Raw genomic sequence first — 144,179 nt, forward strand, 5'->3', positions numbered from 1 at the left:
TTCACATTGCTCCGGGGTATCAGCTGCCAACAAAATATCATCAACATATTGTATGAGAGCCACACCTTCAGGTAAAACAAAAGAATCAAGGTGTCCAAAGTCATAGTACAAGAACTAATTGCTCCCTCAACTTCCTCATAAAAGGCGGCTGGATTTTTCCGCGGGTCAGGTAATGCTGTTTTAAGTGCCATTACATCTGCCCTATTCCAAGGAGTATACACCCAATTATAAATAAAATAACCCTTAGCATCAACAGAAGTTTTATCATCACTTGTACCCAATCCTTTAGGAGGAACATACAAAGGCGCGGCCTCCCGGATTGGTTTCGCGTGAACTATCATAGTCTTATCTGTTTCAAAGATGGAAGCTTGCGCCCCTTCGGTCTGAGATGCTCGTGCAACTGCGTCCGCAGCCCTTTTCTCTTCTTGCAAACGGACTGCCACAACACATAATTTCATTAAACGCCTGATTGCATCAGCCACCTGGGAGAAAACAAAAAGACCATCACGCATTTGCTTATGATCAGCTGCTACATCATCGGGCTCTAACTCATCAGAAAATTTCCGATATAGTTCAATAACTTCTGAGCCAAATGCCTCAGTAAAATATAGCTGCTCCTTTTCCGTCCACCCTTTCATGTTGTCTAAAAGTTCAGAAGCAGAAACAACGCTACGAATTGTTTTATGAGCAATCGATCTAAGCTCAGACGCACGGTCAGCAGGCAGCATAGAGCGACTGTCCCGCATCTTCTGTTGCTCCGAACTGGAGACCTCAGCTAACTCATGAGAGGCAGAAGGAACGACATACAGAGGTGGAGGGCGATCTAGTAACAATAAATCATCATGTGGTTTATTAAGGATAGGATAGAGAGGTTGCCTAACAGTGTATTGGCCAGTTACCTGTAGCTTACGTTCTTTCTCTTCTAGGTCCTTTAAGTCATTTATTTCTTTCTTTCTCATTTCCAATGCTTTCACATATACATTCTTCCGCTGCTCTTTCTCAAGCAAGGCTTGCTCACGCTTCACTCGTCCACGTACTTCTTTCTCCCACATTCGTACACAGTCAAACATATCTTGCCTAGACCTTCACTTACACATACATTGTTCCACATACTCAATCTTTCGCAAATCAAATGACCCATGCATAGGCCAACGTAACTCAGGATCCGCGCGGGTGTATTTATTCCATAATGTGCTGTCCATTATAGAAGAAAGACCATGTTTAACATACATATCTCTATTTGGCGTCCCCTCTGGGGGTGCCGGTTGCGATTCTTCCAGTCTCAAATTGGTACCATTACAAAAGCAACACATCCTACGAAGTGCGCTAAAAACAGGCATGCCAAAAATAGTGCAGAATATGCAATATTATAATCAAAGTAGCACTTAAGGTGCCGTTCAAAACAAAATTAAATTGGAGAAAATTCTCCTCATTACCTACCTATATAAATTGCAATTTATATATCAATCCAAAGAATACAAATTGACTAGTCACCCAAATCACGAGGGCCACAGTAAGTAGTGCTAAACTACATTACCAAACACAGGCATCAAAACCCACAGCAAGTGCCGTAAAACGGCTCTTACCAATCACAGGGTGTCCAGGTTCCAACTGCCAAGTTCTAAAATCGACCAAATGGTCACTGCATGACGAATGAACAAAAAGGATCTCAGTCGAGGACCGGCCCACCTGGATGGTCAAATCAGAAAGAAGGGAAAAACGCTGTGGTTGCCAAGACTCGGGTCTCCTCAGGCATTGATCGTCCGCAGCGAGATCCCAATCCTTCGTCGCGACCAATCCGTTGGACATCCGAGTCGCCGATGAGTCCCTGTTCGGGCGCCAATTTGTTGAAGTAAGCCTTAGCAAGGCCTACTAGTGCAAGGGTTTCACCTTTCTCTGCACAAAGTCCTCAGACCATGTAGGAAGAAGTTGGCACAGAAACTGGAGTAAAAGACAAAAGTTTATTAACCTCATGAGGTGGTACTACAGTTCAAACAGCACCCTAGGGTAATGTCTGAAGTAGCACACTGAACTGAGAGAGCATGGTCCTTTTATACCCACGCAGGGGCTAAAAGGAGGTGGTAAAATTATGGACACAAGACTTGTATACATGTAAGGTCATGTGGAAAATGCACAGTCGACAGGTAGGAGGAGCTAACAGTTTCCAAGGACTAACAGCCGCAGACCTTACTGAGCATGAGCGAAAGTAAGAGATGCTCAATATAACTTGTCACTAGGCAGATTTCAAGAGCAGTTAACAGAAAGGTAGAACAGAGCACATGGTGAGCACATGGCAGCATGTAGCAGAGAAAATGGCTGCCATGAATACAAAATGGATTCCGCAAAATGTTCACAATAGTTACTAAATACAAGATGTCTTCTGCTAATGCTTAATCTAATCACTGCTAAATTACAACAGGGGGGCTAATGTTTAGAGTGAGTTGTTAAATGTATTAGGTAAATTTAGCATACAGTAGTTAGGGTCAGTTGTTGGTTATGTGTAGTTAAGATTGGTTAGGTTAGGATAGGTGTTCTTCACTTTTTTAGTTTAGTTTAATTCTTATTAAAAATATTTAGGTACTCCCTTACTTCATGTGTCATATGCTTGGGTCTCAGGGTCTTCCCATGAGTGTACAGTGAAAATTGTATGTTGGCCTAGGGATTCCGCCCTGCCTCCAGATCCCTCTCTTGACATTTTCATCACCTTCTTACAACTAAGCTGTCACATTGGCAGCTACAACACATCTACTTGTCCATGCACCGGCCATCCAGTGTACCCACCACTCAAGTTGACTATGTAAACCATGTATTGGACAGGCAGGTGTGGTAATTCAGCTGTCATTGTTTGGGTCCTTTGTCAGAATGTTGGGCACTGTGGGACATCTGACAACTGCCTACATTTAATTTCTGTACTGCTAAACTAACCAGTACCAATTACAGATGAGGTTAAGTACCTTTGTTTCACACCAATGTGTTCTACTGGTACTCCCAGCTGACAATATTGCCCGAGAACTGTTTCACAGCCATTCCTGCCATATGTAGTGGGTTCAACATTTTTGACATACTCAGTGAATTGCTTGTAGAGGATGAGACCAGCATCGACGTTCATCATGTAGGTACCTTGTGCATAGATATGTGCCCCCATTTTCCTGCACTCTTGTACTGACATTCTGGCCCTGATTTATACTTTTTTGTGGTGCATTTGTGTTATTTTTGGATGCAAAAGCAGCTTAAACTTCCAAAATACAATTGCATTTTGTAAGTTTACACCGCTTTTGCATCAAAAAGCGCAATTGTATTTTGTAAGTTTATGCCGCTTTTGTGTAAAACAATGACGCAATTGCAGCACAAAATAAGTATAAATTAGTGCCTCTTTAACTAAAGACATGTTACATACATCACAATTCCTCAGCATAGTAGAGGTGTCACATTACACAAAGACATGCTGGATGTGTAGCTGGTGTTTATTTACAAGGATCGTAGTGCAATATTTACAATGTCCAGGTCTGTGACCCAATTAGAGAAATCCATACAATTGTGAAACAACACAAGTCCAGGGTTGAGGGAAATGTCATGGGACATGCTTGGGTAAAGTGTCTTTCATTGCAGGCGAAAATGAATTGCCGAATGAAAAGTGAGAGACAATTGCAGTCCATAGCAGAAAGGTCAACAGTGTGTTGGTTAAGAGTGAATGTCTCCAACTGTGCTAACACTGGCGTGATGTTAAGCACAGGACAAAGGAAAACACTGCCCCTGTGGCATGGGCTGGTGCTACCGGGAACTCCTATGGGTGAAGATGATCTATTCTACATCTTCATCCTCCGATGTGTGTGGTGTCTCCTCTGCCCTTGGTAGTGGGGAGATAGAGAGGGCCACACACACTCCAGAGTTTGAAGTGTGGACTCCCAATTCCCGGCAGCAGCCATCTGTGGAACTACATATGTCATCAGTGCAGCAAGGAGGAACTGCTGATTTTTTAGTATAGCATCAACATTCCTGTGGTAGGCAGCCATGTCTGCCCTGAGGGAGACCATTTCCTGGTGCACGGAGTCCATCTTGTTCTCAAGCACGCTGATGACAGTTTGGGAGAGCAGTTGTTGTGGCCTCTCCCTAATGGCAGCAGCTATATCCCTCAGACACTGTTGGACCCCATGCATTGGGGAGTGTGTGTCTCGGTTGGCTGAAGTCTGTTCAGTAGCCGTAACCATGCATGTGCGCATACCCTCTAGGCTGGCTGCCATAGTTTGCATCCCCACCCACACCTCCTTGACCAACTCCCGCTGGACTCCTACCATTGTTCTCTCAAAGCTGGACCCTGGGTCCTCGGAGTCGTCAGCTGTGTCAGTGCAGGAAGGTCGTACTATTGGTGTGTTAAGTGGAGCTTGTGAGATGCTGCTACATCAATACTCCTCCTTGCGACTGGAGATGGTGTCTGGAGGTTTACAAGGACTTCTTGGAGGGTCTCTTGGCTGGTGGTTGCCAGCTGGTCATTCAGGTCATCGGGGTACTCCAGGACAGGCATCTGCAATGAGATGGTGTAAAATCAGTCTATCTTTGTTGTGGCAGTTGATATGTCACATCACTGACTTGCTATTTGAGGCTCATTGCAATCTTAGTTCCAAAACATTGTTCCTGTACATCATGGCTGGAGTCTACAGCCCTATGCCCCACCTGCGTGTCACATGAAGGGTAGCCTAGTTGGCGCAATTGGCTGCATCTTATCTCCTAGGTGAGATGTCTATCCTTTTTATGGCTTGACACCATCTTGTCATTGTCAACCCTCCCTATGCATCCATTTGCATGGTGAGGCCTTGCAATGGGTGTTGCTGTGCTCATGCCACAGCACCACACAGGGCAATATTAACCTGTCAAAGTCTTGCATGTTTCACATACACCCATGTGGTGCTGAGACCTTGCACCACCCCAGGGATGGCATTGCCAGGACACTGTGCTCTTGTTACTATTGATGGCTCCTCATGTTGATGTTTGTGTATGTGTCCTACATTGCATGGCACTCATGGACCTAGCAGAGTTCAATTTCATCTTCTGTCTGTACAGGTGTGTTTGCCTTCCCACAAACCTATGTCCCCCCCAATGCAGGCAGGTTTCCAGCAGCTTACGGACTAGCAATGCCAGCTGTCCTGGACACCAGACCAGTGTTACGTTCAACATTACCCTCCAGGTCTGATTCCACATTTCCACCAGCCTTTGCATGGCGGTAAAACACCCATAAAAAGGTTGTTGGTGATGTAGTGTGGCCCTAGGTGCCCCTGTACAGCCCATGCACTTGGCATGGGCAGTGCAGGGGGTCCCATGCACTGGCCCTTTGCCCTTTCCACTGCCTGATTTGCAGGGCTAATTGCAGTGTGTTCTGTCACACCCAATGCACCCCAAAACTGCCACTGAATCTAGTTGATCCATTAAGAATGTTGTACAAAGTGACCCACAGAGCTACCATGAGCAGACAGATTTCCAGCCGCCATCCCAATGTGTGACTCATACTGCCAAGTGCAAAGGGTACACTGCACTGGCAGTCTTACCTAGACAGGACTTGCCCATGCACCATCTCCGGCCCCTCGATCTGGAATTATACACCATTATTTTCACAGTTATACCCCATGTGTTGTATGTCTGTGTTTTTTTCCCCATTCACATGTGTCTTACATGGTTGTGTCAGAGTAGTTGTGGGCTCAGCCTGTGACTGTTATAACCTACTGTTTGCTTTCTGTGGTACATATTTTCTGTAGTGGCACATTTCAGTTCAGCATCAAGATGTGTGGTTCAGCACTACTGCAATTTAGATGGTCTGGGCAGTGACATGTTACCAATGATACAGGACCAGCCTGCTATTCTCCCAGTGCCTGTTCATTTCATTGTTCCCTGCACCCTGGAGGCACCCTCACTACATGATAGAGTGGTGGCTGCCTCATGTGGATGTGTTGTCAATGTGTGGTGTGATGGTGCTACATGCACATGTCTGGGTACTGTTGGGACAGTTACAATGACGTACATGCTGTAAGATGCAGCACACATGCATTTGGGCAATGAGGCAAGGCAGTTGCAAGGTGTTACTGCAAGAGACACCAGCATGATGTTACCCCAGGAATGGTATCGACTGACTACCTAGTCTCAGCGGTCTTGGTCGTGTTGGTAATGTTGATATGACTATATGCAAAGGATGTTGTGAGACCCAACCAGTGGCACAGTGATTAGCCATACCATCGATCCCATGTGCTGCATAAGTACATGTAGGTATTTAGGACTAGTGTTCAACATATATCCAGGTTGTGTATGTGTTATGGTGCATGGCACCACCAAGGCGTAGGTACATGTGTAGCTTACGTCAGCATGGTGCAACTTGCTTAGTGTGCATTGTGTCCCTCTGCGCTCCTTTGACATGCATTGTGCTCCTTTGACATGCATTGTGTGAGTCCTTTGTGCCTCCCACTTCTTGCACTTGACATTTTAGCATAAATTTCCCTCCTGCAACTTACCCTGCATTTGTGCTGTTTCCTGGTAGTCTGCGCTGTCCTGTGATTCCTGTGACAATTTCCTCCGGGATGACCGCTGCAACCATCTCCTCCATCTCGTCCAAGTCCTCTTGTGGTGCTTGACTCCCCCCTCCAGCTTGAAGTGCTGCCTTCTTGGTCCTTGCCATTTTTTCCTTTGGCCTTCTCTTGCAGTCATGCCAGCATTTCTTGCACTCAGTTACAGTTCTCCTGACCTCTGCCACACTGTTAATCTTATCCACTATCTGCTGCCAAATAGCCTCTCCCCTTCCAATTGGCAATTTTGAGGTGATGAAGAGTTGATTTTGATGCTCAGTCCCCTCTCCCACCAGTATTCCGTGCTCCTCTGTGCTGAAACAACACTTTCTCATTTTCCTCTCCCTCCGCTGTGTCTTGTCTGTGTCCTCCTGGCTCGTTCCTGGTTGAACGGGGTCTCCCTGGGGTCTCTCCCAGCTTCCTGGGTCCATTTTGCCTCTCCTTTGCACTGTTTTCTCACTGTAGTTGATGCTATTGTGTGAAAAAATGGTGCATTTCCATTTTGTGATGTATTTACGTCGTAAAACGGATTAGAGTCATTTTTCCTCAGGTAACGTTATTTTGCCTAACGACAAGGTGCAATGGTTGATGTCGGGAAAAATTACTCTAACCTATTTTTAGCGCCACCCAGCGTCATAGTATAAATATGATGCCCGGGTAGTGTTAAAAAATGGCACTAGTCAGAGATCAACTTTTTGGCGCAGACTGCGTCAGGGCCTAAATCCTTTGAGATTCTAACATAGTAATGGTTCGAAGGCAGGAGAAAATGACCCGATAAAAACACTGAGTCAAATATACCTAATTTGATTTAAATATACTGGCAGTAAAGCCATTAGGCTCAAATCCAGTGTGCCTGAGGGACAAGGTCCCTCAAAGGCTTTATTAGTCTTTATGTTTGCAGAATAACAGCATAATTGGACACAAATTCAAGAGGGTGTCCAGGATGATTGTTTATGATAAATGTTGAACTATCCTATATTTGCTTTCTCATTTCTTGGGGACCAACAGTGAAGATGGCACAATAACACTCACTCTGGGCACGTTTTACTCTGCTTCAGCCACCTCCTGTTTTACTTCCATGCCACTACCTCTGCTTACTTTCTAAGACAAATTTAATTACTGGTTTAATTCCTTGCACGGAAATCTTCATATCTAACCCAAATTCATCTTCAAAACCCTCCCCCACATTGCTTGTCTGTTCCAAGCAAGTGCATGCCATTCTAGCATTGTCTCAACCAAGTGACAGCTGGTAATTAGAGCACAGAGCGGGGAGGACACCACACACACATGTGCACATTCACTCACACCCATGCATTCACACACACACACACTCATTCACATCACACATTCACATATGTACATATATTTATACACACACACACACACATGCATGCCCCAAATGTTAAATAAAAACATAACATTTAACTGCTGCGTCATCTCTAGAGGAAAGCCTTGAAGGTTCCAGGGGGGTTGGAATTGCCGCCTTATCTCATTGGCTGACCTTAGGTCAACCACTGAAACGAGGCAGTAGTCCCTCACTTGTCACTGAGTGGGGCATGGTCATACAGACTGCTGATCCCACTCCACTCTGTGATGATGTGTCAGTGATAGAACCTTAGGCCCTGGACACTTCAGGGCTTAATACTAAAGCACCCAGGTCCAAGGCTATCAGTGACGCCCTCATCACAATAGGGAAGGCCTTGAGGTGCTTTGCCAGGCTGAAGAGATAACGCTGACAGAAGCTTTGATATCTTCATTCCTTCAAAGGTCCAGCTCAAGCAGCCAGGCATCTGCGCATTTAATGCTCGTCTAGCTCCTGTCACCTTCACCCTCAAAGATGGGCCACTGCTACCTCCATCTTAATTTTTAACGATAGAGAGGACAGGCACGAATTTGCAGCTGCACTGTAACAGCAGATTTACTGCTGTCTACTGTAGTCGGTGCACTGTCTTGGTCTGCAGTCAGGTAGGGTGCACCCAGTTAAGGTTTCTCTATAGAACATGTAGGGTCAGTGCACCCTATTTGCAGTGTCCACACTGGAATCCTTTCTTTTACCTTACTCTCTCTGCTCTCCTTTAATTGAGTTTACTGGTACGCCACTATTCTTTCAGTTCTTTCTTTTAATCTATCTGTCCCTTGTCCACATGATCTTTCCCCCTTTTTCCTTGCTCGCTCAATGCCTAATTTCCTCTCTGTTCTCGCTCCTTCTCGTTCCTTCTTCTTTCACCCATCTTTCCTTCTCTTTCTGCCCCCTCTCTATCTTTCTCCCCCTTTCCTTCCTTTCTCTTCCTCTCAGTTTCTCACTACTACTGCATTTTACCATATATCGTTTGTTAGTGCAAGAGTTAAAACAAATCAGAGTAGACATGACAGTTCCTCAGTCAGGTGGCAGGCACTGACTGCCTAAACACAAAGCTGACAACATTCCTCCTTGAAAGTGGCTAATTCCAGTCTGGTTCCAAGCGAACCCACTCCATCTGGCCTGTATCTAAGCAGCTAGTCTGTGCTAAGTGGCACTGTGTAATGGTCAGAAAAATGGTCAGAAAATAAGGTGACACAGCACTAAAAACCACATTACATATGGCCCCTTTGCATGCTCTGTTTCATCTATATGATATCACCTGTAAGGAAATCTCAGATTGTATGATGATATGCAAGCAACGTGCCCTGCAAACTGAGTTCTAACCAGGTGTTTGCAGCTTAGCGGTTTTAAGTCAGTGTTGGGTATGGGTAGCATGTGTTTAAACACCTTTTACTATACTATAAGAATGAATGCTTTTGTGATGAATATGCTGGAGATCCAGAATGTTTAGAGATGAAGGAAGGAGGGTGACATAATTCCCTTATTAAGACCTTTTTCAAAGGTAGGGCTTGTTTTAAAGCCCCCTACCTGGCTCTTCTCATGAGCAACATGCAAGAGTTCTCAGCCTACTGATGTCTTCACCTTATCCCGCTGAGCCTTGCTTTGGGGTGGTGAATCACTATTGCAGAGTGGTGGAACTCATCAGTCTAGGCTATTGGGTGGGCTGCCAAGATCCTGATAGGTGCCGGTGTCTCAGTATTCTCTCTTGCTGACTGGTGGCAGGTATAACCAATGAGTAGAGAATGATGGTTGAATGATGTCTCAGTGCACCCAAAGGAATCCAAGGTGTCCATGTTTCATAACTGGGTAAGACAGAAGTGACCTATGCTCTAAAAGAGCACACCATTGGGAAGAAGGTGTCTTCCAAAAATAGTGAGTTGTGTTTCAGGTGAACGTCATTCTAATTGAAAGAGTTCCTTTTTCTCCCTGTAGGGAATTGATGTCTCATGAAGAGAAGGGACAAGGATGAATCTGAGGCAACAAGCTCATACATGGTGTTAAAGTGCAAACATTATTAATAAAAATATGTCATTAAAACATAATGTGAAATAACATGTATTAAAAGGCCTAACTGAAACCATGTGCTAGAAAATAAAAACGTGGTGGACACCATAAACAATGTGTATTAACGTAAAAATATAGGCCCGTATTTATACTTTTTGACGCTAAACTGCGCTAACGCAGTTTAGCATCAAAAAGTTTAGCGCCGGCTAACGCCATTCTGAAGCGCCATGCGGGCGCCGTATTTATTGAATGGCGTTAGCCGGCGCTAGCAGACCGGCGCTGCCTGGTGTGCGTGGAAAAATACCACGTACACCAGGCAGCGCCGGCGTTGGGGAAAATGGCGTTAGGGCATCTTAAAAATGGTGCAAGTCAGGTTGACGCTAAAAAATCGCCTCCACCCGATTTGCGCCATTTTTAACGACGCCCAGACGCCATTTACATGACTCCTGTCTTAGTAAAGACAGGAGTCATGCCCCCTTGCCCAATGGCCATGCCCAGGGGACTTATGTCCCCTGGGCATGGTCATTGGGCATTGAGGCATGTAGGGGGGCACAAATCAGGCCCCCCTATGCCAAAAAAATATATAAAAAAAATAAAAATGTATACTTACCTGAACTTACCTGAATGTCCCTGGGATGGGTCCCTCCATCCTTGGGTGTCCTCCTGGGGTGGGCAAGGGTGGCAGGGGGGGTACCTGGGGGCATGGGAGGGCAGCTGTGGGCTCATTTTGAGCCCACAGGTCCCTTAACGCCTGCCCTGACCCAGGCGTTAAAAAGAGGCGCAAATGCGGGGTTTTTTGCCCCGCCTACTCCCGGGCGTGATTTTTGCCCGGGAGTATAAATACGACGCATTTGTGTCGCAGTCATTTTTTTGGACGGGAACGCCTACCTTGCATCTCATTAACGCAAGGAAGGCGTTCACGCAAAAAAATGACGCTCTTTCCTCATACTTTGGCGCTAGACGCGTCTAACGCCAAAGTATAAATATGACGTTGGTTTTGCGCCGAATTTGTGTCGAAAAAAACGACGCTAATTCGGCGCAAACGGAGTATAAATATGCCCCATAATGTCTAATAAAATGTATTTATTTTTAAATCAAAATTAAATGTACTGAAAAAGATAATTATTAATGTGTACTGAAAGGATTAATGGTTTAAACTTAAATGAAATGTTTTATTCTTCATGTTTTAGCATTAGTATAAAAGGCCTCACGTTTTAGTAATCCTCCAAAGGCACGCTGTTTAAAGAGTATTAGCTTTGCAAAATATTGTTTTCCAAATATCCAGAGTGACTTGCATACTGTGGAAAAGATCTGTTCTTTGCTTGTCGCACTTGTCCTTTCTGAGATGAGATAAACTAAACAAAAGACTTCAGTGCTCAATGTGGTGTTTTCATGTTGCAATATTTTTGTTCCTGCTCACGTTTTAGTTTTTGTCAGGAAGCTCATGTTATGTTTTTTTCACACTGGTTAAATGTAATTTTTGGTAGGAAACTGGTGACCAGGAGCGAGAAAAGATGAGCCAATAGTGTATGCAGAAAATGAAGAGAAAGATACTTCTGAAACATGGATTAAAGTGTACTGGCTGCAACTAAAACACCCCATAGTCTGAATAGAAATTCTGCTATTTAGGATTTGAATATAGCAACATTTAGGTGATGCAAGCTCAGATTCTTTCTTTCCAAACTAGTGAAATGATGTGTTATGTCTCTTAGCTTTTTGCCTATGATTTAGTCAGTTCAGACACATTAAGCCCAAGCTTTACTGAACTGTTTTCCCCATTCATAACACTGATGCTGTGCAATGAAGAGCATATGTTCAACTGATGACAGACATTCCTGCTTGCTGATCCATTAACCCCTTCGCTGCCAGGCCTTTTCCCCCTCCTGTGCCAGGCCTTTTTTTGCCTATTTGGGGCAGTTCGCGCTTAGGCCCTCATAACCTTTTGTCCACATGAGCTAACCAAGCCAAATTTGCGTCCTTTTTTCCCAACATCCTAGGGATTCTAGAGGTACCCAGACTTTGTGGGTTCCCCTGAAGGAGGCCAAGAAATTAGACAAAATACAGTGAAAATTTTGTTTTTTTCAAACAAATTTGTAAAATGTGGCTGCAGAAGAAGGCTTGTGGTTTTTCCCCTGACAATGGCAGCAACAAAGGGTTTGCGGTGCTAAATTCAGCAGCTTCCCAGCTTTCAGGAACAGGCAGACTTGAATCAGAAAACCCATTTTTTCAACACAATTTTGGCATTTTACTGGGACATACCCCATTTTTGCAATTTTTTGTGCTTTCAGCCTCCTTCCAGTCAGTGACAGAAATGGGCATGAAACCAATGCTGGATCCCAGAAACCTAAACATTTCTGAAAGGTAGCCAAAATTCTGAATTCAGCAAGGGGTCATTTGTGTAGATCCTACAAGGGTTTCCTACAGAATATAACAACTGAAAAAGAAAAATATTGAAATTGAGGTGAAAAAAACATAAATTTTTCTCTACGTTTGACTCTGTAACTTTTTCCTGCAATGTCAGATTATTGAAAGCAATATACTGTTACATCTGCTGGAATCCTCTGGTTGCGGGATATATAGGGCTTGTAGGTTCATCAAGAACCCTAGGTACCCAGAGCCAATAAATGAGCTGCACCCTGCAGTGCGTTTTCATTCTATACCGGGTATACAGCAATTCATTTGCTGAAATATAAAGAGTAAAAAATAGCTATCAAGAAAACCTTTGTATTTCCAAAAAGGGCAGAAGATAAGGTGTTGAGGAGCAGTGGTTATTTGCACATCTCTGAATTCCAGGGTGACCATACTAGCATGTGAATTACAGGGCATTTCTCAAATAGATGTCTTTTTTACACACTCTCCTATATTTAGAAGGAAAAAATGTAGAGAAAGACAAGGGTGAATAACACTTGTTTTGCTAATCTATGTTCCCCCAAGTCTCCCGATAAAAATGATACCTCACTTGTGTGGGTAGGCCTAGCGCCCACGACAGGAAGCGCCCCAAAACGCAACGTGGACACATCCCATTTTTTTTAAAGAAAACAAAGGTGTTTTTTGCAAAGTGCCTACCTGTAGATTTTGGCCTCTAGCTCAGCCGGCACCTTGGGAAACCTACCAAACCTGTGCATTTTTTTAAACTAGAGACCTAGTGGAATCCAAGATGGGGTGACTTGTGGGGCTCTGACCAGGTTCTGTTACCCAGAATCCTTTGCAAACCTCAAAATTGGGCTAAAAAAACACATGTTCCTCACATTTCTGTGGCATAAAGTTCTGGAATCTGAGAGGAGGCACAAATTTTCTTCCACCCAGCATTCCCCCAAGTCTCCCGATAAAAATGATACCTCACTTGTGTGGGTAGGCCTAGCGCCTGCGACAGGAAATGCCCCAAAGCACAACGTGGACACATCCCATTTTTTGACAGAAAACAGAGCTGTATTTTGCAAAGTGCCTACCTGTAGAGTTTGGCCTCTAGCTCAGCTGGCACCTAGGGAAACCTACCAAACCTGTGCATTTCTGAAAACTAGAGACGTAGGGGAACCCAAGATGGGGTTAGTTGTGGGGCTCTGACCAGGTTCTGTTACCCAGAATCCTTTGCAAACCTCTAAATGTGACTAAAAAAACACATTTTCCTCACATTTCGGTGACAGAAAGTTCTGGAATCAGAGAGGAGCCACAAATTTCCTTCCACCCAGCGTTCCCCCAAGTCTCCTGATAAAAATGGTACCTCACTTGTGTGGGTAGGCCTAGCGCCCGCGACAGGAAATGCCCCAAAACGCAACGTGGATACATCCCATTTTTTGAAAGAAAACAGAGGTGTTTTTTGCAAAGTGCCTACCTGAAGATTTTGGCCTCTAGCTCAGCCGGCAACCAGGGAAATCTACCAAACCTGTGCATTTTTGAAAGCTAGAGACCTAGGGGAATCCAAGATGGGGTGACTTGTGGGGCTCTGACCAGGTTCTGTTACCCAGAATCCTTTGCAAACCTCAAAATTTGGCTAAAAAAACACATGATCCTCACATTTCTGTGGCAGAAAGTTCTGGAATCTGAGAGGAAGTACAAATTTCCTTCCACCCAGCGTTCCCCCAAGTCTCCCGATAAAAATTATACCTCACTTGTGTGGGTAGGCCTAGCGCCCGCGACAGGAAATGCCCCAAAGCACAACGTGGACACATCCCATTTTTAGACAGAAATCAGAGCTGTATTTTGCAAAGTGCCTACCTGTAGATTTTGGCCTCTAGCTCAGCCGGCACCTAGGGAAACCTACCAAACCTGTGCATTTCTGAAAACTAGAGACCTATGGGAATTCAAGATGGGGTGACTTGTGGGGCTCTGACCAGGTTCTGTACCCCGAATCCTTTGCAAACCTCAAAATGTGGCTAAAAAAACACATGTTCCTCACATTTCTGTGGCAGAAAGTTCTGGAATCTGAGAGGAGGCACAAATTTCCTTCCACCCAGCGTTCCCCCAAGTCTCCCGATAGAAATGATACCTCACTTGTGTGGGTAGGCTAGCGCCTGGGACAGGAAATGCCCCAAAGCACAACGTGGACACATCCCATTTTTTGACAGAAAACAGAGCTGTTTTTTGCAAAGTGCCTACCTGTAGATTTTGGCCTTCAGCTCAGCCGGCACCTAGGGAAACCTACCAAACCTGTGCATTTCTGAATACTAGAGACCTAGGGGAATCCAAGATGGGGTGACTTGTGAGGCTCTGACCAGGTTCTGTTACCCAGAGTCCTTTGCAAACCTCAAAATTTGGGTAAAAAAACACATGTTGCTCACATTTCTGTGGCAGAAAGTTCTGGAATCTGAGAGGAGGCACAAATTTCCTTCCACCCAGCGTTCCCCCAAGTCTCCCGATAAACATGATACCTCAGTTGTGTGGGTAGGCCTAGCGCCCACGAAAGGAAATGGCCCAAAACACAACGTGGACACATCACATTTTTTCATAGAAAACAGTGCCTACCTGTGGATTTTGGCCTGTAGCTCAGCCGACACCTGGGGAAACCTAGCAAACAAGTGCATTTTTGAAAACTAGAAATCCAGGGGAATCCAAGATGGGGTGACTTGTGGGGCTCTGACCAGGTTTTGTTACCAAGATCCTTTGCAAACCTCAACATTTGGCTAAAAAAAACACATTTTCCTCACATTTTGGAGACAGAAAGTACTGGAATCTGAGAGGAGCCACAAATTTCCTTCCACCCAGCGTTCCCCTAAGTCTCTCGATAAAAATGGTACCTCACTTCTGTGGGAGCGACCCTTGACTACGGGGTTGCTCCCCCTGCGTGACATTGGCGCCAAAAAACAAATCCCCGGTGCCTAGTGGTTTCTGCCCCCTTGGGGGAAGATTGACCTAAAATCGCCCAGTCTGCCCCCAAGGGGGGCAGAAATGGTCTAAATACAATTTGCCCCCCAGGGGAGCGACCCTTGCCTTATGGTTCGCTCCCCACCTCTAAAAAAACAAAAACAAAAAAACACACAAAACAAATTGCCCTGCCGCCTTGAGGTTTCTGCCCCCAGCCGGGAGCAAAAATGGCCTAAAATAATATCCCTCCCAAACCCCCACCCCCCCCCGGAGCGACCCTTGCCTACAGGGTCACTCCCCCTGCGTGACATTGGCGCCAAAAAACAAATCCCCGGTGCCTAGTGGTTTCTGCCCCCTTGGGGGCAGATTGACCTAAAATCTGCCAATCTGCCCCCAAGGTGGGCAGAAATGGTCTAAATACAATTTACCCCCCAGGGCAGCGACCCTTGCCTGATGGGTCGCTCCCCATATCTAAAAAAACAAACAAACCCCAAAAAAAAAAAACACACAAAAAAAAAATTGCCTTAGCGCCTAGAGGTTTCTGCCCCCCCGGGGGCAGATCGGCCTAATAATAGGCCGATCTGCCCCCGGGGGGGGAAGAAATGGCCTAAAATAAATTCCCCCCCCCCCCGGAGCGACCCTTGCCTACAGGGTCGCTCCCCCTGCGTGACCTTGGCGCCAAAAAACAAATCCCCGGTGCCTAGTGGTTTCTGCCCCCTTGGGGGCAGATTGACCTAAAATCGGCCAATCTGCCCCTAAGGGGGGCAGAAATGGTCTAAATACAATTTGCCCCCCAGGGGAGCGACCCTTGCCTAATGGGTCGCTCCCCACCTCTAAAAAAACAAACAAACAAAAAATTGCCCTGCCGCCTTGAGGTTTCTGCCCCCCCTGGGGGCAGATCGGCCTAATAATAGGCCGATCTGCCCCCGGGGGGGGCAAAAATGGCCTAAAATAATTTCCCTCCCCAACCCCCACCCCCCCCCCCGGGAGCGACCCTTGCCTACGGGGTCACTCCCCCTGCGTGACATTGGCGCCAAAAAACAAATCCCCGGTGCCTAGTGGTTTCTGCCCCCTTGGGGGCAGATTGACCTAAAATCGGCCAATCTGCCCCCAAGGGGGGCAGAAATGGTCTAAATACAATTTGCCCCCCAGGGCAGCGACCCTTGCCTGATGGGTCGCTCCCCATCTCTAAAAAAAAACAAAAAAAAAAACACACAAAAAAAAACTTGCCTTGGCGCCTGGAGGTTTCTGCCCCCCCGGGGGCAGATCGGCCTAATAATAGGCAGAAAAGGCCTTCCCGAAAAATGCCCCCCCCCCAGGAGCGACCCTTGCCCAAGGGGTCGCTCCCTTATGTCAATTTCTGGAAGAAAAAAAAAAATCCCTGGTGTCTAGTGGGGTTTCAAAAGCCGGATTGCAAGCAATCCGGCTTTTGAAACCCTGGGAGAGACTTCAAAGGGAAGGAAATACATTTCCTTCCCTTTGAAGCCCCTCCGGGCCTCCCCCAGTAATTGAAAGAGAAATGCTGAGCATTTCTCTTTCAATCGCGCTGTAAGCAGAGCTTCCAGCGCAATGGGGGAGGCCCCTGTGACAAATCAGCGCGCGCTCGCACGCTGACGTCACAGGGGGGTGGGGGAGGGTCGGGGTGGAAGGGGAAGGTCTTCCCCTTCCATCCCCGCCTTGGGGGGGAGGGGGGAGCACAGGGGGGGCGCGCTAGTGCTCCCCCAAGTTCCCGTGTGCCTTGGATGAGGTGACCTCGTCCATGGCACACGGGAACTGTAGCCTTGGACGAGGTCACCTCGTCCAAGGCACAGAACGGGTTAAGGAGAGGTATAACCAAATGTGCATTTGTTTTTCTTGCAGGTTTTTATGTTTTTTCTCTTCAGAAAATCCAACCGCTATTTTGGATAGCCCCATAGTCAGATGTTTTCCAAATTAATTTTTGCCTTTTTATTTTTGAATGAAGCCCAAACGTGCTTATCAGAGTAATAGCTAGGGATGCCAAATTTTTAATTAAACTGTTATATATAATTTAATAGTAAACAATTCATCTGTGACTACTAATGTATTCTATTTCCATCTTTCATCTGTTGTTGTTGTCATTCTGCAGAGTGATTCTCGAACGTTTAATGATCAATGTTTTTACTTGTTTGAGATTTTTCAGGCGCTTTGGACAGCCTGTGTTGTTTCTGTACTTATATCATTTGTTTTGCGCTTGATTTACATGATCTTAGCATTGTTAATCTAAAGGACAACAAATGTTTGAATTTTACCAAAATAGTGTGGTGATTCATAGCCACATATGTCATGGTGTGTATACATTTTTGACTTCAAAATTTGAACATTGATGTTTATTGATTTGGTTATGTTTAATGTTGACTGTTAAGACGTTCTCACACTCCTGTCTGAGTCAAAAGATTCAGGTCGACCTCTAAGGGTAATAGATGATTACCCTAGATGATTACCCTTATTATAAATAATAATAAAAATAAATATATGGCTGGACACGCCCACAATGGTACAGTGTTAGGTGAATACGTGGTAGAGTAAAAGACTTCCTACTGTAGGGACTAACGGAAATACAAAACAGATATCTCAATGAAAAACTGTACATCGTGGACAGTTTTCCCTTTGCAAATGGGATACCTCGACCTTTGAAGCAGGGGTAAATTCAATAGCTTGTGACTGCAACTGAGTTACAAACCATTGATATATCTCATCGTGAGTAGCAACTAGAACAGAATCCACCCTTGGTGCTCTTTCATAATTGCAATTTAGAATGAGTCGGTGAACGATTTTGTGATTCAGAAAGGCATTTCTGAATTACAAAATATCAGAAAGCCATTTTGCGGTAGCAAATCCTGTCATTTTGAGCATCATATGATTTTTAGCCAGAAAAGTACTCTGCACATCAGGCCCTTTGTATGGAATAAAACAAGAAAAGTGAAGAAGGTATTTTTGTTAGAGTTAAATAAACCAAAATGAAGTAGTGTGCTCCATTGAGAGAGTAACAGCATGGCTGGGAAATTGTTTAATCTGAATGACTTTGCCCATTCCTGCTGCCTGTGTACACATTGCCAAAGACGAGACATTTACATATAAACTGACCTAATCATATGCATAAGTAGGTGTAACCATGGTGCTCGGTGAGCTGTTATGTGAGCAAGGATGCACGTTGCAGATCCTCACCAAGGATGACAAAGTGAGATGTACTATTTCAGCTACTCAGAAGCACTTGTGGCCTCTTAGAAAGTTTGGCAGAAAGGGTATACCACTGCAAAGGTAGCTGAATATCTAGTCCAACAAACTGACAGTCCAACGTCTCAATTTAGAGTCAAATGGAGTATCATGTTTCTGCAGGCGGTCTCTCCACCGGTTCAAACCTTAAACCAATAGCTTGACGAAACTGGAGGCGTCAGTGTAAGTGCATAAAGTGGGAACAGGGTCAAGACTGATTTGCAAAAGGCTGGGTCCAAACTGGGGTGGCATGGTGAGCAAACGAACGATGGATCAAACCCAGATCTGTGACTGGAGGTGAGTGTTTGAAAAGTTTCCTTTTGCGTTGTGTTGTGTTGCTAAAGTTGCCCTAAGTGGGAAGGTTATGCCCAGACGTGGGTCCCTTGCTCACTGTGCCACTGTATTCAAGCTAGCCTAGCTGATGAAGGGTGATGCCCTAAAACCGCTCCTAGGATGCTTGTTTCTGGTCCAGGGAGGACCTGGCTTGGCAGTTTGGCTGGACTGTTCCCATGGGGAACAGGGTCAAGACTGATTTGCATATGGCTGGGTCCAAACTGGGGTGGCATGGTGAGCAAAAGAACAAAGGATTAAACCCAGATCTGTGACTGGGGGTGAGTGTTTAAAAAGTTTCAACACTCCGTCCATCATCCTTTTGTGTTGTTAAAGTTGCCCTAAGTGGGAAGGGTATGCCCAGACGTGGGTCCCTTGCTCACTGTGCCACTGGATTCAAGCTAGCCTAGCTGATGATCTGTGACTGGGGGTGAGTGTTTGAAAAATTGTAAACCTCCGTCCATCATCCTTTTGTGTTGCTTAAGTGCATCAAGTTATCCTACCTATTTACAGATGAAAAGCCTGGTGGTCCTGAGCAGAAAAGCAAAAAATATTCCACACACCTAGAGAGTAGTTCCCCAAGTGGCAGACTCATTTGTATTTTGTTTTACAAAGACAAATTCCTGCTTTGGGAGTTTGTGTTTGTAGATCAGTTTTCTAAGTGATCACATGAAATATGGCAGCCGTTAAGTACACTTTTAGTGCCGTTGGAGGAGTTGCCTTAGAAGGCACTCAGAACTCCACCAGGCCGAGGGGATGTCTAAATATGGCGCGCTGCAGGACTTCTAAGTAGCAGAGTTAAAGACCTCAGATTTCCTGGTGTAGAGCAGACCACCTGTCAAATCCTGAATGAGACCCGCAGTGCAAGGAAACAAAGGGGGCGGGTGGCGCTTTCATAGTTCAGAGCACAGACAACTGCATACAGTTGCGTCAGATGAATATTGAAGATTGACTAACTGAAATATTGCACGTTCTCTATGTGCTATGACAATAAACAATCAGTCTAAGCTTAAATCCTCTAAACGTCAGATGACCTGACATCAATCTTATTTGTAAAGTTCAACGAAAATCTTTTGTATTAGACCATATAAGGTCCGAAGTGTACATGCACCTGCCGTGTATATATCATGTTACATCAGCAAATGTAGGGCTTGCTATTTAGGGCGTGTGCCTGTTTCGTTATATTAATAGGGGTGGAACAGATCATTATTGCCAGGATTCTGATTACACGTGTGCTGTGGTCTCAGTGAAATTTTAGCTCACTCTTATCAATTGAGATTCTTGGACAACTGCACCATCGGTTTCTGTCACTTTTGAACTGTGAAACTACACCTGGATTCATCAGCTGATTTGCTTGGAACTCATTTTTACAACATATTGGTGAAGAGGGTGGGATTTTGTGACATGTATACTATTCATTTATGTTTGTTGATAACATGATTGACATCATACGATGCTGGTTGCACATGTGCTGGTGCCGCTGTGAAATCTCAGCTGAGTCAGCTGTAAAAACCTCTGTTAATTCCAGTATGCCTGAGAAAGACTCATTGATCACAGGGCTCTGTTATTTATATACCACTGCCATGTCTGAGAACTCAACTCCTGTAATATTGGGGGAAGCTTGAATTCCAGTTCCCGGAGACACAGATACATCGACTCCCCTAGGAGGATTGCAGAGAGAAAACTAGCTCATTCGCAGCGTCCCAGGGCAAACCTTTGTTCAGCCTTCAAAACAGCACCAGTTATGATGGTATTCGGTGGCAATTAAATGGCCCTATTACTGCGTTCCTAACGGTTGCTCAACAAAGTTACAGCAGTCATGCTGAGGCGTTTCATATATGCATACTCCTATCATAAAACATACATGTCATATAAACAACCCCATTTTCAAGTACAAGGACATGATATAAGCTGCAGAAATCTCTCCAGGCTTTAGGAAACAGTATTTATTCAAATACCCCCTGCCCAAATCCAGTCTCTAATAATCACCCACCCCCTATTTTAGAATTTAAAGCCTCAAAAAGCCCATCCTGGCATGCGCAACGGGATGTTTCAGACATTCTATGCAGCTTATTCTGAAACTGACGTCCGTGACTAGAGTTGATCAAGCATGTTGTTGGTAAACAGGGAGATAAAAAGTGACGTGCCTATGGATGCTTGGCGGTGTGGTAACTTTTCTAATCTCCTGCTTGAAAACCAGAAAGTTAGGAGGATCCTGAGACCCAGCTTTCACGGTCTGTATTCTTACTGAAAACTGAGATTAAACAAACTTTTGCCTTTCTCCTTCGTGGGAGGGATCTGTCCTCCTTGAACGAGCTCACCTTCAGGGAACCATTCTACACACAAGCAGGCCTCACTGTCAACTTGGTAGATTTTGTAGTTGTTGTATTTTAGTTCCAGCAAGAATGGAAGTCCTGTGACATCAGATTGGCGCTTTCTGTTTGTATTCTATGTGCACATTGATGGTATGCAAATCTGTTTTGGATAGCAGCTACTCTCTCTTGTAGATCTAGATGCACTATATTTAAGCACATCACCTTTTAATTTTTATTGCCTCGTCCATAATACCTTTCACACTTAAGCTTCCTCCTTCTTTTCCAAACTGATGACACCTGTGGGAACTGGTGAGACCTTCCTGCTTGGAGCAAAAAATGAGTTTGACTAGGATTGAATGGCTGTGGCACATTGTGATATCGACTGTGAAATAAAAATGCATGTGACACATTAAGGTAAACAGGGAATCATTCTACACACTGGTAGGACTGACCTTTGTTGCAAATGTAGATGGGTTCTTGGCATAAATTGGCATTGATCAATATGTTGACCCTTAATTGAGCACTACCATGGCACTGAATTCAATATTGTATTGTACTGTAATATCATTCATATAGTGCTTACTGCCCCAAAAGAGGCATTGAAGCACTTCACCTCGGGCAACACCCTGCGAGTATACCAGGGCACATTGTGTAATTGGCTGACATATAGAGGGCTTACTTGGACACATTATCACAAGTAATGTGCCATAGTATCATGCCTGTAAAGCTGGCACCCTTGCTCCATGGTACAAGGGTGCCTGTGTTGGCGCTAGGCTGCAGATTGTGCACCAGCACATACAGACGACAGAAATGTGACATATATTGGTAAGTTTGGTGCATTCTTCCTCTTTCACTTTCCTGCAGCTGCAACAAGTTGTCATGCTGAGTTGCTTGAATTCTTTTTTGAATTGGCCCTCAGTGTATTCTTAGAAAGTGACAAATTGATGTTTATTCGAGGTATAAAGAGAACGGTGAACATAACAAGCACAAGGTCAGTGAATTTACACAACATTTAAATCGCCCTTTGCAGTGACAGTTCTTGGGGCTCTTTTTGTTTATTTTATGGTATAATTTATTTTCTTACAGTGGGCACTATGCAGCGGTGAAGTTTATTTCATGGCTCTTATTCACGTATTTTATGGTCTAGACTCATAGTTTTATGATCATATGGTCACTGTTTAAATCTGTAAGATTAGTGTCACTTAACACCACTGTCTAAAGCTGAAAGATCTATTTCAACCCAGGAATTTCTACTTAGGAGGAACTATGGGAAAATGAAAGTAAATGTACGGGAAAAGTACATGGGTGCACATTTAGAAAGGTTTTCCTCTTCAAAATTTGCAAGTTTGTAAATTGAGGGTAAAATTGATTGGAACCCATATGGGTTTTGAGAAGACATGTCTGTACCACTGCCCTCGCCCCATTAGCCTAATTAAATTTCCACTTTTGAGTAGGAGGAATTCTTTTCCAAAAATGCTTTTGCAAGAGCATTTTTCTAAAAGTTATTTTGCAGTAGTTTTGACCCACAGGCAAGATACCACGCAGCTGTCAGAAGTTTGAAACTTGATAAGCTTACAATGTTTGCTGCCTGTTACAGGTCTCTTGTGAAAATATAATTTTTAACCCCCTTTAGCAGAAATGCAGAAACATGTTTTATGTGCTTCATTTAAAATGGCAGGAGGAAATATCAAATTGCACAAAGGATTGTTTGAACTTGTTTGTAAAGCTGAACCTCGTTCTGCAGACTATAATGTACTGTAATATTTTATAAATGCCCATCTCATTCTATGGAATTTCGGCAAGTATTAAAGGTGCTGGGGCTAGATAAGTCACATCCTCTGCAAGCCCTGCCAAACACCACCAAGCAAGTCCTGACCTAGACCCTTCAAGGGAAAAGGAAAAGAGGAAAGCCAAGAATCACCTGGCACGAGGTCTCAGATTTCTCTGCAAGGAGATGGGTTATGCTTGAAATCATATTGAGAGAAAAGCCAAAGTCAGAGCTGGCTGGACAGTCCTGGTTGATGGTCCATATCCCAGGAGGGGTAGTAGGCATAAGTAAGTAGGTATTTAGATTAAATCTATTTGGAAGTACAGCAACCACTGAACTGCAGATTAGCTAAGAAACTGTGTTTCACTCATCATTCGTGAAAGTCTACTGTGAAATATAGTCACTGTATGGAGATCACAGCGAGGGAGATACCAGCTAGGTTCCCCTCCTCGCTGACATTTAATAGTGGAGGATGTGCTTTATGCCAGGACCTGACAAGATTAAAAAATTAACCCACTCATGTATGCGTGGGCTTTGTATCATTTATTTTCTATGACACATTTAGACCTGGAGGAAATTTAAATTACGCCAGCATAATTCACATTTTTTAGGCATTTCGTGTTACACTTGTTATACAAATTCCCTGAATCATGCCATTGTGCTATTTCACATAGTGATGTACCACTTGCAGTAAACCACAAACATATAATTTGTAGTAAATTATAGCAAATGCAGAGGAACAACAGAACCTGGGCATTTTGGTTCACAGTGCTTTTTGCACTAGCTTTATTTTTGGAGTGAAACGCGTCCTAACATCATAAATTGATGTCAGGGTGCATTTTGCACTAAAATGTAGCACGAATCTACACTTTTGCATTTTGGCTAATTATGGATAATTTCGCTTAACTTTACTGAAATTTCACATATATGTGCAACAGCAAATTACACAGACTATGAACACACCTTCTTTTAACTTAGTAACCCAATCAGACAGAGGTGGTCCTGAGGAAATCCCCGGACACCTATTTAGGATGCATAGAATAACAGAAACAAGCTACCCCACAATACGGGTAGACAATTTGCTTCATTTTAACTTGACTCACTGGAAACACCAATAAAAATAGTTTAGTCAGCCAGAAGGTAGTTTTAAGTTGTTTCCCCTCTCCAATTCACAAAACATTTATCACCACACCAGACGACTCAGGCCCCTCTAAACTACTAGTTTTTGTTTGGCATTTCCAACTCAAAACTTCCCCTATTCTTCAGGTTTGTAGTCCACATTGGTAGAGTTTTACCACCAATGTTAGGAGGGGCATGATGATGATGATGCATGCCACACCTTGGGTGGATGAGGGCTTGATAAAGTGTCCCAATCTAGATAATTTATTCACTCTGGGACTCGTTTTAGGCCGATGAATCTTTTGACCCTGATTGAAGACACCTTAGTGCGAGATTGCTAATCAACATGTCAATCAATAAGTCAATAACCTCATCAATATTCACAATAGCAAATCCATCAAATTAATCAATGACATCAATAAGACTCGGAAACCACCATGACCTTTCAGTCATGAATAACCAGGCCAGATTTAGCAAGTTTATGATGTTGATTCCCTATTGATTACACTCTACTAGCAAGTTTATTAGTCTCAATACCATGAAGCACATCAACACTGTAAGAATATGGCAACTCGAATAAGATTTCATCAAAGCAAAGATCATAAACATTAGAACATAGCACAATGTCAACATGGGTTAACCTTTAGCAGAGTATCATTAGCGCATTATTCAACAAAGCATAGATTCAGTAATTTGTCTATTTGCGTCCGTTCAGTGAATTCCTTAACTACCCTCGAATCAGCATTGGCATGTTGGGCTTCATGCAAAACAATTGAGCAACAGAAATTTTGAAAACATCTAACTACGGTCTCTATCAAAGGAAGCAGTTGGTACCTAGAAAGGAAAGGCAAACAGACAATTACAATTTAATCATCATAAGGCCTAGTGAATTAATTAGCAAATCCTTAACACATAACTCTTAACACTAGTACAAAATCACACATTAGTACATTAATATGTCATTCTTAGTCCATTTCATTAATCATCGTATACATTGGTGGCCACTCCCTGTGGGCACATTTCAAACACACGTTTGGTAAAACACATTTTCCATGCGGCATTATTATGCATTAGTTCGTAAACATTTCATGTTAATTTTGATTATAAAATCTACACTCCAACAAGCCCTCCTCTGATGACACAAACCCACTTTTCACTTTTCTTTTCACTTTCTTAGGTCGTTCATTTCAATTTCTTCCCCCATTTTTGTCTTGTCGTATTTTGCTTTGAATATTTTCTCCCTTTTCTTTTCTTCCCTCCTCATATTGCGATTTGCCCATTTTTCTCTAATTCTTTTACTCATTTTACATGATAACCATAGTCCAAATAAACAAGGTAAAACAATCAATATCACCTGTATTATTTTTGCAAGTATACCATGCCAAATACTACTAAACAACTTCCCACTTTAGCAAGTCCCTTTCCAACCTTTTCCCAAACTCCAGGTTCTTTCACCTCCTTCAAATCTGTACTATCTCTTGTTAGGTTAGTAAACATACTTCTCATCTTATTACTGTTATCCGGAATATACGCACAACAGTGGCGCTCATTAAGCATCCTACAGACTCTGCCACTTTTCGCTAAAAGAATGTCTAAAGCAAGCCGGTTTTGAAGAGTCATAGCCCTCTCCGCAGCAAGTTCAGTATCCATCAAGAGTATAGCCCCTGTGAAGTTTTTCAGCATGTTATCCACAATAGTAGACAACTTTCGAATCTTTATGGAGTTTAAGATAACTCCCACTGAAGGAATTATTGCTCCAGATATATCACCCACGACAGCAGCAGCTGTTTCTCTTTTCTGTCTAGTATGATGTAATTCAGACACTTTAGGAAACTTCCTTTAGTCATCAAATTGGTAAATCTTTGGAAAAACGATTCACAAATAACATGTCCCGTACCATCCCTTCGGAATACGGTAATAAGCATTAAGTCCACATATGTAATAGATCCCTGGGATCGCTGGATCCTGTCCATTTAACATGAACGTCCACTTACTCTGAAACAAAAACACATGTCTGCACTCACTCGTTCCCACAAATAAAGTGTCATGATCAGATTTTGGCCCATATATATACACAAAGATTTCCTACGTGTAATGCATCTATAGCTAATTTGCCTTGTATCTTTATTGCACTATAAGCATAATCATTTGCGAACGTTAGTTTCTCCAATCCCTTTTCTAGCTTTTCCTTTAACACTTTTCTTCTATTATCCGTGTGATCTAAAAAGCTCTTTTCTACAGGCGTTAGTAAGCAGGTTAGATTATTGCGATGCGCATAAGCTGTACCAAATGTCAGTGTGGGCTCAAAGAAACCCCTAACTATTTTTATACTATGATCTCTAGCTATCTTACTCAAATATTCATTTATAGGCACAAAAGAAAACACTACATCTAGATTGGAATAGAAGTACTGAGTATACTTTTGATCATAAAACCTTGTTAATAAAAAACTACAACTTATCCGGTAAGTTAGCTGCAAACTATGATAAGTAACCCCTTCTTGTACTGACGAAGGAATTTTCATGCACACATAACAATTCTTTGCATCCATTGTTTCAACATACTCATTCAACAAACGATAGAAAGCATTAGTAGATAGTTCCCCTTTTGTGTTAGTTCCCTCATGCAAATATTTCGTATCCTGCTCAAATTTCTCCCATGGTGTTAGTGTAGCAGTCTCAGGAATTGAAGCATTGTTAGTCCCACTCTTATCCACCAATGGCATTCCCACAATCACAGCTATGATTACTATTGCACACACAACACCCAAAATAATACTCAGCCATCTACAAATCCTACTCCTATTATTGTCATCTCTAGTGTCAATCATGATCTGTAAAGAATCAGAAAGCAGAACAATATAAAGGCAAACAATCAACTGAGGAAGGTCTAAAAGCTCTTTTGTTTTTTCTTGAGCAAAGTCTTTCTTCAGCAAGTATTTACAGCGTTTCACTCACTCCCAGGATCCTTGTCAAATCAGGTTAGCAGCTTGTCAAAATTGGGTTTTCAAAAGTCAATTCAGGTTAACAGTGTCACATCCGGTAACTTATCAGTCTCTTTTTCTCAGGTTTCCCTTTATTTAAATCTCAGCTTAACACAGGGGGTCATTACGACCCTGGCGGATTTCCTCCGCCAGGGCCGTGGGACGCGGTGGCACCGCCGACAGGCCGGCGGTGCCCCGCGGGGCATTCTGACCGCGGCGGCTTAGCCGCGGTCAGTAAAGGGAAACCGGCGGTCTCCCGCCGGTTTCCCGCTGCCCCCAGGAATCCTCCAAGCCGGCGCAGCTTGCTGCGCCGGCTTGGGGATTCCGACTCCCCCTCCCGCCATCCAGTTCCTGGCGGTTCTCCCGCCGGGAACCGGATGGCGGGAGGGGGAGTCGCGGGGCCCCTGGGGGCCCCTGCATTGCCCATGCCAATGGCATGGGCACTGCAGGGGCCCCCGTAAGAGGGCCCCTACAAGTATTTCACTGTCTGCTTGGCAGACAGTGAAATACGCGACGGGTGCAAATGCACCCGTCGCACCTTCCCACTCTGCCGGCTCGATTACGAGCCGGCATCCTCGTGGGAAGGTCGTTTTCCCCTGGGCTGGCGGGCGGCCTTTTGGCGGCCGCCCGCCAGCCCAGGGGAAAACTTGAAATACCCGCTGCGGTCTTTTGACCGCGGCGCGGTATTTTGGAGGGCGGAATTCTGGCGGGCGGCCTCCGCCGCCCGCCAGAATCAGAATCAGGCCCACAGTCTCTTATTTGTGGGCAACTTCAAGTACCATAATATTGACCTGGAATCTCTCGATCAAATCAGAATGCCAAGAATTCTTGATGCCACTCAGCTGATGTTGCATACGCCCATTCAGGACCTGCGTACCTTCTGTTTGCAACTCTCTTTATTTCAGTCTGCGATCACCCTGCAACTCTCCTTCACTCAGGTCCTCCCTCATTGTGGTATCAACTTCTTCCTCGATTGTTTCGTCTATTACCACTTTCTCCTTTGCAGCTTGTGGCTCTGGCCTTTTTATTTCCTTTCAGTGACCTTTTGCTTTTTGGCCTCTCAGGTTGCTGTTCAGTGCCCTCCTCTTGTGCTATGGTGTTTTCCCTTGATGGCTCTGCAAGTGGCTCAGGAGGAGTCGGAACACTTTGACTTTCCTCTGTTTCACCTCCTTCCCCTTCCGGGTCTGTCAGGGGCTCAACTTCAAACCTGCATCCGTCTGCTTCTGGGAGAACCTCTCTTCGTGTCGGTTCCCCTGGCGCCTCAGTTGAGATAGGCTCACCGTCACCCCTCTGAATCTGGTTTGGAGTTTGAGTGACCAGGCTGTCCTCAATGGGCTCTCCTTAAGTCTCAGTTCCCCTTTGATTATTCTCCAACCCTGAGACTTCCTTTTCTGTAGCTGTTATTCTTGACAACTCAAGTTCCTCATCAGTTGGACACGTCACCTTCTTTGTCTGACTGGCATGTATCCAGTTTGGAACTCCCGCACATTTCACAGCAGTAGTAGTTGTCAGTATCACTTGATACAGCCCCTTCTAACGTGGCTCCAAACACGACTTCCTCACGTGTTTCTTGACAACAACCCAGTCACCGACTTTCAGAGTGTGACCTGGATCATTTATCGGTGGCAGTGTGGTTGCTTCCACCTGGTGAGAGAAAGAGCGGACCACGTCAGCCAGACCCTTGCAGTAGTCCAACACCATATCATCCATGATATTCACAAGAGCATTTGCAGGCACTGCGGGCAATCTCATAGCTCGGCCCATGAGAATTTCATGCGGAGGCAGTCCTGTTTTCTTGTTGGGTGTATTTCTAATTGACATTAGCACTAAGGGCAATGCATCTGGCCATTTCAAATTCGTAGCTGCACACATTTTTGCCATTCTTGACTTCAAGGTACCATTCATCCGTACCACTAGTCCTGATGCTTCAGGACCGTAACTGCAATGCAACTTCTGTTCAATGTTCAGTGCAGCACACAAGAGCTTAACCACCTTGTTGTTGAAGTGACTTCCCCTATCTGATTCTAAAGAGATTGGAAACCCGAAACGTGGTATCAATTCCCTAAGCAGCAACTTCGCTACTGTGAGACTGTCATTCCTACGTGTAGGGTAAGCTTCAATCCAGTGACTGAAAATGCACACAATCACCAACACGTACCTCAGACCTCCACACACAGGCATCTCAATAAAATCCATCTGCATCCTGCTAAATGGACCTCCTGCTCTCCCAATGTGGCTCAAATTTACCACGGTCCCTTTCCCCGCATTCACCTGCTGACAGATGATGCACCGGTGTCAAATCACTTCTGCTGCTTGTCTGAATTTTGGATTGAACCAGTCAATTTTAAACAACCTAATCATGGCGTCCCTCCCAATATGTGCTTGTCCATGGTAAAACCTCGCAAACTGTGACAAGAGACTGTTTGGCAAAACCATTTTCCCCTCATCTGAAACCACATTGCAATTTGAGCCAAGAACATTTCTCTTCTTTGCTGGCACGTCCCTGCAACAATTTTAACTCTTCCATTGTGTCAACCACCATTAATGCATAACCTGTGCACGTCTCATTTTCAGTTTCCGACAACAATTTCCACTGATCCTTGAACGATATACAGTTCAATGCACAAAACCTTGCGACTTGATCTGCATATCTATTTCCCATTGACACAAAGGGCCTGATTACAACTTTGGAGGACGGTGTTAAACCGTCCCAAAAGTGGCGGATATACCACCTACCGTATTACGAGTCCATTATATCCTATGGAACTCGTAATACGGTAGGTGGTATATCCGTCACTTTTGGGACGGTTTAACACCGTCCTCCAAAGTTGTAATCAGGCCCAAAGTCTTGCAATTTAACATGAGCATTGCATTTCACCACGGCAATTTCAAGAGGTAACTGAATTGCGTACAACAATTCCTTAATTCTTTCACCATTTTTCACCAGAGAACCAGAAACCCCTCTGGGACCATAATTGGCCGAAATCATGAACAATTCCAAATCCGTATCTGCTATCAGTATAGATAGTGACTTTCAAATTTTCAGCAGCATGGCACGCTCTAGTAAGAGCAATCAATTCAGCCACTTGAGCAGAGTACACTAGTTCGAGCCAAGATGCTTCCAGGATACCGGTGATTGTACACACAGAGTATCCAGCTCACAGTACACCTACTGAGACGCTCAGACTTGATCCATAAACAAAGCTAATGTAATCATTTTCTTCTAATTGAGTATCTTTAATGTCAGGTCTCGGTTTGGTGCACAGTTCTGTTACCTCAAGACAATCATGTTCTACTTCCTCAGCATCATCAGTATTTGTATTCTCATTAGGAAGCAAAGTTGCCAGGTTCAACACAGTACATCGTTTCAGTGAGACATTAGGTGATCCCAGTATAATGGTTACATATTTGGTCAGGCGGGCATTTGTCATATGCTGGTTCTTAGTACGAGTCAGTAGTATCTCAACTGAGTGTGGGACCATTACTGTTAAGGGAAGTCCCATCACTATGCCTTCACACTGAGTAAGGCTTTGACCAACTGCTACAACTGCACGCAGACAACCTGGTAGGGCGGCTGCAACTGGGTCCAAAGTAGCTGAAAAATATGCTACTGGGCGGTTTGCACCTCCATGGACCTGTGTCAGGACAGACAAAGAACAAGCATCACGTTCATGACAAAACAGTACAAAAGGCTTTGTGTAGTCAGGCATACCTAAAGCTGGAGCCCTCCACATGCTCTCCCTCAGTTCAATGAATGCCTTCATTTCTTTCTCGGACATAGTCAGGGTACCCGGGCCATCCATAATCTCCTTGACCGTCAACCTCACCAAAGGCTTAGAGATAATCGAGAAGTTGGGAATCCACTGACGACAGTAACGCACCATTCCCAAAAATATCCTCACGTTTCTCTTGGATGACGGGGGATTCATCTGCAATATAGCTGTCACTCTTTCTTTAGATATTTTCCTCGACCCTTTCTCAATTAGATGGCCTAAGTACTTCACCTCTTTCTGACAGTACTGTAGCTTCTTTGGGGACACTTTATGTCCGTTCTTTCCCAAATGATTCAGACAGACAATTGTATCATACCTGCAGTCATCTTTCATTTTGGATGCAATCAACAAGTCATCAATGTGTTGCACTAGAGTCGAATTAAAAGGCAGTTCTAATGATTCCAAATCCTTCTTCAATATCTGATTGAAGATGGAAGGCGATTCTGAAAATCATTGAGGAATTCGACACCAACTGTAAACCTTGTCCAAGAATTTAAAACTGAAGAGAAATTGTCTGTCCTCATGAAGAGGCACCGAAAAGAATGCTTGAGACAAGTCCACGACTGTGAACTGCTCTGCATCACATGGGACCTGAAACATGATCACAGCTGGATTTGGCACTATGGGGCAACATTTTACCACTATCTCGTTAATTTTTCTCATGTCTTGGACAATTTGAACCTTCCCACAAGGTTTTCTCAGTCCCATTATTGGCGAATTACACGGGCTGCTCATTACTTCTTTTAAGACCCCTTGCTTCACAAAGTCTGCAATTATCTGCTTCACTTGTATGAGGACATCTTGTGCCATGTGGTACTGCGGTACCTGGGGAAACACGGCATTTGGCTTCACATCTACTTTGACTGGTTCTACTCCTTTGATCAGTCCCACTTCCTTTCCTGTCAAATCCCACACCTTCTCTGTCACTGTTCCCTGCAATTCGGTTGGCAAATAGGTCATTGTGACCATCGGGAAGAAGCTTATCAAAGGGTACTCCTTATCTGCGATCTACGGCTCTGAGATCTGACCATCGTCCCCTTCATCATCACTGTTTGTCGGCACCTCAATCCCTTCATTGGAACAGGTGATCGAACACCTCATTTTACACAGTAAGGGCGTTATTACAACTTTGGAGGAGGTGTTAATCCGTTCCAAAAGTGACGGTAAAGTGACGGATATGCCACCAGCCGTATTACGAGTCCATTATATCCTATGGAACTCGTAATACGGCTGGTGGTATATCCGTCACATTTGGGACGGATTAACACCTCCTCCAAAGTTGTAATAACCCCCTAAGTCTCTTCCCAGTAGGGATACGGGACTTGAGTCACAGACTACAAACCTATGTAATCCCTGAAAGGTACAAATCTCAACTTGGACCGGATCTGCAATCGGATTTGTCAAGAGCTGATTTGCTACTCCTACCACCTTTATGGTATGCCCCGAAAGCAGCAACTTCGGAACCTCTGCACTTCTGACTGTAGAGCGTGTAGCTCCTGTATCAACTAGGAACGAAACCTTGTGACCCATCACCTTCCCTTGCACATAAGGTCCCCTCTGATCTACTTCTAGGGACGCTGCAAGCCTGCACTCCTCACTATCTGAACAATCATCCGACCACTCATTGTTTCCATCCTCACCACGCAATGGGAACTGTTGTACTGTTTTATTTTGACTCATTGTTTGACCTGTGACCTATTGAGGAAGCATCACCTGTTGCTGTCCCATCGGAGCTAAAGGTAACTGCATTTGCTGTCTAGGTACCATGGGAATCTGCTGTTGCACATGCTGCATCTGTGCTGGTTGCATACGTGGCCTTTCCATTTATTGCATAGGCTGGAGACCCTGCATCTGAACCATATTGCTCTGGAAGTTCGGATTTGGACCCCTCATTCTTGGACCCCTCACATTTTGAAACGTACCAACATCATTGCTTTGTTGAACAACACCATCCTGCGCCAAACATTGGGCACTCCCGCTTCCGGTGTCTCACGCCCCGCACGCATGGCATGGTAACACCTTTTTCATCCCTTGCACATCATTTTGAACCACAACGGTATTCAAATCAGGACCACGGTTCACAAAACCTCCCCGGCCTCTACCTCTTGGTTGCACCTGAAACATTCTGTTTCCTTGAGGTTGCTGTTGTACCATCTGCTGTACTCCATTTCCCTGCATCCCTGCCTGAGCTGCCTTAATTTGCATCACCATCACCTTCTCTTTCAGCTTTCTCTGCTTCAATTCAATCTCATCGCTACAGTATTTCGCATACTGTAACACCTCATCAATCGGTTTCGCTTACCAACAGATCAAATGATTCTTAATCATCTGGCTAATCTCCAGCCTCAGTCCTTCAACAAATCTGAACACAAGATGATTCATGGCTTTCGATTCTATGACCTCCGTGCCACTATAGTGTTTAAATGCCTTCAACCACCTCTCACAGTAAGCATGTATCGACACTTTGCCTTCTTGTGCAGTTCGATCAATTTTCTGCCAATCAATATTCTGCGGTGACACCTTCTGCTTCAAGTACTCAATCACCTTATGGTAATACCTCATCACGTCAGGAGACTGTGCTCCAGTAATCTTATCCCTTGCCGGTTCCTCTGTCGGCCAATCCACACCCCTCTTGCATTCAGGCCACAAATCAGCTGGGACTATAATTTCAAACAATGTGTTCAAGTCTTCCCAAAGACATTGCGCAAGCTTCACAAACCTGTCCGTCTGCTGATACCACTCTATTGGCTTCTCCCTCAACCTGGGATAATCATTTGTGAATGACAAAATGTCACCTCTAGACCATGGTACATGGACTAGAACCCCTCCAGCTGTCTCTCTCATCAGTAACATCTTTATTGTTTCCTGGTCTGGCGCTGCCTTCATCTGCTGCGGTTCCAGGCAGTGACTTTTCCCTTTATCTCTCTTCTTGGCCCATCTGCCTTCCCACTTCTCTAATGCTCCCCAAACCTGCGCACTCTGTAGTATCTCTTTGAGGTGTGCCTTCCTTCGAGTGGATCTCATATGATCAAAATCTTTAGGGTCGAAGTCTAACCTGTAACTCCTCTTCAGATGCTTAGTATTGTCTAAGTCTATACAGTATTTGTCTGCCATGTTCGCTAACCTCTGGTGCACCTTACTGACTTCTTTGGTTATTTTCGGGCACAGAAACCACAATTCCGCTTCAGTGTATGATTCTAATCTGTTCACTCCCATCAACTAGCTTCTCTGCTTCCACACCCAACCTTATAAAATTCAGGTATTCCTCTCTCTCTGACCGCTCTGTTTTCACGGGAGTAGTCTGTGGAGTGTTAAGCTTGTCTAACCACTCAGACAACTGTTGCGCTGTTAAGCCTTGCAACAAGATATTTCCATCCTGCATCGTTGGTGTCTGTGACATATTTGCACTCGCTACCTGTGGAGTCAGCATACCCAAACCTGCTTGTCTCATTGTTTCTAAAGGAACCCCAATCGGACTGAAGTCCAACAAGGATCTAGATCCTTCAACTGTCTGTTCTCCCTGTGTCATCCCTTGGGAACTTCCTGAGAACCCTCCTCTTATCACATCTTGAGTCATTACTCCTTGATCGCATACAGTAGGTTTTGCCTGCGCATATAGCGGTAATGGCGGACCAAAAATAATCAGTAATGATATAGCGGCTGGTGCCTGTCCGTTTCCCAATCACGGTGGAGCATTAACTCCCATAGCTTGATTCATTACAGGTGCTGTAACTGACTGCGATCCTGCGACCGGAGCAAAATTCAGGACCACCTGTCGCTGCGGCTGGGGCAGCAATTGTGGAGTTGGCTCAATCTGCACTAACTTTGATCTTGTGTATACTGGATCAGGCGGCACCATCAAACTCATAGTTGTCTCTAATACTGGGACATCGGGATAGAGCCTCTGAATTGGTGGTGGCTGCAACTGTATCTGTGTGTCTGGTGCAGTGGATACACTAGCACCATTCTGTATCGGAGCTGATGTGGTAACAATATTTGCCTGTGCTACGCTTGTGGTTCCCTGATTTTATGTCAGATTAACAGGACCTGCACTAGTACTCGGTCTATTGTCATTTATGGCATATGGTGGCGGTCGATCATGTAACAACTGATTTAGAAACTCATCGTCATCTGAATCATCTGCATCTGCCCAAGACTTTTGAGTCTCCTTTTGCTTACTAGAGCCCTTGTCTGTTTTACAAGTTGCCTTTCTCCCCTGTGTTTCACCTTCTTGAGTTATTGCCGGAAACATCCTAACTCCGTCTATTATTTCCCTTCTCCACATCCTGGTCTCAGTATTCCATCTAGCCTCCGCTAGAGTCTTCTCTGCTTTCCTCATTCTCCTCTCAAATTTCTGCTGCTGTTTCTGAATTGCCGCCAGCTCCCAAATTGCTAACGCCTCAAACTGAGCTGGTCTCGGAGGTGGCTTCTGCTCATTTAACACCCTCTGCAAATTTTCCAAAATTCTTATATTGAACGTTCCATGCTCCGGAAACGCCAAACATCCTTCCTTTTCTGTCATTTTGCACCATTGCTTTAGCCAAAGACACGGTGCTACTCCCTTCTCCTCCATGACGGCATAAGCCGGAGTATCCTCTGGTGGTGTAGGCTCCCCCACACTCGCTGTAATGTATGTATCTCCCCTCAAAGCACACTTTAGAGCCTTGAAAAACTTCATTTTTGCGTGCCACGGAGGATCGGATTTACTAAACTTTCATGCAATGTAACAGGGGAACTTGCTGCACTACAATACACGAAAGGGAGGGAGAAATGTGCCATATTTACAAAAACAGGGCACACTTCTCTGTGGTGCACTGGCACACTTGTGGCAGCCTAACGCCACTTCAGACACTCTTACGACATGATGCAAGGGTGCCTGTGTTGTGGTCAGAAAGTTTTTTGTACAGTAAGGAGGACCATCCTGCATCAAAACTACTCTTAGAGTTACATTTCTTTTCACATGTGTGCTGCAGAATACAGCAAAATTGCAAAGAGGAAGTAACATATTGAGGAGAAATAAAGTTATTTCTCCTAATTATGCAAGCCTCGGCTTAGCACACTATTTTGATACAAACCTAAGTTTATAGACTTTAGTAAATCTGGGTTTGCATCAAAATCCATGGGTGAGTGCATGGGAACACCCATGCTCCACCGATTAAACACCTCCCTGAAACAAGGTAATGCATCGCAGTGATATGCACTGCCTTGCATTACTTTTTTATTTTTAACTAATCCGCACATAGAAACACACATTGGGCTTTGTGTGTCTTAGCAAACACAAAAATATATTTTGCATCAGGCTGTGTTAAAAACAAGTTAGGCAAAATGTTAATACATCTGGGTGGCTGCAAGGCTCACTAAGGGGCAGATTTATGAGGGTTTTACGCAACGTGGTACATGCATTGCACAAACCACTAAGTCATATTTTTGAAGCCAGCAAAACCACTTGGTATGACTTTGAATGGCTTCAAAAATATGCAGTAAGGCAAGGCAGCCCAAATTGCTGCATTGCCTTACTCTCAGCTAGGAAAGCGTTCCATGGGCATTGTGGCCATTGTGAGTGATGCAGGCATTGTATGGTTGTTCCCACGCACATCCCATGGTTTTTAATGCATTCCCAGGTTTACCAACACTGGTAAACTGGGAATGTGCCAAATTCCTACACCTTCTCAGGTGAGGCATAAGGAGGAGAAATATCTTTAGTTCTCCTAATGTTTCCTCTTTCTATCTGCCATGCATTCTGCAGCACACATAGAAAAAATAAAAAGCCTTTCATGATTGCTTTTCTGCAGGAAGATGTCCCTTCCTCCACAAAAAAAATCCTGCATGCAAAGCAGGCACCCTTGCACCATGGTGCAAGTGTGTCTGCGTTGGTGCTAGGCTGCCAAAAGGGCGCCTACACACGAGGTAAGGACAGGAATGTGCTTTATTGGTTAAAACCGTATTTATTTATTGGTTAACTATGGTGCATTGCTGTCCTTTCCCTGTGATGCAGAGCAGTGCTGCAAGTGACTTCCTATGCTGCCCTGAGCCACAATACCTATAAATCTGGCCTTAGTCTGTATATCAAGTTTATATTATCTGGTTTTGTAGGGGCATGCCTTGATGTCACATGAACACGTCTTTGGAACAACCTGTCACAATCACTTTTCTGGCCAAAAAACCGAGGGCTTCATTTACAAGGCCCTAGCAGCACACTGCAGCACCAGATCATAATTTTTTTATCCTCTGATAGTGCAGTGTGCAGGCCCACATTTACAAGGCCACACAAAGCCACCTTGAAAGGCTTTTCATGGCCTTGTAAATATCGACCCCTTTCACGAAAAACACTGCCTAAAAGGGTCGTTCCATGGGTATTGCTGTGGGTGTTCCCACGCAACACCCTGGGAATCCAATGGAATCTGGTGCATTCCCAGATTTACAAGTCTGGGAAAGCGTCAGAATTCTACGCATTCTGCAGCACACATAGAAAAAGGAAAACGCCATTAATGATTGTTTATGTGCAGGAAGGGGTTTCTTCCTGCACATAAACAGTCATCCCCGCCACACACGCACCCTTTCACCATAGTGCAAGGGTGCCTGCATTGGTGCTAGACAGCAATTTGTGTGCCAGCGCAGGGGACAAGGACAGAGTGCCACGTATCTTATAGATATGGCGCATTCTTGCCCTTTTGTTTTGATGCAGGGCGGCACAGCAAAAAGGTTAGCAGTGCTGCCCTCCGCCAAAACTTACTTTTTTTTCACAGTAACCAAAAGCTATATTGTTTCACTCTTCCTTACAATCATCTAAAAGGAGCAATTTTCTCTGCACACCTGTGCGATTTTTTATTTTATTCATTCCACTTTCCTTCCACTGCTGTCAAAGCGCATTGAAGCATCCAATAAGGCAGCTCTTGGCTCTAAGAAAACGCACTGCACCATAGGATGCCAGGTGTTGTGCTCCTTCAGGGCAGACCAGCAGATGGATACCAATGTCAACAGGCACCTTAAAAAGGAATAAAACATGACCTTTCTTCAAAATGGCAAATTACATTTCCTAAACAGTACAGTTATCCCTCATCAGCTCCAACAACTGTAGACAACCAGATGGTTCCTTAGAATATCTAACTTAGGGAGGGAGTATCTTATTTGCTATGTTTTCTTTTTCTTAGCATCTTTTTTTCTGACTGGAAACAAGTGCTATTTTGTATAGTTCACAAATATTCGTTTGAGGAGATAGGTATTCTTTGGAGGAGGGAGCACTTTCTGTGCAGAATGTATTGGTATAGGTGACATTATAGAGAGGTATTTGGACACAATGTGAAGTTACAATTATCAGGAGACAGAAATATCTGTAAAAACATATTGTGATACAGAAATATAGTGATGCAGAAATACCATTCTGAGGAATATGTATTTTAGTAAGTGGTATCGTTGTTAAAAATGTCATTGTTGTTAATATTGTTTTCAATGTGATAGTTGTGAAGAACATAGGCCCTCATTATAACCCTGGCAGTTGGTGTTAAGGTGGCGGTAATACCGCCAACAGGCTGGTGGTAACTCCCGCCAAATTATGACCATGGCGGAAAGATCTCCGAAAGACATTCAATGTACCACACCAACCGCCAGGGCGGAAACAACAGCCACCACGGCAGTAGCCGCCTACAGCAAGGCGGAATCCAATGTTCCGCCCACCATATTAAGACCCAGGAAACCGCCACCTCTTCTGGGGCGGTACCAACGACATCAATCATCCACTATTTGCGTAGTCCACATGGCCACAGGCCAAAATCCAAGGCCACATGTGTCACCTGCTTCAACACGGAGAGAACACTGCAGGGGCATCAGTTGGTAAATAGGCAGGCACCTCAGGGGGATGGGAGATGGGGGACGGGGGCATCTCAGCCGGGAGATGAAACAAGACCACTGGTTCTGGATGGGGCATTGTGCCCTGTGCTCTTGATCCTGGGGAGTGCATGGTCACAGTCTATCAGGTGGGTGTCATACCCACTGGATTTGCAGGTGGCAAGCCGCACAGCAGCCCATGGAGGCAGGATTACATACTGTGTGCCAGTGGTGCCAGCTGCTCAGTGGTGGTGCTGCTGCTGGTGGGGGAGGCTCCTGCCCATCCCTTGCAACCTCGGACAGCTGCTCAGTGGTGGTGGTGCTGCTGGGGGGAGAGGCTCCTGCCCATTCCCCTCAACCTCAAACAGCTGCTCAGCGGTGGTGCTGCTGCTGGGGGGGGGGCACATGCACATCCCCAGCAACCTCAGACTGCTGCTCAGTGATGGTGCTGCTGCTCGGGGGGGCTCCTGACCATCCCCTGCAACCTCAGACGGCTGCTCAGTGATGGTGCTGCTGCTCGGGGGGCTCCTGGTCATCCCCTGCAACCTCAGACGGCTGCTCAGTGGTGGTGCTGCTGCTGAGGGGGTTTCCTGCCCATCCCCTGCAACCTCGGACGGCTGCTCAGTGGTGGTGCTGCTGCTGGGGGGGAGGCTCTTCCCCATCCCCTGCAAACTCAGACAGCTGCACAACCATGGTTGGTGGTGGGGGCTCTGTCGCAGTTCCTGCCCCAGGCCCCTTGGTCTTCCTGCCTGCTGGTGTAGGCTCCTTGGTCTTCCTGGCAGCTGGGGCAGGCTCCTTCCCCTTCTTGCCTGCTGGTGCAGGTTCCTTGCTCTTCCTGGCAGCTGGGGCAGGATCCGTTACCTTCTTGCCTGCTGGGGCAGGCTCCTTGGTCTTCCTGGCAGCTGGAGCAGGCTCCTTTCCCTTCTTGCCTGCTGGTGCAGGCTACTTCGTCTTTCTGGCAGTTGGGGCAGGCTTTTTTCCCTTAAGGCTGCCTGGTGCAGGCTCCTTCACCTTCAGTACATGTGGCCTGGATCCTTTTCCACCACAAGTGGGTGTGGTGATGACTGGGCCCCTGGACTGTGTAGCTGAGGTGCTTGGCTGGGTTCTTCCTACCCTGCCCATATGTGCAGGATGGGGGGAGGGGATTGGAAAGAGCTCAATGGTGGATAGGACATTTTTTTTAGGGTCATTGGGGTGGGAAAAGGGAGAAGGAATGGGAGTGGAGGAAGAGGGAGTGGTTGTTGGAGGTGTCTGTCTGCTGCTTTTGGGTGCATGTGCATGGCCTGTATGCTGTTGTGAGGTGGATGGCTGTGGGGTGTCTGAGTGCTTGTATTTTTGTACCTTAGGAGGGGGGACAGACACAGTGGGAGAGGACACAGTGGACGTGTGCATGGCTGTTGTGGAGGTGTCTACCAGTGAGGTGTGTGTCTGCTTGGTGTGGTGATGATGCTGGTAGTGGATGATGATGTAGTGTATGCAGGTGGGAGTGTGGACGGAACTGAGAGGGAGGTGGAAGAGGAGGCGGAGGGGGAGACAGTGGAAATAGTGGATGTTGGTGTGTCTGCATCTGGATGGTGTTTGTGTGAGTGCCTGTGGGATGAAGTGTGGTGCTTGTGTTTGCCTGTACCCCTCTTGTGTATTGTCTTGTGGGCATGCTCGTCTGGCTGGGTGCTTGGGATGGGCTGGGGTTGAGAAGAATGGGACTGGACAGTGGAAGATGGAGGAGGAGGGTAGAAATAGGAACAATGGCTGCCATCAGATAGGAGGCCAGAGCCTGGATCGATCTCTGTTGGGCCGCCAATCCAGTGTGAATGCCCTCCAGGAATACATTAGTCTGTTGCATCTGGGCTACCAGCCCATGGATGGTGTTCACAATGGTTGACTGCCCTACAGAGATGGATCTCAGGAGGTCAATAGCCTCCTCACTCAGGGCAGCAGGGCTCACTGGAGCAGGGCCTTAGGTGCCTGGGGCGAAGGAGATCCCCACTCTCCTGGGTGAGCAGCAATGGGCAACTCGATGAGGGGCTGCTGGGAGGGCGCTGCTGGTATGGGGTTGGCAGTTGTACCTGTAGCTGGGGTGGTCACAAAAGTGTCTGTCACCACCAAGGAGCTTCAATCGGAGGAGGTATCTGTATCAGAACTGTTCTTTCCAGTCTCCGCTGTGGTGCTCCCCTCGCCCTAGGTCCCACTGGTGCCCTCAGCGTCGGTGGACTCTGCTTCCTGGGTCCTGTGGGATGCAGCTCCCTCCATCGTCGGTGCCTCTGCTCCTCTGCCAGTTGATGCTAATGCACATAAGGACAGGATGACAAAACAAAAGGGAGGGGGAAGAGACAAAGGATACACTGGGTCAGTGGCTGCACCAACACCACTGTTGGCATACACAGCACCCTCACACACAGGGAACAGTCCTACTCAATATACCATAGCACTAGCAGAGAAATAGCTTGTCACCAAGGCATGGGGAGGGGCACACACCGCCAAATGCAGCACACATGGGACCCAAGCAGCCCTGACCAGTAGTGGATGCCTTCAAGCTAGTTAGCACGATTATCCCTTCAGAACCCTAGCCACCAGGAGACCTTATGCTGCAGTGTCAGGCCTGGCCTAGGGCCACCCACTGACACACATCCCCCACCCTACCATGCGTAAGTTGTAATGATGGGCACTGTACTCACCCCCTTGTGGCTGCTGTGATGCCTTCAGGTGCCCATCCAGCACTGGATAGGCCACCACCAGTATGCGGGCCATCAAGGGGGTCAGGGTTCGACGGGCACCCCTTCTTCGTTGGGAGCCATCCCCAGCTGGGCCTCCCACTCCCACCATTTGCAATAGTGGGTGCTCTGCCTGCCATAGACCCTGAGAGTCCACACCTCCTTTGGGATGGCACGCCATATACCCTTCTTATGATGGGCACTGACCTGCAGAGGCAATACACACAGGAAAATGGAATTAGACAAACAGTCCTGCCTGTTACACTTATGGCCCACCTTATCCCTTCATGTCACCATTTACACACACATGGCCCAGCACACAATCTATACGCCGCCCAGAGGACATCCACCAACCCCTTACACAAGGGCTTCACACACACCACTCCATGCATTCCTGCCACAGGCATTGTGCCCATAGTGTACTCACCTGTTGGTCTGGAGGCCTATACAGCAGTCCGTACTGGGGTAGGACCCCATCCACCAGTCTGTCCAACTCCTCCGAAGTGAAGTCTGGGGCCCTTTCCCCAGTCACACGGGCCATGGTAGTTTCCAGACACAGGTCACAGCAGCACATGCAGTGTAGGTCCTCTCCTGTGGAAGATCAGGTAGGAAGTGAGAGATCAGATAGATAATGGTAGTCACATCCACGGCGGTGCATACCGTCACCACCGGCGTAGATCACCATTGGCCACTGTAACCTATAGGGCCCAATATTAACCAATAAGGAGTTGCACGGTGGTTCCCGACCGCCTCCTGCAACGGCACACAAAGTCAGTGGAATTAACTCACTTCCACCTGTCCCTCCACACAGGACAGGTGGACGCCATTTCAGAGGGCTTGGGGGGCAGGCCCTGGAAAATTGCTGCATCAATGGTGAAATTAGGAGATATTGGACAAATCACACCGACCCATTACAAGTTAACAGCATGGATAGTTCTGTTGTAGCTCCATTGTTCAATTTGTGACCGGATCCTCAATCTTTTGCCCATAGATTCCTACCACTGCGGATGAATAGGAGATGGAGACAAACCCCATGTACAGACCCCTGGTGCACTTGGCAACACTGGAGGACAGGCACATAATACTCACCTATTGACCTGACAGGGCCACAATCATTGTGCTGTGTGCCCAATTGGAGCCTGACCTGATATCTACTATCCGTCACCCCACTGGGATCCCCCCTCTTGTGCAAGTTCTATCAGTGCTCCATTTCCTGGCAACTTTTTCTTTCCAAGTGACAGTGGGCTTGGCAGCAGGAATGTCATAGCCAATGTTCTCAATAGTGCTGACGGAGTGTTGTCTGCCCTGAATAAACACATGTGCAGCTACATTGTTTTTCCCCAGGTTGAAGATTTGGCCACAGTGAAGGCCGAGTTCTATGCAATGGAGATATCCCCAACATAATTGGGGCGATTGATGGAACACATATTGCATTTGTCCCCCCCCGTCAGAATGAACAAGGGCAAGGGCAGAAGAATGTTATAATGAGGCCAAGGGGTGAACCAGAAGGATAATTGAAAGGACCTTTGGCCTCCTGAAGGCCAGGTTCCAGTGCCTCCATCTGACAGGTGAATCCCTGCGCTACTCACCCAAGAAGGTCTGCCAGTTAGTGCTGACTTACTGCATGTTGCATAACCTTGCCCTCAGACGCCATGTCCCATTCCTGCAGGAGGAGGTGGCTAGAGATGCCCGTGTGCCAGCAGTGGACCCTGTGGACAGTGAGGATGAGGAGGCAGAGGATGAGGACAACAGAACATCAGCGATCAGACAATACTTGCAACGACACACAGGTAGAACAGTGTTACTTCACATTTCAATTAATATTGTTTGAATTTCTGTGGCACTGCCATGCTGATATTTCCCACCTCTATGCCCACTTACTGTTCCCTCTGGCAATTCATTTTACAGATGTTGGTGGCCTCACATATACTCCTGGTGTGATCACTGAAGCCAGCTACAACTCATTAATCTATGCTCATTTTCTGTACAGTTGAATTGCAATGTTTGTACCTGTTTCAAATAATACAAAATTGATAACATGAAACATGAAATACTCCAAACGTCTTTTTTTTCCAAGGGCGTTTATTGAAGTGTTAAAATATAGAGGGGCAAGTGCAATGGGATGGGGTGTTGATGGAGGAAAGTCCAGGGTATTGTTCCAGTCTGCTTGTAGCTAGCACAGGTGCATTGTCCAAGGGGATATAGGAAGGGGAGCAATGGCAGTTCAAGGTGGACATGGTGACTGAGTGGTACACAAGAGTGACAATCAGGAGAGTCTAATTTCCTTGTGGGGGTCTTGGCAAGTGTCTCTGGCTTCTGTCTGGATAGCAGGGAACATTTCAGGGTGGTTCTCCTTCTGCAGGGGGAGGGGTGCTGGTGGCCTGTGAGTCCTGTGGTGGGGCCTCCCGGCCACTATCGGCAGAGGAGGTAGAAGGCTGTTCAGATGTCTAGCTAGTGGCAGGGGCCAGCTGTTGTGTGACTGCCTCCCTCATAATGTTGGCCATGTCTGTCAGCACCCCTGCTATGGAGATCAAGGTGTTGTTGGTGGCCTGCAAGTCCTCCCTGATCCCCTGGTACTGTCCCTCATGCAGCCGCCTGTTCTCCTGCACATTGTCCAGGATCTGACCCATCATGTCCTGGGAATGTTGATAGGCTCCCAGGATCTCTGCAAGTGCCTCCTGGAGAGTCGGTTCCCTGGGCCTGTCCTCCCCCTGGTGCACAGCAGTCTTCCCAGTTTCCCTGTTGACCTGTGCCTCTGGCCCTGAACCATGTGCCCATTGCCACTGGCCCCAGATCCCTGATTGTCTTGGGTATGAGGTGTGGCCTGGGGTCCCTGTAGAGGTGGACACACTGCTGATTGACGTGTCCTGGGGACAGAGGAGTGGGTATGCTGGGTGGGTGCTGTGGTGGTGTTTCCTGATGGGAGAGGCTTTGTGGTGGTGTGTGACTGGGCCTGTGTAACCGTCTGTCCAGAGGTCCCTCATGGGCCAGGTTGGTCAACCAGATCCTGAAGACCAGAGTTGCTACAATCACTGTGGGCCTCTTCAGTTGGTTGATTGGACATTGCTGGCACCCCCTCTCCGCTGATATTGGCTGGGGTACCTATGGGGATGTAAATGATGTGTTATGGTTTCTTTGTCTCACATATTGTGTATCTGTGGCTTCCCTTTACGGTTGGATCTGCCCTTCCAGCTTTCACTTGTGTATGCTAGTGTATGGTGGGATTGTTAGTTCTCTATGGTGTGCATGCTTTAGTGATGAGTGTCCATGCAGGGCTGTGAGTGGTGTCCAAGCATTGGCAGAGCTTGCAGGGCTTGGCATTGGGATGAGTGAGATGAGATGGTGAGGTGTGTGGGAACTGGTGGAGTGATGGGAGTGAGGGTGAGGGTGGGGGTATGTGATGGCATGCAGGTAGGGATGTGGTAGAAGTAGAGAGTTCACTTACTAGAGTCCAGTCCTCCTCCTACTCTGGCCAGGCCCTCAGGATGAAGTATTGCCAAGACTTGCTCCTCCCATGCTGTTAGTTGTGGGGGAAGAGGTGGATGTCCACCGCCAGTCCTCTGTACAGTGAGCTGGTGTCTTGCTACATTGGAATGTACCGCCCCTGTAGGTTGTTTCACCTCTTCCTGATGTCATCCCTAGTTCTTGGGTGCTGTCCCATGGCATTGACCCTGTCCACGATTCTCTGCCATACCTCCATTTTCCTAGCAATCGATATCTGCTGCACCTGTGCTCCAAATAGCTGTGGCTCTACCCTGATGATTTCCTCCACCATGACCCTTAGCTCCTACTCTGTGAAACGGGGGTGTCTTTGTGGTGCCATGGGTGTTGTGTGAGGTGTGTAGGTGAGGGTGTGTTGGGTACTGTGTTGGGGTGTGCGATGTGGGGTATGTGTATCGTGTATAAGTGTGTATAGTGTGTGGCTCTGGTTGTGTCTGTGGTCTTGATGTCTCTCTGTTGGCAATGAATTGTAATGGTAAAGGGTTGTGGGTACTGTGGGTGTGTGTTTTATAGTGGTGTGGGTGTGTGGGTGTTGTGTGTGTATGGGTGTCAGGTGTGTGTTGTTTGAATTGTCTAATGTGGTGTTGTTTTGTTTGTGTGTGTCCATTTTGAGCATTGAATGTCCGCCGTCGTGATTCGTGGGTCATAATGTGGTGGGCATAGTTCTGTTGGCGTAATGATGTGGGTTTTGGTACTGCCAGTTCATCACCGACCTTTGTGCTGGCGGATTTGTGTATGTGGCTGAATACTGACGGATTGGTGTGTGTGTGTCAGAATATGGTGAACGGATATCTGCGGCGGTGGCGGTAAGTTGGCGGCAGTCAGCATGGCGGTAAGTGGGATTTACCACCAATGTCATAATGAGGGCCATAGTCTTTTAATTATTTTAATGTGTTTTAGTTCACATATACATTTTATGTTACTATTTTTTTAATAATTGTTATTAATTTATTTTAATATAGTTTGCATTTTTAAGTGATTTAGAATTTTTTATTTGATTGCTAATAATAACGTGCACTGTTGTAGTAGGTCAGTGAGTTTATAGGGAGATAGGGTGGGATGTTAATTAAGTAATACTTAATTATTAATGAACTGATACTGTTTAAGTATGTATGTGATTGATGATAATTAATTATATTATATAATACTGATTTATTTTTCTGATATTTTAGGTGTGGGTTGCTACATTCGTAGGGATATAGGTGGGAAGTTAATTATGTAACAATGAATTAATAAGTAACATTTTGTTTATTACATATTTGACTAATAATTATGTATATTGTGTAATAACCATGTATTTTAGTTGTATTTTTGGTGCAGGCTGCTGGGTTTGTAGGAGTATAGGATGGGAAATTAATTAAGTAGTAATTAATTAACAATTGATTTATTATTAATTATTGAATTATCAACTGTGTACATTATGTAAAACATTATGTAAAAATTTAGTTATATTTTAGCTGTAGTTTGCTAGATATTTAGGGGTGTATGGTGGGAAGTTAATTAAGTAATAATCAACAAACAATAATTAATAATGTGTAATTAAATATTTAATTGATTAATATTTTGTAGAATGTATAATAATTATATTTGAGCTATATTTTAGGTGTTGGCTTCTGGGTTTATAGGGGGAAGTTAATTAATTAATAATGAATTAACAATGAATTATTAATTGGTAATTATGTTATTGATGATCAAATATGTAAGTTGTGTTATACTTATTCATTTCAGTTATAGTTTACGTATCTGTCTTATCCAGGTGACTGATTAACACCTGATCTGTTCAACATAAGTCAATAAGGACGTTCAGTGAAGGACCACACGCCAATTATGAACACAATTTAGCTTTACTAGTATTTCAGGAAAAATAAATTTTTGCATTTGGCACATCAACGAAGTAGAATGAAAATCAGCAATAAAGGGCATCTATTTATATATGAGCAAAGAGTTCATTTACAGATATATGTATTGGTTAACTGTATACAAAACGCTTATCTCAATTACGGCAGCATGCTCACATTAAGACGTTCAGGAAACAAAATATAAATGAGCAGAATACTTCAGATTATAAACATAGTGCAAGCATAATAATCATTCATAATAAAGCAGAGAAACAAAGGCCTTTCATCCCTGGGTGGAACTTAACTTTATCCACAAATGCTGGGAAGCCCTCTACCGCCTGCTTGGAGCTCTCTCCCCCTCGAGCGTCACGGTCTCTGAACAGCAAAACCAGGGAGGCAGCTATGTGGGCTGGGCGATGGCAGCTTACACAACCCCATCTGTGAGCTTCAATCCCCTCACCCGCACTATAGTGCTTAAATAACCTGAAGCTTGGATTCTATCCCTTTCTCGCATCTTCTAGCTATGTTACCAGCACATGTCCCTTGGCTGCTCTGCCGTTACCTAGCCATTGTTTTTTCGGTCCTTTTCCTGTACTCCCTTTCTCAGGGTTAGAACGACCTTTGTGTCTCTCTCCTACACATCCTGCTTCTTACACATGCAGCTGCGGATAATTTTATCTATGGAATGCTGGAAAACAAGCTTGAAAACGACATTGTGGACTTTTCCACGTTGTTTCAGGTTTCGGCAGGCATCACGCTCATCTACACTGTTCAAACTAATTAAACCTTTGCGTCACAATGTCTTCCGCACCTTTCCCTATACTGATCAGTATCTGTTGCTAGGTTTGTAGGGTTACAGGATGGCAAGTTAACTAAGTAATAATAAACTAACCAATATGTTTTCATTGAAAGTCAGTTATTGCATTGCTTATGAATTTTATAAGTTGATTACTTTTATATATATATATATATATATATATATATATATATATATATATATATAAAACAATGCTTATATTTAGATTGTTATGTTTTGTCTAAATTAAAATAGTTATTCAAATCTGTAATGTGTCTGAAGTGAAGTAGTTTACCTAGACTGGAATGCGAATAGTAAATTTAACCCCTCTGAATTCTAATGCTTTCCCTACTTTTCACAAACTGGAATGCAAATAGTGAATCTTACCTCTCTGAAATTCAACATTTTTCCAACTGTTGCACACACTTAAGTGGGAATAGTAAATTGAACCCCTCCAAAGTCCAGTTCTTTCCCTATTGTTGTGATGTTTGGAGTGGGATTTATATATTTAACCCATTTGAAGTTCTACACTTTCTCTGCTCTTGCATAACCTGGAGTGGGAATAGTATACCTTTTATTCCTAGTTTCCAATACATTTCCTAATGTTAGTTAAATATATTTGTATTTATAATTCTAATTTTATAGGATGTGTTTACTGTTTTATATGTTTTTAAATGCTTGCAATTTTGTTTGTAAATGTCTTTAATTCTTTGATGATATAGTTAATGTTTTGGAATCAAAATGGTAATATATTTTCTGTTTTATGTATATATATATACATATTTATTTATATATATATATATATATATATATATATATATATATATATATATATATATATATATATTTATTATTTTTTCAAACAAACATTTGAAATCCTGCTTCTTACACATGCAGCTGCGGATAATTTTATCTATGGAATGCTGGAAAACAAGCTTGAAAACGACATTGTGGACTTTTCCACGTTGTTTCAGGTTTCGGCAGGCATCACGCTCATCTACACTGTTCAAACTAATTAACCCTTTGCGTCACAATGTCTTCCGCACCTTTCCCTATACTGATCAGTATCTGTTGCTAGGTTTGTAGGGTTACAGGATGGCAAGTTAACTAAGTAATAATAAACTAACCAATATGTTTTCATTGAAAGTCAGTTATTGCATTGCTTATGAATTTTATAAGTTGATTACTTTTATATATATATATATATATATATATATATATATATATATATATATATATATATATAACAATGCTTATATTTAGATTGTTATGTTTTGTCTAAATTAAAATAGTCATTCAAATCTGTAATGTGTCTGAAGTGAAGTAGTTTACCTAGACTGGAATGCGAATAGTAAATTTAACCCCTCTGAATTCTAATGCTTTCCCTACTTTTCACAAACTGGAATGCAAATAGTGAATCTTACCTCTCTGAAATTCAACATTTTTCCAACTGTTGCACACACTTAAGTGGGAATAGTAAATTTAACCCCTCCAAAGTCCAGTTCTTTCCCTATTGTTGTGATGTTTGGAGTGGGATTTATATATTTAACCCATTTGAAGTTCTACACTTTCTCTGCTCTTGCATAACCTGGAGTGGGAATAGTATACCTTTTATTCCTAGTTTCCAATACATTTCCTAATGTTAGTTAAATATATTTGTATTTATAATTCTAATTTTATAGGATGTGTTTACTGTTTTATATGTTTTTAAATGCTTGCAATTTTGTTTGTAAATGTCTTTAATTCTTTGATGATATAGTTAATGTTTTGGAATCAAAATGGTAATATCTTTTCTGTTTTATGTATATATATATATATACATATTTATTTATATATATATATATATATATATATATATATATATATATATGTATTATTTTTTCAAACAAACATTTGAAATCAATTGTAAACATTGCACTCCAGGAGAGTTGTTTGCTTTAATTAATTTGTGTACTCCACCAAAAACCACCACCTACGCATTTCGACCACAAGGTCTTGCTCACAGTATGTGAGTGTTTTTTCAATGTCTCTCTTTTATACTATTTGTTACTCCTACCATCTAAGTACATTATGGGAAATGTAGTGAAAAGTCAATAATTAACTTTTAAAGACAATGCTTAACCTTTAAAAAACACACAAATGTGTTAATTCAAAATTTATTGTGCGTATTCAATATGAAATTCATATAGTATTGAATATAAATAGCGAGAGGAGTCCCTGCGAATGGCGTCATTATTGATGTTATTGACAGTTTTAATTCTTGAGGAGTTCATCAGATTACTCTTGTTTCCATTTCTCATTTATATCTTAAATATGCCACTCATATATACCCTTGTTTCCATTTCTTATTTATATCTTTAAACATAAACTCAATGTTTTTAGTCCAAAATGATCATATTAAATAATACTATTGAAATGGTGTCTATCTGTTATTTTATCCACCATCATTAGTCCATATTCCTACTCAAAGGACTACCTCCAATACCTCAAGTTTCTTATATGGTGACTTTAATCTGATGATTTTCCTTTTATAAATGACAGTAAAGGTCTTCATCTCCATTAAGACCCCTTGGGGTCTTCGTATTTAGCTGTATTATTAGCCGTGGTTCCAAGCGCCTTAGTTTCATTTCACAATTTCCTTCTCTCTAATTTTTGTCAATACTTGTGATTCCAAAGAACTTCATGTTTGGCCAGTTTTTTCTATTATGTATTTTGAAGTGTCTTGCCATAGCATAATTCAAATTTTTGTTTTGTATGGCTCTTATGTGCTCCAGAATTCATTTCTTTAGGTGACAGATCATACTCTCCACACAGTGTAGTCCACAGAAACACTCAATTATGTATACCACATAAGTGGTATTACATGTGATCCTTTTGTTGATCACCATCTTATTTCCTTTGGGATCTTGATATTCCTTTGTGTTTTTCCCCATACGACAAGCTTTACATTTTCCGCAGCATATGAAACCATTTGCCTGAGCCCTTAGCCAATTTGGCGGTTCATTCATTTGAAAATGACTCCTTACCAAGAAATCTTGCAAAGATGGTACCTTCTTGTATGTAATCATCAGTCTAGCTCCAACCAATTTTCCAATATCTGGATCCTTCTTTATTATATCCCAGTATGTATAGAGAGAATTAAGAATCAGATGGTTTTCTTTGCTGAATGTCATCACCATTCTTATGTTGGACTCTTTCTTAATTGTGTTTGTCATTGGTCTGTTTAGTATCTCCTCTCTCATTCAAGACCTTGCTTTTTGTTCACCAGATCTTATGTCTTTTTGTTTGTATTTTCTCTGAATTAATCTCTGTCTAGTTTCAGTAAACTTCTGTTCCATTTCCTGCTCTGTAGAGCAGTTCCGTTTCATCCTGACAAACACTCCATATGGTATACTCTTCTTTAGCGATGTTGGATGAAAACTATCATCATGAAATATACTATTTGTTGAAGTTGCCTTCCGATACAAAGTGATTTCAATCTTATTGTCCTCTACATAAACTTGTACATCCAAAAATTGAACACAATTAGTACCCATGTTGTATGTAAATTGTAGTCCCACCTCATTCTTATTCAACTTCTCAAAGTATTGCACACATTTTCTCTCTCTTCCATTCCAGACAATGAATAGATCATCGAAATATCCCAGCCAGACTATTGCTTTCTCTACATATTCTTCATATGTATATATAGGTATATATATATATATATATATATATATAACATTTCCGTTTTTAGAGTACTCATTATAAAGAATTCAACATAAAATGTAATATATATATATATTTAATAATTTTTTACATTATATATGTATATAAATTTATTTAAAAAAACATTTATATGTGTACGTGTTTATATAAGTATATATTTATAGATAGTATTAAATATTAGTGAGATTTATTTAATTAACATTGTATTAATGGTATATTGAAACATTTATGATTTACTGCTTAAACTTTATATATGCATACCGAGAAACTATATTTTTGTGTATTTTTTAAGGACATTAGTGTGAAGTTATATTATTTCAATATTATTGTACTTACAATTATAAGGATAGGGAAACAATATTTTTTGACACACCATGTGTTACACAATATTGTTGATTCCAATATTGCGTCAGTGATCCCTATGTGCTTTTCCCCATTCACCATGAAAAAATATGTACTTTAATTAAAGTTTAGTCTGAATAGCTCCTTTTTTGTATCAAATCTTTTATTACTTTAAAAAACTATAACAAATACCATAATAATATCAGGGAAGTACAAAGCGTCAGGGCATATTGGGTATATAGTAACAGGGAAGTACAAAGTGTCAGTGCATTTTGGGTATATAGTTGGAGGTAAGACAAGTTATAAACTTGGGCTGGAGTACGTGGGAAACAGAGGTTAAAATTAAGGAAGAGGTCCTGAAAGTCCTGGGGTTGATGGAAGTGAAAGAACAGGTCTCCGGTTAAGCACATGAGTGCACTTGGTACTCAAGACATAAGCATGTGGTATGTGTTGTTCAGACAGGGAGGCAGCAGTGTAGCTCATAAGAGGCTGTCTTGTTGTGGGGTGCAAGGATCTAGAGGGACTAGAGATTATAACTGTGGACTCATAACAATGGATAGGTGAGGGTGAAAGACGAGTGGGGGGCTATTGCAAATGCCAGATAGACATCTTAATTCCCTGCCGGTCATTCAAAAAGTCACAGTTTGTGGAGTTGCTGAGGAGTGAAGTACTGGTATTGTAGGCTAGATATGTAGGTCCAGATTTACAAAAGGACTGTGCTGCCCTTTGCCTCACACATGGTGATGCAAGGGTAACACAAACCTTAAGTGAGATTTACAATGCCATGCAGACCTAACCTGCATGGCTCTGTGTGGCATAGTAAATCTGAAGTAATACAACACATGGCAAGAGTCTGCCTTGTGTTACTCTGCCCTGGGAAGGTAATGAATGGATGGAGCGTGGGTGTCCCCAGCCATCCACCAATAGACTTTAGCACATTCCCACCAGTAGTAAACCTGGGAATGTGTCAAATTGGTACTCCATCCCCGGTGAGGCACTGCGACAAGAAATAACTAATATTTGTCTTAAGTTTTTCCACTTTCTACATTTGCTGCATTGTGTGTATTCTGGGCTTTACTTCTATTATGTTTCTACAAAATACAAAGAATGTTGGGGCTTATTTACAAAGGCATTTTGGTGTAAGTAACATAGTAGTCCTTTAGTACTCTTTTATGTACTCTTACAGATCTTTGTGAATTAGCCCCAAAAAATCCAAAAAGGGAATGCAACAGGAATCTTCAGTGAACATTCCTATTCAATTAGTGTGAATTGAAAGGATTTTGGCCCTCATTACAACCCTGGCGGACAGTGTTAAAGCAGCGGTAATACCGCCAACAGGCCGGCAGAAAACAAAATGGAATCATGACCATGGCGGAAACCGCCAACATAGACAGCCACTTTAACACTCCGACCACCACGGCGGTAGAAACAAACACCGCAGCGGTAACCGCCAACAGACAGGCGGAGGACAAAGTACCACCCACTGTATTTCAACACGCCTATCCGCAACCTTTTCCGGGGCAGAACTAACGCTATCATAAGCATGGCAGAAACAGTACACAGAAGGGAAACCACTCACCTCTCGACACCCAACGAGGAACCAGGACACCATGGAGCCCGAGTTACACGTACTGCCCATGCTGGTCTTCCTCCTGCTGTATCAGGAGCAGGACAGATGACGTCGATGACCACGGGAAGTACTGCACCTACAACACAAGGGAGGGGGGGGAGGGAAAAGAGAGTGACACACAAACGCAACACGCAATACCCTCACCCCCATCCTCACCCACAACACCATACACACAAATAGATGCCGCAACATTACATATATACCCCCTCACTCCCTGGAAGAACGCAAGGACAAAATTAAATTATTGTAACAAGTGTAATCATGAAAATTCAGATAGTGAAAGTTCAGAAATCATTATATACAAATATGTACACCAACTACACAAGTCTGTATAGTGTACCAATCATTGTCCGTGGGCCAGTGGGCCCAAAATGCATGGGCGAAGCCCACCCAAGATACCTGACTCGAAACGGAGAGAGAACACTGCAGGGGCATCAGATCGAAAATAAACAGGCACCTCAGCCACTGCTCCTCGAGGGGGCTCCATGCCCATTGCTGTATCCTGGGGAGTGCAAAGCCACAGTCTCTCAAGTCTTTCCAGTGGGTGGTTTGCCCACTGCTTTATCCGAGTGCAAAGCCACAGTCTCTCAAGTCTTTCCAGTGGGTGGTTTGCCCACTGCTTTATCCTGGGGAGTGCAAAGCCACAGTCTCTCACATGGATGTGATTCTCCACTGGTTCTGGAGGGGGCTTTGTGCCCAGAGTGCTTCATCCTGCCAAGGACTGAGGTAGTGGATGTGATTCTCCACTGGTTCTGGAGGGGGCTTTGTGCCCAGAGTGCTTCATCCTGCCAAGGACTGAGGTAGTGGATGTGATTCTCCACTGGTTCTGGAGGGGGCTTGGTGCCCAGAGTGCTTCATCCTGCAAAGGATTGAGGTAGTGGATGTGATTCTCCACTGGTTCTGGAGGGGGCTTTGTGCCCAGAGTGCTTCATCCTGCCAAGGACTGAGGTAGTGGATGTGATTCTCCACTGGTTCTGGAGTGGGCTTGGTTTCCAGAGTGCTCGACATGCAGTATGGCTGGTCCCATTACCTCACATGGGTGTGTGTGCCATGAGATTGCCTAGGAACAGGTAGCATGATACACCATGGAGGCAGAGACATACCCCACCCTGCTGCAGCTTCGCCTTCCACCTGCAGGTGCAAACAGTGATGAGAGCCATGCCTCATGGAAGCTGGGCAGGGTCCAGGAAGTCTCCTCCAGCCTCAGACGGCTGCCCACTGGGAATGGTAGCCATGTCAGCTGTGGTGTCACTGTCAGAGGACGTCACGGGGCTGGTGGCGGTGCTTGCGGCGGCATCTGTGGTGGTGGTGCTAGCGATGGTGCATGTGTCAGCACCTGTTGAGGGACACAGCAGGACGTCTCCTGCAGCCTCGGATGGCTGCCCACTGGGGAAGATGCTGAGGACTGCAGATGTGCAGGTGGCAGTGCAGGTGGCTGTGCAGGTGGCGGTGCAGGTGACGGTGCAGGTGGTGGTGCTGGTGACGGTGCAGGTGACGTGCTGGTGGCAGTGCAGGTGGCGGTGCTGGTGGCGGTGCAGGTTGCGGTGTTCGCCGCCATAAACGTTGGTGTAGTTGTTGACAGAGGGGGTGACACTAGTCCCTCAGTCAGGACCACCGTGCCCTGTCCTGACCTGCTCCTCGGCTTTTGTCCCTTCCCCACCATTTATGGTGCCACAGGTGTCTTGCCACTGTCCCCTTTTGTTTTGGAGGAGCCCTTGGTGGCTGGTTGGTGCGGCTTCTCCCTCTGGGGTGTGGGCACCTTCTTCACCTTGGTAGGTGGAGGAATGTCCTTGGGCTCGCAAGGTGGCACACCGGCAGCCCTGATGGGTGGCGCACTCGATGACCCCGCAGTTGCTGGCACCACTGTGCCTGGGGATTTGGTGGCTGAGGTGCTGGGCTGGGACCTGGAAAGCCTGGCCCTAGGGGAAGGACAGGGGGGAGGTGTAGGTAAGAGGTCAATGTTAGCCAGGAAAAGACACACTGGGATGGGAAGATGGAGGGGGTTTGGGAGTGGAGGAAGAGGTAGTGGTTGTAGGAGTTGTACGTTTGCTGAATTTGGGTGAAGGTGCATGGGCCAGAGGCTGTTGTGAGGTGGATGGCTGTTGGGTGGGTGTGTGCCTGCGTTTGTGTACTTTGGGAGGAGGGCTCACAGACACACTGGGAGAGGACACAGGGGATGTGTGCATGGTAGTGGGGGAGGTGATTGCACGTAAGCGGTGTGTGCTGATGCGCATCCTGGTGATGGGGGTAGTGGCTGAGGATGTAGTGCATGCAGGTGTGAGTGGAGACGAGACAGGGAGGGAGGAGTAGTATGTGGAGGAGGGGGCACAGTGGAGGCAGTGGATGTTGGTGTGTCTGCAAGGGGATGGTGCTTGTGTGAGTGCTTGTGGGATGTGTGGTGCTTATGTTTGCCATGTCCACTCTTGTGTGTTGATGAGTGTGCATGCTGGTCTGATGGTGTGCTTGGGTAGGCTGAGGTACAGGGGATTGGGTCGGGGTGGAAGAAGTTGGAGGGGGGAGGCTGGACACAGGGACAATGGCTGCCATCAGTGCTGAGGCCAGAGCCTGAAATACTCTCTGTTGGGCCGCCTGCCCAGAATGAATGACCTCCAGGTATGCATTTGTTTGTTGCAAATGCCTCTCAACACCCTGAATGGCATTCAAAATGGTAGCTTGCCCAACAGTGAGGGATCTCAGGAGGTCAATAGCCTCCTCACTGAGGGCAGCAGGGCTGACTGGGGCAGGGCCTGAGGTGCCTGGGGTGAAGGAGAAGCCCACCCTCCTGGGTGAGCGGGCACAGGACACACGCTGAGGGGCTGCTGGTAGGGTGGTGCTGGTAGGGGTGGTGGCGGCTGTATCTGTTGATGCGGTGGGCACAGAGGTGCCCGCCACCGCAAGGGAGCACCCATCAGAGGAGGAGTCGCTGTCACTGGTGTATGCTCCTGTCCCAGTCGTGGAGCTCACTTCTCCTTCCATCCCACTGGTGGCTTCAGAGTCCCTTGCTTCACCCTCCAGGGCCATGTGGGTTGCAGCTACCTCCGGCTCCGGTGCCACTGCTCCTCCACCAGATGATGCTATTGCACGCAAGAAAAGGGAGACAAAACAAAAAGGGGGGGAAAGACAGAAGAAACACATGTTTAGTGCATGCAACACCACTACCGTTGGCGGACACAACACACAGGGAGCAGCCCTATGCACTAAGCCATGCACTAACTGTTCCTAACAAATTCACATGCCCATAGGGGACAAGGCCTAAGCCCAATTGCTCCACACCTGGAAGTCACAGGAGCCTGACTAGGTGTAGATGGCTATTACCAGTAGTGGGGTTTGGGAGCCACAGAGCCTGCCTAACAAGGGACCTAGCCTTCCAAGTTCGCCCTGGCCTAGGGGAACCCACAGCCCACTTTGACCACCAAGACACCTTGTAAAGCGCGCAGAGTCAGCTGAATTAGAGTGTACTTACCCCCTTGTGGCTGCTGTGATGCCCTCAAGCGCCCAGCCAACTCCAGATAGGCCACCACCAGGATCCAGTACATCAGGGTGGTCATGGTGCGAAGGGCATCCCTTCCATGTTGGGAGGCCATCCCCAGCTGGGCCTCCGCCGTCTTCTTGCTCCAGCGACGCAGGTCCTCCCTTCTTTTACGGCAGTGGGTGCTCTGTCTATGATAGACCCCCAGGGTCTGGACGTCCTTGGCGATGGCACGGCAAATACCCTTCTTCTGGTGGGCGGTGACCTAGAGGAAAAGTGAAGTAACAATGGATGTTTCTAGCCCGTACATTTCATCTCACACATTGCCAAACACCTCCCACCCTGGCCCAGCCATACATACACACACAATCCTGACATGCTGGCCTATCCCCCTCCCCACCCTCTTCCATCCATGACACTCCATACACTCATGTGCCATCCACCATGCTCACAGTTTACTCACCTGTTTGTCTGGAGGACCGTACAGTTGCGTGTACTGGGGAGGACCCCATCCACTAGTTTCTCCAACTCCTCCGAAATGAAGGCAGGGGCCATTTCCCTAGACACTGTAGCCATCGTTGCTTCCAGACACAGGTTACAGCAGCACTTGCAGTGTATGTCCTCTCCTGTTGAAGGTCAGGTATCAAGTGAGGGAACAGTAAGAATATGGCGGCCACGTCCGCGGTGGTGCGTACCGTCACCGTCGGTGTACATCGTCATTGCTCCTGGGACCCATAGGGCCCAATGTTAACCAATGCTGAATTGCGCCGCGGTCTTCGACCGCCCACCGCGACGGTGTACAACGCCAGTGCAGTCACCTCATTTCCCCTTGTCTCACCTTACAGGTCAGGCAACTGCCATTTCAGGGGGCCACATGGCATGGAAAAGAACTGTGTCACACCTATTTAGGCCTGGAATACAGAAATATACCGGCACATTGCGATTTTCCAACATTTTACCAAACAACACATTGTGATACCTAAGTGTTGGATGACCCTCTGCTCGCTGTTCTCCTCCATAGGGCACGCCTGCTGGGGCAGGTGGTGAGATGGGGGCATCCTCCTGTATACAGACCCCTGGTGGACCTGTCAACAATGGAAGAGAGACACATCAATATCACATACAGACTTGATCATGCAACAATCCTGGAACTGTGTGCCCAGTTGGAGCCAGACCTGATTTCAGTTATCCGCCATCCCACAGGAATCCCCCCTCTAGTGCAGGTTCTGTCTGTACTCCATTTCCTAGCCAGTGGGTCTTTCAAAACAACAGTGGACATGGCATCAGGGATGTCCCAGCCAATGTTCTCTAACATGTTGTCCAGAGTGTTATCTGCCCTGCTGAAACACATGCGCAGCTAGATCATTTTCCCTCATGTGGAGGATTTGCCCACAGTGAAAGGTGACTTTTATGCCCTCGGACATATCCCCAACATCATTGGTGCCATTGATGGTACACATGTGGCATTTGTCCCCCCCCTCAGGAATGAACAGGTGTGCAGAAACTGGAAAAGCTACCATTCCATGAATGTGCAGATGGTGTGCTTGGCAGACCAGTACATCTCCCATGTGAATGCCAAGTATCCTGGCTCTGTGCATGACGCTTACATTTTGAGGAATAGCAGCATCCCTTATGTGATGGGGCAACTCCTGAGGCACCGTGTGATCCCAAGGTCCCAACACAGTTGACATACGTGTATGGGTATGGGTTTGTCCCTAAGGGTTAGTGTCTGTCTAAAAGTTGTCCTTCGACATTTGCAGGTGACTCTGGTTACCCCAACCTGTCATGGCTACTGACCCCAGTGAGGAATCCCAGGACAAGGGCAGAGGAACGCTACAATGAGACACATGGGTGAACTAGGAGGACTATAGAACGCACCTTCAGCCTCCTGAAGGCCAGATTCCAGTGCCTCCATCTTACAGGTGGTTCCCTATATTACTCACGAAGAAGGTGTGCCAGATAATCGTGGCCTGCTGTATGCTGCACAACCTGGGTTTGCGACGCCAGGTGCCTTTTCTGCAGGAAGATGGGCCAGATGGTGGTCTTGTGGCAGCTGTGGAGCCTGTGGACTGTAAAGAAGAGGAGGCAGAAGAAGAAGATGTCGACAACCCAAACAACATCATCATGCAATACTTCCAGTGAGACACAGGTAAGACGATGTATCTTCTTCCCACATCTCATACTATTGTTGGCGCTAGCATAAGTCTGTCATTTTCACTCAGTGTATGGACCCTGACTTGTTTCTTTGCCTTTCCATTTCACAGATCTGGGTCCCACTTTGTGCCCTCTGCTATGTTTACTGATGGCCTACAGTTGTGTTACATTGGCATGTGAACCGGTACATTGACATTGCTATATTCCAGAGGTTTTGCGATTACACATTAGTGAAAGCACAGAGAGACTCCAGATTGTTTTGTGATTCAAGTGTGTTTATTTCTGTGCAAATAAGTGGAGGTGGGTGTGAAATGGGCTGAGGTGATGGTGGAGGAATGTCCATGGCAGCGTCCAGTCTATTTGTTTCACAGGTAGGAAGTGGAGCAGTGGCAGTTTAAGGTGGACAGGGTGACAAAGTGGGACAAAAGGGTAACATTCAGGGGGGGTCTTATTTCCTGGCTGGGCTCTTGGCAATATTCTCTGTCTTGTTCATGGATCTCAGGGACCGTTTGCGGGGTGGTTCTCCTTCTGCAGGGAGTGGGGTGCTGGTGTGGTGGTCCTGTGGCGGTGCCTCCTGTCCACTAGCACAGGCGGAGGTGGAGGGCAGTTCATCGTCCAGGCTAGTATCAGTCCATAGCAGGACGCCCCAGATGACCTCGTCCTGGGCACCCAAGGGGTTAAGGAGAGTCATCATACTGCTGTTGAAAGTGGCCCCAAGAGAAGTGCATGGGGTTGTGCTTACTGAGCCTTCCACGCCTGCAGCAAAGAGAGGCCCACTAGAAGGCCATCCTTCTAATGGAGACCAAGAAAGAGACCACATTTCGCACAGGCATAAAAGAGGACCCTGAGACCAGCATGTCACAGAGTCAGGTGGATGGTATTAATGGAACAGATCCTGATGAACAGTTGATGGAGACAGCGAGAGCTCCAGTGGCAGTGGCAGCCAATCCCATGAACAGTTATAATGATCCCACATTCCTGAAACCACCAACACTCTTCACTACTGCCAAAAGGCAAAATATTGGAGGTAGATGGACTGCTGGGATAGAGACATTTGATGATTTTATTGATGCACTAGAACTAGAAGAGAAAGATAACAAAACAATGATCAAATACCTCAAGAATCTTGCTGATGGTAGTATAGAAGAAGTCATAAAGAAAATGCCATGAGCTGATGAAGTTGTGAAATTAAAGAAGCCTTGAATCTCAAGTTCAATCCAATGCTGAGTGTAGAATATGCTAAATACATTTTCATTCAAGAACAACAAAGAGTTGGTGAAGCCATAGATGAGTTTGTTGAAAGACTGGATACACACATAAAACACTGCAAGTTCAATAAATTTGATGACGAAGAAGCAATACGTCTCAGAGTTATTGATGGATGCCTACCAGATTTGTTCAGATGACGAACACTGGGGGAAACTCTTAGTCTGGAGCAATTTCTCATGGCTGCCAGAATGGAAGAGCATGCAATTCGCAAGCTGCTGATATAGAGGCTGGAGGTGCCCAAAGTGAGTCAGTCATGAACATGAAAAGCAAGTGAAAACACAAAACTGAAGGACACAAGGTGATGTCTCAAAGGAAAAATAAGTTGCCCTTCAGATGTGGATTGCTGTTTCCACATGAAGGTAAATGTTCCACATTGGACAGATGTGCATTGGTCGTGGAAAGAGAACCATTTTGTTACGGTTTGCATTTCAAGATAAAAATAAGTGCGTCATGATAAGAAGATAAAATGTCCGACTGAACGTTCCAGAAGCTACGTCCACAATGCCAAGCATCAACATCATAAGACAAATTGACATCAAACAAAGTTGATCATCATTTAAATAATCATCAAAAAGTTAATCAGTCCTAATATCAAGTGAAACTGAAGAATATGATTGTGCAATGCCAATATGTACCTCAGAAAAATGTGCACATGTTGGACTGGCTGCATGTGAAGAAAAATATATGACAAAGAAAAGTCGACATGAAAAAGCACCAAAGACATTCAAACATTGTCTGAAGATTACACTGAAAATAAGCAGTTGTTTTATACCTTTCATCATCGACAGAGGTGCGTCAATAAATATTATGCCTAAGGAGAAGTATAATGAACTATCTCCATTGCCACAACTGGTGTCATCGAAAACCAAAGTGTACATATGGGCTGCATCAACACCCTTGAAAATGAAAGGTTAATTCGTAGCAACTACGAAACACAAGACAAAAAAAGTGCAAGCACCCATCCAAGTACTTCAAGGTACGGCGTCAAGTGCCTATTTACTCAGCTTCAGCATAGCTGCTGATAATGGGACTGATATCACTGAACTACAATACAAATACTAACCAAGAACTAGTATGTTAGTTCCAGTCATTATTTTGTGGATTAGTAAAACTTAATACTAGCAAAGTACAATTGCATGTTAATGAGGATGTATGTCCTGTTGCTCAAAGACACAGAAGAATTGCATTTCATTTACAAGAAACTGTTGAAAAGGAACTTGAATCATTACTTAAGCATGATATCATTGAGCGCTCTACTGGTCTGACGCCATGGGTTTCTCCCATTGCGGTAGTGCCCAAAAAGGACAGTGAAGGATATGTATGCATATGTGTGGAAATGCATCAAGCGAACAAGACAATAGAAAGAGAACGGCATCCAATTCCACACATTGCTGACATGAGAATACAATTAAATGATGTAAAGGTCTTTTTTTTCTCACCTTGATTCAAATAAAGGATATCTGTCATGACTGCACGGACTCTGCCCATGAGTGTTCAGTCCCTTTAAATGGTGGAGAACATAGCCTTTAAGATGCATGCTGCATGTTAGCCCTTTGTGATTGGACACTTACCTGACTTCCTGTATCGGTGTCTTCAGATTCCTGGACCTTTTCCGTCGTGCTCATCCATTGTTGGCATTGGGTCGTGTTGGCCTTCTGAACTTCCTCAGTGTTCTTCAAAAATTCTCCTTTTTGGCAATCTGCAAGTAAAAAACACAGAACAACCAGGTATTAAGACAGTATTGTGTATAGTGGGGTAACACGCTAATGCGCTTAATTACTTTCTACAATACTTATCTGATTTCTTCAGTTTTTCCTTCAGAAGGCTTGAGGTTTGGAACCTAAAAGTGAAAAAGGCATTTGCTGAATTAGACGTATTATTACCTTATTAATAGCAACAAGCAGACATTAATTGCAAACACATTCAAACATTTTAGTTGGTCTTCTAAGTATTTTGTTTATGTTATAAACACCATGGGGGCATGAAATAATTAGGTTGCATGTTTTCTGTTATGAGAGAATGCCTATGTATTACCTATTGTCGGTCAACAGTAGTGAAAGAGATAGAGATTGTTATTGTAATGGTCACTCCATGCAATCACTTCAAAGCGTCAGATTAGCAAGATGTTTGGTAAGAATGTTACAGTTATGTTTTGATGCAGAGCAGAACAGCGTCATTTCTGGCTTCATGGTCAAGGTCTTGTGCTGTCACTCAGTAGGCTGTAGATTCAAATCATTGTATCTCATGGCAGTGTGGCTGCTTATCTGTGGGTTGAATGTCAAATCTAAGTCTGGACAAAGCCCATTGAAGAGTCACCTCTGGCCTACTGGTTTAAGTCCCAGACATGCACGCTAAAGGTTAAGTGTTCTAGCCAAGGTGAGTCTGTGGTCATTCCCTGCCTTAGTTTATTTTTAACTAAAGATGTTTAAGTTACATACTGAAGGGAGAGCTCACTCTTTGCAATTGACAAAAACATTTTCCTTTTCAATTCATCTGGAAATATCTAATTTTAACATTCATAAAAGCCTAAATCACTCTCTCTCTCTCTCAATCTCTCACTTTTTCTATCTCTTTCTCTCAGGGTTGGTTGGTTAGAGGGGTTGGCCGCAGGGACTAGCTGCAGCCATGCACGGAGCAAGGTTGGCCGGCCAACTGTCACAGTGCACAGCCAAAGGCTGTGCATGGTGGTGGTAGGATTAACATATAGTAATGGAAATAACTTTGCACAAAAAAACATAGAAATCTACTAAAAAAAACGAAGGTTACAGGAACATTGTAGTTAGGAAATAAAATTAAAAAAACAGAAAAATCACTTAAAAAAACAAAGGATACAGGGGCTTTATAGTTAAGCTCACATTTTAAACATACATAACCATAGAAAATCATCTGTTAGAGTTATCTCAAGTAACTATAACTCGTGCTCTAAGAATTACCCCACAAATTACAGTACTCATGACATCTTTGATAACATCATTGATAATATCAATGCAATATTAGCAGTAAAGTTATTGACAAAAAAAGTGCGCATAGCAGGTGGGTTACTAATCACTAGGCAGACTTTGCACATCTAGCCTATAAGGATACCAGACTCACATGAATTCTGTCTTTTATTGATTTAGTTATTGTACATCTTGAACTTCTGAGACACTAGGCACATTGAGGAGGGGACATAAGGTACCTTAAAAATATATTCAATCAGGCTTAATTTCTAAAGCACTGCTTGTCACCCAAGCAGGCATCTAGGCGCTGTGCTGCTCTGTCAGTCAAAAAGCCAAGATTGAGCCTCTTCCTGAAGTGGGACAGAGAAGGTGAGGTGTGTGTGGAGAGGAAGGGCATTCCAGGACTTGATGGTGAGGTAGGAGAAGGAGCAACCTCTGGTGCAGCAGCGTCAAACATGTGGTAACTGCGCAAGGGCTAGGCGAGCAGAGCAGAGGTTTCTGGAAGGAAGACGGAAGCTCAGGTGGCGGTTCATGTAGGCTGGTCCTAGGTCATGGAAGGATTTTTAGGCATGGGTTCGGAGCTTGAATTGACATCTTTTCTAGATGGGGAGCCAGAGGTCTCTCAGGTAATTGGATATGTGGGTTATTTTAGGCACGTTAAGGATCAGTCTGGCTGCTGAGATCTGGATTGTCTAGAGGCTTCTCATGAGTACGGTGTTGGTGCTGGCATAGAGTGCGTTGCCATAGTCCAGTCTGCTTGTGATGAGACCTTGCGTCTCTGTTTTCCTTGTGTTGACTAGGAGCCGCATAAAGACTTTGCGGAGCTGGCAGAGGATGTGGAAGCAGGATGAAACAACTGTGCTGACCTGGCGTTTCATGGAGAGATTGCTGTACAGAATTATACTGAGGTTGCAGGTGTGGTGTTGGATTGGGGGTGGGACCGTGGTCTGATGCCACAGGGAGTCGTCCCAGAGGGAGGTGTCTCTGCAGAAGATCAGTACTTCGTTTTGTTCTTGTTGAGTTTAAAGCGTTGTTTCTTCATCCAGGCTGAGATGCTTTTCATGCAGTTATGGAAGTTTGTCTTCATTGTGGTGGGGTCCGCTGAGAGCAAGAGGATGAGCTTTGTGTCGTCAGCAAAGGAGACAATGTTGATGTCCTGGGTCTTGATGATGTCCGCGAGTGGAGTCATGTAGATATTGAAGAGAGTGGGACTAAGGGAGGAGCCTTGAGTGACGCCACAGATGGTGTGCTTAGGTTGCAAAGTGAAGGGAGAGAGCTGGATTCTCTGGGTGCACCCTGAGAGAAAGGACGCAACCCATTTGAGCACGTTATCAGTGATTCCTATCTGTCTCAGACAGTGGATGAGTATGCTGTGGGAGACAGTGTAGAAAGCAGCGGAGAGGTCAAGCAGGATCAGGGCAGCTGATTCTCGTTTGTCGAGCAGGGTACAGATGTCATCCGTTGCAGGGATGAGGGCTATCTTGGTGCTGTGGTTGACTCTGAATCCTGATTGTGAGGGGTCCACTAGGTTGTTTCTTTCCAGGTGCTGTGTGAGTTGGAGGTTGATGGCCTTCTTGAGGAGTTTGGCAGGGATCAGGAGCAGAGTGATGGGATAATAGTTTTGGAGTTCACTGGGGTCTGCAGATGGTTTTGAAAGGAGAGGGTCTTACATTTGCATGCTTCCAACCCTCAGGAAAGGTGGTTGTGATGATGGAGGCAGTTCTCATGGGGTGAGTGGGTGGACTGCGGGCCGTGGTGGGTGTATAGTTGGAGTGGTCTATTGGTTGGGGGGGTTGAAGTTTCTGTAGATGGTTTCTATCTTGTGTAAGTGATCGGTGAGGACGTCGCAGAGTTCCTGTGAGAAGGAGATCATGGTGTCTGTGGCTCATGGGCAGGTGAGCTAATTGACAACGGTAAAGAGTTCCTTGGTGTGGTTGGTGCTGATCTCGATTCGGCATGTCAGGGCCTCCCTCTCCATGGTTTTGAGCTGGTGATGGTAGTAGTTGAATGTTGCTTTGAAGGTGGCCCAGTCCATGTTGTTTCTGCTGGTGTGCCACTTCTTTTCAGTTGTCTGCATACATGTTTCGACACACTGAATTCAGGGGTGTGCCAACTGACTTGTCTTTTGGGTCTGGGGGTTCTGCCTGGTTTGATGGGAGAGACTAGGTCTGTGGCACAGGTGATCCAGGCATTCAGGTTCATGGTGGTGTTGGGTTGGGTTGGCTGGTGATGAGGGCGTTTCCACTTGTGTGGAGTGACCTTGGTCCAGCAGTGATAGGGGGTGCTTTGGTTGTTGGGGGTGATGGGGTCTGGTGATGGTGAAATGAATGATAGAGTGGTCTGACCAGGTGAGCTCCGTGGTTTGGCTGTAGCTGATTCTGTTGCTGAACGTGAAGATGGAGTCCAGTGTGTGATCTGATTGGTGCATGTGGTCTGTGACCAGTTGCTTTAGATCGGTGTTGTACATTAGGTCAAGGAGGTCTGTGGAGTAGGTGTCTGTAGGGTCATCAAGGTGGAATTTGAGCTCTCCAAGAAACAGGTAGTGTTCAGAGTCATTGGTGAGAAAGATGATTAATTCAGTGATGGCATTGCTGAGGCCAGACAGGGTCCTGGAGGTCTGTAGGTGAGGATACCTTTGATGGTTGTGTTATCGGGGCAAAGTTAGACGTTCATGAGTTCCATGATTAGTGTGATCTTGTCCTTTGTGGTGGTGCAGGCAATGGATTCTTTGTGAATGATAGCACCGCAGCCTCCATGTTTGTTGGTGCAGTCATGGTGCTTCATCTTGTAGCCACTGGTGTGGCAGTGACGATGTCTGGAGAGGAAGCGGGGGGATTAAAGTTACATCGGGTGGAGATTGTGTCCCAGATTTCAGTAATGTATTTGCAGAGTAATCTGGTATTGATCGGTATACAGTTTGAGTTATCCCAGGTAAGACTGGGCCAGCGGGGGATGGTGTGACATAGGTCACTGAGGTGGTGGTCGATTTTGGAGTAGAGCTGAAGTAGCAAAGCATGCAGGTGAAGGGTCCCGCTGTGGAGCAAGCAGTTGTGAAGTAGCAGTTGATTCATCCAGGGTTCTGGGTGATGAGGTACGTGGCAGAGTATCCATGAGGGTTTGGAGAGCCAAGGTTCCTGGCACTTTGCACGGTCTGGGTGTGGACAAGCAAAGACAGACTTGCCTTTGGTGCGCCAGCTATTCCCCAGCGGTGCACCCGCTGTGCGCGTCCACTGCCCGGCCATTCTGCGACCTTCATTAAATAGGTCAGCGTGCGGGGTGGAGCTAGGGAGGTGGGAAGTGGGGGAAGATAGCGGGAAGCAAAATGCCGGGGAAAATGGCATGGTGGACAAAGAGGATATCCCAGCCCATGGAGGCCTATGTTATGGCCCCTGCAGGCCTAGATATTGCAGAGGTAGCCTGGGCAGAGGCACCTGACTCCTGTGGCAGCAAGGGGGAGCTAGTGGTGACCTGCTCACTTGGGCCACACTACAGCCTTCATTAAATAGCCCAGCAGGTGGGGGGGTGAGGTGCTAGGGAAGAGGGAAGAAAGCAGGAAGCAAAATCCAGAGGAAAATGGCAGAGTGGACAAAAAGCATGTCCTGGCCCCTGGAGGCCTTTGTTATGTCCCCTGGAGGCCTAGGTATTGCAGAGGGAGCCTGGGCACAGAAGCCTGGCTAGTGCAGCAGCAAGGGGGCGCTGGTTTTGACCTGCTCACTTGGGCCGTGCTGTGGCCTTCATTAAACAGGTCAGTGGGTGGGGTGCTAGGGAGGCAGGAAGCGTGAGAATTGAGTGGGAAGTAAAATGCGGGAGAAAATCGTGCAGTGGATGAAAAAGATGTCCTGGCCCCTGAGGGCTTTTGTTATGGCCCATAGAGAGCCATAGGTGTTGCAGAGGGAGCCTGGGCACAGGAGCCTGTCTAGTGCAACAGCAGGGGGAGCTGGCGTGGCCTGCTCCACCTTGCTGCTGGACTATTTTCTTTACATAACTTAGGTTGCAGGTTCTTTATGGACTTCTTGGACTGACTTTCATTTTGTTTTTCTTGATTTCTAGAAAAAGAAAGGTGGCAAGGAAAGTGAGATGACCAGAGTAACAACCTAGTGACACTACAAGACTCTTTCGTCCTCTCTTACCTGGGGCTCAATTTTGACTTTGACCATGTTGGGTCTCTTTGGCCTACAGGAAGTTGGGAACTTACTTCATGGTCCATTTCACTCCTGCAAAAAGATCCATGTGAGAGCCTGACAGATCGACTAGCCCACTTTTAAGTTCTGGCCTGAGTGAAATGGAAGCACATGATTTTTCTTTGACTGATTTGGCACATATGATTGGTAATTTGTAAATAGAAACACAAGTCTTAATGCAGAGGGTGAATGCTTTGCAGGGGGAAGCTACTGTGGGTCCCAGTACTCAAGGTGTAGATCAGGAATTAAAGTCTCCAGGAGACACCTTTACTCAGTTTGCAACTACTCCTTTCACTATTTTTTTAGCTCCTCCTGAATGTTTTATGGGGGACCGTCTGGAATTTGCTATCTTTATAAATCTATGTCAACTACACTTTATGCGTGAGCCGGTTTGTTTTCCTAACAAACAATCATAGGTAGCTTTTGTGTTGTCATATATGGGAGGCACAGCAGCCACTTTGTCCATTCCCCTTGTTGGAAGCAGAATTGAATTGGTTGTTTGACCATCAAACCTTTATGCAATCAGTTATTACGGGTTGCTTAATCAACAACAGGGAAGTAAGGATCTCATGACATATATAACCATGTTTAATAATTTGGTAGCTGAAGCAGGATGGCAGGAAAACAAGAGGAGCTCCTTATTTTATAGGGGACTTCATGACAAATTGTAAGGTCTTCTGTCTCAGGTAGTTAATCCTCCTGAAAACTGTAGTGAACTAATAGATCTAGTGGTAAACTCGACCATCACCTTGCTTAGGATCAGCGTGTCTGAGGGCAGCCTGATACTAGACATGTTATACAAAGAGAAAAAGACGGATCCTAAAAAGACAGGCAAGCCTGAACCTGTACAAATTGGGAGTCTAAGGGGTCCAATAAGCGAGGAAGACAGACAAAGACATAGGGGATTAAGGCTATGCTTCTTCTGTGGTAAGGACACTTCCTACGTGACTGTCCTCTGAAATCCAAGAAAAGAGGAGAGTCAAAAAACTAAGGAACCTGAAACCTAGAGAGGGAAGTGTTTTGAGTTTTCAGCATTACCTAGCCTCAGAAACTCTAGCTTAGACTTCTTCCATTCATCAGTATTACCTCTTTTTTGTAAATGCTCAGTTGATTTGGAATGGGCGCTCGGTTTGTTTCCAACCTTTGGTCGACTCAGGGGCTACTGGAAACTTTATGGATATATCATTAGCCTCTCAATATGTCATTCCTATTGTGCGTAAAGAACAGATAGATAAAGTAAAAACTATTGACTGACCTGCCCTGAAGTCAGGTTCTATCACCCATTCTATAACCAAGGTATTGTTAAGAATTCAGGAAAATCATAATGAGAAAATAAACTTTGATTTGATTCAAGCACCACAGTTCCAAGCCATTCTAGGAATTCCTTGGCTAGAGACCCACAATCCAGATATAGATTGGGAAAAGTGTACCATTACATTTTATTCTACCTTTTGTAGGGAACACTGTTTGGTCCAACCTCTTGCCAATGAGTTTAATAAAACAGTAGTTGCATTGACCAAAGATTCCACTTCTAACACTCTCCCTTATCATCAGGACCTTGCAGAGGTATTCAGGAAGCTGAAGGCTACGACCCTGCCTTCACATCAGCCTTATGATTGTCAAATTGATCGCCTCCCTGGGGGCTTGTATTCCTTGTAGCAAAATATATGCCTTTACGTGAAAGAAAACATCCATCTTTAGGAATATCTTGATTACATGCTCCAGATAGGACTTATGAGGCTGTCCCGCTCTCCTGCCTCTTCTACTCTGTTAGTTGTACCTGAACAGGGGACAAGGTATGCACCTGTATTGACTACAGAGCCCTTAATGATGTAACTGTTAATAACCATTACCCTATACCACTGGTTTCCAGCATACTTGACCAAGTTTAGGATGCTACAGTATTTACAAAGTCAAATTTATGGGGTGCTTATCATTTGGTGCAAGTCAGGGATGGTGATCAGTGGAACACATCATTTCATACTAAGCTTGGGTTATTTGAGTATCTTGTAATGCCCTTTGGGTTATGTAATGCACCTGCATCCTTTCAATTCTTTATCAATGAGGTCTTGTGGAAGTGTTTGGATGTTTGTGCTGAGTCCTACATTGATGATATCCTAATAAACTCACCTTCTATGTCAGAACATATGAAATATGGAAGAGCTATATTAGGAAACTACAATTGTTTGTGAAATTACAAAAACACGATTTCCATGTTCCTAACATTACCTTTTTAGGATATGTTTTGTCAGCGCAAGGAGTTGGATGTAGCCACAAAGAGTTTCAGCCATTTTACAATGGGAATACTGGGGTTGCCATTTTTTACAGGCATTTTATAGACCACCTCTCTACCTGGGTAACCCCTACAACACAGGTACTGAAGGAGGAGTGGCTTTTCACTGGAATGAGGCTATAGAGCAGTGGTTTCAGCAGTTAAAGAATGCCTTTAAAAGGTGCTCCTACCCTGCAAAATCGATGACCCTCCCAGCCTTTTATTGTGGAGACAGAAGCTCATGTAGCTGTAGGTGTGGTTCTTTCACAGAAACACAAACTGACGGGGGGCTTCATCCCATAGCATTTTCTCACACAAATATAGCCCTGCTTGTAGGAGGCTGGCCTGGGTTGTAGTGGGAACCACAGGTACTAACACCTTTTTCCAGGTCCAGTTATCCCTTATTAGTGAAATGTAGTCAGTGTCTAGAAGCCAGGCTGTCTAGAGGTAGCTGTAGGAAGAACAGCCAAGGCTGAACTAGGAGACATGCAAAGATCTTGCAATACCACTGTGTCCACACAGTACTTATACACAAGAAAGACAATACTCAGTTTTACCAAAAATAAAGGTACTTCATTTTAGTGACACAAGGCCAAAAATATCGTAGAGGCTATACTCCCTTAGGAGGTAACAATTATACATAAAATATACACTAGTAACCAAAATCAGGTAAGTATACAGTCATAAAATAATACAAATAGTGAAAATCAAAATAGGTTACAATGGCCACGGAGGGAACACAAACCATATATTAAAATAGTGGAATGCGAATGTCAGATTCCCACCTAGGTAAGAGTAGTGTGTAGAGGGGTGTTGGTAGTGCAAGGAAACACCGAAGGTAAGTAAAGTGACCGACCCCAGAGCCCAGGAAAACTGGAGTAAAGTACAGCAAGTTTCCTCAGAACGCATTAGAAGTCGTGATAAAGAATTATGCAAAAACCAAGCAAGACTGCAAGACTCCAATGATGGATTCCTGGACCTGAAGACCTGCGGAGAGAGGACACCAAGTCCAAGAACAGCTGAAGAGTCGAGGAAGAACAGGAGGTGCACAGGGGTACTGTCTGGCATGGGGAGGCAAGCTCTTACCTCCACCAAATTTAGACAATTGGACCTTTGGGCAGTCAGGATCACTTCGGTCTATCACCTGTGTTCCAGGATCCACGCTCGTCGTCAGGAGAGGGGACACAGAGTACCGGTCATCACTGCAGAGAGGTGCCTGCTCAAGCAGGGAAGTGACTCTGTCACACCACGGGAGATTCCTTCGGTCTTTCTGGTGCAGGATGAAGACAGGCAGTCCTCGGAGTGTGCACAACCTGGAAACTGTTGCAGTTGATGGCAGGAGCTGAAGTTATACAGTTGCAGTAGCCTTCTTGAATACTTTGTTGCAGTTGTAGAGTTCCCTGAGCAGTTCTGCTGTTGATCCAACAGGTAGAAGGTGAAGCAGAGGTTGCAGAGTATTCCTGCTGGAGTCTTGCAATCTGAATCTGAGGAAACACCCAGAGAAGAGACCCTAAATAGCACTCAGAGGGGGATTGGCTACCTAACCAGGTATGGACCTATCAAGAGGGGTCTCTGACATCACCTTCTGGCACTGGCCACCCAGATGTTCCCAGAGTTCCCTGACCATCCTGAAAACAAGATGGCAAAACCCAGGGACAGTCTGGAGGAGCTCTGGGCACCACCCCTGAGGTGGGGATGGACAGGGGAGTGGTCACTCCCCTTTCCTTTGTCCTGCTTCGTGCCAGAGCAGGGACTGGAGGTCTTTGAACCAGAGTAGACTGGATTATGCAAGGAGAACACCATCTGTGCCCTCAAAGCATTTCCAGAGGCTGTGGGAGTTTACCCCTCCCATGCCTGGAACACCTATTTCCACAGGGAGATGGTGTAACACCCCTCTCCTAAAGGAAATAAATTGTTCTGTCTTTCTAGGATTGAGCTGCTCAAGCCCCAAGAGGGCAGAAGCCTGTCTGTGAGGGGTCAGCAGCTGGAGCTGCAGTGAAAACCTCAGAAGACTGTATGTCATGGCAGTACTGGGGGGCCATGGCGGATACTAGAATCAGTATTGGGGTACAATTCCCAATTGTTAGACACCTCAAATGACCATATTTGGAGTTACCACTGTGAAGCTGTATATAGGTATTGACCTATATTTAGTGCACACTTATAATGGCGTCCCCGCACTCACGAAGTTTAGGAAAATGGGCCTGGATGATATGGGGGCACTTCTGCTAGTGCAGGGGTGCCCTCACACACAGGTACTATGCACCTAGCCTTCAGGGTCAGAAGGTTAGACATATAGGTGACTTATAAGTGACTTGGTACAGTGGAAATGGATGTGCTTACACTATTTCACTCAGGCTGCAATGGCGGTCCTGAATAAGTGTTTGTATGAGCTCCTTATGGGTGGCAAAAGAAATGCTGCAGCCCATAAGGATCTCCTGGAACTCCAATGTGCTGGGTTCATAGGTAGCATATACTAGGGACTTATAAGGGGGGTCCAGTATGTCAATTTGGAGAGGAATACTGGGTTACCAGTATGTAAGTACAAATTTGGAACCAGAGAGAGCATAAGCACTGAAGTTCTGATTAGCAGGACTCCAGTGACACAGTCAAGCATACTGACAAAACAGTAAAACCTACTGACATGTAGGCCACAACTATGAGCACTGGGGTCCTGACTTTAGTAAAAAAACACTGACAAACACTGACAAACAGGCAAAAATGGGGGTAACCATGCTAGAAAGATGCTACTTTCTCACTCTGCTGAAGAAAATTGTTCCACAGGAGAGAAAAAATCTGTTAGCAATAAAAAAGGCTTTTGAAGAGTATAGACCTTACTTGATGGGTTCTTTACATGCTGTTACAGTGACTACTGATCATAGTAATCTAAGATTTTTTAATGCCATTGTGGTCTTATCTATGCAACAATTGAGGTGGGCACAATTTTCCACTGAAAACGACTATATGATCTGCTTTCAAGCTGGTCATCAGCATGGTAAGGGTGATGCCCTGTCATGACTTGGGTATGAAGTTCTGGAACGGGGAAGTCCCAGCCTCTATAATACCTACTAAGCATATTCTAGGAGCAGAGGTCTATGAAACATTCTTAGTAGAGGTAGTTGCAGCACAAAAGACAACAGAAGCATAAGACATTATACATAAATATGACAGTAAGAAAATCAACTATATTACATTTATGGCGATCTGTTTGTTCTAACCCTAGCTGTACAACAACAGGCTTTGCACTGGTGCCACACACAAATTTTAGCATGTCACCCAGGTGAAAAGAACACATTAGAGCTTGTTAGGCTGCACTTCTGGTGGCCTACTCTTGTGTCAGATACAAAAAAGTATGTCCAAAGATGTAGCCTTTGTGCACAAAGCAAAGACGTACACCAGGCACCCGCCTACACCTTCAGATCCCTGGCACACCCTTTCTATGGATTTTATTGTAGACCTTCTTAAAACTGAACATTGTCACATAGCAATACTAGTCGTAATCGACGTGTTATACAAGATGGCTAACTTTCTTCCCATATGGAGCCTGCCTAACTCCAGGGACCTTGCAGATATCTTTTTACAGTTGTGTTTACATGTTCCTCTATCCATAATTGTATCTGATCGTGGCCCACAGTTCATTTCACGGTTTAGGAAAGCCTTGTGCGGTGTGTTGCAATCTGATGTTCACCTGTCCACTATTATCATCCCCAAATGGACGGAGTAACAGAAATAGTAAACCAGTGTTTCGACCAATATATAAGGTGTCAGGTAATGAACAGTGATGCCGATTGGGACAAATGCATTTAGACGGCTGAATGTGCCTATAATAACTCACAACATTGTTCCTTAAACTTTCTCCATTTCAGAGTAACTATGGTTTTCATCCTCAATTTTTGTTACATTCCTCTTCCTCTGCTTCCGAAGTACCAGCAGTTCAGAACTATAAAGAGCATGTGAAGGACTTACAACAAACCACACAAAATAATTTGGAACAGGCAAAAATGGTGCACAAAACAAATGCAGATCGACATCCCACACTGACTCTGGACTATCAGGTGGGGACCAAGTATGGCTATCTACACTACATATCAATCTGAACGGGCTGTGCAAAATTCAACCACGGTAAGTAGGCCCTTTCTCCACACTTAGGAAAATCATCAATGTAACTATGAAACTGGAATTGCCTCCCAAGGTGAAAATTCATTCTGTGGTCCAAGTTACTTTATTGAAGCCAGTAACTCCAGGAACTGTTCTTCAGCCTAAGCCTCCAGCTATTACCGTGGACAATGAACTTTAGTTTGAAGTAGAAGCAACATTGGATTCAAAACAAGTAAAGCATAAGCTGTACTATTTGATTCATTAGAAAGGATATGGTCCTGAAGACTGAACTAGGGAACCGGCAGGTCATGAACACGCCCCACATCTATTACGTATGTTTACTCATAGATACTAAAAGTAAACCCAAACCTGTAGGGAAGGACATGCAGGGGTGTACTGTGGGTCTGTCCGGACTCTGACCGCTCGTCATTAGGCCCTCCTTTTCCGACACTTAACTGACTTCCTGTATCGTCGTCTTTGGATTACTGGACTCGTTCTGTTGCTCTCCTCCGTTGGTGATGTTGAGTCATGTCGTTTTTCTGAACTTCCTCTGCATTCTTTGAGAAAGATCCTTCTCTGCAATGTGCAAGGGAAAAAAAAAAATCACGTATTAAGACAGCAACTGTGTATTGTGGGGTAACGTGCTAATGTGCTAAATAACTTTCTACAGTACTTTCCTTATGTCTTCAGTTTCTTCATTCAGAAAATATTTAATACTTTGTGTGGCTTTGAATGGCCTCATAGATATGGAGTAAGGCAAGGCAGCGTAAATCGCTGCGTTGCCTTCCTGTGTACTCAGGAGGTGTTCCATGGGCATTGAAGTGGGTGTTCCCACACAACACCCATGGATTGTGACACTTCTTCAGATTTACAAAAGCATGTAAACCTGGGGATGTGCCAAAGCCTTATGCCTCCTGAGGTGAGGCATAACAAGCAGAAATATATTTTTTTCTCCTAGGTTTTTCCTCTTTCTACATATGCTGCATTTTCCAGCACACACAACAAGAGGAAATCGCCTCTTGGAATTGTTTTTGTGGAAGAAGGAGTCCAAAGGCCACAATGCCTCCGCACATTGAATGTTGGGGTCTATGATTACAGGAATACAACTACAAAATTATGCATTGTCCAGGGAAAGGTCAAAACACTGCCGACCACTTATCCAGACTCCCCCTACCATGTCAAGGTACCCCATCTAAGAGATCTGAGGCCTACATAAACTTCATTCTGGAATCAAACACACCAGCTGCTATTTTGTTGGAAAACAAAATGCCATTGCCATGCGTTACAATAGAAACAATGATTCCCAAATAAAAGTTGAAAACAAAACATATACACATACGGGAGAACAATCATACCCATATGCATAGTCCAATCAACACAAGGTATATTTTAATGGCAATTGAATTACATAGAGAAATGTAAGTGAGAAAATATGTTCAATAAGAACAGACTCAGGGACATTTGTGACAAAAATAAAGAATTTGATAAGTTACAAAGACACTACATACCCATTGACATAAGGTGTCAAATTTGAAGACGTTTCAATCCGTTTAGCAATACTAGAATCATCATCAGGACTAAAATAAAAATTAGCCTGACGGCACTGGACATGTAATGGAAAATAAATTAATACGGACTGCCAATGAGAAGCAAAAAGTTCAAAAAGTGCTGCTACCATAATAGTGGGACATGATGAACAAACTTAATAGAAGGACAGCGGTGAAAATAACTCCTTCATGTCAACCCACGAGGAGAATTGGGATTGGGCAATGATAACGTTAACAAGCCAGGTGTTCAGAGCATGATTTACAAAAGTGACATGGTAAAAATGAAAGACATTTTTGCACATACTCAACCCCTTACAAGTGACAGTGAATACCAGAAGAATAAAAATGTAAAAAATGGACTGTCTGTGACACAAGAAGGAACAATCCTGAGGGTTCAATAATTCTCATTCTGGAGAGTCTGAAACAACAGATAATTGAACTGACCCATGTAAGATATCATAGAATCATTGCCACTAAACAAGCTCTCCAAGATCAAAACCTGGTTTCCTCATCTCGGCAAATGAGTTGAAAGGTAGTTGAAGGCTTGTCATTCATGCAACTGCCTGTCGTCGAAAACCACTCAACACCCCTTATGTATGTTAGAGTTGTCAAAGCATGTTTGGGAAAGAATTTCTGTTGACTTTTTCAGTACACTTGGCAATGGACATCACAGATGGTGATTGTGGGCAAATTCTTATGCTTTGCATTAATTGAAGACCTCTTGTCTAGCACTCAAGAAAGAGTAATTGAGAGATTAGATAGCATCTTTGCAGCATGGGGCATTCCTACAATTTTAAATTCTGACAATGGCCCACCTTTCAATAGTTGACACTTTCTCAATCTGCTTAATGTGCAGCATTAGAAGAGCACACCTGTTTGGTCAAGGGCTAATGACCTTATGAACGTTTCATGAGTACCTTAAAGAAGGCTGTTCAGCGAGCTGCATTAAAAAAGCTCAACCTCAGAACTGTCTTGAATTCTACCCTGCAAGCCTACTAAGCAACTCCTCTCTTGACCATAGGTGAAAGCCCTGCAACGTTGTTCGGAAGAGCAATGATGACCAAGTTACCTCAATGGACCAGCACAAGATCTCTTCATCAATACCTGATGAAGAGATCCGTACAAAATACTTGGATCATAAAAAGAAAATGGTCTATGCAGACAAGAGATGACATGCAAAGGACATTGCTTCCACAAGAGTAGATTTAGTGAGTCTACGTCTGCCAAGAAGACTTAAATCTGAGGTTCCATTTGATGCAGAGCCATTCCATGTTATCACCAGCAAAGGCACATGGTGACTTCCCAATGTCCTGCAAAATCCACTATGTGAGACTTCTCGCATTTCAGATATGTGGCTCAATGCTCATCAGATGTTAATGTCAATGTAGAGACTGGTTCAGAAAAGACAACCTCAGACTGCTGTTGCTCCTACATTGCCAAAGCAGATCATGACCACTCCTATTGCTGATTCCCAGTTTTCAAAGACATGATCAAGACGAGTCACTAAAGCACTAAGAAGTCTTACTGAAGAGTTATAATTGTGTATGTGTTGTAACAAAAAGTTATTTTAACAGAGGGAGAGATGTAGTGTCTCATGAGTGTGTATGATGGAACTCTTTTGGCTCCTGAAAGAGACAATGTAGAGTGATAATGCAAGTGTTAGTACGTAGTGAAGTAAATGCAGGTTTAGAATTTTAAGTTTGCGGTTACACGCAGATGAACGAAGATATATAATACATAGCACTGTGTGTGGCGTATTCACTGGTGGGTACCCAGGCTGGAAAGGACGCTACACTGGCTTTACATGGTCATTTATTCGAAGACTGGATCACAACCTTCCTGTTTACTGCAATCATTTCACTGCTCATGTCAATTTTTTAGCAAAGCCCAGACCAGACTTCATTAGAGCCACTAGAATTATGCAGCATTGTAGAACAAATTACATGGCAGAGTTAACTAAATTATGCAATAACAAAAGATAGATTAGTCAGCTCGATACAGAAAATTATGTGGCAGTATTAGTTCATCGTTTTGCTGTTTAACACATAATAATACTGTATGAGCAAGATTTGTCTCACTAGTACTAGTTTAATATCTGAACACAGCAATCCAACCAGCAACTGAAAGGTGATGAATTCACCTTTGTTAATAGGTCTGCCAATGTACAGCACCATGTATAAGTGTGTTTTAGAGTCATGGTGATAAGCTGAGTTAGTGGGGCAGGAGGTGGACCCAAATGAACATGTTGCTGACCGCGAGGATCAACTGTCCTCCTGACAACTGTAAAACATAAAACAAAGTGCAGTTTGTGGATAGGCCTCCCAGTCATTTACTATCTTTTGCTAGACATCCCTTGCAGGATCTTAATAAACGCTCATGCCAGACATTAACCTCATTCCTAATTTGACGCAATTGAGTGTAATTCTTTCGGAACAGCACTGGAGAGTGGAATCCAAAGCTACAAATATCTGAGTGACTTTGACATACCTTTTAGTCCAGGAAATCAGGAAATATATATTTTGTCATAGTGTTTTCTTTATGGATTCATCATAAGAATAGAAGATCAGACAATGGGTGCACAATATGGAGGTCCTACAATATATGCCTTATACAAGAAATCGTGGGAGTCCAAACAAAGTGAAGAACTTGATAGACTAACAGAGACAGGAGCTTGGATGCAGCTTCAATATCTGACCACACCAAAAATGGCAACTGCTCTCATGTGAACAGAAGCTCCCATGAGGTTTGCTGCATTGCTGTTTTTGCAAAACCAGCAGCGGTTTTATTTGAAGTAGCACTATCAGTGCTGTGGGGCAAACTGCAAGACACCGGGGCAGATGTCAAGGATACAGGCAGTGCTGTCCTGATGCCAGTGTTGCGAGCCAGATATCCAATGTTATGAGATGAGCTGCAAGATCAGGGTTCCGATGCAGGGTGATAAGATCTGATGTTGGAAAAGAAGGGTATGCAAGCCCCAGTTTGGGAGTGGGTTTTACGTCTTCAGGAGGTCACAAGGAATGGGGAACAGGTGGACAAGTAGGTCTGTGTCAGTTGGTTAGTGCATGTAGAGGATTATGAACACCATTGAAAACTCTGGAGTCGCGTTGGTGAACCTCTTGATGGAGTTGTTTCTAAAGGTTTGAGTTACACAGTAGTTAATTGTTACAGATTGATGGTCTGTAGGTTATTTATTTAATGGAAGGAAGATCAGTTATTAAAGATGATTTGGTGTTCAGGGTTTTGAAAAGAATGCACCTACAGAGACTGCTGAGTGCAAGGTACAACTCACTGAGAGATGTTGGTAGAATATTTAACTTGTTTGGAACATGGCCAGTTAATATGTTTTTGAGCTTATGATAGCTAAGTTGGAAGTTAGCAGCATTACTGTTTTTTATGCCATTCAGTAGGGTTCCTGATATGCATGTTTTTTTGGTAAGTAGCAGGTTTAATATTCTGGATGGATTGTTATCTCAAGTATCACGAACAAAAACATGAGTCAGAATGTTTTACCATGCAGGTCTGTTACAAAGCTCATCAGAAATTCTAGGGCACTTTTAATTGGTCCCTGAATTTAGTGAGTTTTGGATTTTATCTTATTAACACAGAGTCAGTGAAACACATGTGCATGTATTGGACATCTGTGTTGGTGAAGATTAGATGACATATGCTGTCACATTTTCTTACCTTTTGGAAATAAGAATACTGGGACTCACCCGACACCCCAAATTGTACTGTCATTTCTAGTATGATATAATGTTCCCATAACCACTCTGAAAACAACTATTTTGTGTACTCTTTATTTGGGGTGTTTTTCAAAACTCAGTTGACTTTTATTTGTGGTACATTATATTGCTAGTAGAAATATTTCAACTTAATTTATTGATGGCATATGCATCTTGCAGCTCAGAGGCAGTACAGGTGGACGTAAAATGTGTCAGTTGCGGTGTTTTGAAGCCTCAAACACTAGAATAGAATTTAAAAGAAAAGAGAGGATTATTGCCCTCATTACAACCCTGGCGGTAAATGCCGCTTACCGCCGTGCAGAAGACCGCCAACATACCGCTGCACCCGTGGAATTCCGCTACAGCTATTACGACCCAGAGCTCGGAATCCACCATAATGCAGACACCCACACAAGTCCGCCACACCAAACGTCAGTGATAAACTGGCGATAACAAAACCTCCACCCTCACGCCAAGAAGAATTCGCCCACACTATCACGACCCACGAATCCACGCGGCGGTCTTTCAGCGCGGTATTCCATTGGCGGTACACACCGCTGCGCTCAAAATACACACACAGTTGCAAAACACAACCACATTGGACAATTCGAAATACACACACCTGATACACATATACACACCACACACCAAATCCAATATAAAACACACACCCACATCACCCACAAACCCTTACTACCAGAATTCTGATACCACGCCATAGAGAGACATCACCATAAACACCAGCATCGTCAGACACACTACACCATCAATTACACAACATCCACGTACCTCAAACAACACACAACAACATATCCCCTCAAACATCACAACCCACACCACCTCACACATCACCCCCACCACATCATGGCACCTCAACGACACCCCAGGTTCTCTGAGGAGGAGCTCAGGGTCATGGTGGAGGAAATCGTCCGTGTAGAGCCAGAGCTATTCGGATCACAGGTGCAGCACACCTCCATTGCAAGGAAGATGGAGCAATGGCGCAGAATCGTCGACAGGGTCAACACAGTGGGATAGCATCCAAGAACTAGGGATGACATCAGAAAGAGGAGGAACGACCTACGGGGGAAGGTGCGTTCCGTGGTCTCCAGACACCAGATTGCTGTACAGAGGACTGGCGGTGGACACCCACCTCCTCCCCCACAACTAACAACATGGGAGGAGCAGGTCTTGGCAATACTGCATCCTGAGGGCCTCACAGAAGTAGCAGGAGGACTCAACTCTGGTAAGTCAAAGCTTCACTATTATATCCCCCACCCTACCTGCATACCATCACATACTCACACCCTCACCCTCATCACTATCACTCCAACACCTCACATATGCCCCACTATCACAACCCACCCATCCCAACACCAAGCCCTGCATGCAATACTAAAGCATGGACACCCATCACCAAAGCATGTCCATTACAGATACTGACACAGACCCCAACCCAAATATCACACAAGGACCAAGACAAGAATGCAAGCACTCGAGTACAGGGTCACTCACCCATTGCACACAATGGCACATACAGATGCAATAATCATGCCTTTACACCCCTGCAGGACCCCAACCCAACGTCACCGGACAAGAGGTACCAGACATGTCCAGTCCCCCCACAGAAGAGACCCACAGTGATGACAGAAGCTCTGCACAACTGGATCAAGATGACCAGCCCGGCCCATCAGGGACCTCGGGACAGTCGGTTCCCCTGACACTGGCCAAGCCACCACAGAGCCTTAGGAAACACTAGAACAGCACACACCCAGCGGGCCCATCCCTCTGTCCCCAGGACACGTCAATCAGCAGTGTGTCCACCACTACAGGGAACCCAGGCAAACCCACTAACCCAAGACAATCAGGGACCTGGGGGCAGTGGCAGTGGGCACACGGTTCAGGGGACAGAGGATCAGGAAAACAGGGAAACTGGGAGGAACGCTGTGCGACAGGGGGAGGACAGGCCCAGGGAACCCACTCTCCACGAGGCCCTCTCCAACATCATGGGAGCTTACCATCATTCCCAGGAGACGATGGCAATGTACTGGCCAAGTTTCAGGAGACCCAGCGGCTGCAGGAGGAACACTATCTGGGATCAGGGAGGACCTGAAGTCCATTCCCAATACCCTGGTCACCATTGTAGAGGAGCTGCAAGACCTTGTCAACACCAGGAGTGACACTGTGGCACAACAAGGGGCCCCTGACACTAGCCTGGATGATGAACATCCCTCCACCTCTGCCTGCACTAGTGGACAGGAGGCACCACCACAGGAACACAACACCAGCATCCCACCCCCTGCAGATGGAGAACCATCCCGCAAATGGTCCCTGCGATCCAGGAACAAGACAGAGAACATTGCCAAGACCCCGCCGGGAAATGAGACCCCCCTGAATGTCACCCTTCTGTCCCACTTTGTCACCCTGTCCATCCTTCAACTGCCATTGCTCCACTTCCTATGCCCCTTTGGACAATGCACCTGTGAAACAAATAGACTGGACTCTGCCATGGACATTCCTTCTTCATCACCCCTGCCCATTTTACAACCCCCTCCACTTATTTGCACAGAAATAAACACACTTCAATCACAAAACAATCTGGAGTCAGTCTGTGCTTTCACAAACGTGTAATTGCAATAACTATGAAATATAGCAATCTCAATTGAATTGTTCACATACCGATGTAACACAGCTGTAGCGCTGGAGGAAATATAGCAGAGGGCACAAAATGGGACCCACATCTGTGAAATGGAAAGGTAAAGTGACAAGTCAGGGTCCATACACTGAGTGAAAATGACAGACTTATGCTAGCTCCAACAATAGTATGAGATGTGGGAGGCAATGACATCTTCTTACCTGTGTCTCACTGGAAGTATTGCATGATTATGTAGTTTCTGTTGTCGATATCCTATTCTTCTGCCTCCTCTTCTTCACTGTCTACAGGCTCCACAGCTGCCACAAGATCACCAGCTGGACCATCCTCCTTCAGGAAAGGCACCTGCTGTCGCAAAGCCAGGTTGTGCAGCATACAGCAGGCCACAATGATCTGGCACACCTTCTTTGGCGAGTAGTAGAGAGAACCACCTGTCATATGGAGGCACCGGAATCTGGCCTTCAGGAGGCCGAAGGTGCGTTCAATCACTCTCCTAGTTCCCCCATGTGCCTCATTGTAGCGTTCCTCTACCCTTGTCCTGGGATTTCTCACTCGGGTCAGTAGCCATGACAGGTTGGGGTAACCAGAGTCACCTGCAAATATCGAGGGACAACTGTTAGACACACACTAACCAGTAGGGACAACCCCATACCCAGACAACTATTCACACTGTATAGGGTCATTGTCCTCACCTATTAGCCACACACGGTGCCTCTGGAGTTGCCCCATCACATAAGGGATGCTGCCATTCCTCAAAATGTAAGCGTCATGCACTGAGCCTGGAAATTTGGCATTCACATGGGAGATGTACTGGTCTGCCAAACACACCATCTGCACATTCATAGAACGGTAGCTCTTCCGGTTTCTGTACACCTGTTCACTCCTGCGGGGTGGTACCAAGGCCACATGTGTCCCATCAATGGCACCTATGATATTGGGAATATGTCCCAGGGCATAGAAGTCACCTTTCACTGTGGGCAAATCCTCCACCTGAGGGAACACGATGTAGCTGCGCATGTGTTTCAGGAGGGCAGACAACACTCTGGACAACACATTAGAGGACATTGGCTAGGACATCCCAGACGCAATTGCCACTGTAGTTTGAAAGGAACCACTTGCCAGGAAATGGAGTACTGACAGGACCTGCACTAGAGGGGGGATTCCTGTGGGATGGCGGATAGCTGACATCAGGTCTGGCTCCAACTGTGCACACAGTTCATTGCTTGTTGCACTATCAAGTCTGTAGGTGACTATTACATGTCTCTCTTCCATTATCGACAGAGGTGCCCTATGGAGGAGAACAGCAAGCAGAGAGTCAGTGTAGGAGGCTGGCCTGGCTTGTAGTGGGCACCAAGGGGTACTTACACTCTGTACCAGGTCCAGTTATCCCTTATTGGTGTAGAAGAGGTGTTTCTAGCAGCTTAGGCTGATAGAAGGTAGCTATAGCAGAGCAGCTTAGGCTGAACTAGGAGACATGCAAAGCTCCTACTATACCACTGGTGTCATATGCACAATATCATAAGAAAACACAATACACAGATATACAAAAAATAAAGGTACTTTATTTTTATGACAATATGCCAAAAGTATCTCAGTGAGTACCCTCAGTATGAGGATGCCAAATATACACAAGATATATGTACACAATACCAAAAATATGCAGTAATAGCCAAAGGAAGTAATGCAAGCAGTGTAAAGTTACAATAGATTGCAATAGGAGCACATAGGTATAGGGGCAATACAAACCATATGCTCCAAAAGTGGAATGCGAACCACGAGTGGACCCCAAACCTATGTGAGCTTGTAGAGGGTGGCTGGGACTGTAAGAAAACAGTGAGGGTTAGAAAAATAGCCCACCCCAAGACCCTGCAAGGTAGGTGTAAAGTGCACCTACAACCCCCAGAGAGCACAGAAGTCGTGATAGGGGGATTCTGCAAGGAAGACCAACACAAACAATGCAACAACAGTGGATTTCCGGACCTGAGTACCTGTAAGACAAGGGGACCAAGTCCAAGAGTCGCGACAGTGTCGAGAGTGGGCAGGTGCCCAGGAAATACCAGCTGAGGGTGCAAGGAAGCTGCCACGGGATGGAAGAACTTTGTGTTCTGCAAGAACGAAGAGGACTAGGAACTTCCCCTTTGGAGGATGGATGTCCCACGTCGTGAAGAAGCTTGCAGAGGTGTTCCCACGCAGAAAGACCGCAAACAAGCCTTGCTAGCTGCAAGGGTTGTGGTTAGGGTTTTGGATGCTGCTGTGGCCCAGGAGGGACCAGGATGTTGCCACTTGGATGAGGAGACAGAGGGGGCGCCCAGCAAGTCAGGGAGCCCTCACAGAAGCAGGCAGCTCCCGCAGAAGTACCAGAACAGGCACTTAGAAGGGGAGTGAACTGGAGTCCACCCGAAGTCACAAAAGGGAGTCCCACGACGCCGGAGGACAACTCAGAAGGTTGTGCACTGCAGGTTAGAGTGTCGGGGACCCAGGCTTGGCTTTGCATGAAGGAAATCCTGGAAGAGTGCCCAGGAGCCGGAGCAGCTGCAAATCACGCGTTACCCAGCAATGCAGTCTAGCGTGGGGAGGCAAGGACTTACCTCCACCAAACATGCACTGAAGAGTCACTGGACTGTGGGAGTCACTTGGACAGAGTTGCTGAGATCCAGGGACCACGCTCGTCATGCTGAGAGGGGACCCAGAGGACCAGTGATGCAGTCTTTTGTTGCCTGTGGTTGCAGGGGGAAGATTCCGTTGACCCACGGGAGATTTCTTCAGAGATCCTGGTGCAAGAAGGAGGCAGGCTACCCCCAGTGCATGCACCACCATAAAACAGCTGAGAAAGTCAGCAGGATGAAGCGATACAAGGTTGCAGTAGTCGTCTTTGCTACTTTGTTGCGGTTTTGCAGGCGTCCTGAGCAGTCAGCGGTCGATCCTTTGGCAGACGGTGAAGAGGGACATGCAGAGGAACTCTGATGAGCTCTTGCATTCTGTATCTGAAGAATTCCCCAAAGCAGAGACCCTAAATACCCAGAAAAGGAGATTTGGCTACCTAGGAAGGAGGATAGGCAAGTAAGAAAGGTAAGAACCTATCAGAAGGAGTCTCTGACGTCACCTGATGGCACTGGCCACTCAGAGCAGTCCAGTGAGCCAGCAACACCTCTGTTTCCAAGATGGCAGAGGTCTGGGGCACACTGGAGGAGCTCTGGGCACCTCCCCTGGGAGGTGCAGGTCAGGGGAGTGGTCACTCCCCTTTCCTTTGTGCAGTTTCGCACCAGAGCAGGGCTGGGTGATCCCTAAACCGGTGTAGACTGGCTCATGCAGAGATGGGCAGCATCTGTGCCCATCAAAGCATTTCCAGAGGCTGGGAGAGGCTACTCGTCCCCAGCCTTCACATCTATTTCCAAAGGGAGAGGGTGTTACACCCTCTCTCAGAGGAAATCCTTTGTTCTGCCTTCCTGGGCCAGGGCTGCCTGGACCCCAGGGGGGCAAAAACCTGTCTGAGGGGTTGGCAGCAGCAGCAGCTGCAGTGGAGACCCCGGAAAGGCAGTTTGGCAGTACCCGGGTTCTGTGCTAGAGACTCGGGGGATCATGGAATTGTCTCCCCAATGCCAGAATGACATTGGGGTGACAATTCCATGATCTTAGACATGTTACATGGCCATGTTCAGAGTTACCATTGTGAAGCTATACATAGGTAGTGACCTATGTATAGTGCACGCGTGTAATGGTGTCCCCGCACTCACAAAGTCCGGGGAATTTGCCCTGAACAATGTGGGGGCACCTTGGATAGTGCCAGGGTGCCCACACACTAAGTAACTTTGCACCCAACCTTCACCAGGTGAAGGTTAGACATATAGGTGACTTATAAGTTACTTAAGTGCAGTGGTAAATGGCTGTGAAATAACGTGGACGTTATTTCACTCAGGCTGCACTGGCAGGCCTGTGTAAGAATTGTCAGATCTCCCTATGGGTGGCAAAAGAAATGCTGCAGCCCATAGGGATCTCCTGGAACCCCAATACCCTGGGTACCTCAGTACCATATACTAGGGAATTATAAGGGTGGTCCAGTATGCCAATCTGAATTGGTGAAATTGGTCACTAGCCTGTTCGTGACAATTTGGAAAGCAGAGAGAGCATAACCACTGAGGTTCTGGTTAGCAGAGCCTCAATGAGACAGTTAGGCATCACACAGGGAACACATACATATAGGCCACAAACTTATGAGCACCGGGGTCCTGGCTAGCAGGGTCCCAGTGACACATAACAACCATACTGACAACATAGGGTTTTCACTATGAGCACTGGGTCCTGGCTAGCAGGATCCCAGTGAGACAGTGAAAACACCCTGACATATACTCACAAACAGGCCAAAAGTGGGGGTAACAAGGCTAGAAAGAGGCTACTTTCTCACAGTCAGCCAACTCTGAGGTATCACAACATGTCATTTGCACACATTTGTTAATCCGCAATGTGCCTGTTACTGTGTGTATTCAAGGCCTACATTGGTGTGACGCAGTTAATATTAACGCCATGTGGCCCCCTGAAATGGCAGCTGCCTGACCTGTAAAGTGGGACAATGGGATGTGAGGTAACTGCGCTGGCGTTGTACACCGTCGCGGTAGGCGATCGAAGACCGCGGTGAAATCCTGCATTGGTTAACATTGGACCCTATGGGTCTGAGGAGCCAATGACGATGTACCCCGGCGGCGACGGTACGCACCGCCGCGGACGTGACTGCCATTTTCTGTCTGTTAAGTCACCTGACCTTCAACAGGAGAGGACCTACACTGCAAGCGCTGCTGTGACGTCAGACTGGAAGCGACAATGGCGCATGTGTCTGGGGAAAGGGCCCCTGCCTTCACTTCAGAGGAGTTGGAGAAACTAGTGGATGGGGTCCTCCCCCAGTACACACAACAGTACGGTCCTACAGAGAAACATGTGAGTACACTGTGAGCATGCTGCATGGGCAATGCCTGTTTGGAGTGGTGTGGATGGAAGATAAATGGATGGGGGGGACTGAGGCCTGCATGTGCGGACGGTGAGTGTATGTGCTTCAGGGTAAGGGTGGGAACGTGGGCCAATGAGTATGACGGTCCGGACGGGTAAAGATTTTCCTTTTCCCCTGTACTATTCCTCTAGGTCAGAGCCCACCAGAAGAAGGCTATTTGGTGTGCCATCGCCAAGGACGTCCGGACCCTGGGGGTCCACCACAGACGGAGCACCCATTGCCGTAAAAGATGGGAGGACCTTCGCCGCTGGAGCAAGAAGTGGCGGAGGCCCAGCTGGGGATGGCCTCCCAACGTGGGAGGGGTGCCCGTCGCACCATGACCCCCCTGATGTTCCGAATCCTGGTGGTGGCGTATCCGGAGTTGGACGGGCGCTTGAGGGCATCACAGCAGCCACAAGGGGGTGAGTACACTCTCATTCAGCTGACTCTGCGCGCATTACGAGGTGTCTGGGTGGGGGAGGTGGGCAGTGGGTTCCCCTAGGCCAGTGCGATCTTGGTAGGCAAGGTCCCTTGTGAGGCAGGCTGAGTGGCACCCCAAACCCACTAGCGGTTAGTGCCATCTACACCTAGTCAGGCTCCTGTGACTTCCATGTGTGCAGCAATCGGACTTAGGCCTTGTACCCCATGGGCATGTCATTAATCTAGGAACTATAAGTGCATGGCGTAGTGCAGAGGGCTGCTGTATCTGTAGTGTCCGCCAACGGTAGTGGTGTTGCATGCACTGAACATGTCTTTCTTCTGTCTTTCACCCCCCTTTTTGTGGTCTCCCTGTTCTTGTGTGCAATAGCATCATCAGGCGGAGGAGCATTGGCACCGGAGAAGGAGAGAGCTGCATCCCACTTGGCCCTGGAGTGCAAAACAATGGAGTCTGAAGCCACCAGCGGGACGGAAGGTGAGGGGAGCTCCACGGCGGGGACTGGAGCAGAGACCAGCGACACAAACTCCTCCTCTGATGGGAGCTCCCTTGCGGTGGCGGGCCCCTTTGTGCCCCCCGCATCAACAGGTACAGCCTCTACCCCCCCTACCAGCACCGCCCTCCCAGCAGCCCCTCAGCGTGTATCCCATGCCCGCTTACCCAGGAGGGTTGGCATCTCCTTCACCCCAGGCACCTCAGGCCCTGCCCCAGTCAGCCCTGCTGCCCTCATTGAGGAGGCTATTGATCTCCTGAGATCCCTCACTGTTGGGCAGTCTACCATTCTTAATGCCACCCAGGGTGTTGAGAGGCATTTGCAACAAACAAATGCATACTTGGAGGGCATTCTAGATAGATAGATAGGCCATTCTGACCAGGCAGACCAACAGAGAGCATTTCAGGTTCTGGCCTCAGCACTGATGGCAGCCATTGTCCCTGTGTCCCGCCTCCCCCCTCCAACTTCCTCCACCCAGACCCAATCCCCTGTACCTCAGCCCATCCCAAGCACACCATCAGACCAGCATGCACACACCTCAACACACAAGGGTGGCTCAGGCAAACATAAGCACCACACATCCCACAGGAACTCACACAAGCATCATACCAATGCACACATACCAACATCCACTGCCTCCACTGTGTCCCCCTCCTCCACGTCTCCCTCCTCCCTCCCAGTCTCGTCTCCACTCACACCTGCATGCACTACATCCTGAACCACTACCTCCATCACCAGCACGCCCATCACCCCACACCGCTCACGTGCACTCACCACCCCCACTACCATTCACACATCCCCTGTGTCCTCTCCCAAAGTGTCTGTGAGCCCTCCTCCCAAGCACACCCACCCAACAGCCATCCACCTCACAACAGCCTCCAGCCCATGCACCTTCACCCATATTCAGCAGACGTACACCTCCCACAACCACTTACCTCTGCCTCCACTCCCAAACCCCCTCCGTCTACCCATCCCAGTGTGTCTAAAAAAACGTTTCCTGGCTAATATTGACCTCTTCCCTACGCCTCTCCCCCCGTCCTTCCCCTAGGGCCAGGCTTTCCCAGTCCCAGCCCAGCACCTCGGCCACCACATCCCCAGGCACAGTGGTGCCAGCAACTGCGGGGTCATGGAGTGCGCCAACCATCAGGGCTGCCAGTGTGCCACAGAGCGAGTGCAAGGACATTCCGCCACCTGCCAAGGTGAAAAAGGTGCCCACATCCCAGAGGGAGAAGCCAAAAACACCTGCCACTAAGGGGTCAGGGAAAACAAAAAGGGATAGTGGCGAGACAGCTGCACCACCATCAAAGGTGGGGAAGGGCCAAAAACTGAAGGGCAGGTCAGGAGAGGGCATGGTGGCACCGACTGAGGGACCAGTGTCACACCTTCTGTCCACGTTGACGCCAACCTGTACGGTGGAGAACACCGCCACCTGCACCGCCACAGACCCCGCCACCAGCACTGCCGCCACAGACCCCACAGCCAGCACCGCCGCCACAGACCCCGCAGCCAGCACCGCCGCCACAGACCCCGCAGCCAGCACCGCCACCACAGACCCCGCAGCTGCGACTGCCACTGCTGCAAGCACCACCGCGACTGCCATCGCCGCAAGCACCGCCAGCGGCCCTGTGACATCCTCAGCCAGTGGTACCACCGCAGACATGGCTACTATCCCCAGTGGTCAGTCGTCCAAGACTGGTGGTGAGTTCCAGGACCCTGGGCAGCTTCCATGATGCATCACTGTCATCACAGTTGTCACCTGCATATGTAATGCGAAGCCGTAGCAGTGTGGGGTATGTCGCTGCCTCCATGGCGTATCATGCTACCTGTACCTTGGCAATCTCATGGCACACACACCCAGGTGAGGGAATTGTACCGGCCACACTGCACGTGGAGCACCAGTGGAGAAAGGCATACACTACCTCAGTCCTTGGCAGGATGAAGCACTCTGGGCACAAAGCCCCCTCCAGAACCAGTGGAGAAAGGCATCCACTACCTCCGTCCTAGGCAGGATGAAGCACTCTGGGCACAACGCCCCCTCCAGAACCAGTGGAGAAAGGCATCCACTACCTCAGTCCTTGGCAAGATAAAGCACTCTGGGCACAAAGCCCCCTCCAGAACCAGTGGAGTATCTCATCCACGTCCTCAGTCCTTGGCAGGATGGAGCACTCTGGGCACAAAGCCCCCTCCAGAACCAGTGGAGACTGTCATCCACTTTAGAGACTGTGGCTTTAAACTCCCCAGGATAAAGCAGTGGGCAACCATCCACTGAAAAGACTTGAGAGACTGTGGCTTTGCACCCCCCAGGATAAAGCAGTGGGCAAACCACCCACTGAAAAGACTTGAGAGACTGTGGCTTTGCATTCCCCAGGATAAAGCAGTGGGCAAACCACCCACTGAAATGACTTAAGAGACTGTGGATTTGCACTCCCCAGGATAAAGCAGTGGGCAAACCACCTACTGGAGGGACTTGAGAGACTGTGGCTTTGCACTCTCCAGGATAAAGCAGTGGGCAAACCACCCACTGAAAAGACTTGAGAGACTGTGGCATTGCAGTCCCCATGATACATCAATGGGCATGGAGCCCCCTCGTGGAGCAGTGGTGTTGTGCATTCATCAGGCTGAGGTGCCCCCCTCCCCCTCCCCCTGAGGTGCCTGTGTATTTTCTATGTGATGCCCCTCCAGTGTTCTCTCCGTTTGGAGTCAGGTATCATGTATGGGCCTCGCCCATGCATTTTGGGCCCAGTGGTCCACGGACAATGATTGGTGCACCATCCGGACTTGTGTAGTTGGTGTACATATTTGTATATACTGGAGTTTGACTTTTGAAAAATGGATTTTTCATGATTACAATCGTTACAATCATTTCCTTTTGTCCTTGCATTCTTCCTGGGGGGCTTAGGGGGTTTATATGTAATGTTGCAGCATGTTTTTGTGTGTATAGTGTTGTGGGTGAGGGGGGGGTGGGGGTTTTGCGTGTTGTGTGTGTGTGTCACTCTCTTTTCCCTCCCCCCTCCCCTGTGTTGTAGGTGCAGTACTCACCGTGGTCATCGCCGCTGTCGTTGGAGCTCCTGATAGAGGAGCAGGAAGACCATCGCCGGCAGGATCTGCAATTCGGGCTCCATGGCATCCTGGTTCCTCGTGGGGTGTGGAGAGGTGAGTGTTTTCCCTTTTGTGTACTGTTTCCGCCGTGTTTTTATTCGCGTTGGTTTTGCCCCGGAAAAGGTGGCGGATAGCCGTGTTGTGATAGGGTGGGCGGTACATGGTCTCCCGCCAGTCTCTTGGCGGTGTCCGTTGCGCTGTTTGTTTGTACCGCCGTGGCGGTCAGAGTGTTAAATTGGCTGTCTATGTTGGCGGTTTCAGCCATGGTCGTAATCCCAATAATTTTTTCCTCCGGCCTGTTGGCGGTATTACCGCCGCTTTAACACCGACCGCCAGGGTTGTAATGAGGGCCTATGTCTTACATTGACTTTATGTAACAGCATTTCATTCAACATCTAAATAAGGGGGCAGCACTGACATTTCCTAAGTAGCTCTATTTAGAACAAGTCGTTGGAGTAATCCCTATTGCCAATAGGGTTTTGATATTTTAGCATGTGCATTTTTTTTGTCACAAATGTGGATCTTATAGCCCCTCTTCTGAGTCTGCCTGCCTGAAACAGCAAGATGGCCTGGCACCCCATCAGGCTTCACCCCTCATAGTGGGCTTCCTCAATTTAAGGAGTGTTTCTATGCGCTAGGTCAGGGAGCTGCATCTTGCTGCCACAGCAGATGGAAGAGCAAGCAAGCAACTCCCATGGCAGTGGAGGCAGGCACCTCCACCGCCCGTCCTCCTGGACACCTGGCAGGACTGCATGAGTTTTCAAACACCAGCTTGACTACACAGGACCTGGCCACCAGGTACCAGATAAGTGAGGGGATGTCACCCTATCTGCATGCACGCCATCCACCACCCAGTGGGGCCAGCGGGACCCAGGACTCAACCCCTGCCGATTAAGAGTTCCTGGCTTATCTAGAGGCCTGAGCCATGCATGCAGGCTGGTCCTCCTCTGCACTGGTGGGAGGCACCGAGGGGAGAAGAGTCAGGTTCCCCCTGCACTGTAAAAGTGACTCACCTCATTCCTGCTGTGTGTGCACGCATTGAAACCTGAACAATCAGGAGTGGCTTCCCCTCTCACCACTCAAAGCAGTTTGCTCTGGCTTTGAGGAGTACAGAGTCTCCAATTAGAGGAGTCAGGGTTATTTTGTAGCCCCAACTCCTTCACATCCAGTCTGTCCAAGACAGGCTGTTCGTCTGCCACTCAAAAACTGCGTGGGCAGGGATTGAGTACAGGAGGGCCCAGGTAGCAGTGCCTTGTCCCAGAATAGGGTGGCACTGAGATTCGATTCCCACAGGGTTATGCTGGGTGAGTGCATGTTCTGTCTGTTGTATCATGCTCCTCCCAGAGGGGCAGAGGCCACCTAACCAGTCCCTCGCGTGTCAGTCAGGAACTCCCGGGTAAAGGAGCCCATCCCACACCCGGTCCTCACCTAAGCACCTGCAGCAGTGGATTGCTCTGGCAGCTGGTGCAGGTGGGGTGGGCCCTGTGCCTGGGTTCTCTCTGGGAGGTGGTCAAGGGTTTCGGCTGGCACTAATATTCATTTATCTGGCACCATCAGTCGCTCTGCCATTAATGATTCTTCTGCAGATTCACCGAACAATACTTTGTTACAACTTTTACTTCCTCCAGATAGTTAAGTTTGATCATCTTCTCAGCTCTTTGCGAGAGTCGTTGCTGACTTGGGCTGAGCTGATTTGTGGACCTCACTAAATCTTCCTGTTAGTAGCAGTGACAGGCAGAGTGCACTGATACCAATAGGAAGATTGCATTGAACCCAAGCTCTATCATGAACTGTATTCAGTGGGTTACCTGCACCTGTTGGTGAAGGGTAGACACATGCTGATCTATTCAATGTAGTGCATACGCAACCCCGAAGTTCTAAGGGCATCACACACCTATTATTTATCAATCTTATGGGACTGAACAGCACTTGTCCCGCTAAGAACTTGAATGCTGACTGCTGAATCTACGTCTCTGGAATCAATCTGTTTCCCCATTACCTGTGTCACCATGGTAGCCACAGAAAGTACCAATAAAAGTTGATATACAAAAGATCCAAATATATCATCACCTTCATAAGGATGAATGATTGGCCCAAGATTATATAGAGTCACCAAAATGGCCAAGTGAGCCCACATTAATCTTAATCTGATAAATGTACACATTCTGGGATGTCAGCGCCCCCGGCATGTGTTATCTCTTGAATATCATCCAAGAAACAGATTGAGTGATGAAAGAAACCACAACTGAGTTAATGAGCCATTCAGAGTTTCACTATACTGGCCGTATGTACTTACAAGTACATGCTTAATCTTTGAGACAAGCATATGGTACTGGCAGGATCAACCAGGTTGTTGCACCTGTTTGAGGGAGAAAGAGATGTGTGCCCTTCCTGGACCGACCAAACTTGCCTGCAGGAGAGTGACACAGGCACCTGTGGGCAACAATAGAAGGGAGAGGTGGCCTGATGTACAGCCTGAGCAAGACTCAGGGAAGCTAGACCGTGTGGTTGGGACACTCCACGGAAGGATTGTTCCAAACTGGTACAGTAATGCCCTAAGTGAGGAAAAGCACTGGCATAGCACACTGGACATAGACCACCAGGCAGCATCTGCAACTTGCACCACCTGACCCCAATAACTCTGGCCAGACCATTAGGGGGCACAAGATGCCAGGCTGTTTGGCCTTTGCTTTGCGGGGTGGCCTCCACAAAAGGAAAACCCTTGAGTGGGGCAGTCAAGGAAGGGTGGAATCTCTGCTTGAAGCATCCGAGGCCGGTCAAGCACTCTATCCCTAAATGGACTGAGCGTGCATAATCAAAGTGTTGGCTATACCTTCCTCGTTTCAGACCACACTGCACCGGGAAGTTTCCTTCACCTCCCTTCTGCTCTCTAGGATGGAAGGCTCAAAGGAAAGCTTGGCCTGAGGCACTTGTGTGTCAGGGGGTCTCAAGGAACTCCAACCCAGAATCTGAATGCATCTTTTCACTCCAGAAAAGCAGGAAAGCTTTCTCTAGGCCTGTGGGACCCTGGCCTGGGGTCCAGGTGACACGGTTGGCTGGAGAAAAGAGCCCCTGGTCCGGGTCTTTCACCCCAGGGTCAGTCAGAGCTCTGGTCTAGACCGCTGTCAGAGCTTTTTCCCACCCAGCCAAGTAGGGGAGCCCTCTCTGGTCATTAGGAACCCTATCCTGACCTCTAAGTGATACAGCATGTGGTAGAAGGGAGGACCGTGCTGGCTTCCACCCCAGGGCCTACCTGAGCTGCGACCCGGGGCACAGTCAGAGCGTCTTCAGCCACCCAAGCAGGAAGTCCACTCCGGCCCTGTTGGACCCCGTCCCAGTCACTTTTCAACACAGAGGGCTGGCACACGGACCCCACTTCTCAGAGGTCCTCATTTTGGGCCCGCCAGAGTACTACCCCTTCTTGTAATCTGTGCACACCAAGTGAGAGAGGGGGACAATCAAGAGAATGAATCCAACCTCTTGATGTCCTGACTGGGCTTGAAGCTCAAATAGGTCTTCACTGGGCCTTATAGGCAGCTTGAAAATCGAACACTGAGTTACACCAGAGAAATTATGAATTTCTTTATTTATTTGAACTACAAAACTTCACAGTGCCTTTGGCATGGCACATTTTGCACCACCCATGTTGGTGTAGTAAAGGCTTCACTGTTTAATTTCACACAAACCGAATTATAATTTTGCACAGTCATATTAAAAATGCCAAATTGGTAACTAGTGCCTCATATCTCATAGGTACACATGTATTCACATTGATGACCATTTCAAAATCGCTGCTGCAAAAATATCAGAACCCATTCAAAGATAGTCATCTATGGGTCTGCATGTTGGTGCATACATTGTCACACACTGGCAGCCATTTTGGAATTACCTTTTGGGAATGCAGACAAACAGTGACAATGCTATTACTCAACCTTTCAAAGACTTAACCATTTCAGTGCTGGACAGCGGCCACTGGCTGACGCCCGCACTACCTCCGTGGTGTGGGTAACGACCAGTGGCCGACATCAGGGAGGGGGTTAAAAAATCCTCGGTTGCATCGCACCCGAGGATTTTTTTTATTTAAAAACACTCCGGGAGACACGAGGTGCGCTGACATCACTGTTTGTTTTCTCCACAGGAGCAGGAAACAGCCTTGCATCTGCTTCCTGCTCCGGTGGGGAAAACAGGCCCAAACGGCCTCCCCGACGTTCGGGAAGGCTTCGTTTGAAAGGGGAGATTCTCCCCTTTCAAACAAAGCCTTCCTGAGCCGGTTTCCTGACCCTCAATCGCAGTGCAGCTGCGATCAAGGGCCAGAAAACCCAATAGACACCAAGGAGTTCACATGGGGGGGTTGGCCCCCTCTGAAAATGGAGGGCATATGTTTTTTATAAAAAGTTTACACCTGGGTGCATGATCTGGTGCGATCACACCCCTTAGGGGTTTAAAAATTTAGAAAAATAAATAAATTTAAAAAAAAAGAAAATTGACAGGGGGTCGCCCATGAGTCTTTTTTAACAGTTGTATGGTTTCCCTGGGGGCCAGTTTGGCCCCAAGGAAACCATACAGCTATTAAAAAAATACATAGATCTATACACACACATAAATATATATATATATATATATATATATATATATATATATATATAGACTTATCTATGTAGAAATATCTATCTATATAGATTGAAATATCTATATATAGATATGTATATATGTATATATATATAGATGGCTATATATAGATCTCTCTCTGCCTCTCTCTCTCTCTCTATATATATATATTTATATAGAGAGAGAGAGAGCGAGCAATCGCTTTTGTCAATGCGTGTGTAGTTTCCTTGAGGGCTGCGATCGGCCCCCAGGAAAACCACACCCACATACCCACATATAAAAGTGATCTATATATATATATATATATATATATATATATATATATATATATATATTTATCACCAGTTCTCTTGCAGTTGCAGCTTGCATCTTCAAAGCAATGCACCTACCTCAACTGACGTGTTTCAACTGTAGCTTTTAGGCAGCAATAAAAAGTCAAGTAAGTCTTGTATTTACGTTTCTGCTACAAAAGGATCTGACTTTTGTCTAGTGGCAGTTTTGATGCCATAAAGTGGCGCAGAAGGCTTATATGCCTACTGCAAAGATCAAATCTGTATTTTGTGTAAATATCTAAGTAGATAAGTAAGGTCAGCCCTTACCTGGGCTATAATACAAATGAAATGTATGTGCGGGAGCTATGAAGAGCACTTTTGCTGGGTGGTAGTGAGGGAATCCGAGGAGGAGGTCGTGGGACTGGGAGCACCAATAATGATTGTTGTGCTTGGCACTAGAGGCACTAAAGAATGTGACGATTTGTATGTGACAAGGTGAAGTGATAGTGTGTCTTTTTTTGGGTGTCTTGAAAGAACGTGCTGATTGAGGGAAGATGCGAATGTAAGGTGACCTCTACTGTTGCACATATCGCACACACCTACCAGCAAGTTTGTGACTGTCTACGTAGGCTAGTGTTTTAGAGCAACAGTTTAGCCAGTAGCAGAGATGGCACCTCGTTGGATGACTGTTGCTCAAGCCCTCACTCGGGTTATAGAGGATAGCTCTGAGGTAGGATCAGAGACCGAGACAGCACATCCTGAGAGAGCATCTGAGGGATAGGACAATGGCGCAGACTCTCGTAGTGATTTTACCGTTGGAGGAGTCTCATTCAATAACTCCTCTTCCATTGATTATGAGGGAGGAGAAGAGGACAGTATGGATGTCCCTTCGCAAGCAGTTTGTGCAGCGGGACAATAGCGGGTTAGCCCAACCCAGAGAGCAATCAAAATTGTGGGGGTGAATTATGAGTGATATGGCGCTCCTGCCCTCATGAATAGTAGCTACAAATCATCTAACAGTATACGGTGCCAAATACTGGGGTTGCACCCTCCAATCTCCCCAATAAAGTAACACAACGTTACCTATAACCTGACAAAAAGGTATTCGCACACGTGTACAAATAAAGAGAAATTACACACCAAGTTAATAGATAGAAACAAATAATATTACATCCAAATTCCGCATAATCATAGAAAAATGACATTGGATCAAATTTGAAAAGATATTAATACGAACATTAAATTAAAAAAAAGTAATTATCCAATAGTCCAAATTTCCGCACTGAAATATTAATTGCTTCACAGTTTCAAATCTGAGTCCCAATTATTTATGAATGTCCATATGTGGTCCACTCCATCCAAACAATATGAAAAATTATATCCGTCCCGTCGTCAACACGTGTTTCATCCCGGGAGTACCCCTGGATTTCGTCAGGACCTCCTACAACAGTATTAACATACACTCTCTATTAACATATCTTATAATTACCATCATAATATCTTAAATTAAATTAAAATATGTGTGCAGTGGGAACCCAACTGTAGTGTATAATGTGTTCAATCCATATTATTTCTGTGTCCTTTATAATTTTAAACACCCCAGGGTGAGCAAACTCATATTTTACAGCAAGTACCACTTCTGTGAGCAGGCATATTTCAAAGGTGACACCATTCTAGTGACAGTTCCCCTCCTCCTATTCTGGCACTCCCAAAGCCTCCGGATAATCTCAATCCATGCAGCAACCCTACCTTTCAAGAGGGCTCCACTTTTTGAATTGATACTATGGCCCTTGTTCTCTATAAGCCTTAATATTAACTTCTGTTGAGATAAAATTGAAAGTTAGTTCTCAAGCTCTCCACTGAATTTATACAAATAGAGTCTCAATTGCTACCCCTCCTACGTCTTACCGCTATTTCGTATCTCTAATTTGCCATGAGAATCGATTCGTCTATTCCTCAGTACGCTCCTTTGTCCATCACACCAAATATCAAAGCCGAGACTCTTCGGCTGTCGGAGCCTTATACCGCTTTCATAACATTAGAAATCGAAGACGGACGACAGCGTAAAACCGTCCGTGTGTTCCCTATAGTAAAAATAAAGGACGGACTCCGCAAGTCCGAAAATTTTATTTATAAAAGTATTATTATTCCTACTGTCGGGGCTCCATGTCGCCTCTTAAATTTGGAACCCCAGTCACAGTTTCTGTGTAAATTATGGTAGACTCAGCGGAAAGATTCTCCAAAATACTATAATTATAAAGGTGTAGAGACAATGTGTTAGTGTCCCTATTCATAACTTCCAACTCTTCTAATTCTAATCGTCTTTTAAATCACAATTGTGTTGGACCTAGGAGAACCTACACCTCTAATAATATTGTATATTCCCAAGGGCCAAAAACAATAGAGTATAGCCCAATCAATATCTGTCCATTTTGCCTTTGGTGTGCTATTAGTGTGCTCGCATCTAAATACTATCTATTAAACTCTAGGTCTATTTACACCAATTATAATTACACATTGCCTGATGGTTGAACTAGAGAAAAAAAAAAAATCAAATAGAAAGTAGCCCACCCATCCTAACATGTACTTGATCTCTAAATGTTAATTACGTGTCTCCTAGAAAATATTCCATTTCATAGTCAGTATTAAGACCCTGTTCTACAGCTCTAAGTCTCAGAATCCAATATGATTCCTTTCTCCTGAGGGCTAGTTCCCTGTTACCACCACGGGGGTTTGATACACAATGATCAAAACCAAAAAATGTAAATGTTTTGTATTTAGCCTGTGCATTGCAAACCTTCATATGATATGCTATAGGATAACGATCATCCTCTAGATTAATTGCTCTCCAGTGTTCGGAGATTCTGACCTTTAGCGGACATATTGTACTACCTACATATATCTTATCACATTTACATATAATCATGTATACCACAAACTTCGTATTACAGTCTATATGTGACTTAATGAACATTAGGTTGCCTTTACAATCAACAAATTCCTTCTTGGGCTGCCATGCCCATTTGCATACTGTACATGAACCACATTTTAAAAAAAACAAGCTACGCTTCCCAAGCCAATCTAACTTCTTCCTCTCCATTGGATAGCTTGGACTTAATATGTTATTGAGGGTATTACCCCTTCTAAATACAACATCAGGTCTGTTACCAATATATTTCTTAAGTTCACCATCCTGAGTCAATATTGACCAATATTTTTTCATACTCCTAATGAGTATTTTAGACTTCTCCGTATAGTCTAGAATAATCCTAATCTTCTGATCACTACTATTTTTTTCTGGTATGTCACCCTTGTATACACCCGGACATAGTGTCTGTCTAAGTGATATTTTCCTCACTCTCCGCAATGATTTCTTGATAATGCTTTCCGAATAACCCCTGGCTTGAAATCTCCGTCCCATGTTTTCAATTTCCTCATAAAAATCACTATTTATACTGCAATTTCTCCTTGCTCTAATCATTTCTCCAAGTGGTATCGCCTCTATCTGATGCTGCGGATGAGCACTGGTAGCATGCAATATATTGTTACACGAGGTCGGTTTGCGATACAATCTACTCTCTATTTTGTTGTCTTCGACAAACAATTCCACATCAAGGAATTCTAGCCTAGTCTCACTATATTTATATGTAAACTTGAGATTCACATCATTGTTATTAAGATATTTACAGAATTCCTCCAGTGTACTTACATCTCCTGTCCAAAGCATAAAACAATCATCGATGTATCGTCCCCAGTATAAAATATGGGTGTGCCATTTTGCGCACCCGGGCCCCAGATCCAAATTTCTTCGAACCATCCCATAAACAGATTAGCATATGAGGGGGAGAATTTTGAACCCATTGCTACACCCTGTTTTTGTTTGAACCAATCATTTTTAAAAAGGAAATAGTTATTGTTAAGTATGAACTATCATATTGATTATCATCCTTGTATGTTCCATCAAACTAGCAGACCTCTTATGCAAGACATGTTCAATCGCTTGAATCCCAAATTTATGTTGTATACTTGTGTACAATGCCACCACATCTAGGGTGACCATAATCATACCTATATCCTGTTGTATATCCAAAAGCACACTAAGTATATGTTTGGTATCTTTAATATAGGAGGGCAAATTGCAAACAATTGGTTGTAAAAAAGTGGCTACAAATTCCGACAGTCTTTCAGTAGGACCACCCACACCTGAAGCTATAGGTCTACCAGGTGGGAATATAGATTGTTTATGAATCTTGGGCAGCGTATATATACATGGAAATTTAGGACGATAGACTTGAAGATATAAATATTCATCCTCATCCAACAGCTCCCTCTCCCTCCAGTTCTTCAGCATATTATTTATATCTCTAGTCAGAATATTAATATGATTAAAAGCTATCCTCTCATAACAGTTCTCATCATTTACTTGTGTATATATCTCCTGCTCATAATCCTTACAATTCATGATCACTATATTTCCACCCTTGTCTGCTCTCTTAATGATCACATCATCATCTAGTCTGAGAGATTTCAATGCAACATATTCCTCCTTCTTCAAGTTTGGTTGGTTCAAATATGTCCTTTTAGTCTCTTCTCTATTCAGGTCTGCCCAAACCATTTTATAAAAAGTTTCAGAGAGCAGGTGCATGCGGTGGTAAGCACAGAGAGAGTGCTCTCTTGGGAGCTCCCGAGTTTAGCTCAACCCCAAATTCCACCGTCCAAATCGTATTGTGGAGACATCAAAATTATTTATCACAAAACAACCCTGTTTTGTGAGGCAGGCCCCGGCGTTTTTTGTCATGGGCTCAGCGGCAATATAGGGAAACCTACCAAACCCAGACATTTCTGGAAACTAGACATCCGAGGGAGTCCACAGAGGTGTGACTTGTGTGGATTCTTCAACGTTTCCTTACCCAGAATACCCTGCAAAGATGAAATGTTGAATAAAACTAAATTTTTTCTTGCATTTCTGTTACACAAACTGCAGGAATATGCTGGGATCCACAAAATTCCCACAATCCCAGTGTTTCCCCACCTTTCCTGATGAAGACGCTACGCCACTTTAATACCTGTACCTAGTGCCCGCGTCAGGAATGGATCTCCCCAGGCTCAACAGTTGCCCTCATATAAAGACCAACATTGACCGTTGTGTGATCTATTCCTAGGCCTACCCACAGAAGTGAGGTACCATTTCTATTGGGAGACTTGGGGGAATGTTGGGTGGAAGGAAATATGTAGCTTCTCTCAGATTCCAGATCCTTCTGTCACCGAAATGTGAGGGAAAAGTGTTTTTTTGCCAAATATTGAGGTTTACAAAGGATTCTGGGCAACAGAACCTGGTGATGGCGTCACAAGTTACCCCATCTTTGGTTCCCCTAGGTGTCTAGTTTTAAAAAATGCCCAAGTTTGGTAGGTTTTCTTAGGTACCGGCTGAGCTAGAGACCAAAATCCACAACTAGGCACTTTCCAAAAAACATGTCAGTTTTCAAAGTAAAAATTTGATGTGTCCATGTTGCGTTTTGGGGTGTTTTCTGTTGCGGGCACCAGGCTTACCACACAAGTGAGGTACCATTTTTATCGGGAGACTTGGGGGAATGTTGGGTGGAAGGAAATTTGTGGCTTCTCTCAGATTCCAGAACTTTCCATCACTGAAATGTGAGGAAAAAGTGTTTCTGTTTGCCAAATGTGGAGGTTTGCAAAGGATTCTGGGTAACAGAACCTGGTGAGAGGCCTACAGGTCACCCCATTCTAAATTCCCCTGGGTGTCTAGTTTCCAAAAATATATAGGTTTGCTAGGTTTCTCTAGGTGCCGGCTAAGCTGGAGGCCACAATCCACAGCTAGGCACTTTACAAAAAACATGTCTGTTTTCTTCGGAAAAATGTGATGTGTCCACGTTGTATTTTGGGGCATTTCCTGTTGTGGGCACTAGGCTTACCCACACAAGTGAGGTACAATTTGTATTGGGAGACTTGGGGGAATACTGGGTGGAAGGAAGTTTGTGGCTCCTCTCAGATCCAAGAACTCTGCAGCACTGAAATCTGAGGGAAAAGTGTTTCTGTTTGCCAAATGTTGAGGTTTGCAAAGGATTCTGGGTAACAGGACCTGGTGAGAGCCCCATGAGCCACCCCATCCTAAATTCCCCCAGGTGTCTAGTTTTCAAACATGCACAGCTTTGCTAGGTTTCCCTAGGTGCTAGCTGAGCTAGAGGCCAAAACCCACAGCTAGGCGCTTTCCAAAAAAACACGTCAGATTTCAATGTAAAAATGTGATGCGTTCATGTTGCGTTTCCTGTGGTGGGCATTAGGCCTACCCACGCAAATGAGGTACCATTTTTTTGGAAGACTTGGGGGAACACAGAATAGCAGAACAAGTGTTATTACCCTTTGTCTTTCTCTACATTTTTTCCTTCCAAATGTGAGACGGTATGTAAAATTTGAGAAATGCCCTGTAATTCACATGCTAGTATGGGCACCCCAGAATTCAGAGATGTGCAAATACCCACTGCTTCTCAACACCTTATCTTGTGCCCATTTTGGAAATACAAAGGCTTCCTTGATACATATTTTTCACTCTTAATATTTCACCAAATAAATTGCTGTACACCCAGTATTCAGTGAAAACCCATTGCCAGGTGAACCTTCTTTATTGGCCTGGGTACCTAGGGTTCTTGATGAACCTACAAGCCCTATATATCCCTGCAACCATCAGAGTGCAGCAGACATAATAGTATATTACTTTTGAAAATATGACATCACAGGAAAATGTTACAGAGTAAAACGTATAAAACAAATGCCTGTGTTTTTACCTCAATTTCAATATTTTTTTAATTCAGTTGTTATTTTCTGCAGGAAAAACCTTATAGGACCTACACAAATGACCCCTTGCTGAATTCAGAACTTTGTCTACGTTTCAGAAATGTTTAGCTATCCTGGATCCAGCATTGGTTTCACACCCATTTCTGACACTAACTGGAAGGAGGCTAAAAGCACAAAAAATAGTAAAAATGGCGTATGATCAAGTAAAATGCCAAAATTGTGTTGAAAAACGTGGTTTTCTGATTCCAGTGTGCCTGTTCCTGAAAGCTGGGAAGATGGTGATTTTAGCACTGTAAACCCATTGTTGATCGCGTTTTCAGGAAAAAAAACACATGCTTTCTTCTGCAGCCCTTTTTCCCCATTTTTCTGAATAAAACAAAATGTTAGCTGAATTTTGGCTAATTTCTTTGTCTCCTCCAGGGGAACCCACAAACTCTGGGTATTTTTAGAATCCCTAGGATGTTGGGAGAAAAGGCCACAAAGTTGGTGTGTATCGCTTGTGTAGACCAAAAGTTATGAAAGCCTAAGCGCAAAAGTACCCCAAATGGCCAAAAAAGGGCTCAGCACTGGTGGGTTGGGGGGGAGGCCCAGCAACTAAGGGGTTAATCTATTGGCTTTGATACTACTTATTTATGAGAGGGTTTGCTGGCGGCACACTTGCTCTATTTCTCACCCTTGTTGAGTTCTTTAGCAAGGCATTTGAGGGCCCACGAGTGTGGATGAGCAAAACACTGCAGTGGGGACAAATGACCTGAAACGTGCGTATGCTGGAGCACTGAGCCCGTTGTATAAGGCACTTATTTGAGGTGTGAGAAGTGCACCACTTCTTTTTAATATCATACCAAGATTTCCAAAATGGTTCCCATTCCTCCTTGTGCTTCTTATAAGCAAGCTGCTGTATTCTAGTGTATATAAACCAGCTATCCATCCTGCACTAGATATTGCTGCAAAATGAAGAAATAGCTAATCGAATACTGCATTTTTTGCTTCTCTTTGAAAACATTTGAGACACCCTGAGCATGTGAAAAATATCATGGTTAGAGTTCAGGGGCCAAGTAAGCTTACAAAATAAAGCGCTAGCGATAAACATCAGTGCCATTTCTAGGATGATCCCCGACAAGAGCTGTGAAATACAATCATTATGTGATGAACGTTTTCAACAGTATATTATTTACGGTTCAATAACACTGTTTATGTGTAATCTATTCTATGCTATTGCCAGAAATTCACCTTTTTGACACCTACCATATGTGGTTCCATGTTTGCGTTCATTTGCTTCGTATTATGATCTTTTAAGCCCTGTCTCGTGAATCCACATGTCCTGGTATATTTAAATGTAAGCACAAAAATTCGCTTTTTCCTGTACATAGCTTACATTGAAATGGTGCCTTTTGATGTCTCTGGTCTGTATTTAGGTATGTTACCGAAAATACTGGTTGGATGTGCACAATTTTAAAGTTGTGTTTGACAACCTTGCGAATTTCTTTAAAAAGAAACGCCTAATTTGCTGACTTTATGAAGTGAAGAGAAACATAAAATTGATGGGTTAAATGCTTGAGTTAATCTCTAATGGTAATTGACTGTATTCCCGCTTCCGTTCAACTCAATTCTTTCTTTATTCGGTTAAAAAATAACCATAAAAGATGCATCAGAACAATTAAAATCCACAAAATCCAATGTAGTACAATAATAAAAATATATATTATGCAGTAAAGGGCCATAAAGTATGTAAGCATATAATAAAACAAATGTCCAAGATGTAGCTTCAAATAGCAGACAGGTTTAAGGCCAGGCAATAAATGCGTCTGTCCCAACTTTAAGTTACAAAACAATTATCATCAAGACGTAAAACCTCTGTTATTCTAGAGGGTTAAAATGTTCAGCGGTCTTGGCCAGGTTTTATCACACTCACAAGAGCCTTGTGTGGGCTAGCACTTAGGGAAACTGATTAATTGTACAAAAAGGTTCAATCTAAGCCTTGTTAGTAGCTGATGATGATGCACAATGGTTACCCATGTCATATATAGCTCAGTTGACAATACAGTTTTTGTCAAATAATGGGAAAAAACATTCCTTTTTTTTCTTCTTTTTTTATTCATTTATTCGGTCTAAATTTAGACCATTAGAATACAATAGAACAATCATACATAGCAACATAAAAACTCATATCCATCATTCAAATAAATACAGTTAATACGTTCCTTTAAAAAAAAAAAAAACGAAAACAAATAACATGGTCAATTTGTGGACTAGTACATTTCTTGTCATACCAGTGTAACTTAAAAAGTGCCGTACAGGATAGGCTAAAAGTACATCTATAAAAATTATTAAAACCATAATTACTCGCATAAAAACAATCCTAATAAAAAGACTAAATTATATGAACAGTTATAAGAGTAATCCACAATTTTGGACTACATTCAGTGCCACTGCACTAGGGATAAAGAGATTAGTAAGATCACCAGAACCCTTGGTTAATAATAGTTAGGGATAAGACATACATTCCAAAAAAAAAAAAAACATATCCTAGAGCCCCCAATGATCCTGAAATATTTAAAATCCATTCACTGGTTAGATAAAATTCCCCATCAGAGTTGAAATACATAACACACCAAAAGCCTAAGATCTACTAGACTTGTCCAAATATGAAAAAAAAAAACATAAGCATCCAACTCAGAGCCCCGAGGCTAGGGTGAACCTATGACGGAGTGACCAAGCTGCAGACAGATATTTGGTGACTGAGCTTACTACCAGCGTAGATGAATCGTATTTGCATATTCTAAAGGCATTAGCTCGGTCTTGCAGTAGTAAAACTTTGCACAGAGGGATGATCCACCTCCCTCTAGGGCTCTTGTAAAGGAGACAAAAGAACAACATGTGCTCGGGTGTTTCCTTACATCAGTGACAATTAATGCATCTATCAGTCGTAGGATTACTTGTCAACCAATGTGCCGTAAAACTGTTGACGGGTATGGTGCCATATCGTAGCTGAAGGAATGAAGCACGGGCATGTGCAGGTATGGGGAGGTCCATGAGATTCTCAGGCCGTGATTCGTGTTTAACCTGCAAAAACTCTAATGTAAGCCGGCCTACCCCATTACGGTGGAAAAGCTCATCAATGATTTTCCCCCATTATCTCCCTTTAACAAGTTGTCTAGCGTTAGCGGGGATCAACTCGGGGTACTTCCAATAGTGAGGGAAACCTAACTTATCCCAAGCGGATTTCATCTCCCTCAACCATAGGATTTTTTCCTATCCCTGTGGGGAAGTTATGAGATCTCTTATTGCCTTCCTAAATGGTTCAAGTTCATCCGTTTTCCATAATCGAATCCAGTATAAAAGCGGTCTCAGACCCGCTGTGTCTCTAATATTATTTAATTCTAGATCGAGTCTGAGAGGGATCATTGGTGTACCCTTCCCTAGCCTGGATACCCGTCTGAGAAAATGATTTTCTTTGGTTTGTAAAATGTCTAGTTGTCTGTAGGAACCCCAGAGTTCCGCTCCATACAGAGCCGCTGCACGAATTTGGACTTTATAAATCTCGGAGATTGGATTCAAAGGGGGACTCACTGAAGCTCTAGCCTTGCGTTCTAATGCCCCACCTCTTTGGCTTATAATAAGTGCCCCTTTTTTGATAGCAGCCTCCCTTCTACCAGAATCCGTTAACCTAATGCCCAGATAATCGAACTCTGAGACTCTTTCCAGGGGAATTGAATTCATAACTATTTTTGTACATAATCTCTTTCTCGAGGCACTGAATATCATAAATTTTGTTTTCTTAACATTAGCATCCAGCCCATAATCTCTGCAGAAAACACAGAATTGATTAACCAAATTTTGGGTTCCCATCGGTGATTTGGCTAGCAGGATAGTGTCGTCCGCATAAAGCAGACATGGTATTTTCTTCCCAGCCAGCTTCGGCGAATCATTGGTGCAATTCTCTAAATATTGAAAACAGTCGTTTATGTATAGAAGGAAGAGGATAGGGGCTAGAACACAACCTTGTCTGACTCCTTATTATAAATACGGAGCACACATGATGGAGGTAGGGGGACGCTAAAGGGGGCAAGAAAAGTGGCGCTGCACTGGGTGCAGTGTGACTTTTCTTAAATCTTCCCCGGAGTCTTATAATTCTCAATAACTGTACCCATTTAAGGTAATAACATCAGAATTTGAAGAGTGGTCATTCAAATGATAAATATTTAGGATCCAAAGATTTGTTTTCTCAGGAAAAGTAAGTAAAATCATTGCTAAATTTGAAGAACTAATCTCAATCTCAACCATTAGACAGTTCAAGGACAATGATATTTAAATGCACAGCCCCGCCTTGGCTCGACCCGAGGAGGGTGGTGTAGCTGATCAAAATAAAGTGAACAAGATCATCTAAAAAGGTATGTTCCTAACAGACAAAGGGGCTTCTTTACAAGCCCCTTGCGCTTCCGGTGCGTCACTTTTTATATGGGAAAAAGTGACCCAACGGCGGTGCAATTGGCTTGTACATAAGCCCCCAACTTTCTTGGAATGCTAATATACAGTATAGCCTAATGAAGACCAGCCAGTTCAAGATGTTGACCTACTCCTCAAGCCCTGCTACATACCATTAGAAAGAAAATCAGCTGATCAACAGAATCAGACCATAAGGGGGATGTATCAACCCCTCACCCCCTCAAATACAAATCTGCATTGCAGTTGTAGGGGTTAGTCAATCCTCCTCTTCCAGTCTGAGATATGCCACACAGAGACCTCGATTCACCTGAAAGAGAGTGTGCCTGCGGGTTCTCACGTTAAGCACTGTACCCGGTCCACAGAAATACTCCAGCGGCTGCAACCCAATGCTCATAAAAGGGTCTTTTATTCCCCTCGTAATAATTCTGCCAGCAGCAAGACTATTACTGAAATTTACCACTATGCAGTTGCCATGAAAATATTTAAGGCCCGTCCCATATTAAATTGAGTATGAATACTTGCATCAGCCCAAATCCTCCTAGTTAGCCCATAGGTCAGTTTGTTCTTTAACTGTGAAAACCCTTCACTAGCATTTGGTTTGAGCGAGGGCACTTTTACTAAGAAAACCACATAAGGTGTGTAATCAGGAGTTGAAAATACCTACGTGTCCTGCGGAATTAGGATTAGGTATAACATTAATTCCTTCGATGGTCAACCATTACTTTGATATCGTCCATATATACAACATTAGGAGCGAATCGTTTCCTTGGCACTGTGTAAATCAATTGGTGAAGTATAGAGATTAGCTGGAGTGAAGGTTGGTTGGCTGTTAAAACTTCCGACTGCAGCCCACAGTTAACATGAGCGCCAAGGGTAGTAATAAAGTCCACAGTCCTTGCCTCCCCCACATTTTGTGGGTCGTCAGCATGGGGACTTTTGGCACTAAAATGAGAGCTATTTGACTGCCCTTTATAAAACTGAGTAATATTGGTTGTTGGGCATGTGCCACAGTTGGATTTTTCTTTCTTTGTTAAGGATATCCTCAACCTCCACTATTAAATTGTCTGTACCTCCGCCCTACACTGGACCGACCACAGCTGCGTCCACTTCACATTCCGACGCGAGACCCGCCACCTCTGCACTCAACCCATCCCTCGTCGACAGTGGAACAAGATCCCTGAAGAGCAACTCTTCTCCGCACTAGCCGCCAACCAACCCACCCTCACCACCGACCCCAACGACGCAGCCCTCAAACTCACAAACTGGATCTCCAACTGCGCAGACAACCTTGCTCCCCTCAATTGCACGCATCGACAAACCAACACCAAAAAACCTCTCTGGTTCTCTGACACCCTCAAAGATTCAAAGAAAACTTGTCGCGCCCTTGAGAAGCCTGGCGCAAGGACCACACCGCTGACAACATGAACGCCCACAAGAACGCTACCCGCGAACACCACCACCTGATCCGCGCTGCCAAAAGGAACTTCTTCACCGACAGACTGGACAAAAATAGCCACAACAGCAGAGAACTCTTCAGCATCGTCAAGGAGTCCTCCAACCCCAACGCCGTCACGCCCTCACAGGATCTGTGCGAATCCCTCGCCACTTTCTTCCATCGCAAGATCAGCGCCCTCCACGACAGCTTCGGACACCAGACCCAACCAAACACCACCGAACCCGCACCCCCGGCCATCACCCTCAACAACTGGACCCACATCAACACGGAAGAAACCAAATCCATCATGAACTCTATCCACTCCGGCGACCCTTCGGACCCTTGCCCGCACTTCATCTTTAACAAAGCCAACGACATCATCGCCCCGCACCTCCAGACCGTCATCAACTCTTCTTTTTCTTCTGCTACCTTCCCCGAATGCTGGAAGTCAACGCCCTACTAAAGAAACCTACCGCTGACCCGAGCGACCTGAAAAACTTCCGCCCCATCTCTCTCCTGCCTTTCCCAGCCAAAGTAATAGAGAAGACCGTCAACAAACAGCTGACCACCTTCCTGGAAGACAACAACCTGCTCGACCCCTCACAAACCGGATTCCGAACCAACCACAGCACTGAAACCGCCCTCATCTCAGTCACAGACGACATCAGAACCCTGATGGACAACGGTGAAACAGTCGCCCTCATTCTCCTCAACCTCTCGGCTGCCTTTGACACCGTCTGTCACCGCACCCTAATCACCCGCCTCCGCTCCACCGGGATCCAAGGCCAGGCCCTGGACTGGATCGCCTCCTTCCTCGCAAACCGTTCACAAAGAGTTTACCTCCCTCCGTTTCGCTCAGAACCCACCGAGATCATCTGCGGCGTACCTCAAGGCTCATCACTCAGTCCGACACTCTTCAATGTCTACATGAGCCCCCTCGCCAACATCGTACGCAAGCACGACATCATCATCACCTCCTACGCCGACGACACCCAACTTATACTCTCCCTCACCAAGGACCTCGCCAGCGCCAAGACCAACCTACAAGAGGGTATGAAGGACGTCGCAGATTGGATGAGGCTCACCCGCCTAAAGCTGAACTCTGAAAAAACGGAAGTCCTCATCCTCGGCAACACCCCGTCCGCCTGGGACGACTCCTGGTGGCCCACGGCCCTCGGCACCGCACCGACCCCCACAGACCACGCCCGCAACCTCGGCTTCATCTTGGACCCTCTTCTCACCATGACTAAGCAAGTCAACGCCGTGTCCTCCGCCTGCTTCCTCACCCTCCGCATGCTCCGTAAGATCTTCCGCTGGATCCCCGCCGACACCAGAAAAACCGTGACCCACGCCCTCGTCACGAGCCGCCTGGACTACGGCAACACCCTCTACGCCGGGACCACAGCCAAACTCCAAAATCGCCTGCAACGCATTCAAAATGCCTCGGCCCGCCTCATCCTAGACGTACCCCGCAGCAGCCACATCTCCGCACACCTGAGACACCTGCATTGGCTCCCAGTCAGCAAAAGGATCACCTTGCGACTTCTCACCCACGCACACAAAGCCCTCCACGACAAGGGACCGGAATACCTCAACAGACGCCTCAGCTTCTACGTCCCCACCTGCGCTCCTCTGGCCTCGCACTTGCTGCTGTCCCTCGCATCCGCCGCTCCACGGCGGGTGGGAGATCTTTCTCCTTCCTGGTGGCCAAGACCTGGAACTCCCTCCCCACCAGCCTCAGGACCACCCAGGACCACTCCGCTTTCCGGAAACTCCTAAAGACCTGGCTGTTCGAGCAGCGTTAACCCCCCCTTTTTTCCCCTAGCGCCTTGAGACCCGCATGGGTGAGTAGCGCGCTTTATAAATGTTAATGATTTGATTTGATTTGTAACCTATAAAGTAAGTTTTTAGCCGCATGGTGCCGATTTAGGCTTCTTCCTGTCACTGTAAGATATCAGCTGCCTTTCTTTTGCCCATATTGAGAACTGTCATAGTGCAATAATCAACAGAGTCAATTAAGCTGCAGTCAGGGAGACAGTCATTTTTGAAACCAGCAATACAGCATGAAAGGCTCACTAGCAAAGACCAGTCATTATCCTACGCAGGATCAAGAGGGTTGGACCTTCCCTGCTTCTTCCGGTTGCTGACAGGTGCAGGACGGACCTGCCCTTGGCACTGGATTTGCTTGGGTGCGGCTGGTGCACATCCTATGGAGTGGGTTCTGTCGTTGTGCTTTATAATGCTGGTGATATCCGGGGCCCTCTTCAGGTCATGCCTCCAAAGCCACAGTCTCCTGGGACAGGTAGTCCCTTGTAGTCCTTGTGTCCCGCACAGCAGGGTTTGCAGTGGCTGTTTTATAGCGGAGGTGATATCCGGTAGCCTCCTTTGGTCACGCCCCAAAAGCTACATTCCAGTTTATCATTTCTTACTCGTCATGACACTGCAGGCAAGGAGTCACAATAAGCCGATCAGCCTTGGGCCAGCTAAACATGCCAGGCTCACTTCCCCCTTGAGTATGAACAGAAGCAAATCCAGTCTCGTTTCAACCATATTGGGCCTCGCCATCAGGGAAAGGCTTGAGGCCAGTGACACAATGAGCTAATGAACAGCTGTTGCACTTAAGAAGCACACAGAGAAAAGCAGGAAGTAATGGATAGAATGGTTGACTAAATCTCAGTCACCAATAATCACTCTGGGTTGCATTCCAGTTTCTATGTTTTTACTGTGCAATTCCAGACAAGGAGCAATCATATGCAAGCTCGAACTGCTAGGCCAGATCCTCTCTGATCATCAGCCAATCTCTTAATGTGTCCCTGGGATATCGAAATTAAAACAAATCAAGCCTTATTAATATGCTTGATAACTCTTCTGCAAAAAAACATTTTGCTTAAATTTTCAAGTTTTACAGCGGTGCTTTTAGCGCATCTGACCTTATTTGGTTTCTTATCATTAGATTATAAGGGGATGCGTTAGAGGTTCGATGAATCTTTTGACTGTGCTTAGAGTAGTTCCCACTGTAAACTCAGTTCTGGTACAAATCAATAACAACACCAATCATTAACATCAATTATCTTGGGAGTCAGTAATTTCCACACACCATGACCTCTTTGGTCATGAATAACCACACCTTTATGTAAAAATGTTAAAGTTTATTTCCCTATATTAACAGTGCTGATATCACATGTTAGTCTAAAAATCAAGTGATAAGCATACAGAAACAATACTAGTTGACAGAATCTTCTAAAGAATCTCAATTTAATCAAAGCATGGATCACTGCACATTCTAAAGGTTCAGTACAAATCAATAGCAAGAATAACTCTGCAATAGAAATGGCACGCATTTAGATTCAGCAAATAAAGGACATCAACTGTTGTTAAGATTTAGCAATCATCATCAGTGAGTATCCTAACTAACCTTCTGATTAGAATAGCATGTTTGGGCTTTATGCAAAACAATTTAATCAACACAAATTTTGAAAACATCTAACTATGGCTCTATCAAATTTAGCGGTTGGTACCTAAAGCAAAGCAAATAGATATAGAAAACAGTACCATCATCTTATACATTGCCTCAGTTTGGTTCAGCAAGCTACGACAGTCTTCGTCAATTGGACATCTGTTCGGTCAGCAAGGCATCAGAATTCCGCAATAAAATTTAAGAAATAAATATCTCAGAAATGGGCATAACAGAAAAGTACTTCTCAGTAAGTATTAGAAATGTTAAGCATGTCTCCTCTTGGGATGGTTAGGAAAGAATGGGGAAAAAGGCTTCTCTGTGCAGTTTGGAAAGAAAAGTGGCTAAGTTGCGCCTCTCCTCTCTGTGCATTCTGGCCAAGTTAGATTCGCTAAAACTACTTCCCAAGTTGCTATTGGTCAACAAATTGTACCTTCACGTTTAATCCAATGAAATTAGAACCTCAAATCTAAGAATTTACTTATCCATTGTTCACATGTCCATGATTGGCTCATCTTCTCATGCACTCGTCGATGGGCTTGTCAGGTAAAATTGTATCAGTTTATACTCCAGTCAATGCAGCCATTGTTAATCTCCTGGGAACCTCACTTTTACACACACTACATTTTACAATGTATTCATATCTACAGGGAGTGCAGAATTATTAGGCAAGTTGTATTTTTGAGGATTAATTTTATTATTGAACAACAACCATGTTCTCAATGAACCCAAAAAACTCATTAATATCAAAGCTGAATATTTTTGCAAGTAGTTTTTAGTTTGTTTTTAGTTTTAGCTATGTTAGGGGGATATCTGTGTGTGCAGGTGACTATTACTGTGCATAATTATTAGGCAACTTAACAAAAAAAAAATATATACCCATTTCAATTATTTATTATTACCAGTGAAACCAATATAACATCTCAACATTCACAAATATACATTTCTGACATTCAAAAACAAAACAAAAACAAATCAGTGACCAATATAGCCACCTTTCTTTGCAAGGACACTCAAAAGCCTGCCATCCATGGATTCTGTCAGTGTTTTGATCTGTTCACCATCAACATTGCGTGCAGCAGCAACCACAGCCTCCCAGACACTGTTCAGAGAGGTGTACTGTTTTCCCTCCTTGTAAATCTCACATTTGATGATGGACCACAGGTTCTCAATGGGGTTCAGATCAGGTGAACAAGGAGGCCATGTCATTAGATTTCCTTCTTTTATACCCTTTCTTGCCAGCCACGCTGTGGAGTACTTGGACGCGTGTGATGGAGCATTGTCCTGCATGAAAATCATGTTTTTCTTGAAGGATGCAGACTTCTTCCTGTACCACTGCTTGAAGAAGGTGTCTTCCAGGAACTGGCAGTAGGACTGGGAGTTGAGCTTGACTCCAACCTCAACCCGAAAAGGCCCCACAAGCTCATCTTTGATGATACCAGCCCAAACCAGTACTCCACCTCCACCTTGCTGGCGTCTGAGTCGGACTGGAGCTCTCTGCCCTTTACCAATCCAGCCACGGGCCCATCCATCTGGCCCATCAAGACTCACTCTTATTTCATCAGTCCATAGAACCTTAGAAAAATCAGTCTTGAGATATTTATTGGCCCAGTCTTGACGTTTCAGCTTGTGTGTCTTGTTCAGTGGTGGTCGTCTTTCAGCCTTTCTTACCTTGGCCATGTCTCTGAGTATTGCACACCTTGTGCTTTTGAGCACTCCAGTGATGTTGCAGCTCTGAAATATGGCCAAACTGGTGGCAAGTGGCATCGTGGCAGCTGCACGCTTGACTTTTCTCAGTTCATGGGCAGTTATTTTGCGCCTTGGTTTTTCCACACGCTTCTTGCGACCCTGTTGACTATTTTGAATGAAACGCTTGATTGTTCGATGATCACGCTTCAGAAGCTTTGCAATTTTAAGAGTGCTGCATCCCTCTGCAAGATATCTCACTATTTTTGACTTTTCGGAGCCTGTCAAGTCCTTCTTTTGACCCATTTTGCCAAAGGAAAGGAAGTTGCCTAATAATTATGCACACCTGATATAGGGTGTTGATGTCATTAGACCACACCCCTTCTCATTACAGAGATGCACATCACCTAATATGCTTAATTGGTAGTAGGCTTTCGAGCCTATACAGCTTGGAGTAAGACAACATGCATAAAGAGGATGATGTGGTCAAAATACTAATTTGCCTAATAATTCTGCACTCCCTGTAGTACAGCATTTTCTAGCAAGCAGTTCTCATAGGAAGAATTTCAGATACTAGCATTCTGTCCACGCAATGGAAAATTACATTTTAATCCTCTTAGCAGACAATTTATGATTTGTTTAAGCAATGCAACTTGACATGAGGCCATGCAACTAGGCCCAAGACATCGGTTTATTGAGGCCTATGTTTAATAAAGCAAATAAATAATACATGACCATTAATATGGCTTACTACTACATTAATCAAACACGAGCATGACATTTCACATTAATAAACTGTTAAAAAGCACACTTCTTCATTATTGGTGGTCACTCAAATAGGCACATTTTCAAAGTTGTGTATTATTTATCTATGTTAACTCATTTCTATGCAGATTTGAACATTCAGAATACATAAATATTAATTAGTAAATTTCAGCGTTAACAGTGGCAAACTTTTCTACTTTGTCCTTTGTGAAATTTGCCAACTCAGTAAAAGATTGCGGGAGATATAATTTGACCTACCTCTAGTTTTGCTATCACAGATTGGCTTTAAATCGAATTTGCTGCTATTCATTTGCACCTCTGTTTCCTCTGTTTCCTCCCCTGCCTCTTTTGTTGCCACCACAGGGGTGCTGATGTGCTCCTTTATTTTGATCAATCTTCTGACTTGCTTTTTTCGTGCGCCATCTTTAACAGGGACATCTTTTCACCAAAATCTCAGTGGTCGCTGAATTGGTATCATGCATCCTTTCAATCAAATCACATTACAGGAAGTTGGATCATGTGATTTTGTGCTAAATAGCAAGCCACCTATTTTTGTTGAACCCTCACGCTATAAGATTATTTGTAAACAATTGCTAATAGAATCAAACAAACAGCCAGCAAAATTAGTGAAGCACCTGTTTTGAAAGGAGTTGACAGAATAGTCAAATCACAGTGAGTCAAATTGAGGCCATACTTGTTGTAAGCAGCAATATATAGGGGGTCATTACAACATTGGTGGTAAAAGCCGCTTACCGCCGTGCAGAAGACCGCCAATACACCGCCGCGGCCGCGGAAATCCACCACTGCTATTATGACCCACATCTCGGATTCCGCCGAAATTCAGACACCCACACAAGTCGGCCACACCAAAGGTCAGTGATAAACTGGCGAAAACAAATCCTCCACCGTCACGCCAACAGAAACACGCCCATGCTATCACGACCCACGAATCCACGTGGCGGTCTTTCAACCGCAGTATTCCATTAGCTGTACACACTGCCGCGCTAAAAATACACACACATCTCCAAAACACCGCCACATTGGACAAATCGAAATACACACACCTGATACACATACAAACACCACTCCCACACACCCAACACAATATAAAACACACACCCACATCACCGACAAACCCCTACGACCAAAAATTATTGACGAAGGCCAGAGAGACAGCACAGCATAGACAACCCCACCACACAGAGGCACACAACACCATCACCCACACAACATCCATGCACAAAACACCACACACCACTACACATCACCACACTCATCACCACATACACCACCCCACACATCACCTACACCACCCCATGGCACGGCAAAGACACCCCAGGTTCTCGTAGGAGGAGCTCAGGGTCATGGTGGAGGAAATCGTACGGGTAGAGCCACAGCTATTTGGATCACAGGTGCAGCACACCTCCATAGCTAGGAAGATGGAGCTATGGCGAAGAATAGTGGACAGGGTCAACGCAGTGGGACAGCACCCAAGAAATCGGGACGACATCAGGAAGAGGTGGAACGACCTACGGGGGAAGGTGCGTTCTGTGGTCTCCAGACACAACATCGTGGTACAGCGGACTGGCGGCGGACCCCCACCTCCTCCTCACAACTAACAACATGGGAGGAGCAGGTCCTGACCATTATGCATCCTGAGGGCCTCGGAGGAGTCGGTGGAGGAATGGACTCTGGTAAGTCAAATCTTAACTATCATATCCCCCACCCTACCTGCATGCTATCACAGACCCCCACCCTCACCCCCTCCCCTATCACTCCAACTGCTCACATATGTACTACTAACACAAACCACCCATCCCAACACCAAGCCCTGCATGACACAAAAAAGCATGGACACCCCTCACTAAAGCATGCCCTCTGCACATACCCATAACACCCCCCCAATCATCATCACACAAGCCCCCACACAGGAATGCTAGCACTGGGGTACACGCTCACCCACCCATTGCACACCATGACACACACAGATGCAATAATCATGCATTTCTACCCCTGCAGGCCACTACCCAACGTCACCAGACAGGAGGGTCCAGACATCTCTACCCCACCCACAGAAGAGGCCCACTTTGATGACAGCAGCTCTGGCCAACTGGATCCAGCCCGGACCATCGTGGGCCTCGGGACAGTCGGTTCCCCTCGCACAGGCACAGCCCAACACAGACCTTCCACCCTCTGGAAACACCAGCACAGCACCCACCCAGCGGGCCCATGCCTCCGTACCCAGGACACGTCAATCAGCTGTGTGTCCACTACTACAGGGAACCCAGGATAACCCACCACCCCAACAACAACAGGGACCTGGGGGCAGTGGTAGTGGGCACACGGTCCAGGGGACGGAGGCACAGGAACACAGGGGAACTGGGTGGGCTGCTGTGTGACAGGGGGCAGACAGGCCAAGGGAACCCACTCTCCACAAGGCCCTCTCCTCAATCATGGGAGCATGCCACCACTCCCAGGAGACGATGGCTACGGTCCTGGCCACGTTTCCGGAGACCCAGCGCCTGCAGGAGTATCAGTATTTGGGGTTCAGGGAGGAACTCAGAACCATCAGCTCCGCCCTGGGCACCATCGTAGGGGTGCTGAAGGACATACAGAACACCATGAGGGACACCGTGGCACTCCAAGGGGCCCCTGACACTAGCATGGACGATGAACTGCCCACCACCTCCGCCGACGCCTGTGGACAGGACGCCCCGCCACTGGACCACCACACCAGCACCCCACCCCCTGCAGACGGAGAACCACCCCGCAAGCAGTTCCTGAGATCCAGGAACAGGACAGAGCACGATGGCAAGACCCCCGCCAAGAAATGAGACCACCCTGATTGTCATCCCACTGTCCCACTTTGTAACCCTGTCCATATTGGAACTGCCCCAGCTCCACTTCCTATGCCCATATGGGCAGTGCACCTGTGAGACTAATAGACTGGACTCTGCCATGGACATTCCTCCACCATCACCCCTCACCATTTTACCACCCCCTCCAATAATTAGCACTTCAATAAACACCCTTGAAGCACAAAACAATTTGGAGTCAGTCTGTGATTTTGAAAATGTTTTTTAGCTATGACAGTGACAACATCCGTTCTCAAATGCAATGTCAACATACCTATATCACACATCACAAGTCCATGAAGAATTCAAGCAGATGACACACATTGGTAACCACACCTGTGAAACCGTAATGGAAATGTACAACTCAGTTACCAAATACTGCTTGAAATTGACAGACAGGATAGAGGTAGAAGTGTGAAAGTACTTGTAGTAGGCAAGAAAGTGTTCTCACCTGTGTGTCACTGCAAATATTGCTGGATGACTGAGTCCCTGTTGTCAATGTCTTCTTCCTCTGCTCCCTCCTCATCACTGTCCACCAGCTCCAAAGCTGCCACAACACAGTCATCTGGACCTTCCTCCTGCAGAAAAGGCACCTGGCGTTGCAAAGCAAGTTTGTGAAGCATACAGCAGGCGATGATGATCTGGCACACCTTCCTTTGTGAGTAGAATAGGGAACCACCTGTCATATGGAGGCACCTGAACCTGGCCTTCAGGAGGCCGAAGGTGCGTTCGATCACCCTCCTAGTCCGCCCATGGGCCTCTTTGTAGCGTTCCTCTGCCCTGGTCCTGGGATTCCTCACTAGGGTCAGTAGCCATGACAGGTTGGGGTAACCAGAGTCCCCTAATAGCCACACACGGTGCCTCTGGAGTTGACCCATCACATAAGGGATGCTGCTATTCCGCAGGATCTAGGTGTCATGCACTGAGCCAGGGAACATAGCATTTACCTGGGAGATGTACTTGTCTGCCAAACATACCATCTGTACATACATCGAATGATAACTCTTCCGGTTCCTGTACACCTGTTCACTCCTGTGGGGGGGGACCAAAGCCACATGGGTCCCATCAATGGCACCTATGATGTTAGGGATATGTCCAAGGGCATAGAAGTCACCTTTAACAGTAGCCAAATCCTCCACCTGAGGGAAAACGATGTAGCTCCTCATGTGTTTCAGCAGGGCAGACAACACTCTGGACAACACATTGGAAAACATAGGCTGGGACATCCCTGATGCCATGGCCACTGTTGTTTGAAAAGACCCACTTGCAAGGAAATGGAGAACTGACAGCACCTGCACTTGAGGGGGGATTTCTGTGAGATGGCGGATTGCTGACATCAGGTCAGGCTCCAACCGGGTACACAGTTCCTGGATTGTGGCACGGTCAAACCTGTAGGTGATGATTAAATGTCGCTCCTCCATTGTCAACAGGTCCACCAGTGGTCGGTACACCCGAGGATTCCGCCATCTCCTCACATGTCCCAGCTGACGGTGCCTAGGAAGGACAACAGCGACAACAGAGTCAAGCAACTCAGAGGTATGTACCCACAGCTACACAGAACACGAAACATAATCCAAAAAGTTGTCTGTATGTGTGTTGAGTCCAGGCCTAGGTATGTGTGACGCAGTTGAAAATGAAGCCTGACCTCTAAACTGGGACAATGGGATGTGAGGTAACTGCACTGGCGTTGTACACCGTCGCAGTAGGCGGTCGAAGACCTCTGCGCAATGCTGCATTGGTTAACATTGGACCCTATGGGTCCCAGGAGCCAATGACGAAGTGCGCCGGCAGTGATGATACGCACCGCCACGGACGTCACTGCCATTTTCTATCTGTTGAATCACTCGATACCTGATCTTCAACAGGAGAGGACCTATACTGCAAGTGCTGCTGGGACCTCGGTCTGGAAGAGACAATGGCTCGTGCATCTGGGGAAAGGGCCCCTGCCTTCACTGCACAGGAGTTGGAGAAGCTCATGGACGGGGTTCTCCCCCAGTACACGCTACTCTACGGTCCTCCAGACCAACAGGTGAGTACATAGGGTGCAAGTTGTATGGGCTATGCCTGGGTGGAGAGGCCTAGTTGTAAGAAGGAAGGGGGCAGAGTTCTGCGAGCATGAAGGACTGTGAATGCATGTGCCACAGGGCAAGGGTAGGGATGTGGGCCACTCACTTCGACGGTGCAGTTGGTAATGACTTCTCTTCATCTCCTGTACATGTCATGTAGGTCAGCGCCCACCAGAAGAAGGATATTTGGCGTGCCATCGCCAAGGACGTCCGGAGCCTGGGGGTCCACCAGAGACAGAGCACCCACTGCCGTAAAAGATGGGAGGACATTCGCTGCTGGAGCAAGAAGACGGCGGAGGCTCAGCTGGGGGTGGCCTCCCAACGTGGGAGGGGTGCCCGTTGCACCATGACCCCCCTGATGCTCCGAATCCTGGCGGTGGCCTACCCTGAGTTGGATGGGCTCTTGAGGGCATCACAGAAGACACATGGGGGTGAGTACACTCTCATTCAGCGGACTTTGCGCGCAGTGAAGTTGTCTGGGTGGGAGAGGAGGGCTGTGGGTTTCCCTAGGCCAGGGTGAGTTCTGTAGGCTATGCCCCTCCGTAATGCAGGCCATGTGGCACTCCACCCCACCTCTGTAGAGTGCCAAGTACAGGTATACATGCTCCTGTGTCATCTATGTGTGCTGATGTCCACCATAGCCATGTAGGCCATATCCCAGGAACTGCATCAGTAGAGCCCAACAGCGCGGCGTAGTGCAGGGGGCTGCTGTGTCTGTATTGTCCGCCAACGGAAGCGGTAAGCCATGCACTCAACCTGTCTTTCTTCTGTCATTCCCACCCCCCTTTTTGTGCTCTCCCTGTTCTTTTGTGCATCAGCATCATCAGGTGGAGGTACAGTGGCACCGGAGCACGAGGGAGCTGCATCCCACATGGCCATGGAGGGCCACACCACGGACTCTGAATACACCAGTGGGACGGAGGGCGAGGGGAGCTTCACGGCAGTCACAGGATCAGCAACCAGCCACACGGACTCGTCCTCCGATGGGAGCTCCCTTGTGGTGGCAGCATAATCTGTGCCCCCCACTTCTACAGGTACAGCCGCCACCCCCCCTACCAGCACCGCCCTCCCAGCAGCCACTCAGCCTTCGCCCCGTGCCTGCTCACCCAGGAGGGTGGGCATCACCTTCGCCCCAGGCACCTCAGCCCCTGCCCCCGTCACCTCTGCTGCCCTCAGTGGGGAGGCCATTGACCTCCTCAGGTCACTCACTGTTGGGCAGTCTACCATTGTGAATGCCATCCAGGGTGTAGAAAGGGCGTTGCAACACAGTAATGCATTCCTGGAGGGCATTCATTCTGGTCAGGCTGCCCTTCATAGAACCCTGCAATCTCTGGCCTCAGCACTGATGGCAGCCATTGTCCCTGTCTCTAGCCTCCCCCCTCCAAATTCCTCCACCCAGACCCAATCCCCTGTACCTCTGCCTATCCCAAGCACACCATCAGACCAGCCTGCACAAACGTCACCACACAAGGGAAGCTCAGGCAAACATAAGCACCACACATCCCACAGGCACTCACACAAGCATCACACACATACAGACACAGCAACATCCACTGCCTCCACTGTGTCCCACTCCTCATCGTCTCCCTCCTCCCTCCCAGTGTTGTCTACACTCTCACCTGCATGCACTACCACTACAGCCACTAGGTCCCGCACCAGCACACCCACCACCACACCCACTCACCTGCACTCACCACCCCCACTACCATTTACACGACCCCTGTGTCCTTTCCCAGTGTGTCTGTGACGCCCCCTCCCAAAGTACACAAACGCGGGCACACACCCACCCAACATCCATCCACCTCACGACAGCCTCCAGCGCATGCACCCAAATCAACAAAAGTTACACCTCCTACAAACACCTCCTCTTCCTCCACTCCCAGACCCCCTCCAGCTACCCGTCCCAGTGTTCGTAAACATTTTTCCTGAGCAACCTTGACCTCTTTCCCACCACCCCCACCTCCAATTCATAGGTCCCGTACTAGCACCTCAGCCAAAAAATCTCCGGTACCAGTGGTGCCTGTTAGAGGTATGTGGAGTGCACCGGGCACCAGGGCAGCCAGTGTGACACGGAGCCACAGCACAGCCAGTCCCCCCCCTGTGAAGCACCAGAAGTTGGACAGTGTCCGACGGAATAGGGGGAAGACTCCTGCCAGCAAAGCCGCTCACAAGGGTCCCGGGGGGACTGTCCACTCAGCTGTGACTCCTCCCAAGGTGGGGAAGGGGCAGAAGAAAGCCCCAAAGTCTGAGAAGAGCATCACGGCGGAGAAGCCCGCCATCATCCCCGCTGCCCAGGAGTCCACCGCCAGCCCCATTGTCACTGGCCAGTAGGCCACCGCCAGAGTCAGTGCCCAGGAGGGCAGTCCCATCGTCACTGGCCGGAGGCCACCGCCAGAGTCACTGCCCAGGAGGGCAGTCCCATCATCACTGGCCAGGAGGCCACCACCAGAGTCACTGCCCAGGAGGGCCCCGGCAGCCACAGACCTGCTGGGCAATGAGGGACCGCCATGGCAAACACCGATGCACAGGTCAGAGACACCAAAGTCAAGCACCGCTGAACAGGGCAAGCACCGCTGAACAGGGCAAAGACCGCCATGGCAAGCACCGCTGAACAGGGCAAGCACTGCTGAACAGGTCAGAGACAGCAAAGTCAAGCACCTCTGAACAGGGCAAGCACCGCTGAACAGGGCAAAGACCGCCATGGCAAGCACCGCTGAACAGGGCAAGCACCGCTGAACAGGGCAAAGACCGCCATGGCAAGCACCGCTGAACAGGGCAAGCACCGCCAACTCAAGCACCGCTAGCCCATGTGCGGCAGGGGCAGTGACGGAACTGGGACCGTCACGGGGACAGTGATGCACTCTGGGCAGCAGTCCCCCTCCAGAACCAGTGGAGAACAGCATCCAATCCGTCTGTCCTTAACAGGATGAAGCACTCTGGGCACCAGTCCCCCTCCAGAACCAGTGGAGAACAGCATCCACTCCATCTTTCCTTAACAGGATGAAGCACTCTGGGCACCAGTCCCACTCCTGAACCAGTGGAGACATGCATCCACTCCGTCTGTCCTTAACAGGATGAAGCACTCTGGGCAACAGTCCCCCTCCAGAACCAGTGGAGACTGTTATCGACTTGAGAGACTGTGGCTTTGAACTCCCCAGGATATGGCAGTGGGCAACCCACCCACTGTATCGACTTGAGAGACTGTGGCTTTGCACTTCCCAGGATATGGCAGTGGGCAACCCACCCACTGTAGAGACTTGAGAGACTGTGGCTTTGCACTCCCCAGGATATGGCAGTGGGCAACCCACCCACTGTAGAGACTTGAGAGACTGTGGCTTTGCACTCCCCAGGATTGAACAGTGGGCAACCCACCCACTGTAGAGACTTGAGAGACTGTGGCTTTGCACTCCCCAGGATTGAACAGTGGGCAACCCACCCACTGTAGAGATTTTAGAGACTGTGGCTTTGCACTCCCCAGGATTGAACAGTGGGCAACCCACCCACTGTAGAGACTTGAGAGACTGTGGCTTTGCATTCCCCAGGATTGAACAGTGGGCAACCCACCCACTGTAGAGACTTGAGGGACTGTGGCTTCGCATCCCCAGGATACATCAATGGGCATGGAGCCCCCTTGTGGATCTGGCGTGGTGCTGTCATCCGGCTGAGGTGCCCCCCCTTCCCTTCCCCCTGAGGTGCCTGTTGTATTTCTATCTGATACCCCAGCAGTGTTCTCTCCGTTTTGCTCAGGTATCGTGTGTGGACCTCGCCCATGCATTTTGGGCCCGGTGGTCCACGGACATTGAATGGTGCATTACCTGCACTATTAATCGTGATGTATATTTTGTTGAATGTGAAATTATATCTGTATATATTTGGTTACTGTATTTTGATATATTACAATGGTTGCACTCATTTCCTTTTGTCTTTGCATTCTTCCGGGGGGTTTTGGGGTTGTTACTGTTATGTTTGGATATGCATTGGTGTGTGTGGTGTAGTAGGTGAGGGTGGGGGTGGGGGTGTTGCGTGTGTGTGTCCCTGAGTTTTGCCTCCCCCCTACCCTATGTCGTAGGTGCAGTACTCACCGTTGTCTTCGGCTCCGGCGTTGATGATGATCGTACAGGAGCAGGAAGACTATCGCAGGGAGTATTTGGAGTTCCGGCTCCATGGTGTCCCCCTTCCTCGTGGAGTGTGTAGAGGTGAGCGTTTTCCCATTGATATGGCTGTTTCCGCCATGTTTTTATCCACGGTGAATCCGCCCCGGAAAAGGTGGCGGATTGGTAGGTTGTGATACTGTGGGCGGTACTTTGTCTTCCGTCTGTCTGTTGGCGGTGACTGCCGCGCTATTTGTCTGTACCGCCGTGGTGGTCGGAGTGTTAAAGTGGCTGTCTTTTTTGGCGGTTTCCGCCACGGTCATAATTCCCTTTTTTTCCCGACGGCCTGTTTGCGGTCTTACCGCCGCTTTAGCACCATCCGCCAGGGTTGTAATGACACCCCTAGTCACTGCAGCACTGGCATCTCATTAAAGATGCTGCTGTGTGTTACAATGAATTGACTTTTGCCAAATAGTCTTATCTTACGGCCGTGTCTCTCGAAAGCTTTTACAACCTTCAACACTCTACGTTTGTTGATGTGCGCATTGTTGTGCTTTGTTGCAGAGGTGCCTCATACCTCACCTGCTGAAAATATGCACTGTGCATAAACTGTAAGGCAGAGCAGGCCTTGTACTCCTCTTACTGATGGTGTGCATGGAAGAGATTCCCAAAGGAGGCCATGTGTCTTAATGGAAGCATGCCATTGGTAAGTACCACCTACCTCTCGATTGCTTCCACACGTAGCTGCAAGTTGTTGCAGCGGTTTAACTACTGCGCTGTTCATCAGCTACTGAAGACTGATGACAACTGGGCAACATGAGACTTGCTGAGTTATTAGCTATGTCATCTTCCTACCACGCTATCGCAGAGAATTTGTGTTCTCTATAAAACTTTCCTTTAGGGGTCCATCAGGAGTGTCTCAAATGTAGTTGAGAATGATTTGCTTGTTCAATTTGTCCTTTCGCTGAGCAGTATGTCTCATGCCCCGGGAGCTGGTTTAGGAGAGCTACAGCCTCTTATCGAGGTGGTTTGGTTTAATATAGTTATATCATGATGGATTAGGTTGTTTTGTTGTATAGTGTTTGTCAGAGCCCCTTGCAGAAGTCCACGGACCAAGCAGGAGATACTGGTCCCAATCATTAGGTTTGTGGCCTCTTACTATTGATGTCCTGAGGACTGACCTACTCTGGGTTCTGAGTGACTCGACCAAGTACTACCCCTTCTGCTGCAAGTCGAGCAGTCAAAGGCTCTTCAGGCGGGGGTAGGTGCAACATATAAGAGGGATCATAGCTCAAAATACCCACAGTGATCCTAATAACATGATTGTCCAGCCCAATACTGATTTTCAGTTAAAGAGCAGTATTTACAGGCTAAACCCAGCACATTAAATAATCCACACAAATAGTCTTACAAGACAAGCGGACTCACAATTGTCAAGGCCGTGCCCCCTCTTCTGTATGGTATACTCCGTGTCCCTGGCTGATTGTAGGAGGTGACCCCCAGGAGCTAGCCGTAATAGGGAACAGCTCTCTCCCAACAATGATTCAGCTGAACCAGGCAACTCCCACTCTGTATACCTGCATCCACTCACCATGATCTCTGCTGGGCCCATGGGTGTAACAATCTCCCTATTTTGGGGATCTCCCTCTGCACTTATCAGTACTATGATATAACATCTTACAGCAGGTTGCAGCCTGTTGTGTTTTGTGTGCAGACAGCTGGGGTCAAGTAGAGGTTGAAGTCTGCTCATCTCAGGAGAGGAAGTGTGCCACTGATGATGGGCTGGCTGAGTGGAAGAATGGAGGTATGCCCACTCTGTTGGTGCCTGAGAATCACATGAGTTTGGTCCATCGGTCAGTCTTTGTATAAAGAAATGGCCAAAAGTTAGCGCTCTTCCCCCTGTTGTAATCTCTCTATGGGCTTTTGACTATGCCCATGTCACGCCCATCACTTTCGTTGGGTAATGGGCTTGCCTTTTAAAATTTGCTTGATTTCTTTATTTAAAGGTAAGCATACACCAACTGCTTAAAACATAAGAGGTTCCATGTTTTCTGTATGGTTTCTGGACTACTTTTTCTTTTTATTTTGTACGCGGTGCGATCCCGCTGGGCAGTAATCGAGCACTTTTCATGACTACCAAATTTAATTATTTTGTTTATTCTAGCGCTCCTTCGCAAATCCAAGGTTTTACACAGCGAGATCTGGTTGGTTTTTAAAATTATTTATTTGTAATTTTTCCCTGTCCCTATCCCCAGCTCCGCCAGCCCCTCCCCTTGTTTAAATGTACTAAAGTTCTGCAGGGAGAGAGGCCTTAATAGTTTACAAGGCTAATAGCTCTAACTCATTTTAAGATGTCATCTTAAGCACTCACTGAAATACCTCGCTATTTTCCCGCCTTTTATTTACACAAGCTTGGATAAAAACATATTCGTTTTTTTGTGCAATGTGTGTAACGTTTAAAACAGTACTCATAAATATGAGAAAAAAGAATGAACGCGGGAAAAGATGAGAAGCTATTCAGATCTGCAAAGGTTAAAAAGACAAGATACACGCACAGCATCAGAGGACTGTGATAGGATTGTGCATTTTATTATAAATATTTTATGATTAATAGTTATTGAGTACATAGTGATGTATATATTGAAATCAAACATGTTTTTTCATGAGAACCACAAGCGGAGCACAGCAGCCAAGGCCCATATTTATACCTTTTTTAGCACTGCATTTGCGTCATTTTTTGATGCAAAAGGGGCTCAAACTTGAAAAATACAATTGAATTTTGTAAGTTTGCGCCTTTTTTTTCATAAAAAAGTGGCGCAAATGTGGCGCTGAAAAAGTATAAATACGGGCCCAAAATCTAAAGAGGGGGGATTTATCCGGTATCAAAAGGTACACAGACCTTCAACCCACATAATCATACGATTATTTAGAAAGCTAATTTACACAGTTATATAGATACATTTTGGGCACATTTTTGCCCAGTGCATTTCAGAAATGTTTATCTACTGACAGAGTTTGATAAAGCACTCTATAGAATCATGCCCTAAAAAGTCAATATTCGGAAACAAGTCAACCAAACATGGCCAAAATAAGACACAACGTACTCTTTAAAACACTGAAGCCCGTATTTATACTTTTTTAGCGCCGCATTTGCGTTGTTTTTTGACATAAAAGTGGCTCAAACTTTCAAAATAATGGGCCCATATTTATACCTTTTTAGCGCCGCTTTTTGATGCAAAAGCGGCGCAGACTTACGAAATACAATTGTATTTTGTAAGTTTGCACCGTTTTTGCGTCAACAAATGATGCAAATGCCGCGCTAAAAAAGTATAAATATGGGCCATTGTATTTTGTAGGTTAGCGCCGTTTTTGTATCAAAAAGAGGCGCAAATGCGGCGCTAAAAAAGTATAAATATGGGGCTTCAAGTCAAACACACACAGTGTACCAAAACATTTATAGGATGCATGAACTCATGCTGTGCACTCAAATGCACAGAGGCACAGGGCAGCATTTGAAAACAAGCACAATTATACACACAAGCAAAGGCAAATATACACATACATATATACGAGCACGACATCAACACACAACCATACACACACACACTTATCTACAAAGTCACATACATTCTCAAAGCATTAACATCACATTTTTTGGAAGACGCTTGTAAATACTCATATTTATGTATTCTCCAGCCACACAAACATGCACAGGACTTAAACCACCCCACCTTCCATATGCAGTACCCTTGTAAGCTTTAGATCACTCTGCTGCTTTGGTCTACTTTATATTACATATAATGGAATTCACATATTACATGTGCTATGCCCCTCGTCACTGCTTATATACTTGTTTCATCTTTGTACATATGATACAAACACATCTCGAGCACAGTTTGCTCCTAACACTATACTGTTATACGCTTTTCAACAATGTAGAAAATCTCAGATGGAAATACAAATTCAGTATATGACAGGACATTTTCAGATCCCTACCAAGGCCTCATTCCTGCGGTAGCAGTGCTTCATTTAAATCAACGACTGTGGGCATCTCAGTAATGAGTTATCAGTGCGCAGTTAGAATAAAAGTGCACTGTGTAAAGGGCCTCGTCTCAGTGGTAGGACAGTCGTGCATGTAAAAAGCCACAGATTTACATCATAGCGCCTTTTGCAAGTTGCCCATAACGTAGTAAGAGTGACATGGGCCCAAATGCAGGCAAGAAAAATGCCTCAAAAGCTACTGCTTGCGTAGCAAAATGCAGCTTCAATCAGGGTTCGGAGGATCCCTCTGGCCATCTGGACCTGGTGCCACTGCACTTGTGGCACCATTGATAGCGATGCTCCTGAACCCACGGATATGTGGCACACTCTTAACCATGACAATAATTAGAGAAGACACAAAAAACAAGCGAATGTACCTTCGCCATGTTGTTTTAATTTAAATTGTAATTTCAGCAAAAGACTGCTCTGGTTTGTAAGTCGAGCAAAGCAGTGCAAAAGGGTTGCTGTTCTCTATTTGGGCTTTTAGCTATGCCCACCTCACGCCCATCACTATGGCTTGTTAATGGGCTTGGCCTTCAAAAATCCTTTGTTATCATTTGTAAATGCTTTGCACTTGTCCCTCCTTGGGGCGGTTTTGTTCCCGCCTTGGACATCAACCTTGTTAGAGGCAAATTGCAGTTTTGCCGATACGTTTGACTGGGAGAAAACTCCTTTTGCCTTATGTGTGGCTTATTCACGCTCATGCCGTGGCGCTTTGAATAGGCTCCCTTATGAGAAACAGTTTTACTTTTCATTTTCAGTTTATGTGGTAAGAAAAGTCCGGTTAGGAGTTTACAACCCTAATAGCTCTAACTCGAGCAAATGCGAGACTCATTGCATTGCAAATGCTTGTTTTGGATTTGGTGTCCTCTCACTCCTTTTGTTACTAAACAGAGGCATACAGCAGCCCAGCTGTAATGTATTTCAACAGATAAAGAGTGGGGCTACGAATGGGATCTGAGCATCTGAAAAATATGTAAACCATTTATTTCTGGCTAAAACCTTGTTGGGCCTCTTGCTGCAAAATAAATGGAGACCCCAGCTGGTACTGGCGTGGAAAACAATATTTTGTGATGCAAGAGGAGGAGAGGAGTCAGAAAGCAGGAATATGTTTGCACAAGTTTTCAATATAGTTTTCTCAGAGTCAGGTTAGGCGTTGGGCCCTTCAACAACAACATAGGTGCTTCAATTGTACTCTAAGGCAAAGTGTTAGTGGGATCCCTTCCTATAGTCTTTGGCATCTTTCACTTGCAGAACAGGTAGCGTAAACATCATACTTTTAATGTATATCCATGATTTCATTAAAAACATACACTGCTCCTAGAAGTATTTGATTTAAACAGCATAGTCATGTCTTGAATGACTGAGAACTTAAGGGTTTGGAAACAGTCTGCAGGGTCATGTGTCAGGTTACAAGGCAGTTACAGGTTCAGAGTTCAGAGAGTTGGGCTATCCCTCAAGTGACAAACGTTTTAAACTAAGGCTTCAGACAGAAATGCTGTATTTCTGGCTACACTGCTCCATGCCATGACTTATTCAACATTGCATAGCTCTACCACGAACGATGCCCAAGATCACACTGACACTCAGCAGAGAACTGGAAACGCTTGTCTTGAAGCTCAGCAGCTGACTTGTTTGTCCTCTTTCTTCTCTGACATGTCTATGATGGGTGATGTGTCACAGATTTCTTTTGTATTAAGAAAGTTCACGTGAGGATTACTGTATTAATTTTCAGTTATAAAACAAAGCTGGTTCTTTCATAGTGCAATTAATTGATGGAATGAAAAATAAAAAGTATACTAAATGTGTGGAAGATAGATGTGTGCAATCAACATGATTTTGAGAGTTAACTGGTAACTGCAGAGGTCAAATTCTCACGTTATCTGCCATTGTTAAAATATCACTATTACTAATTGTGGTAACGCAATGAACAGCACTGTCAAATTATCAAAAATGTCCTTATCATCTTTAAATATGGGCCTAAATGTTTATGCACTGTCAGTTTCACCCTATTCATCTTTTTCATATTTTTCTTTCTCTTCGATTCCCCGTTTCTTTCAGGCATTCTCCTTCCTCTCTCTCTCTCTGATTATAGCACCATGTTGTTAAAAAAAGGTAGTTTATTTACGCTGGGCACCTTTATAGACCTAGAACAAAATTAGCCCTGATCACGATCTGGATCCAAAACAAATCCTCGTTTGCACCCAAATGGAATTATGCTGGTGAGAAAACCGAGTGTGGTGCTATTCGAATATGTGGCTTGTGAAACCTTGAGCAAAAGGAGGGAGCAAAAAGCACAAAGCTGGTGTTTGCACAAGCTCTGAAGGGTTATAACATGCACCATTCATTCGTTAATTGCCATCCTTCTGATTACGGGTCAAATCCCCATGCAACTGCACATTTTCAGCTGCGCATTTCTCCGTAGTTTTTAGCGGTCCAATAGTGACTGGGTAGTTAAAAACTGAGCAAGAATTGTGAAAGGCAGAGTTGAAGAGAGAGTGAGAGGCACCGTAGGACTGCTGGCATCACCCTTTCTTCCTTGTAATAAAAAATCCACTCACAACAGAGTAGAAATTGCATACATAGGTGAATATTTTGCTAGGTTTAGCAGGCACGTTGTAACCCAGACATAAGGAGGAAATACAATAATAAAAAAGATGAAGAATATTTGGGAGACACATCGAAATCTGACTGAACTACTAAGGAAGAAGTTTATCCTGGTTAAAGATAACTGCACCAAGAAGTGTTCGATTGACGGTGCTTTTACAAAGGTGAACTATAGGGAGCTCTGAAGCTCTGCCGAGGCACCCTGGTCCTGACCAGTCCAGCATCACTATCATGCCATTAGTATAAGAGTGCCGGAGTCCATGTAGAGACCTTACAGCAGGCCTCATTCTTTAACTGCAGAACACTGCAGAACCCTCTGCTTTTCGAGGACTAGATCTGTTTCCATCTCTGAGAGTGCTCCACCATTCTAACCAACAACACCCTACCCGGTCCTGCTGATCGCATTTTAATGAATCTTTACAAACGTGCGTATCCCTGTCCTTCAGCACCAAAGTATTTCACCCTTGTTGAGATCCACAGAAAGCTCTTTCGAAGCATCCCTGTCCTGGTTATTCAGCAACACCCTTTGTCTTGCCACTGGTGAGATATACTTAGGGGCTTATTTACAAGCCCCTTGTGCCACCAATACATCACTTTTTCTAAGGGAAAAAGTGATGCGCCAGCGGCGAACGTGGCTTTGTGTAATTATCGTATGGAAATACCCCGGTTTTATTTGTATAGCACACAGCAACATGATATTAAGGCCCATATTTATACATTTTGATGCAAACCAGCGGCGGCTCTTGTTTGCGTCAAAATTTTTTACCACCGGCTAACGCCATTCCTATGCGCCATGCAGGCGCCTTATTTAAGGAATGACGTTAGCCGGCTCTGCGGACTGGTCAGAGTGAAAAAAAATGACTCAAACCAGGCAGCGCTGGCGTAGGGGAAAATGGGGGTTGTGCGTCAAAAAATAGTGTAAGTCAGGTTTGAGGCAAAAATCATGCCTCAAACAGGACTTGTGCCATTTTTTGATGCACAACCCCCATTGAAATGACTCCTGTCTTAGCAAAGACAGGAGTCATGCCCCCTTGCCTAATGGCCATGCCAGGGGACTTCTATCCCCTGGGCATGGTCATTGGGCACAGTGGCATGTAAGGGGTCCCAAATTAGGCCCCCCTATGCCACTTAAAAAAAATTAACAAAAATACTTACCTCAACTTAACTGTGCTTACCTGGGGTGGGTCCCACCGTCCATGGGTGTCCTCCAGGGGTGGGTGAGGGTGGCAGGGGTTGTCCCTGGGGGCAGGGAAGGGCACCTCTGGACTCCTTCCATGGTCAGAGACCATGGAGGTGAGCCCACATGTCCCTTAATGCTTGCCCTCACCCAGGCATTAAAAAACGGCGCACATTAGGCTGTGCGCCGTTTTTTATGGCCCACCCCCTCCGGTGCGTCAAAATGACACAGGAGTATAAATAAGGCGCACAGGCCTTAAAGTCATTTTTTGGGCGGGAACGCCTACCTTGCATGTCATTAACGCAAGGCAGTTTCCCGCATCCAAAAAATTACGCACACGGAGGAATTTTGACGTCTGCAGGCTCGGGCGTCAAAGTTTAAATATGGTGCACGGTTTGCGCCAAATGTGCGTCATAATTTTTGATGCACATTCGGCGCTAACAGAGTATAAATATGCCCCTAAATCTCTGTGTGTGGGTGAGCAAAGAAACATTTGTTCCAAACCAAGATCACACGCTTTGCTAAGTGTGAATGATGGTAAAGGGTGGACAGCATAGGATGCAGACAATATTCTTTGGTACCATAAGGTTAAACAAAATTAACTCTCTGGCTCAATAACTTTACGGGCAATTATTTTCTGTTACTTGACGTAGCATAGATACTCTGGTAGGCACCATCTCTGGAATTTTGAGGGGTATTTAGTCTTTGACAAGTTAGTTTAGAATGCAATGGTACAATAATCGAATATGCAGTTATTGTTGCTGTTCCATATAATACACGTATTGTCATTTTTCAGTGAATGTCAGAATATGTTCTTTACAGTTGTTGTAATAGAGGATAATTGTCCTTGAAATTATAGTTATTCTTATGATGTTGAAGGAAAATTGGTCACAGCAGCTTCCAGCACCAATGTATCATAGAAATTATCCCTGTGATGGTACAATGTTTCAAACAAGCATTATTTTTTCTATGGCACGGTCATTTTCTGCTAAACAGGGCATACATTTATTCTAAACACAGAATTTGCCTCCATCACTTTGTCTGAGTGGAGAAATGTTAATGCACAGAGGTATCTGCTGTCTTTCACTTCCTCTGTTTCTTCTTATATTCACTTTCGATTTCTCTCTCTCTCTCTCTCTCGCTCGCTGTCTCTCTCTCCTGTTTTCTTTAACTCCAAAGCAAGTAGCATAGCCTTGTCACTGTGTCACAAGTTGTTTCAAATTCCATTGTGGGAAACCTGCTTGTGTATGTTTCTTTTAAATACACAATAACACACATGAAAGTGTGCAAAGACACACAAAGAAAAACGTATATCAAAAGCACTCATTTTAGAGACCTTAGAAGCATTAAAAGTGTAGTTGGCCACGATGAGGTTCGAACCAGCAAAAGTAAAAGCTGCCCACATATACCCATATTATGAATTAAATTGCACTGCATTGCTGACATTGAGTGGGAACCAAGCAAATTCAGGTTCCAGCAGTTATCATTAAGTTGGAACCATATTGTGCCCCAACCCCTGTAATTTGCCCAGCCCGAGTCCATGTGCAGTGTACCGACATCAGCACATACATACAGTTGCTTGCATTTTCATTGTGTTTGTATTGTCCAAAGAGCAGCCTGCAAGGGGCATTTAGGCTATTTTCCCCCTCCTAGTGGAGATTGGCCACCAGTACCTACCTACAATGACTATTAGTAATTCCTTTTGTCTAAGCAGTTCCTGGAATATACCAAACAGAAATATGACACCGACAGGTTATGCTATGCTTTAGGCACATTAATCCTCTAAGATTTAATATGACTCTGATCTGTTATGTGCAATTTGACAGTTATATCTTCAGCATGTGCAGTGACGCATGAGCTACCTTACCAGTATTTGACCTTGAGACTTACTGGATTCACATAGGTTTCTGCAGCTGGTTGCTTAACAGCTAAGCTATCTAAAATACAGTTGATATGTGACAAATTACTTCAGATAAAACACTTTTACCATCGTATTACAATGTGTGTCTATGTCTTCCTGAAGTCATTCAATTTCCATTTCTAAATCCCTCAGTCTATTTAGCTTTTTGTGTTTGTATGCTGCTAACATTATTATCCTTCCACTAATGAATACTTTACAAGCATCTCAAATTATGTGGGGGGGGAGCCAAAACATTATTTGTTTCAAAGAAGTCACTATACCTTGTTTCAACTGGCCAACGATTACCTGATCTAACAGCAGTGTCCTATCCAGAGGCCATCTGGAAGGGGCTGATATCTTATCGAGAAGCAGTTCTAACTTTATTGCAGAGCGATCTGACAGGTGTTCAACAAGGTGGATTATCCATTTTATTTTACTTTATTACTCAGTCTAGTGTCTACAAGAAAAAAGTAAATTTTGGAGGCATGGCCATACTTCTTGTCACGAAAAGTAAATCCTTTGCCCCTACTAGCCCTTGTCTCCCGGTATAATTTAATTCCAAATCTTTCATCAACTGCTGCACATGTACCAACTTCTTGGAGGAGTTTGTGGTAAATCTTGTGGTGTACTTGTCAAGTGCAGGATCCAGTTATCCATAAAGTCCCCTCTATCACTTTGAGAACTGTTCCTTCCAATAGCTAGTATAAAGCCTGAAGGGGACCTGGATCGTTCATATTCTAATAATAATAACCTACAGGTGCATGCCATGCTCTATGTATCTGAACGTTTGTTAATGCCCTCCCCGAGTCTGCTATGTATTCTCCTAAGGTTATCTGCGATGAGCCATTAATCAGAATGGCCACTCCCTATGTGCAGCACATTCGGTCAGTGCAGGCAAAGTCACAAATCCATCTTTGTTTCATTAGGAAGCCCTCACATTCCATTTTCGAATGATGTGTCTCCTTTAGTGTTATTATTCCACTGTCTGACTGCCTTATTTATTCCAGCATTTTCCTCCTCCTAATTTACACCCTAAAATCATCATTCCATTATCAAATATTCAGAGAGAGTTTCTAATTTGTGCCTTTCACTATACTTCTGAGAGTTCTACTTCTCCGGTGTGTGACCCCCCTCACGCTGCTGTCCATATGCCACATATTTTTACAAATAAAGACCACCTTTTTCCTCTCAAAATACTCCCCACCCAGTGCCATTTTCCCCACAATTTACCTTGCGGTGTCAAAACCCAAACCAGTACTCCCTGTTTTCACTTTGGGCTTTCTCATTATACGCATTTGAACTCTTTTCTCCCATGGTCTCTGGTTTACTTTTGATGTGCTTTAATCTTTTTAACTAGATTCTCCACCTCCACCGGCTCTCTCAGGTTAGGCATTTTATTGTTCCACATAATTGTCAGAGTTGTGAGGAGCCTCAGCTGGGCAGTAGCTCCCAACTTTCTAAGTTCTTGAATGTATTTTCCCAACTACTATTGTCTGTCTTGTGTTTCCTTTGAAAGGTCTGATCTGATGCAGCAAGATCGCTCACCATTTTAAAACCTGTCTGCCTTTAGGGCATCCATAAGAAGCTGCTCTTTTAAGGGAGTAATACTTAAAATTAATCAGGATCCTTCTTGGGTTTTTCCCACTCAGGTTTTTCGGAAAGGGGTCTTGGTGTATTCTTTGTACATCTGCAGCCAGCACATTCAAATCTGCCAATGGGATAAACTCCTTGAGTAAATTGATCATAAAACCTTTGAGGTTATCCCCTTCAATGGCTTCAGGAATATTTAGTACTCTCATATTGTTGCTTCTTGTGTTATTCTCTCAAGACTCTGGGCCTGATTTAGAACTCAACTGACTAGTTACTTCATCACAACAGTGACACATATCCCGTTCACTGCAATCTAAATCCCATTATGTCCAATAGGATTTAGATTTCAGCAAATGAGATATCCGTTATGGTTGCGATGGAGTACCCTGTCTGTAAGTTTAAAACTAGGCCCTCTGGCTTTTCACAGAGTGCTTTTTCTCATTTCTAGTGCTTGTATCTCTTCACGATTCACCCCAAACTCTCTATTACGCTTCTCGAGTGAGGCTTCCATAGTGCTCATCCTCTCCATCAAAGGGTTAATTTTTCCCTCTGCAGCCTCACAGGCATCTCGTATCCTTGCCTTGTTTCTCTCTGAAATTACGAATTTGGATTTGATCTCTTCTGTCAAGGCTGCCAAGAGACTTTCTACCCATGGCTGTCTCATGGGATCTTGTACTTTCCCCTGTGCACAGTGTGGCAGTGACTGCGATCCTCCAGCCTGGCCTGCTTTTAACTCTTTCTCAGCTATTGCTTGGGATCTATTTTCAGGTCTATGCCCACTATACTTCCCTCTGTACCATGCACATCAGCATCCATAATAAAACTATTTTCTTGTAGAGGGTCTAGAGGGTTCAGTAGGCAGTATTGTGAGGATAGGGTAAGCCTACCTGCTTCTTTTTTTATTTGAACGTTGAAGAAAGACCTCAAGAATGGAATAATCTTAACACTGTGAAAGGGCTTTGCCAAACCTCCCGATATTATCCTTGACTCGAATTTTCACTGCTCCTGGAAGCGGTTAATGTATCTTGGGCCGGAACGAGGTCCTCCATTCAAAAATTAGGAGTTCTTGTTTCCTTTTCTGCTAAGTTGGTGGCACCCTTTCCAATACTTGTCAAACTAGGTGGAAAACTCAGGGCATAATCTTTGTCCATGAGCTGTTGCTTTATGCCTCTTCCCAATTCTATATGAGTCTGTAATTTTACTTTACAATTGTGTAGTGCATATCTATTTTTTTACCTTTGCTAACTCAGTCCCTTCCCCTGCTTCCACTCCTGTCCCCAGACACTCTGACCTTTGTCCTCTAGTCTTCTTCGTGAGGAGGGAAATATATTTGCTTCCTGGGCTTTCCCTCTACCACCTAATATGTCCCCTCGTGTTAGGCTCATGTGGCATCTGTTGTCTGTAATCTCCTTCTGTGCACTCTCCGGCTAGCTCGCAAGCAACCACCAGCTTGTGCTGATACTGCCTGGTGTTCCCCACATGGAGATTGGCATAAGGGCCTGCCAATCCTTGTGGATCCACAGTGTCACATTTCTCCATAGTGCAGCCCTGCTTCATTCACCGCGCCCCCTGCCAAGCCCCCAACACTCATCTGAGTCCTCAGTGAATCGTTCCAGGGGCCCGCCAAAGCCAAAGGTAGAGTCGTAATAACATCCCACACAGTAGTTCTAGTGTGATGGAACAACAGTGGAGGAGAGCTCTTGGCCAGCTCTCTTAGCTAGCCATCATGCTCCCACTAGCCATGTGTATTTTTTTGTACATAGAATTTGTGCTGAAGAGCTCATTGTAATATGCAGGAGCTGACTACTCTAAACAACAAGGTTAGAGAAGCAAGAGGCAAATTAGTGGACTATCTGGAAAGAATTCTACGGGGAAAATGGAAGGCTAGGAAGCTTTCTCAATACAGTTATGGTGACGGCTGTGGGAAATTGCTAGCCTGGAAAATGAGGTGGAAAATGTCAGAAATACTATTGAGGGTATGGAAGGTAAAAAGTCTGGTAAATTGTGCGTAGATTACTTAGTTATAGAGCAGGTTTCCACAAGTTTTTTTCAGGAACTATACACAGATGATTTAGAAGTTTCTGAAGATCATATAGGAAACTGGCTTGGGGAGGACTCTTTATCAAAACTTGAGCTCTTTACTCCTCATAACTTCATCCAGTGTTGTTGTCATTCTCTACCACTATCTATTTGCAGGTTTCAAAAATAAGATATTCCTGTTACTGCATTGGTCCACTAGCTCTAACAGTGATTGCATCCACTAGTATTATAGCTCAGTGAGTAAGGATTGATGAACAAGTCTGTGCATGTATATGTGTGTGTGTGTGTGTGTGTGTGTGTGTGTGTGTATGTGTGTGCATAGCTAGTGTGTTCCAGAATGTAGTACTGGTAAGATACATCAGGTGGTTACTATGTTCACTGTTGATTCTGTGAGTAATCTGCAGGTCAGAGGTGTATAAAAATAGGGGTGGGTGAAGCATTCCGCTCTGCAGGAAAAGTTTGTGGAGTTTTGCCTAGAGTTCCGGCAAAACTCCACCAACTACAGAGTTTTTTCTTGCACACGTCTGGCCAACATTAAGTTGGTTAGCGGGTGTAAGAATTTGCATCCCCTTGTATGATTTTTGGGTGCTAGAATGCCTTCCAACGAGCTCTCTGGTCAGTCATGCAGGTCACAACCATTCACAATGAGAAAGCTGCTGCACAAGTAGAAAATCTACCCGAGCAGCAGAAAGGAGTAGTGCCCTCTGGTGCACTGCATGGTGTGCTCATGCTGACTTTACAGTGCAGAGCATGCTCCCAACTCTAAAAATCAGCGCAAGAAGTGCAACATGCCCACATTCCATTCACTCACAGAACTCTCCAGAACCTCGCAGAGTTTTATGTAACACCGTGGAATTCTGTGGACTGAAACCCAGGCCTCAAAAAAAACACATGCAAAAAAACAAATGTTCATACCAAATATCAGTATTTTATCGGAGAAATTGCTTATAACCTGTGGATCACAATTATGAAATGAATAAGAATGTTCAGTGGTGAAGATGATGCAAGTAGGGCAGGCAGATGGGGGGGTGATGCAGGTGACACGGGACAGTAGGTAAGTACAAGTAAGTAGGTGGGGGCCCTCTCACCTTAATTTGCAGGGGTGGGCTTCATGTTGTGTTATACCTCTGGCAGGGCCACACCCCCTCCAGGTTTTCTCCACCTCCTCACCAGGCACACTGGTCTTGGCAGGCAGGCAGAAGGCTGGTGCTCCATGCTTAGGGCAAGTGTTCATGGCTCCTAGATGATGACCCCACACCCAGAGGGAGGACTGGTGGACTGTGGTCCCCAGTCCAAGCAGCAAAAAGTCTTGGCATTCTTCCCTCTCCTGATGAGATGGTGCTGTCCAGCACAGTACATGGCACATGCTCATACCTTTGTAGTCAGACATGTGTGATTTTGTGTCCTTTAAAATTCATGTTGGAGATGTCAGCTCCCTTGAAGTGCTCTCTCGTCTGCACTGTCCTTTGTTAAAGGGGCAGTCTGCCACAGCAGGAATGGTTCCAATTCTGTGTGACCCATAACACAGGCCAAGGTGTTAGGCAAGGCTCACTCTAGGCTGTCAGCCTCCACAGAAATCTGCCTCATAAAGGTTCAAAGGTCTAAGCCTTTCTCTCTACCAAGATTCCCTGTATTGCCACATGTATCAGCCCCATGATCTCCCTGACAATGAGCACAGCCCCACAGACCTCAAATGTTTTTTGGAAACAAAGAGGCCTTTGATGTGCACATCTGTTCCCTCAGTGTGTGTGTTCCATCCCAACTCTTAGGAATGTCATCAATACATATCTCCCCTCAGTGGGATACCTTCTTCATCTCTTCAGCCTCTCCAGACCCTGGTCTTCCAAAATGGAACCCAAACACCTCCATGTTATGTACCATCCAGAGGTACACATACAACACAGCACACACATGCAAGTATCACAAGCTATCTAATGCTATACACAATCCATGCAGACCAAGGGTGAGATAAGTACACAGCCACAGAACTTTTCATGAATGGGCAGTAGACCCCACTCCAGTAACACAGATAAAAAGGTTGGTTCATATTACTGATTTCACTAGACACAAAATGGTTATGCTGCTACTAATACGCTTGTGTCACTTAACTTCAGCTAAGGGCAGTAGCCCTTTACCTTCACAAGAGTAATGCTTGGTGTGTCCCTCCAAGTCTAAGCAGACCGCAGTACCATTAGACAGATCTGGTTCATGGTACACACTCATGATCCATGCTTACCTATGGCTAAAACTCAGTGCCAGGGATGTCGAGAAAGCTGGAGCACACAAGGCAGGGGTGTACATGCATCATCATGCAGGGTCATTTTAATCCGACAGTAGTGTTTTGCGCTACTCTTGAGGTTTCGTAAGGACCAACGGGGCCAGAGGAGTGATTTGGAGAAGTGATCAGACAAGATAAAAAGGAGGAAACACAAGACAATGTATGAGAAAGGAGCCTTGGGAGAGGAAAGATATTCCCCAAACTACCAGTATCATACCAGATGGAGCAATGGTTCATTGTGGGTACTCTCCCTTATTCACTTAGTCTGAAAGGAGGAAGTCAGTGAATGAAGTTAGGAGCAGGAGAGTTAAAGAGAAATCAGTAGAGTGAATGATCTAAATATCAGAGAAAGAAATGTCATTGTGATAAATAAAGAGAGAGCCCTGATTAGCATCCTTGGTGTTTGCAGTGTGACTTTAAATTTTGTCTTTCCCTAATCTGCATATATTCAGCTGCAGGTCCACAGCAGAAGAGGAAGATGGAAGAAAGGACAGCTAAGAGCTATATTCCTATTTGCTTTGGGTGGACTGAAGGACTACCCTTCTAAGAGCTGAAGCACTGATAGTGTCATGGCCCCACCTAGAGGGACTTGGACGGGGCTTTCAGGGTCCAAGGCTCCACCTTAGCTTCCTGAGTAGCTGCTTTTCCAGAGAAATCCAAGTAATCTTGGCATTGTGTTGGCTTATCATTGTGTGTAAGATGTGTTAAAGAAAGTGTGGAAGACTCCGAGCCATCCATCCAGAGTGATCTTCAGCAACTTTTGTGTTAGTCCTTCGGATTCTCCTTAAAAACAGAAGAGCATTTGAGCAGCCCCCACCAAAAGGTGATCCGGGGAACTTGTTTCCAAGAGACATTGGAGGCATGAAACTAAAGCCGTACTTGATGGATTCTTCTTATCCTGAATGTTTTATTAAGCTAAAGAAACAAGGTATGACTAAAGGGGCAGGGAAAGGGCATATGAATGTGACACATGAAAGTGAAAGTTATTGGCTTTAGGAATGGTGGATGCCTCTACATCTCAGTCATCCCAGCCAGAAGTGTGTACATCCCTGCCACAAGTGTGTAAAGGTGACATTAAGTGTAAGGGATGCAGCAAAAGTGCAGACTAAGGGGGTCATTATGACCCCTGTGGACGGCGGTAAAATGGAGAAGAGTACTGCCAACAGGCTGGCGGTACTTTTCTCCTTATTAATTGGAGGTTCATATCACATTGGAGGTTTGGTTTACTACACCGTCCGCCATGGCGGTAATGGCTGCCGGGCTGGATACTTCAGTCTCCAGCCCGGCAGCAGTCACAAGCCCGCCTGCGTGATTATGACCCTGCCTGCCACCATGGTTTTCGTGGCAAACGTACCGCCACGGAAACCATGGCAGTAGGCACTATCAGTCACAGGGAACTCCTTCTCTGTGACTGATAGGGATCTTACCCACCCCCCTCCCCTAGTTTTCCCCACCCTCCCAGAACCCCCTTTATTCATGCACCTTCATTCACACACGCACACAAGCATTCACACACTCATTCTCACAATCAATCACGCATGCAGACATCTATTCACACACACATCGACACACACTTACATACATACAGGCACACACGCACACACACAACACAACATACACGCACTCACACATCAATACATGGACACACACAACACACAGCCGCATTCACGCACGCACGCACAGACATACACACACACCTCACACACACACACACACAACACCCCCGATTCTCCTTCCCTGTCGGAGCACCCGACTTACCTTTTGTGAGGGGGTCCTCCGGCAGGAGACGGAGCACTGCTTCCAGCAGCAGCGTCCGCAAGCAGAACACCGCCACGCCGTATTATGTGTCATGATACGGTCTGTGGCAGTCTACTGGTGTGGCAGCAGCGCCACCTTACCGCCACCCACCGGCATGGCCACAGCCAGATTTCCACCATCCTTCTGGCAGAAATCCGGCTGGGGTCATAATCTGGCTGACGGCTGGCAGCCGCGGCGACTGTCTTTTGGCGGCCGCCGCCACGGCGATAGGCAGTATATACCACCAATGTTATAATGAGGGCCTAAATAACTACTCCCTGAACCAAACAACCAGTCTAGAGGAACACACATTCTTTCTGCTGGTAAATAAAATAGATGTTTGGGTGTGGCGTTTGTCACGACCTTTGGATTTGACTAAAATTGTATGTATAATATACTTACTTATAGCAACTTTTAGCCAGCCTCTTTCGTCTTTGGTCTGATATTGTGTCATTCACATTTTTATCCCAGCTGCTACAGCATGGGACAGTGAGTCAGCCCACTTCAGCCATCAGCCAACTATACTGTGAGTGACAGCATTCTGCCCTTTCACCAGGAGCCCATCCACACTTAAAGTAGATAACTTCAGTGCCAGGAAGTGCTATCAGACTGTGTGCTTTTTGAGACCCAATACGTTTAATATAGCCACTTGTTTTAGACTGATGAGGGCCCAAGAGCTTCCCCAGATATACAGTTTTGTAAAAGTGATGACAAAACAAGCATGGACAAAGCCAAATGGCTTTCAGGCTATGCCAGACTTACTTATGAGTTTTCTCTGTATGAATGAAGGTAGTGTCTCCTCATGGACACACATTGTTTACTTTCTGGCAAAAAACACAAACTGATGCACACAGTCGAATGTTCCATTTCTGTATGTTATTCTTTGGTTTCTTTTACCGACTGTTATTAAAAAAACATTTGCCTAAAACGCTAGAGAGGACAAGAGAGATGGATAAAGAAAAAGAGAAAAGATGACAGAAGGGAACAATAAATTAGGATTCCCTTCCCTTCACATCTTGTCTTTAACTCTTTTTTAGTTTTTTTCTCTATCGTGCTTTTTTCATGTTGTTTTCTTTATCAAGCAATCTTCATTTGAAAATGTATTTCTCTCAGTCACCCACGTTATCTTATTCTGACCTCAGCCTTTATTTCCATGTCCATACATTTATTCATTTTCGTGGTCCTTGCTGCAAGCTCTTTTTGAACCTAATGCCAAGTCCTCAGGGGAGACAAACGTGACATTTCAGTTGGGAATGTGCTTTGTTGCTATAACACTTCTTTTAACCTGGAACCGAATTCCTTATTTCTGTTTTCGTGCAGAATTTTGATATAATAGTTGTTCTTATTCATAAAGCTCAAACCTGTGAAGGTGTAGCGCATAAAGTTGTAAGAGAACAGTCACAGATCCCTATAAGGATGATACAAACTGAAGTTACATTGTTGTGGGAATAAACTGGATGTCTCTTACATGGTTGTAATATGAAATTATTCATAGAGAGAAGCTATCATTCCCCGCCACCCTCGTCCCATCAGTTGCCTTCTCTGTCCCTAAGCACAAGACTGGGGGTGCCAGAATCATGCCAGATCAAGGTGAGACCTTGTGCTAGGCGAGTGTCATCTCTACTCATTTCCACAATCCATGGTGACCCGTTTGGGTGCCTGAGCATGGTGAGAAAAGACCCGCATTCCTACAGCTATTCTGTATGGGCAGTGGCTGATTGGACAGGGCCTGACTCAAACTCTTGGACAACAGCACCGAAGTAAGGGGTACACTTTGACCCCACCTAGTCTGGGCAAGCCTGAACTTGGAAACAAAAATGCAGCCCTAGCAAATTATCTAAAATGCTCAAACCAGCGTCGCTCCCTTTGCCTCTTTCTACAATCAATCTCTTTCTATCCATCCATTTTCTCTCTCTCCTTCTCTCTAGTCTCCCTCTCTGATTACTTCCTCTCTAACTCCGTCCCCCATACCTCCCTCTTTCGTGAAGCCTCTCTGTGCCTGCTACAATTAACCTGAGGGAGCTTGGGAAAGTGACAGAGTCAAAAACGGACGAGTGGGCTTTCTAGGCCAGTCTCCAACGTATCCAGCCTACAGGAGAAATACCCAGTGGAATAAAAGGCTGGTCCAGCTCTGAGTCTGGGCAGCATACAATAATGTTAGTTAATTCACAATACATCAGGTACTGGATTGCCCTATTCTGTGAAACTGCAGATGAGCAGTGGCAACTGGTGCCCTTTTTAAAATGAGAGCAAGTGCAAATAAGTAGTATGAACAATGGCGACTGGTGAACGTTTAGGGCCATATTTATACTTTTTGACGCAAAACTGCGCTAACGCAGTTTAGCGTCAAAAAAATTTGCGCCGTCTAACGCCATTCTGAAGCGCCATGCGGGCGCCGTATTTATGGAATGGCGTTAGCCGGCGCAAGCAGACCGGCGCTGCCTGGTGTGCGTGGAAAAAAACCACGTAGACCAGGCAGCGCCGGCGTTGGGCAAAAATGACGTTAGGGCGTCTTAAAATGGGGCAAGTCAGGTTGAGGCAAAAAAATCGTCTTAACCCGACTTGCGCCATTTTTTAACGACGCCCATCCCCCATCAACATGACTCCTATCATTGTAAAGATAGGAGTCATGCCCCCTTGCCCAATGGCCATGCCCAGGGGACTTCTGTCCCCTGGGCATGGTCATTGGGCATAGTGGCATGTAGGGGGACACAAATCAGGCCCCCCTATGCCAAAAAAAATTATTAAAAAAATAAAAATAAATACTTACCTGAACTTACCTGAATGTCCCTGGTGTGGGTCCCTCCGTCCTTGGGTGTCCTCCTGGGGTGGGCAAGGGTGGCAGGGGGGGTCCCTGGGGGCAGGGGAGGGCACCTCTGGGCTCATTTTGAGCCCACTTGTCCCTTAACGCCATGCCTGACCCAGGCGTTAAAAAGCGGCGCAAATGCGCCGTTTTTGGCCACGCCCACTCCCGGGCGTCATTTTTGCCCGGGAGTATAAATACCACGTAAAGGCCTGGGAGTCATTTTTTAAGACGGGAACGCCTCCCTTGCATATCATTAACGCAAGGAAGGGGTTCACGCTAAAAAATGACGCCCACTCCGGGCACTTTGGCGCCCGAAGCGTCTAACGCCATAGTATAAATATGGCGTTAGTTTGCGTTAGTTTAGCGTCGAATTTGCGTCGAAAAAAACGACGCAAATTCGGCGCAACCAGAGTATAAATACGGCCCTTAATGTCTGGTCGGACAGACTCCCCTGTTCCCAACCCCGCCCCCACCCCCCAATGAGCAAATGAAGCAAGCAAGCAAGCCAACGCAGACTCTCCTGTCAAATGGTAAAGCTCCAAGTTATGCATGTTCTAGTACAGTTTTCAAATAGATTGACTTAAATTAAATGCTTTGCAGGCAGTTCCAGTTATCTTGGTGTACATTTTGACTTGGCCTCCGGTAGTTGTTTGCATATATATGGCGTTTACCCTTACTTCTGCAAATCGCTTCCTTTTATTGTGCCTCTTGGCTCCTTCCAAATAGATTTTCAGCATTATGATATGACTAAGAATTTACTTGGAAAGGGCAGGATGCGGAAATGGAAATTTAAACATGTCTCAACTTCTCAGTATGTAGACAGTGAAGCAAGCGCTAGGATTGCAGATCTCCGGGACTCAAACACTAAAGTTAGCTTAGTGGTGAGAAAGACGATGCAGGTTTGGGCAGCTGACACATCTTTCAGATTGAACCAGTCTTAAATATTTCTTCCTGGCACAGTACAAGTGAGTATAATATTTCCATAAAAAACGTTATGAATTATTATGGTGAAATTCCTCCACATAAGTCATAAAATAACAGTCACGGGAACAAAGCGCCT

The sequence above is a fragment of the Pleurodeles waltl genome, chromosome 9 (assembly GCF_031143425.1).
Source record: "Pleurodeles waltl isolate 20211129_DDA chromosome 9, aPleWal1.hap1.20221129, whole genome shotgun sequence".
Classification (NCBI taxonomy): Eukaryota; Metazoa; Chordata; class Amphibia; order Caudata; family Salamandridae; genus Pleurodeles; species Pleurodeles waltl.